Below are 144,179 nucleotides of genomic sequence, written 5' to 3'. Positions count from 1 at the left end.
ATGTACATTCACGCTGTGGCGAAATAGCTATTTAATCTTTTGTAATTAAAGTTCTTAGAAATATGACATAATGCTACCAAAATTTTAAAGAAAACACGAAGGTATGATACTACGAAATTTAAACAAGCTTCCAAGTTTTTTTTATAGTTGACCCAATTTGTGTTATTTATTCTTGGTAATAAAGATTTTCCCTGCAATTTAGATATCAAAACACGCAGAAAGAAACGCACTCTTTATTCAATGGTTTATTCGTGAAATTTGGGGAGAACATATTTGTTAGGACGTCGAAACCGAAAACGATATTGATCAAATATCTGACAATCAGCAAGGAATGTTCATCATTTATATAGACTCGGGAGAAGCATGGTATCCAATATATATAGGCATAACGTCTCGAAATTTCAGAGTACGATTCTATGAGCACTACAAAAGAGAAAGAGGCGTGATTTACCAATTGCAAAATCGAGGCTTCGTCATTCCAAGGAATGATACTATCAACAATTTACGATTAAAAGCCGCTTTAATCCCACATATCTATCCAATAGAGGCAAAAATGATGGAATCCGTCCTCTTAGAAGCATTCGATTTTTGTTTCAATGTTGAGGAAAATGGTGGAAGTCGAATGATGCTCGATATAGGAACACAGATTCATCCAGAAGATTCAAGGCATTTCTTTGATATACATTTTGGAAATGTAACGAAAGAAATGAAAAAAGTGTTGAATAGATATGATCGTGGTACAGAAAATGATGGACAATTCAATTGAACAATGCACAATGACTCTAGCTGCATTTTTTTTAACAATGAATAAAAACACACAGACAGTTTCCTATAGTTTTATTAAGTTTAAGATATGCATGTAATTCATTTTTGTCTTTCAATCAAATATTTAATTAACAAAAAATAAAAGCATTTTTGATAACAAGTAGTTCGTGAAAATTATCGTGAAATTTTACTGCTTTTTTTATTCGATTTAATTAACACCTAAGTGAAATTATTTTAACACAAGTTTGATAGATATTTTATTCATTTTTATTACTTATTCATTCTTTTCCTACATACTTATCACGAAATTGTTGGAACAATGGAAGTGAAGTATAAAAAGACCTCTATCATTCAACAGAACACATAAAATTTGAAGTCTGATCAACATGAAAATATAAAAAAAAGAGGAAAAACTCAAGTGGTCCAAAACAGTAAGTGGTTTCTGCTTCAAAAATGACACCGGTCTTTCTGTATATGACAAATAAAAAATAGGTGATAAGCCAAAACCAAGGAAAGTTATAAATTATAAATTATAAAATTGCGTTCAAAAAGATATACAATTAAAAAAATATTGAGTCATTGATGATAACTTTTATTGTTTACAGTATAAAACCTAATAATCACAGGAGCATTAGCTTTCAAATTTATGCTCACCGCATCTAATAACCTATCGACATGATCTACGAAACTGTCAGACAGGTTAACATAAATTGCAAATATAAATACACGCAACAGTAGTAGGTCGATTTTCTTAGTTATATTTGATCTCATTATATAAATAGATAATGAATTAAAAGTCATTTATTTATAACATGTATTAAACTAATTTTTCTGCGGGTCGGATCAATCAACGAAATCGATCTGCCTGTTGCTGCCTTCCCTAGTTTTACTTTTTCAACTGACATTCGTTTCAATCACTGGATATTCTGAGCACATGCTAAACCCTCCAACAAAGTTTAAATCAAAAGATAACATGAATACGGATTCTAATGAGAATAAATTTTTGATTTTTAAGCTTATAATAACCAGCTTATTTTGACAAAATTGAACCAAACTGCCTGTTAATAGCAAAATATCATTTCAATATTCCGCTTTTATAAAAAGAGAGGCGAAGGATATAAAAGAGAGTCAAACTCATAAGTCGAAAATAAACTGACAACGCCATGGCTAAAAAAAGAAAAAAAGACAAACAAACAACAGCATGAACAGTACACAGAGCAACATAGAAACCAAGACTGACTAACACGAACCCCACCAAAAACTTGGGTTATCTCAGGTGCTCCGGAAGGGTAAGCAGATCCTGCTCCACATGTGGCAACCGTCATGTTGCTCATGTAAGTACAAACCCGGTGATATGTCTAATTCGGTAGGTCACATTCGGGGGAAGGGGACGAGATTGTAGTTACGACAATTGGAACATATCCGTCGTCATCTGTGAAACAGATATTCAATAACGGTCAACCAACTCGTGATGGCGTCCGTAAAATTTACGAAGGAATGATTTCAACTTCACCACTTGGAACTCTTGGTTTAATAGCTTCCTTGTGAACAGCAACCCTCTATCAAGGAAATCATGATAGGAAACACAAGCCCTGGAATATCGTATCAACTAGGAGATATATATACTCCGTATGCAGACGCTGCTGGAATGTTGCTACATAAAAACGGAAAGTTCACAATTTGGAAGCTGAAATCATCTCTTTTGTCGTTAAGTATTGTTTTCAACCGACCCTCATTGTCAATTTCTAGAAGTAAGTCAAGATATGAGGCAGACTTAACTGTATCAGTTATATCTTTTATCTCAAGTTCGATGGAATAGATGCGTTCAACATAATCACCAAATTTTAGTGAGAGAACATCATCTATATAGTAGAAAGTGAAATCAAAAGATACTGCTAACTTCTTTTCTTCCTTCCTAGGAAGTTTCTGTATGAAGTCAGCCTCACATGAATAATGAAACAAGTCGGCAAGAAGAGGAGCACAGTTTGTTCCCATGGGAATTCCGATTGTTTGTTGAAAAACACGTCCTCCAAACGTAACAAATATGTTGTCAATCAAGAAATCAAGCATCTTGATAATGTCAGTTTTAGAGATTTTTTTTGTTTGAATCAGAGTGTGTTTTTACAAAGTACGATTTATCCCTCCCTAAGACAAGAAACTTGTATCTACGTAAGCCATTCTTTTTTATGAAACAAAGCATGACCAACTCTTTCAATTTATCTTTTAGTTTGGAATGGGGAATACTATTGTAAAGTATAGAAAAGTCAAATATTTTAATACTATTGCAAGATGAAAGAGTCTTAGATTGTATATACTCTAAAAGATCTTTAGAATTTTTTAGTATCCACATCTGATTCACGCCACCTCTAGAATAGGTAGTTTCACAATAACTTTGATCCCCAGCTTTGATAGCTGATAAAATAGATGTTAATAATTTATGTATGTTTGATACAATTTTTTTTCAAAATTAGGTAACATTTTTCATTAAGGCCTGGTACAAAAAACTGCCTGGAGCTATTTGGATTTAGATTAATTTTTTTTAAAGCAATATGTTTCTTTTTGACATTGTTATTCTAGCGAATCAGCTTTTACTTGACTGAATGAAATATTTGTCTGTCTTGAACTAATTTTAATCAAGATTAAAAGTAAGTCTGAGTAAGACATATCACAACATAGATCATTAAAAAATGCCTCTGTAAACGATGCAGCCGGTCTCCGAAAAAATAAAATCGATATTCATAGTTTCACAGCTTTTCCCAGTTAGGGGTAGCACTTACGAACATGTTTAGCCCACCACAATTCTATGTGCCTGCAGTCCTGTGGTTACTTTCTCCTACTTGTTTTGATGTTATCTGCTTAAATCAGGCCGTAAGTTATTCTTTTAAATTGTTTTACGTGTTATCATATTGGATTCTTCTATGGCTTTCTACACGTCAATATTTATTCGTTGTTGAAGGCCTTACGATGACCTGTTTACATTCTTTTCTTTTTTATAGTTTGGTATCTGATAAACAATTATACCACATACATCTCCATTCTAAAATATAATCAATGAAACAGAGGTAAAGAATATATATTTTATCGTGTAAGAGTGTTAATTATATTCGTGACATATTCCTGTTTTTAACCAATATGACCCAAATAAATGTGTAAATAACACCGATTGAACCTAGCAAAATATTTTCTCTGAAACCCATTGGTAATTGAAAAAAGTAAAATAACAAAAATACCGAACTCCAAGGAAAATTCGTAACGGAAAGTCCCTTATCAAATGGCAAAATCAAAAGCTCAAACACATCAAACGAATGGAAAACAACTGTCATATTCCTGACTTGGTACAGACATTTCCTTTAAATATGTAGAAAATGGTGGATTAAACATGGTTTTACAGCTAGCTAAACCTCTCACTTGTATGACAGTCGCATAAAATTCCATTATATTGACAACAATGTGTGAACAAAACAAACAGACATTATAGGTAAAAATGTCAAAAATAGGTAAAAATTCATCAAAAAGAGTTGATTTCCTAAACAGTTTCAGATCTTTTTGTGAAAACTGTTGGCATGGTTTTGTGGTGGTCCGATTCAGACCTAAATTAAAGTCCTGCAGACACAATTGAGGGTAAATAAGTATCGTCTCAATTTTTCTGTCTATCCGTATTTGATTCATCAGAACTATCTTTAAGGAAAAATTAGACGCAGCAGTAGTTAACTGATGCTCCAATGTTAAACCATTTAAAATATACAATTAAGATAAAATGAAACAAAAATCGAGTACGTCTGCTGTGCATCCATCATTCGTGATGCAAATTCATACTCCGTTAAAATGTCAAAAAAGGGAATAGGAAACAACTGGTAAATTTACAAATTAGACAAGTATGATTGTAGCTAAAGATCTAAGATTGATTGATTGATTGGTTGGTGTTTTAATGCCACTTTCAACACTATTGTGCTATTTCGTGGCGGTCAATTTTTATTGGTGGAGGAAGCCGGAGTGCCCGGAGAGAACCGCTGACCTTCGGTAGGAAAACTGACAATCCTAGTCAATTAAGATTGGAGTCGAGTGCACCTGTCTCGTGCGGGATTCGAACTCACAACCTCAGTGTTGACAGGCTAGTGATACAGTTGTTCGACTACTTAGACCACTCGGCCACCGAGGCCCCTAAATATCTAAGACAGCGCAAACATGTCTTTCGTGAGTAGAGACAGAGACACATCGTTTAGGTCAATCAATTCTTGATGATGACCATCAAACTTCAGAAGTATTGCTTTCAGTCGTTCTTCCTCATCAACATGCTGAAGACATTTTTGTGTCAGTATAACACCCCCTTAAATGAAATACTGTAGCACGATGGGTGTCACATATGAGCATCTCATATATCCCAACTTGAGATTATGGATACTACCGATAATAGAAGGTCTGTTTCATAGCTTCATCTTTTCCTCAACATTGATACAAATGGACGACTTCAAACTAGCATCTTTGACAAACGTGATGATTTTGATTTTCCAATTGTCAACTGTCAATACTTTTCGCTCGTGCGTGTTAATGCTAAACGAACTTCATAAGTAAGAGTATGCTCTTTACACAAACACTGTTTAAACAGAGTTATAGAGAGAAAGACTGAGATCGACACTTCATAGGTTTTACGGTTACGAAATGGTTGACAGATACGATATATCTACTCACCAGCTACATGTGTCGTGTAATTTGTAATTTTACCGATTGTGTCTTATTCCCGACTGATATTTTGACTGGGTTGATTCACATGGATGGGGATGCAAAGGTATTTTAATTTCAACTTAGATGCGCACCTCTCTGCATTGATTTTAGCACAAAAGTTAATTTATTTCAATCTCACAGAAATCACTTTAAGAATTTACTTCAGATTTCATTCAATCATGATGGTGTCTTATTTATAAAGATATATCCGGATATATGGACTACATGCTGTTGGTTATGATAGGAACCGTGTAATTTAATATGGTATGTGTCGCAGTTTCGGTTCATATAAAAATACCGGTCCATATACCATTGCTGACGGATTTTTTTTTATAATTTGGGATGTTTGATCAGCACACTTTCATTCAAGGCTTTCATTATTGTTGACAATAAAAAAAACATGATCTTATTCCGAGAGATTCTATTAATCAGTGTACGCCAATTTAATTATTGTTTTATTATTTCCTTATTTGTACGTGTCTTTTCCGCCAAATCTAAATGTCAACTTTCTTAAAATCCCCTCAATTTTCAATTTGCTGTACTCATTTTAACTAACAGTAATTTAAAGCATTTACCTGTTTGGATTCATTATTGTGGTCAAATTTTCACATGTAAACTCATGGATCTAGGGATTTCAATTCTTCTCTTCAGCACATCAGCACACCACCTCTTTGTCCCAAGTCTGAAAACGGAGAGAAGAACGTTTAATTTTACAAACTTACAATAGATATGACATCGTACGTTCCAGTTTTACAAGCAAGACAATATGCTGGATAAGCCTCTCAAAGCTTGTGATAAGTCCAGTATATAAAGCAACAGATACATCACAAAAATGACTTCCAGGTAGTGGGAACAGTCCAAGGCATCTCTGAAACGAGTCGAGAAGAAATTCGCGCAAATTCAAACCCTTTCGTACTCGTTTTATTCTCCACATTATAACGAAATATAAGTTGAGCAACCAAGTTACTTTGTGGATCTGCAATGTCTTACACATGAGCTGCGTTCAGTCTTGTCCCATTTTATTTGCTTGACTTGGCTACTTTCAACAAAGCACTAGAATTTATAACCAGAGTCTAAAAGCCTTTCAAAAAACTATGGATTCCTCAGTTTTGGAGTAAAGGATTGATTGATTTTTGGTATTAAACGCCTCTTTCAGCACTATTGGCCATTTTGATGCGGCCAATTTGGTTTGGTGGTTGAAGCCGGAGTGCATGGAGAGATTCACCGACCTTCAACGGGAAAGTTGGCAATCCTAGTCAATTAAGATTGGAGTCGAATGCACCTGCTAGGTGCGGTGTTCGAACTCACAACCTCAGTGTTGACAGGCTAAAGGTTCAGTAGTTGAACAACTTACACCACTCGGCCACCGAGACCATCTTTTTATAAGTAAATGATGATGGTCATTGAACTTAAGTAAAATACAAGCATCTATGTTTTTATTTCTGGAGGTGTAAACCAGTAGTGTTTTGTGAAATAATCCATTTCTAGTAGCTCAGTTTCATGCAGATACGATGAAGAAGGTTATGAAAGGGTCAACATTTCTAAGTTGAAAGGGGCATAGTTCTGGATAAACTAAACAGAATTAGAAATCCTTCACGTAGTGATGTCTGTTTATCATTATCAATTATTCTACAAAGTTTGAGGTTAATCAAATGAAGGAAAAAGAAATTGGTCTGGACAGACCGGTTGATTCCTTTCTATCCAAAACGTTGTTTGCAGAGGTATAATGAACGAATATAATTTTAGGAAAATTTTTACCAACTCCAAACATTGGATTTCAGACTGCTGGTTTGCGACAGACTCATAAGGAATGAGGCGGTGTTAAACATGATTGTGAGCACTCAACCCTGAGGGAATGACATGAACTCTAAAAGGGGCGGGATCGGCAGGGTCAACAAGGCACTCCTCACCAGCTACATGGATCGTATTATTATTTACGAGCTTTATCAACTACATCACTGTTAAAATTGTGAAATTGAAATTGAACTTAAAGCATATATTTCGATTATGAATCTGACAATTCAAAGAAAATGATATTCTGTAAATTTTAGTATCGACAGGCTGCAGAACCAAAAGTCTTAATATCCGTATAACAATATTTGTTACTTTTAGACAAAGTAATATATCTTCAGTGATGCTCGTGGCCAAAATATTTGAAATATAGAAAGTATTTAAAGATTATTCTGCAAGATTGAATTGCTAAATTTATTCAAATTACTATTTTAATGACTAGTTTACATGGATCGTATCTTAATCTACGAGTTCAATAAACTACATCACCGTAGAAATTCGGTTGTGATAGCTAAAACCACAAATTTAAGTTTTACGTTAAGCCTTATATATCAATTTCGTTTGCACTATTAATATATTTGACAATTCAAAGAAAAGGATATTCTTTGCATATATCAACTTGGTTTTCCGAGTATTTTCAAATAAATATTCAAAAAAGAAATATGCCATTGTTTGTTATGTAAACATAAATGTGGTCACATTACTTCCTATATCATCCGTTGTTTAGTAAAGTGTCTACATGTCTGTAGACACTTAGGGATATATGAAAAGGGAATTCTATAAATATATCTTTACGGTTTTGCAAAATGAACTAATGTTTCACAGATGACGACGGGTATGTTCCAATTGTCATAACAAAAATCCAGCCCCTTTCCCCGTGAATGACATACCGAATTAGACTTATCACCGGGTTTGTACTTACATGAGCAACACGTGAAGCAGGATCTGCTTACCCTTCTGGGGCACCTGAGATCACCCCCAGTTTTTGGTGGGGTTCGTGTTGATCAGTCTACAGTTTTCTATGTTGTGTTTTGTGTAATGTTGTTTGTCTGTTCGTCTTTTTCTTTTTCAGCCATGGCGTTGTCAGTTTATTTTCTAAGAATTAGTCGTAAAGCTGCACCTCAATGAAAAAAAAAAAGAATCGGTATCCTGAAACAATCGATAATAACATGTATATCAAAACGAATAGATATTTTCTGCACAGGAAACTAGTACAGGTTATCATACACAAATCCTAACAAGCATTTGACAACAAACTATTAAGGAAAGAAGCAGTCTATTTTTGCTGTTCTTTGCGTCTACTCAAATTTTGTTCATAGTTATCATTCATTTCTTCTTTGATAAAATGATATGATATGTAAGATGTGTATTGCGTATAGCATACGCTTACACATCTTGTGTAACCATATTTCTATATGAAAGTCAGGTCTTGGGGTTGTGTGTTAAAAGACCAAGTGGCACATATAAAATCGGTTTAAATGTTTATCATGGAATTGAAGAAATGCAAATTAATTAATTGTTAAATTCCATTCTATGAAAATGCTAATAATTTTATTTATATATGTTATTATTCGTTATTATAAAGGAGGGTCGGGATGGGGTTTACAGAAAAGAGAAAATAGGCAAAACGTGCAGAATAAAAGGCCAACAATATTTATAGAGAAAAATAGGCCAAAATGATAAAGAATAGAAAAAAAAATGGGTGATAAAATCTAAAGAATAGAGAATAAGGGTCAAAATTACTTAAGAATAGAGAAAATGGTAAAGAAAAATGGTAAAGAATAAAGGAATGAAGGACCCCCATCCAGACCCTCATAAAGGAGTAGGGCCATGATGGACTTCATTATGCCGAAAAAATAGAATTTTGTTATATCATATCTGAAATATGAAATAAGAAGATGTGCTATGATTGCCAATGAGACAACTATCAACCAGAGACCGAATGACGTAGTTGTAAGAAACTATAGGTCGCCGTACGGCCTTCAATAATGAGCCAAACCCATACCGCATAGCAAGCAATAAAAGGCCTAGACATAACAAAACATTAAACAATTCAAATGAGAAAAAAACGGCCTGATTTATGAACAAAACAACAAACGAAAAACAAATATGATATACAGCAACAAACGACAACCACTGAATTACAGGCTCCTGACTTGGGACAGGCATATGCAGAATATGTCGCGGTAAAACATGTTTGCGGGTAACTTGTGACAGTGGTGTAACAGCACAACATAAGAACTCCGAAAATATAAAAATCAGTCGAAAGGGGCTTGTTTCATCGGAAAAAAACAACTAACAAACACACTGAAAAAACAAGGTAGAACAAGCTTATACCTCGGAACTATCATAAATATGCAAATTTGGATAAAATAGATGTTAATCTGACCATTTTTTGTTTTAACAATGTGGACAACTTCAAAAATGTGATATTTATGATATCGTTTTATCCGTCCGTCCGTATGTCCGAAACAAATTAAGGGTTTACGGATGATAACTTGAGTATCCCTTTATAGATATAGGAATTAAGCTTTTACAGATGGAAGATACAGTAATCGCTTTGTCCGTCCGTGTGTCCGGAACAATAGTTTCCGGATGATTACTTGAGTACTACAACAAAACTTGAACAGATGGAAGATATAGTAAAGGGAAAGAAATGTATTGATTGTGGGGCAAAGGTCATGATCACTGTTACTAAAAATACCAATAATAATGCATATGTATTTGCCCCTCCAGGCATATTATATTAGTAATTTGAACCCTTGAAATAAATATGTTTTTTTTTCTCAATAAATGTGCAGTTTGAAGAGATTCAGTTGGCAGTGACAACTTTTTATTTCACGTTTTTTTACAAGTTTTCACATTATATGCAGATGAAGTCTTGTGGAGAGTTGTCTCATTGGCGATCATACCACATCTTCTTTTTTATATCTATAGCTAGTGGTAAAGTAAAATTTACGGAAACGTTACATGGGACGTTTTCAAAAGTCAACTTTTAAAACAGGAGAGATTAAAATATGTCCCAGATATCCGTTTCATACAAAATGCATAACAAATATGGACTAGTATCAAATCGTTCAAAATATGTGTAGAAATACAACATCAGTTATATATGAATAAAAAGTTAATAGAACTTGGCACTTGTATTTAACATTTCGAAATTTTTACAACTTATCAACATTTTATGATAGAAATCTTTACTCAAGAGATTATAAAGGGTACATTCACTTATAAAATGTTCTTCATCTTCAACTTTATCAAACGTGCATTTTTACATAACCTTTATGATTTATCTATATATTTTTTTGCATATCTATCCGTCTCTATTCTAAGGGGGGTGTGCACTTATTCTGATCTTGCATATATATATATATATATATATATATATATAAATTTACACCATATCCGAAATCCGGATATGGTGTACTAAATTTTGCACCTTTTGTTTGCGGTATACCATCTTTTCCGCAAGTTTATTGTTTTCTGTTTGGTATTAAATTAATAGTTAAGATCCATTTTGTTACATTTGGTGATCCGTTTATTTGGCAATCGCCAATGGCAGTCAGCAGGGTTTAAGAACATCCGTTGTTCGACCTGCTAGTCAAATGCGTTTTGTTAAAAAATACTTTTTCACTTTTTTGGTCTTTTGGAAAATGTTGTTTGTGCTGTATTTAGACCCCTCTACCAAGAAATTTGTTTTGCATGCACACGTATAAAAATTGCGGTTTTTATCCAACGCAATCATAGGTTTGAACGTTGTTTTCAATTTAGACTTGTATATATATATATATATATATATATATAGTCTATCTTGGAACTCTTTTAATTCCAAATATTTTTCTGTAACAAAAAAAAATAATTGAAAAATCATGTCAAGAGTTTACCTTTATCTGATTTAACAGTATTTTATTCGTAACTATATTACATAATCGGCCAACACTTACATATAGAAAAATATCAAAAAGGTGATATGGGCGGTGAACAGGTTATTGGGTCGGATATTCATAGAAGAGATGGCTTAGATTCATAATTAATTATAAAACTTCTCTATAGACATATTTTTTGTATTGCCATTTTAATAAAGATAATGATGTCCAGAGGGAAAATCTTAGTACTCAAATACTATTACAAGAAGTGGGGGAACGACACGAATAAACTGTTGTTTATGTATCAGGAAAAATATATCAAATTAAGAAATGAGTTGAAATTATTCATCAGTTTTACTGAAAAAAATTCACCCTTCCTTCAAAAAAAAAAAAGAGAACAGGGTGGTGCATGTCTAAAGTGCCTGTGTTATTAACAATTCTTATTTGTACTCAAGCCTGGTATCTTTGACGAGTTTGCTCTCAACTATAAGATTTTGTATATGTTATCGCATGTAAAGATTGTACTTTATGTACTTACAATTTATTTTATATTCATTTTGGTTTTTGTCCAAAAAGTTCTATCTATATTCAAAAAAGTTTGTATTGGTCCTAAATAGAACTCTTCTTCTAGGAAGTTGAATTCTCTGACCTCATATATATTATTTGTTAGTTTTCAACAACGTGTTGTTGATATGGTACGAGATATTTATGATTATATGTAAAACACTTAAGGAAAGGAAATCCTGCTTATACATACACCTCTTAGGATTTTCAAGAAAGTCTATATAATAGATAAAACTTGTCACAAACGACATTGTCATCGATTACCTGTCTTAAAGCATACGTCAGTTCACCTTACTTCCTAGATCATCAATTGGTAAGTACCGTATAGTATTTAGACATTAACTACAAATGATATAGGCGTATAGGTTGCAGTTGTGTAATTGACTGCTCCATAGGCTTACATGCAAAAAAGCTGATCTTTGAAATTTTTTAAAAATAAAATGCCACATAGAATTTTTTTTCGTGTACATATCATGTATATAGTAATGTAAAAATGTAATTTTAATGGGGGAAAAGTGCCTCATGCCACGAAGAATAACAAATTACGAACGAAACCCTGAAGTCAAACTACTTTTTTTCTACTTTCTGTTTGCTGTTTTACTAGGCCTCCTACACTTCCAATAAACACTATATCCTTCCACTTTCCTTGTTTGAAATTCCAAAAAGATGCAACAGTTTTCTTACACCTAACTAGATGTTTCAATTCAGCATAAACTTTTAAACAGAAAAAATGAGTCCAGAAAAAAAATCAGAGAAAAAATGGAAAATTTTATTTCACTCCATGTGTGAAACAGGAGTTGTAATACAAGACCGATACCTATATTCATACGAGAAATAGGTATAAACTACAGATTGCAAAAAAACAATTAATTTCCCCATAGGCGACAATGGTAGCTTTTTTCGAGATACAGACTTTAGAAAGTTATTTTTTTTAATGTGACGAAACTTGCTAGAATTAAAGAATAATTATTAGGACAGTATTTTTTGGTCCAAAAAATATAGGTTCATGTGGCTTTTAATTTGTACTTATCTCCCTTGCCTATCAATTTTGCACTTAAAACACGTGTCTCATCCTAGCGTAGAAAAGACTTCTCAGTTCCGTTAGGGCTAAGGAAAATATTATTTTGCCTTTGGTATAATGCAGAGTGCACGAAGTCTCTAATAATAAAAAAAAATAACGGTGCACATATCAAACAATCAGGATTAGCCATACTCTTAATCCTGAATACCATGTTCGTCGTAATTTTTTTCTAAGATATACTTTCCTCTGAAACCACAGGACAAATTTTATTCAAACTTAGACTAAATGATCTAGTAGATTTGTGTGAATTTTTGTTCCGCCGGCCAATCAACCAGCATTGCTGTCATGGTTAAAACAGAATAACAATGGCGTAGCACCAGTGTAGCATTGTAAGCATGTGCTTACAAATTTTTTTATAAAACCTTTTTTTTCTTTAAGAATTTTACTGTAATCGTTCAGCTTAAGGTGTGCTGCTGCCCCCAGACCCCCTGCTTACAATTTATATTCCAGTGGCTACGCCACTTATATATATAAGGAAAATGTTTAGACCTATTTTCCTAATGCTTGTAGTTCAAAGGTTTGGTTGGCTTTCTTGCTTTGTTTGTATAAATGTTTGCTCAAGCATTGCAATTAAGATTGACATCTGCAATCAATAGATAGGCGGGGCTACAGCTTGTATACATTATACTTATAAATGTTATTGGATGTTAAGCAATGTATACAAGTTGAAGCCCCGCCTAGCAAACATTTATACAAACAAAGCAAGCAAGCCAACCAAACCTTTAAACTACAAGCATTAGGAAAATAGCTATAACACTGCCACATTCTTTATGTGTCTGTCCCAAGTCAGGAGCCTGTAGTTCCGTGGTTGTCGTTAGTTCATGTCTGCCTTATTTATTTTTCGTAAATTGTTTTGTTATGAATTAGGCCGTTAGTTTTCACAATTGAATTGTTTCATATTCGTCTTGTCGGGGCCATTTATAGCCGACTATACGGTATGGGTTTTTCTCATTGTTGAAGGCCGTAAGGTTGCCTATAAATGCTTACATCTACTTCGTTTGAACTTGGGTGGATAGTTGTCTCATTAGCAAGCATACCACATCTCCTTATTTTTACACAAGTAAGTCAACATGAAGAATGTTTTAAATCAGTTAACATAAGAGTCTAAATAATATAATTAAATGTTATTTCATTCCTGTATATAGACATCCATAAATTCAACCCTACATTTGCTGTTGATAACAATTTTTTTTCAATTAACATCTGTTTATATGTAGATGTGAAAATTTTATTCATTTTTTAAATAAATATTCAAAATTTACAATATCTTTAAAAAGATTAAGTTTAAACTATGAAAATAAATCATTTATGATTTGATCAAACCATGGAATACTTTATTGAAAAAGCTCTTTACTCCCAAATGGGCCAATCGCTTACAAACACATATAGCAAACAATGAAAATAAACAATACATATACATCTTACAAATTCCAATTATCATGGTTTTTTTTATCTCTCTCTATTATATATAGTTACACAGATTGAAATATTTTCAAGGACTCCCTGCCCTCAGTCTTATTGACTTTTTTTAAAAGGAGCCTAATTTGTTGGTATCCTGTTTTGTTTCAGGATTAAGAATTTGTTTTAATTTATTCATATGGTTTAAGTTTATATTAGATTGATTTTCAAAATAAAATTCTTTTCTTAATTGATTATTAATCTAACATTAAAAATATAAATTGAATTCGTCATCTGATACATCACAATGTAAACATAGTCTTAAATCTCAAGGAATTTTCCTGTATCTACCAGTTTCTATTAATAAACTGTGGTCACTTATTCAAAATTTACAGATTAATTGTCAATGTAGCAATTCCATGATCAAACTTGCAGAAACTTGACATAATGTCTACGGGAATCTCATATCTCATAGTAACACACGTGACGTGATACTATGCTTCCAAGATGTTATTAAAGATGACCTTTTTTAACCATTACAGAGTAATTGGTCGTATGTTTAATAATTATAATTTTTTGGGTGTATTTTCAGGTTAAGATGGGCGACGCCGAAACAAACCACCATTTATATTTTGGTGCGTTAAGAAAATTTGGGGAGAACAACGAATACATCAGAGGTAATCAATAATGTCCCAAATAATCAGAGCGGAATGTACATATTTTACTTAGACTCGGGAGTACATCAGTATCCTATATATGTCGGTATTACTGGTCGTTACTTTCCGACAACGATTTAAGGAGCACCACGATAAGCAAACAGGCGTGATTTACAAATGTAATAACGGAGAGTTCCCTACGAATTATCCTCCCGTAAATTTGCCATTGAGAGCTCTTGTAATTCCCAATTCTCATCCAATGCATTCCAAATTGATAGAATCTGTTTTCCTAAAAGCCTTCAATTTTTGTTTGAATGCTGCAGAAAATGGCGATGTCCGACTGATCGTTGATACAGACCAACAGCTCAAACCAGAAGATTCAAAAGCTGACTTTGTTATTACTTTTAGAAATGTAATGAAAGAATTTAGTGCCGTGTACGATGAATACGAAAGAGACTGATGTACAGTTAATTTGAACAAAGGACATTGACTTTGTTTTTTATTTACACAGTAAATTCGTACACACACATTTATATATTTTTTGTACATTTGGACAACATCAGTGGTCTCGTGGAAGCTTGCTTGCCTCGAGTGCGACGGTCGTGGTGATTCTGATGTTGGTTTGGAAGGGATTTCGGTGGGCCGGGTTATAAACCGAGGACATTCTTTTACACAGAAGACGTAAGATTAGACTGGTTGGCTCGGAACAAAGTTATTATGTTCGGGTACGGTGGTATACCTTCTTCAAGAGTGTTACCGTCAAAATCTGTTTCGACATGTTAATCTAGTACAAATCATGGTATATTCGTATCTAATTAATTTGTTATCGTCCCGAAATGAATGCAATACATGTCACTGAACATTAAGCAGTCTTTTAATACAGTTTGGCAAATATGAACAAAATATATTTCAGAAAAACAATTCCCCTTTTCTGACTGTTTCTGCTGTATTTTTTCAGGTTAAATTGGTTTTTTTGTACAATTAAGAGGTTTAATTTTTTACAAATAAAGAGCTGACGCTATCTGAATATGAACAGTTACAGTCAAACCTGCTTAAAAGATCACCTGTATTAAGCAAAACCCTATGTTATAATAACACTAATTTTAGATCCCTCTGTACTGAATTTCATATAGATTGATTCTGTCACCGATTAAAATACCACCTGTCTTATGAGACCAATTTTTTGCTCTCCCTTGAGTGGTCTCTTAAAACTGGTTTCACTGTATATTAAAATCTCAATGATAAAGTACCGTTTTCTATATAAACGAAACTAGATAACTGTGTACTACTTTGCCTAAAAGTATTTTAAATGCGTATACAGTATGAACAGTCATAGTATGTGGACTAAGTATAAATCCTAGTTTCACGTGTTTCAAGTTAAGAGTAACCATGAACAATTTGATATATAAAAAGTTATGAATTGTCAACATTTGAATCATTGCCAGTTCACCATATCCGGACATTCATATGCTAGCTTATTTGGTTAGTCACCGCTAGGCGGAGCCTTGGCAAAAATTCAGTTTTGTTGTTTCAAATCTTCATAGTAAAGGCTATAAGTTCTTAACATATTAGAATCTTCATACATGTTTTACATACCTATTCAGTTCATGTAACACAGCTGTAAAGGGGTTGGAGAGTTGGGGGTGTTCCGAAAATTTATTACAGCTGTAAAAAGGGGTGGGGAGTTGGGGGTGTTCCGAAAATTTATTACTGCTGTAAAAAGGGATGGGGAGTTCGAGATGACCCGAAAATTGACGATTATCTAATTAATAGTTCATTCGTGTTCATTGTCTTTAAATGGGATGTAATTGTCTTGTTATTATTCCACGAGTTTCTTTCTGATGTTGAAACAAATTATATGATTTCCTTGCGCACAACATGTGTGTAGTTCTGGATGGGGGGTTCTTCATTTCTTTATTCGTTAACTATTTAGACCCCTTTTCTCTATTCTTTATTTTTTATGACCCCTTTTCTCTATTCTTTTTATTTCAGCACCCCATCATTCTCTATTATTTATTTTTTAACAAATTTTTCTCTTTTCTTTATATTTTTCCCTATAGTCTGCACTTTTTGCCCATTATTCTCTATTATGTAAACCTCATCGAGACCCACGTGTGTTTCTTGAATAAAATTCATCAGATACACTCTTGAATAAAAGTTCGTAAAGCAAAATGCATATAAACCAACAGCGTATACATAGAATAGCCAAAAACGTACAATGCCAACTTTGCCCGAGGGAGTTGAAACTTTAGTTTAAGCTGGGACTAAAACATGAATATTGTATATTGGACCCAGGTTGTAGCACTATAGTACAATCCGTGTAACGTAAAAGTTAACAATACGAACGATGCCCGAATCATGTACGGACGATGCCCGAACGATGTACGTACGCTTCCCGAACGGTGTACGAATGCAAACGAAACGCTGACCGAACGTTGTACGGACGCTGAACGAATGATGTACGAACGAAACCATGTACCATAAACCATACCATAAACGATAAAATAAGCACCCTTTTATCGTACATCGTATGTTTTTGCGTACATCGTATGTTTTTGCGTACATCGTTTCATTAAGCGTATACCGTTTCGTTTAGCGTACATCGTTTCGTTAAGCGTATATCGTATCGTATAGCGTACATCGTTTCTTGGCATGCATAGTTTCGTTTAGCGTATATGTTTGTTTGTTTTTTTAAATATAAATATGAATGGCGTTCTGTTAAATCTTTTTATATAGGTGATAATAGGCGTAAAATTTAGATTGGATGCATGTTTCAGTTTTTAATGAATATATTATAATAAATTATAATTTGATCAGACTCGATGTTGATCCAAACCTATTTACATAAAAATTTTGAAAAATAAACACTGAATTAAATTTAAACGAATTAAAAGATACGATTATGAATTTTGTTAGCCGTAGAAATACGTGCTTGGTGAATGTGTGAGTAAACTGCAGTCTGCAGGGTATTGTGTCAACATTTTTTGAAAATAGCCTAAGGTATTAACATTTTTATTAACCTAAATGAACATTTTTTTTTCAGATGGAATTCGGAATTAATCTAATGTTCTTACAAAAGTATATTCGGGGTCTTAAGGTTGACCTTTTGTCCAAAGGTTTGTTAAATATTTTTATGTATTCTCTTTTATCGCATGTATTTAAAAATCGACTGAAATAGCAGGGTCGAGTTCAATATCGTAGCGGCTACGTAGCGGCTACGTAGCTGCTATCAATATCTATGTAGCAGCTAGGCTAAAAAGCCTCTAAATACACGTTCAATAGTCATAAATCTACGTAGCACTACGTAGCCGCTACGATATTGAACGCTACCCAGTTTTATCTATATATCGTAATTAAACCATTTTTTTTAGATTATAGATTTTTTTTATTCATTTATCAAATCAGTCGAAAGAAACAAATATTCGAGAAATTTCAAATAAGAACAATTACTCGCTATGTGCCTCATCAACCCTAAACAAAAAATCCCTACCAATGTACATACGATTATGTATTATTTTGACTATAAATGCACTTGACTTTAAACAATCATCAACAATTGTCCGGCAAAAAAACTAGACCCTCTATTCTTTAATTTTCTTATACCATTTTCCTCTCTCCTTTATTTTTCCCGTTATACTCTAATTCTATTTTTTTTTCTTTATTCTCCTACAACTATCTATTATACCTACTTTATTCGGAGCAACCCCACCCTAAATATACATATAATACATGTACACACGGTCTATAGTTCGTCGCTTGTGCCGTGATACACATGTTTGCATAACAGAGGATGTCCTTGTTCATATTTATAACATTTTAAATGTCCTTCTAATAATACATCTAACAGTTGCCACTGGACATTAAACAGATAACTATAAATTCATCCGTCATATTCTCAGTTTTGTTATAATGTGTAAATCAAACAACATGATAAAACAATAATTATTGCAGATTTTCACTGCAGAAATAATGGGGAAAATTGTAAACAAAACCACCCAATCACATCCCTACGCCACAAAGTCTAGCCTTTTCACATGTAAATAAATTATTTTCATAAATCTATTTCAAAATAATTTTAAACAATATTAAATCAAACGGTCATTTTTCTTATTTTCATTTCTCATTTTAAACAGATCGATTGTTTTCAATGGTCGGTGCCTGACAACATCTATAAAATCTATCACCATGTTGGCCAGTAAGAAAGCTACATAGAACAGGAAAACAACAATGTCCTAGAAATATTTCCAGGCCATATTTTCCAATTTCTGTTGTAATGTGGTTTAATGCAAAAAGGTTAACTCCTGAATACTGATTTGTATCCATCAAGCATTTGGGGTTAATAACAAATCTATGGTAGTCACTTTTTCTTTATACTCGCAAAGTATTCGACTAAATCATGTTTTATTTATGAAAATTGATCATTGCTGACGAATGTTAAATATTGATCCCCAGATTTTCAATTGTTTAGTTGTTAGGTTACTGTCTGATCTCGCAAACCTGACATTTTATGGTCATTATTTTTTGCATCCAATTGCACCAATTTATTAAAAGGATATTAACGCGACACCGTACGTGAGTCGTGACTTTACATAAACTACTAGTATTTTTTTTTTTCTATAACGAAATACGAAACCACTTTTCGCAATTCGCTTTGGGGTAATTGTGCTTCTCTTTTGACAAAATATGGCCTTGTCTCAAAAACAAAAAGTATGATATAATATTGAGTAATATATAAAACTGGACCTGAGTGAAGAGTTGGGAATAAGGAATTCCGAATTTTAATTGAATGTTCTAAATCGTTGTGTATTTCTGATATATGATTGTACAGACTCAAACATTTCTTTGTTTTGATGAAATGAAAGGTCACCGTCACCGGCCAATAGAAGCAAAATGGATATAGTGGATCTTTCTAATTTTGAAAACAATATTTCTCTTGCTTTGTTGATAAAAGGGCTCTTAACAAATAGTGAATACTATCCTCAATAGGATGGCCAGAGCTGCATGCGGAATTGGGTTTAATATTAATAAGGTTTAAATCTGTTTTTGAAGAACTGCACAATATTTCTCAACTGTGTATCAATGATATTAAGATTTCTATCACCACAACTAAATTAGGAAGTGCGTACTGCGAATAAATTATTATACTCAGTTTACTATTGTCTACAGCAATTTATCACATATAATACCACGTTAACAATTAGGGTGACGGTGTTTGACAGTCTGAAGGAGACAGCATCAAGGATTTAATACGGCAAAGCTTTTGTTGTACTCAATCTTACTAAAGTTTTCTGTATTATATTTAATAGATATATATCAGAGATACGATAATGTGGTTTTCTTTTTTTATATCACACCTGATCATCTATGATGGGATAATGTCTAATGATATCATTTAACCAGAGACTGAATAACGTAGAAATGACAAATTAAAGGTCACTGTACGGCCTTCAACAGTGAGCAAAATCCATACAGCATACTAAGTTGTACGACTTTGCCCCCAGCAGAGCTATAGAAAAAATGTACATTAACGGGTGTTACACGGACACTTTATAGATGATACACGGACACTTTTTAGTTGTTACACGGACACTTTTTATGAATAGAATCACTCGTGCATGATCAGTGAGTTCATGGGCACTTTAAATTTCGATTAGATTTGAACTTTTTGTTTCACCGACATATTTCCTGTCTTTTTTATTAAAATATTTACGTTGGCATCAAATAACTGCATTTTTTTTCAAACAATTCCAGTATATTACTATTCATATCAGTACACTACGAAATTGACCATTTAACTTCAAAAGGGGGGGGGGGGGGGGGGTTATGGTTTTTTCCACAAAAAAAATATTCTGATCCCCAATTTTATGAGAAAAAATATAGTGTGGTCAAGCAGATGACAAAATAATGTTCTGATTCCTGATTTTCCGAGTACAGTATATTAGAGTGCTAATTTCGAAAAAAATATTTGGTGATAGCGTTGAAAAGGTAAATAATTTTCTTACTCAAAAAAAAAAAACATACCCCTTTTGAAGCTAAATGGTCGGTCCGTAAATGTATTTTTTCAATATATGGACATGAATAGTATTCTGGACAATACTGAAAGTAAAGAAATGCTGGTACCGACGTTTACATTTCAATATAAAAGACAGTAAATATATATAAAAAAATCAAATCTAATCAAAAGATAAAATCCCTATCAACTCACCAATGCACGATTGATCCTATGAATAATAAGTGTCCGTGTAATACACGTCCAAATAGGCAGGAAATCTTGAAGAAAATCTTTCAACTTATGTTACCAATTTTGGACGGTAAGCTGCGATTGGATCATAATTGTGACACGTGTTTAATCCTGATCAATACTATTAGAGACCTACAAGCATGAAAATTTAAAAAAAAAACCAAAATATATGCCTATATATATATCTAATAACAAGCCAAAATCTATTTTTTCATAACATTTCATTCACTAATGAAATAAGAACTTCGTTCTTTTTATTCATGTATACTGTTATTGAAATCATATATATTCAATTCATATATTTGGGAGCAAACGGACGATTTTTATTATTTTTTTAAGGGGGAATGGGGAATGGAATGGCACATCCTGCATTTTTTCAACAAAAAAGGATCAAGCCTGTTATTTTAAATGTTTAACCCCCCCTCCCCCCTTTCCGTTTTTCCCCAAATAAAAATCAAATGTTAGCTTGCTTACCTCTTAAATCTTTTTCCTACATTACTTACTTGCGAAGTTGCATTTAAAAAAGTCTCAAATGTGTACGACATTCATCTTTTACTTGATATGGTTCTTTTTATAAAATTATTAGATTTTTGAATTTCTTGAGAAAAAAAAACTCTCGGCTGAAGGAAAGTGAAAAAAAAAGTTTTTTTAAACTGTAACTTACATTAACTTGTATATGGTCATTTAAGTTTCTAATCTTTTTAATTTTGCTACCTCTTCTAAATGCAAAATGTACTACTTCTTTCTTGAAACGTCGTACAAGTCAGATACAAAACAAAGGTAACAAAAAACAGGCCGGAAACAAACTGCCGTATAGTTTTTTCTGCACTTGTAGTCAGGTCAAGGTCCTCGGCTATCGCCTCGGACCTTGACCTGACTACTCGTGCAGAAAAACTATCCGGCAACGCTTGTTACCGGCCTGTTTCTTTGTTACCTTTGTATTGTATCTAATACATATTAAAGGCTCCGAAATGACAAATTTAAAATAAACTCAACACTGTTCAAACATCACAGCACGTCAAATTTTGAACAACAGAAAAACCTGATTGGACATTCGTGACAATTTGTCACGCCTTCATGAATTGGCGTACGTCCTATTAAATTTTAGAGGTCAATACGACTTTTAATCAGTTGGATTTTCAATTTTGATAAAAAGATGTGTTTTCTTTTTTTCTTTAAATTTATATCATGATTCTTTCCATTATCTTCTGAATATTTTTTAAGATGAATAATCTAAAATTTGTATACCAAACATTTAAAATATTACTTTGCGTTTATAAATAGCATTGAAAGTACAACATCTTATAAACGATAAACATTGACAGAGGTAAATGAGCCACTCTTTCTCATGTTGAGATGGAATATGTTCGTTATTTGATTTAATGAGTTTAACTATCGAAAACCCTGAATTATCGTCTCATGACAAGCACGAAAAATGGCGAAACTGGACTTCCAACAGCGGACAATGATTTCTAATTATACAATATTCTTTCTATGGATTTTTTAAATGCAATGTAGAACTTATCAATTAAGACATTTCTTATCCCTTTTGAAATTACTTAATCGAATATAAAGTCACATGCACGAAGAAGTTTGAAATTTGAAAAAAAGGCATGACAGGAGTTTAGAGGGGAAAAAGGGCAGGATGGGCATCTTGCCAAAAAAGAAAAAGGCATGATGACTTATGTAAAACAAGTCAGGATAAATTAAAAACTAAGAAAGGCAGGAAAGAATAGAACGAATAGAGTGTAAAATAAAAAAGCAGGACTACATTTACATTGAGTTTACATTTAAAGAAAAATGCAGGACATCATGTTTCCATCCTATTACGCGTCATTGATGATCTGATCACTACAACAGTTTTACAAAATATTCGTTCCCGTGAAAACTAAAAATTTGTTTAACTTTCAAATCATTCATCGAGGTCTCTTCTCAGGATATAACGGCCATCTGTATGTTGGCTTTAAAGTCGACAAGATAACAGGTCAGTCTATTCAAGTGAATTTAAGATTTTTTGCAATTCTAAAGTGCAATGGATAAATCAATCTCATCTTTGATGTGCCACATGGGCATCCCTATAAATAAGACAGTCCACTCGTGACCCATGGCATTAGATATTTTATGCATTTCATTGGATATTTTCTATCACAAATCAGGTCAGCTAATAACCTATATTATTTACGTTTCTGAAGACGAATTTGTATTAAACGTTGTGTTTGATTTCAATTTCTGAAAATTAAACTAAACTTTTTCGAACGTCGGGTTGCGGCTTTATTATTTGTGTGAATTAGGGATTTACACGTATTAAACTAACTCTGGAATATATGACCAAAATTTTAGCCAGATTCGGTGGGGGGGGGGGAATGCTTCAGCAAACACTGTTGAGAAAAAAAAAATTAAAAAAAAATCATTCTGTATCATAATTTTAATTTGTTAAATATTTGCAACTCTTAAAAAATTTCAAAACCAACTGTTTTTTTTTTTGTATTTCTTCATGTTGCATAACTTTAAAAAATGGAGATGTACACGACTCCCCAAATTTAATCTAAAATTCAACTAAGTTTCTCAGCACTTTTAATATTCAATTTGAAACAATACGAAATATCACTATTTTTTTTAATCAAATTCGCCGGAATACTGGGAGCTATCTGAAGTCAGTTCATAGGACCTCAGTTTTAATAAAGGCGTGGCAATCCATCACTTTTATCCAATCAACTGTCCTTAATATTAAAGATTGGCGTGCAATTGTGTCTGTATCAAGTTAGATAAATATAAATCATATTTCTGGACGTACATATGTCGGGGTTTAGGCTACTTCATTCGATAGTAGTAGTTGGAAAAAAAAAGGATTTTCTGGTTATATCTATTTATAACTGAAATAAAAGTGGCATTAAATCGTAGAGGCAGTCCCTTTTTATGTGAAGAATAGAACATATTGAGCTTTCTGCATTTTCTTCTGTCCACTAGCAAATGTCGGCCTGTACCACTGAAAATATATAACTTCCGGACTAGCAAACACGGGCAACCCAGTTACTAAATTTTAATCTTCCTGCTTCCAACTAAACGTCATGTTCTAGATTGTCGGAATCTTGTTGAGTACAACCATCCCATAACTCACGTGCATATTCCATAATTGGTCTTATAAGTGTTAAGTTTATACGAATCAGATAATTTCGAGTCAATACACATTTCAATTCTTTTTTAGAAATTTAATATTGTGCTTGCACAATTTGAAATGTGTTCTACATGTGTATAGAATTTACCATTTGAAACAAAAGTAATCCCTAAGTCCTTATGACAGGAGACAATTCTACTACTTGATTTTGAAGTTCTATTTTAATATCATCTGGGGAAGAATTATAGGAGAATAGCGTGTATATATGTCTCTACATTGTCAGATCAAAATATCTTAAAAACCCCAGTTCAGAGATACCGTATATATTCGACTGAATATACCAAATCGATAATTTTACATTCGTACTTATTACGTAATAAGATCTGTGTCCAGGTAAAAAGAACCAACAGATGGTGTACATTCTAATGTGTTTATCACCTTCCATTATACATCTGACGATGACATTTAGCTTTAGGGCCATTTTATTTTCGCATCGAAAAACAAAAAGTTTAAAATTTTGGTTCATTCCTCCTATTCCCACTTTTAATAAATCTGGTAAGAAAAGTTAAAATTTCATGTGGGAATAGGAGGAAAACTTGTGCAAACAAAGGATTATACTGTATAAACATTGTTTAATTATAACTTTAAATTGACCAGTGTTATTTTGGCTTGATAATAGGTTATATGTGTGTGTGTATGAATTCTCTGTTTTTAATTTAGATAAATATGAAAAAAATAGAAACAAATATAGTAAATTATTTTATTTCTTTTATAGATAGATAAACAGATAAAAATTTTAATGATAGTTTATTGGCGTGTCACCATTTATATACTGTACAACATTTACAATATTTACATATATTATCATAAAAACATAATCTTAAAAGCATTATGATAAGAAAAGAATTGAAAACTTTACAGTCTAAAAATTATCGAAATAAAAAATGTCTCCTTCTGTATATATCGTAAATATGTTGAATATCTCATCTTCACTGATCATGTGTTCATAAAGTTCGTTCCTTAAATCACAATAAAGCGGACATTCAAGTAGTACATGTCCCTCAGTTTCCATCTTACTATCACATATAAAGCAAGTCCGTTCATGCATTGGCAAATGTATATTGAGCAGGAGATAACAGCGTTTTTAAATAGTTCACTATTAATTTCGGATTTGAATGCTCTATATATGTCCTTAATTTGTTACCACCACTACGTCTTGCAGAAACTGGATGGAGATCATCCGACCATTTATTTTTAAAATTGATTAAAGAGTTTATATTCATTTTTAGCTAACACTGTAGTTTTAAGAATGTTCGTGTCATTATACCAGTCACTAATATTACACGATTCAAACTAAATAAATATTTGAATTTGTACAATCATGCTTTATAACGTCTAAAACTATTATCCGCTCAATGTTCATATACCTTTAACAATTCCAATGATTTATAATGTGTAAGATTCTTTTGAGCACTGACAATTAGGTTGTTGTCGTCTGTTAGCAAAAATGTGCAACCTTTGGTAGCACGTGCCCAAATACCCACATTGTTGATTTCATCAACGTTTTTATCTAACTGGTACTAGGTTCGTTTTGCGTTTGTTGTACATGGAAATCTTGCAAGATGGACAAGTTTGTTTTAAAATTATCTATCATCTATTTATTTGTTTGGATGACATTTTTTTAGGTTTACAAATTCAATGATTTTTCAATCTTATATTACTTCTGGTTATCTGACTTATCCTTTGATGAAGAAAAAGCATCTTACAAATGATTTTTCTTTTAAATAATATACTGAAAGTGTAAGAAATATGTTTTCTTTCAAAAATACAGGTAAATCTTAGGTGAATTTTATCCTTTGATGAAGAAAAAACATCTAACAAATGATTTTTATGCCCCATTTATGGGCATTATGTTTTCTGGTCTGTGCGTCCGTCCGTCCGCTCGTCTGTCCCGCTTCAGGTTAAAGTTTTTTGTCCAGGTTAAAGTTTTTGGTCGAGGTAGTTTTTGATGAAGTTGAAGTCCAATCAACTTGAAACTTAGTACACATGTTCCCTATGATATGATTTTTCTAATTTTAATGCCAAATTAGAGATTTGTTCCCATTTTTACGGTCCACTGAACATAGAAAATGATAGTGCGGATGGGGCATCCGTGTACTTTGGACACATTCTTGTTCTTTTAAATAATATACTGAAAGTGTAAGAAATATGTTTTCTTTCAAAAATACAGGTAAATCTTAGGTGCATTTTTTATTAACCTTGATTGTTATAAAAACAAATTAGTTATCAGAACATCTATTGTTCTTTGCATGTGGGAATAGGAGGAATAGTGATTTTTAAAAAGTAGGAATAAGAGGAAGACACCAAAATTTTATATACTAAGATAACATTCTGTTGAAAAATCATTTTAAATGTAAACTGATAAGCATAACGTCCTCGCAATTTCTTGTTCAGATCCAGGGACACAGATGTCAGAATGAATAAGAAAACACTTAATTCTTAAACAATGTATTGTAAAATGGACATCAAGAACATTTTGATAGACTAATGTACTAAAAGATTTACTTGTGTATTTTCTATGTTCTGGAAACTTCAACATCCCATCAAAAATACTTGAATTTTAGTCCTAAGTTTTATAAATTAAATGTTTTTTTTTAAATATTATTTGCAAGGCTGCATGAACATTGCACCTATCGTTTTCGTATATTTCTTTTCCGCCATTCATAAGTTAAATGTTTACTGTGACTTCTATATAATGCTTATACAATAATGCAATCATATTATCAATCTAAAAATATTAATCATGGAACAAAAAAGATGAAATTATATATTAAATGACTGAAGCAATTTAAAATTCTAAAGGACATTGTTACAATATTGCCGAAAACTGAGACTAATATAACTGTTATAGTAGTCTCAGCCGACAACGAAACGAAATTGATAAGCAAGTATGACAAACCAATTAAAAAAATGTTATATGGGATTATTCATGGTTGACTAGTTCTATGTTAACCAGTTGCACGTGTCCTAATTATTAAGAAAAGGGACAGAAAAGTATTAAACAGAAACAGCCGTTTTTTTAAACCATATTTTCAAATTCACTAGTACTGCATGATTTAAACAGCTTAAAAGTGTTTCATTTATTTTATCTTTGTACGTATACGAAAATTTGATAGCAAGTTAAAATTCAATGTTCATGACTAACGAGTATTAGATTTTTTGTGAAATTGATCGATGCGCGGCTTTTTACAAATACCGAAAAAAAGAATATGGCGTAAACGTCAATTAATGGAAAAGCAACCCAACGAGAAAAATAAAATTTAAGAGGCAGCTATAAATAGTTTTGAGTTGGAGAAATCATTCATATACCATATGATTCTATTTAGGTTTGTGCGTTTTTCGATTTACGAATATGTCAATTAGAAAAAATTAAGTAATTGTACCTAGGTGCATTTAATAAAGCACCTTTTGAACTTATTATTATCATTTTTTTCTAATTGTAATTTTATGTTTATGTATATTTAATGTTACCCGATATGGAGTTCTTTTAAAAGATAAAATTCACTTGAATGGGTATTTCTGGTGTATACAATGTATACATGTACCACACGTACTATCTACATGTACAATATACGGAAATGACACGGCCGTGTATTGTAAAGTTACTGAAGGAAGATTTATGTCAAATGCATATCCCCGGGCGAAGAATTTACTGGTTTGTCAGAACGGTTAAGTGTAATTTGTACCAACTACCATCATATTGAAAAGGTTTGAATCTCACCCATCTCATCTTTTCTTATAATATGAATTGCGCCAATTAATGGAACTTAATTGTGCCATATTTACCTCTAAATGATTAATCTATTTACACGTTACATTAGAATACCCAATTCAAAGGATGTCTGATTTTTTTTAAAAAGGTGTGGTCTGATAGAGAGCCCGAAACCTTTCGTGGATGTGAAGATTATAAATTCCGCCAGGCTTTTATAGAAAAAGGAGAAATTAGATGGAAACATAATGCGCGCTGTTAAATCATACTTTGCAAGGCTGTTTACAAATGACTCGTGCACAGTCATTTTAAATTATGAATAAGATCACATACATGCATCAGAGACATATAATACTAGCCCGTAAATACACGTAGGAGGAGGGAATCCATCAAAACGGTGTGCAGAAATACCGCAAAGGACTTCTTAGTGCACTCAGACCAACGTGTATGGACTAAGGACACTAAAACGGTGTTTTAAGATCACAAAGAATATGGATATAAAGTTTGGTGCCAATAGATTTTATTATTTTGAAGTTAAATGACTTTGTAATCAGCACGTGCCACTGGTACAATTCAGGCCAGGATAGTTTAAGAAAAGTTTTTAAAAAATTTAAAACTTTTAACCACAGAGTGAAACTAATGTTAGCTGTCAGATAATCTAAGTCCATTTATAAATAAAATACGATTTATTCTACAAAATTTACTTCTGGATACTATCTTGTGATCATATTTACAAGCTTTTATCCAAGTTTGGTAGAAATTTGGGATATTTTAAGAAAGTTATGTAAATTTCAAAAACTTTAACCACAGAATGAATGCAATGTTAACTGAGAGAAAAGCTAGGTCCATTATACATGTAAGTAAAACACAGATAATCAGGATTTTTTTTTCTCCAAAATTTACTTCTGGATACTATCTTATGATCAAAAACATTCTTCTGTTGGTAGAAATCATGGATAGTTATAGAAAGTAATTAAAATTTCAAAAACTTTAACCACAGAATGAATATGTGGATTTTGCTAGCCGACGCCGATCGCTATGTTCCGCTTTTGCGACAAAAGTCGCAGACTCGACAAAAATGTAATAAACTGTTATACTTTGAACATGTTTATCTAATGTGCTGGTAAACAAGTTTATACATTCTAAAATATTTTTTTAATAAAGAAATACTAGAGAACTATAAAAAAAAAAGTGAAGTTTACAAATAAGCGAGAGAAATTAAAAGGAAAAAAAATTAAAAAAAAATAGTAGAACATACATTATTACATTGAACTAAAAAAAAATATAACAGACAGAAAAACAAAAGAAATACGACAGTAACAAACAGACGAAAAAAATCAGAGAAAACTGAAATATCATAAACATGTTAAATACAAGCGGATTCAAAACGGGTCAAGGTTGAACGAACATGAATTTTTATCGATTACACAGGTGACAATCAACGGAGGGTGGTGGCGCGTGTCGATAAAACATAAAATTACTTTTTTAATTACTAAAGATATGATTATAAAATTTGAAATTATGTACTTTTAGAAAGTCTCCTTCTATATGCCCTGTTTTTTGTGTCAATTCTATCATTCCATCAGGTCCTTAGTGCAATATTTTGTTCTTATTGCACTAAGGAGGCCCTTTGCGGTATTTCTACTTGTCCGTATAAATACCGCAAAGGACCTCCTCAATGCACTAAGAACAACAATTTGCAAATAAGTCTATAACATTTGCGCAATTAAATGCTTGTTTTATTGGCGCGAATGAATGCTGCATTTTTTTATATAAAGTGATGCAAAAAAAAAAAAGAATTGGCGTAATTAAGTTGCGGCGGAAATTAATTCTTTTTCAGCGAAATTGGATATCGGCCTTCAAAACACCGTGTGTTCACTAACAAATCAGTATTCATCTTTTACGCTGTCTAGCCTGAGAATAAAAGTTTTGGCAATTTGTGTAGGATTTTAATTTTAGAATGTAATGAACAAGTAAGAAGATCGTTAAAAACCTTAAGCAAATCGGAAAATGAGCTATGCACGATTAAAGGAAATAGTTTGGTGCGTCGATATGAAATTTCATAGAGGCATGTGATATTTGTAAAATTTTAAGTCTTTCAATAACAACCATTTGTAGAATTGATTATTTCGATCCTTCAAATATGCGTAAAAAAAGTCATATTATTTAGTCTCTTTCATATATACAATTGCAGTATGTTTATAAATACTGTAGATTTGTATTTGATCATCGATTGCATGCATAACGTCCAGTGACAAATATTTCATGTATTCGCACAAAGAACAAATCAACAACTTTTAGAATACAATTGATTGGTTATTTAAGGTAAATGATTTGCGTTAAAATTGGTGAAACTTGGCCAGAAGCTTACCTCTAAAACAAAGAAATATAAAAACGGTAGATTATTTTTTTAATTCTGTATTTTACGCATACATGGACTTAAGCACGTTTTACAGTCAAAATAAAAGTTTTAACACCGACAGCAGGAATCACAAGCGACGCTGGTACCATAGAAGTCTTCAACGAATTTATATATATCCCTGGCAATTTTCGGTTTATATCAGACTCTGACATTGAGGGGAACAAATACCATGGATGTCTCGTCTTTTTTTTAAATACATTTAGATATAAAACGTGTACTAGTATCTCATATAAAGCCTCATTTATAGAACATTATATATATAATTTACTGTTTCAAGGAAATATTTGGTGGAGGAGAGAGAGAGAAAGAGAGAGACTTATTTCGCGGTATTTGGTCTCATGTTACAGTGTATTCATGTCAAAATGTGATGGAAGGAAATATTTCCCCCTTCGTTTTATATAGCAGGGTATTCCATAATGATTTAAGTTGCAGATTTTTTTTTCTATCGGTAAGAAATGGTATACAGTTTGAAATCTACATTAAGTTATAGTACATTTAAAGTAAGTTTATTGCATTGCTAAACGTATGAAACAATTAGTATGCAACAAAATATATAATAAAATATATAATTATATAATTAACAAGTGAAATGTTTCCAATCCAATCTTTCAAATCTAATATAGTCCAAAGGATATAAATAAAAGGTGTTCTTACGGCTGGCGGTAAAAAAAAACTTGCCAAAGTGGGGGCATCCGTTTGGTTGTTTGGTATATATATATATACAGTACGCAACCAAATTTCAATAAATCAAAACTAATAAATGTTTTTTTTTAATCCCGCATCTTTTTTATATTAAATTATTTTAACTCAAAAAAATAATTGAAATATCTTTCTGAAATGAAACCCTAACATATATCAGACGCTTAACAAAACGATATACCATGCGATAGACGAAACGCTAAACGCTAAACCATACCATGTACCATACGACAAATAAAACGCTTAACGATACCATAAACCATACGATATACAAAACCCTAAACGATGACATTTACCATACGATGAACGAACGATGAACGAACGCTGAACGAACGTTGTACGGACGCTATACGAATGATGTACGAACGATGACCGAACTCTATACGAACGATTCCCGAACGTTGTACGTACGATTCCCGAATGAAAAAAGTGTTAACTTTTACGTTACAGGGACTGTAATACATGATTCTATAAACAGGAAATTTTTATACAAAACATGATTTTATGAACAGGAGATTTATATACAAAAAGTATCATTTAAACCTTAACAATACTGAAGTCTTCTGAACTGACAAGTTTCTATACTTTTGTAATTCGCGGCTTTTCAAAATCTAAAAGACTACGGGTAATTTTATTGTTCATACACCAAAATGAAAATAACGTTACATCATTGGTTGAATTTCCATTGTTTAATTTGTTTTAAACCAATCACAAAGTATTTGGTGTGCGCTTTTGAAAATATTACCGTACCCATAATGCATCAGATTCTGAAACAGTGAATTATAACCTTGTTATCTAATCAGCCACATCGACAATTCATAGACTTGTTTTGTGTATTTGAAAAACAGAACAGCGGTGGACAAACGATAAGAGGGTCCATAGAGCCTGAATCGCTCCGACTGGTAAATTATAACATTTTGATGTTTTCATTTTTATTGATCTTTTTTTGCAATCGGTTAAGTTTGTTTATTTGTAAATCTTACGAAGTTGATTTTTTGTCGATGTTGTATTGATGATGATTTTTATTATTACAGTTTCTGAGATAATTGGAAAAATTACAAAAATTAGCAAAAAAAATCGCCATTTGAGGGCAGTAAATCCTATAAGGAGTCGTTTTAAGTATAATCGTCCCATATTGAATATTACTGATTTTCCTTATAAACCTGACTTCCAACTATTAGTGGGACCATACAATTTTCACTTTAGCACTCAAAAATAGTACAAAAATAGACTGTACAAGGTTTTGAAGAAAAGAAAATGAAATTTTCCAAAAAGATCTTATTTTCTTTATTTAAGGAATGACTATAATATTTTTTCTGTCTATTCGAATTAACATAAAAAATGTGGTGTACACTCAATTTATTTGAAGATTTTGTAAATTGCAAACGGTAAAATTCAATAAAAGTTTGTGATTTTCAAGGTTTGTAAACAATGATTGTTTCAGTATTTTTTTGCAGGAATTAAACGATATTTTATTTTTCTGGCAAACAACCCTTTCAGGACTGAGGAGTCATTTGATAATTTTGGTAAACATAGAAAGTAGTACTATATAGATCTAGACCTTCTAGTATTTTCGTTCTGTCAGATTTTCTCTATCTATTACAGTTTTTAATATATAATTTCTGTGTCATTTGGTATCTTGTTGAGAGTTGTCTCATTGGCAATCATACCACATCTTTTTATTTTTATAACACATGCTTTTTTACCTTATGTTATATTTCAAACCATGGAGGCCATGTTTGCTGACTGACCGGAATAAAGAAACAAAAACTTTATACTAGGTACCGTAAGGACTATCTTCCAAAGTTTGGTATACATTGGTACAGTAGTGTTAGAGAAGAAGATCTATAATGAAAAAAAAAAATAATGCGACAACGGTGAGCTAAAAACGATAAACAAAATGAAAATAAGTAAATGACGAAAAAGGGCGTGCAAAATATATTCATCTTACCTTTCGGAAGGAGGTCATTTTCTATCTTTAATTATAAAATCATAATGAAAGAAATTCCCCGATTTGATATTTTAAAGTTTAAAGTAACTTTTTCGTAAATAAACTATTTTTATTCAACTTTGAATATTTTCGAGTTTCACCTTTAAAGTGTAGGAGCAAACATAAGCACGAGATGAACAATCATTATATTAGATTTCTATATACAAATATCCAGATACGAAAATAAATTGAATGGATTAATTAACGTAAAGTAGATAGCCAAACTAAAGCGCTATTGAACACCAACATGTACATTTAAATATAACAAAGGACTTTAAGAAATTAAAAGTCGGTTACTTGATAAGTTGTTTTATATAAATATGTTAAAGCGAAATTCAATTGACAAATTATGCTGGTTAGGATGAGTAAATAAATTCTAAATACTCCAGTACTTAATTGTATATGGCAAGAGAAAGAAGGTATGTATTTTTAAAATTGTTTATACATTTTTGTACGTGACTGTTTTACATACGGACACAAGTTAAAAGCAGAACATGCTATGTTTTGAAGAATATTTACATTTACTTGAATACATGTTTAATGATCATAGTTTAAATGCTAGTTAAAATGGGACCATACAATGAAATAAAACTTGCAACAAAACATTTTTGACATTTGTTAACCGTACTAAGTGTTGCAACTGTCTTCCTGAACATGCGTGCAATATTTGCCACTTGACTTAAAGCAAATAATTTCAATCAATCAATGTCATTTTCCTGTCTGCAGGTATGGTCGAGGTAATTACACGCATTCATTTGAAATGTTCCACAAATATAAAACAAATGGTTGACGCATACATGAATAATACGCTTTATCTGATCCCAAAGCAGAGTATGTGTCCATTTATTAAGATTTGTTTAACACAACACCCATTTATTCATGTTTTAAAATGTTACCATGCAGGTTTCGAGAATTTTTGTTTAGGTATAGTTGTTTATAGGTTGGTTCCCTCTGTAAAATGTTCAATATACCTTCGGAATATACAAGCTTATCAAATAACAGCCGGGTACCAGTCTATGTTGTTCATTGTTCACCATTTTTCTCTGCAGTCTCCTTTCATCTTGGAGTTTTTACAACACTTTCTTTATAAAACTTGAGAACAATGCTGAAAATTATATATAATCATGTATGTACAGTAATGAAAGCATTTAGTTGCCCTCTTGACATAAATGTGGCTGTTTTATACAAAAATTAATTCATATCTCGTATTTCAAAAACAATTAAAATTGTATGAACGGATTTAGTTCGGTTAGGTATCTTCTGCTCTTGATACACCGTCCATCTTGAGATTTATAAACAAAATATCTAGTAGTAAATGTCATAAACAGATATAGTCCTAATTCCTTTGGTCATTTTTCTTATTTTCGTTTTATCTTAAGTAAAACAAATGTATCGATTAACAAGTGAAAGATGATTTCGTTCAGCTTTAACACGATGCCACTTGTCGAAACGAGGAGTTGATTATCCTTCCGCAGCACATGAGTTCATGCCTGTTTTGTTGGAGGGATTCGTTTTGCTTTTGCTTTAGTGTTTATTTGTACTTGTTCTATTTTATTTGCCAATGCCTGTTCTGTTTCCATTAGTAACTATCAAAGTCTATCCTTTGACTAAAAACAGGCGTGGATCCAGCCATTTTGGAAAGTGGGGTTCCAACCCTCGGGACACCATGAAACGTTCACATTATAAAAACAAATCGAGAAAAAGGGGAGTTCCAACCCCCCAAACACCCCTCCCCCTAGAGCCGCCAATGAAAAATATGTTTTCATTTTAATATTTCATATTCATTGATGTATTAGAGTCATAGAATTTACATGCACCGATAGCTAACATACTTGGTAATGTCAGATAAGATACATTTACAAATCCTCTATTGTGTGATGCCTTATTACAGGGTATGTATGTGCCGGGTTAAATGGCGTTCCAACTACTGTAAATTAAGATTTTTTTTTATCATTGAGAAAATTACGACGGAATATGTATTGCAATAATTACTCTCGCATTTTTTGCCCATAGTTCAAGAATCGTAATAATAAATGTACGAAAAAACAATCTCAAAACTAAATGTAAAGTAACACAGGCAGTTAAAGGGACATTAGCTACGATTCAGACACAAAATTAAAACATGTCTTTTTTTGTTTCAAAAATTTATAAAAGCGGAATTTTGAAATAAAATTTTTCTGTTAGCAGTCAGTTTGGTTCAATTTTGTCAAAATAAGCAAAAAATTTCGCTGATGTATTATCGGCTTGCAAGTCAATAATTCAACCTCATTTGAATCCGTATTCGCGTGACCTTCAATTAGACCCTTCGATGGAGATTGGTTACGCGTTTGCTAGGAATTTTCAGTTATTAAACAGAAAAGAATGTCAACATTGAAAAGTGAAACAAAGGAGGCACCAGGACGAACAATTTCGTTGACTGATTCGACTCACAATAAAATCATTCTTACACAGGTAAAAAAATGATTTACATTTTTCCCAAATCTATGACATAAAATCAAACAGACCTAGTAAAATCGTCATTAGGGAGCTACCATTTGATTTTTATGGGGTGGGGGGGTGGGGGCTAGGATGAAAAATTTTGTCCTGCATTTTTTTTTTAGTTGTAATCTCTGTCCTGCCTTTTTATTTTTCACTCTATTCGGTCCTGCCTTTTTTTTTATTAGTCTATCCTGACTTTTTTTTTACATAAATTGTCATCTTGCCTTTTTTTTTTTGCCAAGTTACTCATCCTGCTTTTTTTTACTCAAAACTCCTGTCCTGCCTTTTTTCAAATTTCATCCTAGCCCCCGCCCCCCCCCCCCCCTAAAAAATCAAATGGTAGCTCCCTTATACGATTGCAAGTACTGGCCTTTGTATTCATATCTATGTTTATGTCACAGACCATCGGTATTCTTCGAAGGTCATCACGATGGTAAATAAGATAGGGTCGGGTCTAAAATACACACGAAGTGTTGATACATCATAACGAGTCCATGTATTGTTAATTGTTTTTTTGTTGTTGACTTTTTGTCATTTGGATATGCGTTTAATTATTTTATAAATCAAATATGAGAATATGAGTCAAATCGGCGAAAAGAATTTGACAGCTAACGGCCCTTTAAAGAATAAAGAAGATTAACAGATATAGAAGGATATATAGGTATAACAATGAATAAACAGATAAATCAGTGTCTACTGCAGGTTATGACAAGTATTTATAATTATTTTCCAAACTGAGGATAAATAATTAAATAAATAAAAAAAAAAATCCCGTCCGTTGTCCAAGATTATGACAATTAATCCATGTACACCATTTAGTTAACTTACAGTCTTAATTTACATTCTGGATACGAAAATAGAGTAAAAGAATTGAACTAATAAAATTTTGATAAAAATGGTAATTTCACACAGCAAAGTCCTTACAGCATGGTCATATATTTATATATAAGCGTTTTGCATTTGCGCTAATTTTTTTTTCATTTGCGCCAATTTTTTTCCCATTGCGCCAATATTTTTTTTTCATTTGCGGCAATTTAAAGGTAATTTAAACACAAGTCATGAGACATATAAATCTCATTATAACGGATTATGTAGGAGTAACACGACGAATGGAGGAGGAACTTTTGACCCTTCCGGAGTACGTGAGTTTACCACCATTTTTGTTGGGTTCGTGTTGCGCAATCTATAGTGTTTTTTTGTGTTTTGTGGATTGTTGTTAGCAAGTTCATCTCTTTTTTTCTTTTTCTCATAGTTTTGTGTGTTTTTTATATTGATATTTTCTCTCCCTTTTTAGCTTTTCTCATCACTTGGATTCCGTCGTCTGCTTACCTTATTTACAAAACTCATCTCGTCTGAAACTACTGGATTAGTTGGAACCAAACTTGGTCACATTCATCCTTAGTTATCTAGTTTAATAATTGTGTCCGATGATACCGCCTGCCAACCAACATGGCTTGAAACAGAACAAGGGGAAAGGGGGGGGGGGGGGGGCGGTGAAATGCAAGCTTTGTCAATAATCTTGAATACCGCAATAGATAGAGAAAATCCGTCTGCGCAAAAATGTTCAAAATATTGAGATTTACCTACTGTCGCGTTACATCAAAACTGTCATAAGAGTTATTGCCCTTAAATGACCAATTGATTACACTTTTGCCTATTTTCTTTAAAACTAATATAGATAGATACAAACTTTTAATAACAAAAATGATCTGATCAGTCAGCCAAGATCTACAAATAATTCAAAATGGCCCAAATCGTCAAACAACTCCTTCTAGGAGTTATTGCCCTTGAATGACGAATTGATCCATTTTTTCTTCTACATTTTTGTCTATTATCTTGAATACTATAATAGACAGATAGAAACTTTTAATAGCAAGAACGATCTGCAAGACAAGATCTACAAATAAGTTAACATATCAGAAATCGTTATCCAACACAATTTTGCAATTATTGCCCTTAAATGACATTTTTTACTACTTTTTTGCGTTTTTGCTTATTCTCATGAAAAATATAAAAGATTGAAACTTTAAAAAAATCAGCAATACAATACCCACAAATAGTTCATCATAGCCGAAATTGTCAGTGACTCCTTTCAGGGGTTATTGCTCTTAAATGACGATTTTTACGCTTTTTTTGCGTCTTGGGCAAACACGATAGAAGATAGAGAGAAAACAGAAAAAAAAAATATAAAAAAAAAGATTTTTGCTCATGTAGACAAACTGGAAAAAATAATCAGCGGCAACAGTATAGACATGAACAGCTGGGATCAAAGCCATCTGTTCCTTTTGAGTGCATGTGTCCATTGACTACAGTAATCAGTAAATAAGTCAAACTTGATGAAAATTAAGCGAACAAAGCAAACAACTGAATATAATTTGGAGCGTCGTTTCTAGAATAAGATACCGCGGTTAATGAATAGGCTGACGTCACTGCAATGTCTTTAATAAAAATAAGGAGATGTGGTATGATTGCCAATGAGAAAAAATATCTGACATGGATGTAAGAAACTATAAGTCCCCGCACGGCCTTCAACAATGAGCCAAACCCATATATATATATTCTGCTCTATGTAAAATGCCTCGAGATGACAAAAGGTAAAACAATTCAAACAATGTAACAATTCTGTGTCATGGATGGATACCCCATAATTATCTTTTGTTTTTCTATTAAGAAAACCAACGGACTGATTCATGACAAAACAATCAACGAAAAACAAATAAGATGCAGACACCAACATTTTCTGTCCCGTGTACCTGTTTCAGTGAAATTATTTGGCATAATATATACTCAGTTAAAATTTTTAGTCCGCGTTAACCCACTTAAAACCGTATATATCTGCCAAAAACATGGCTTATTTCTTTTAGGTTAATGCATGTCATAAACGAATTATTTTTTCCCATTCAACATAGTATAGGATAATTGTCAAATTAATTTAGCCTCGAAAAATTACCATCAACGTAAAAATTGCAAAATTTTCATTTACAGAATTTTATAAAGACTATATTTTGTCAAGGTGTTATTTATACGTCCTTGATTTTGTTAATGAGGAAGGAAATATATAGGTTGTTATTTTAAGATTTACCATAAAACTCAACAGACTAAACTGTTTTTGGAGTTTCTATGTAACTCAACAATTTATCTCCTTATTATTTTCATTTTCGCTTATCAAGTCAGTCATAATTTTGGAAATATAGATCATTTATGTTTTAGATGACGTGTTTTATCAGACTTTAATCCTTTTTAGTGTATTGTGTATTTATTTGGCTTCCCGAACTTTTAATGAAGTATGCCTTGGCGTATACCACAAACGGTCCCGTAAGGAACCGGGCTTTTTGTATCCCTTTCGCGCATCTTGTGCAGAAAATTGGTACCGTTAATTGTATTACTACCACTGGGTCGATACCTCTGCTGGTGGACTGTTAGTTCCCGAGGGTATCACCAGCCCAGTAGCCAATACTTCGGCACTGGCATGAAGATACGGATATTTTGTTATTAAAACTTTTTATTACCAAATTTTGGAAATTATTTATTAGTTAAGGAATATATCTCCCTCATGCAAAGCTATTCCTTGCACGATGTTAGCTATACTTTTTGTCCTTTTTGGTTTATAAGCTCATCATTATTTTATACGTTTTGGATTTTCAAATATTTTGGCATCGGGCATCACTGAAGAAACACTTATTGTCAAAATGCGCATCTGATGCGCACAGATTGGTACCATTAATGTTATTTCACGTACCAGCACCTACTTCTGAGTATATTGCTAAGCAGTTCAGCAACTATGTATAGTGCAATTTGCCTTTATTTCATAGGCCAAGTATATTGCTGAATAACTGTCTTTGTGCATAAATGTTTAATGCATATAATACGTGTATAGTGTTGCTCAGCAATAACTATAGGTTAATAGAACCCTATCTTTTCCGAAAATCGAAACTTTAGGTATGCAGACCTCATACCAACTGTCTGACCGGCCGAAGAATATTTTAGATTAGGGCTGATTTTTTCCACTAACGATCGTGACATCGAAAATGAATATCCGAAAAATAAATTGAGAGGATTTTAAAAAATATTTAGTCTGTAGTAAATACTTTTACCCCACCCCCTAAAATCAAGAGAATGGGAGATATTATTGTGCACTTTTGAAAAAAAAAATCAGAAAACGGAAAATGCTTTTTTTTTTACGTATTCAATAATTCAAATTTTCCTGTTATAAACTTAAATGTCAAGTTCGTCCTAAAAATTAATATGAAAATGTGCAGTAAAATCAATTATGTTTTTACTGTTAGTCGTGATTGGTAAACAATAGACCATAAGCTATTTGTTATGAAGGTCACTATTTAGGTTTTAATCTCACGTCATATTGTTCACACAAGATGAGACTCATATGCAACCTTTTAAGCCTCGAGTCGTGCATATAATGTATAATCCCGTATAGCCTTTGTTTGTTCTCAATTATAACACCGCAGACTTGTTTATATGATATAGCATTGCAATTACATACATACATTCTGTATTGACATTATATATACCAGGATTTACTGGGATATGATGTTGATTTAAACGATACAAAGGAGCAAGACTTTTAATGCTGTTCTTCGTACCGATAGTCGAAGGAAGATTTTCAAAGGTAAGTTATAAAAAAAATCTTTACCGCAAACTCAAACTAGTACTTGGCTATTTATTAGTTGATATCGGCAGTAACCAATATCCTCAGTTTGCTTTGGAAATGTACGTGGTACTTGTTGAGCTCGGTTTTTAGGTAACTCTTTGTTTTACACAAAAATAATAATACAGCAACTGAAAAAAGTATATTTTTTCTTCTTATAATTACATTACATGTATGTTTCATTTGAATCCGTATAATTTTGATTGGCAAACAACAATCGCGAGATATTCCACAATTACCCAATAAAATGCAATATTCATGACTGCACGTGCTTCCAGTCAAAAGGTTACAACAACGCATAGGAAGCGTTGAACGCTTCTGCACTTCATACAAAATGTGCGTCGGCCACCTATAAAATTATAAAAAGAAGCTTCTGAGGGAGCTACCATTTGATTTTTAGGGGGGGGGGGGATAGTAAGATGAAATTTGAAAGAAAAGGCAGGACATGAGTTTTGAGTAAAAAAAAAGCAGGATAAGCAACTTGGCAAAAAAAAAGGCAGGATGACAATTTATGCAAATAAAAGTCAGGATAAAATTTTAAAAAAAGGCAGGACCGAATAGAGTGAAAAATAAAAAGGCAGGACAGAGATTACAATTAAAAAAGTTTTTCATCCTAGCCCGCCCCCCCCCTAAAAATCAAATGGTAGCTCCCTTAAATAAAGTTTTCCTCAAATCTTCGATAAATTGAACCTCCAATAAAAATAGTTATGAGAGATAATATTAATGTGCCAAAATAAAAATAGTAATTCGTAGTTGGGATTTTAATGCGTTTCTTAGGCAGAAAAGATATAGAAATATATATTTCTATTCTTGAATGAGTATTATTGACTTATATTTCTGATGCGCTGTGAAGTATTCGACTCTAGCAAATGCAAGAAACTAGCTCGTTTTAAACTATAAAAGTAGTCATCGCGAGTGGATCTTTCTAAATATCTAAATATGCACCCATTCAGTTAGCATATTATTTTTTTTATTTTTTGTTATCATGTCCGAGACCAGTATTTAAAAGGATGTTTACTCTCAATTTGAGGGTCAACATGTAAAAATTTCTTTTTGGTTTTTAAAAAAGTAATTTATAAGCGGAGATAAGCTTTAATCCTACAAGTAAATAAATCTTAATTTTGAGTTGATTCTTTTAATCTGTTTGGACTATATGTACTTGTTTGATTATTCAGACGATGATGGGTATACAGAAAAAAATCTACTACTTGGAATATTCATGGACTGTTATCTCCGACCCTTGTCCTTAATCTAGTTTGAAATTGCACCATGTAGAACATGTTAATTACAGTTCATATACTTAATATTACATTTTGAGACATATTCTCTAATGACGAAACCGATCAAAATATTCCAAAGACCAGTTTACCCCTCCCCAAGAAGTTAACTAATTTAAAACAACCTTCACCTAAGTGACTTTGAAAGGTTAAAAAATGCTTCTCATGCACTTATTAAACTAGTATTGCAAACATTTAAAAAAAACAATCGATATACACGAGGTTAATATTTTAAAACTTTGAATGCAGCCAAAATAATATATCTGAATATTCGCTGACATTTATTATTTTAACTGAGTATACAATGTACATGTATATATGACTAGTTTTACCATTTTAACACATTTTCAACGGCTTTAGATATAACTTAATTAATTTGGTCATACAACCACAGCAACCAATATTAAAGTTTTTTGAATAATATTATATGCAAAAGACTTGCAACAAAGTAGTAGAACGATTTGCAACAATGTGCTTCATCAGAGGTTTCAAGCGAATATTTTCGAATCAATCTTTTGCTATACTTTGACCTATAATTGTTTACTTTTTTCACATTGTGACTTGGATGGAGAGTTGTCTCATTGGCACTCATACCACATCTTCTTATTTATTTTTGCTGCAAGGATAGCCAAAAATATTGAATAACGGCCATCAAAATTATTAAAGCCCGCCCACTAATGCTTTCCAAGAATATACCTGATAAATATTCGAAAAATGAAGAGATCGATATATACTGATTATCATAGATGATTATCAGGAAGTCACAAAAATAATATCGCTATAGAAATAAATTATGCGTTTGGTGAAGAAGAACCCTCGGGATCCTGTACTGGATATCAGCTCGACGTAACACTCAGTATAGTCCCTATCCAACATACCATCACTTCCTCATTAAAGTTCAAATTTCCCACTCTACTTTTCCGGTCCTTACATTTTAGTTTCTGTACTGTCATAAAACAGTTTATTTTTTAAAGATTATCAGTTTATTTTTTAAAGATTTTCAGTTTATCTTTTTTAAATTATTTTCATTTTTCTTAAGCATTCATATACTGTAAGCAATTATTTTGATTTAAATGTTATCAAATTAACTGATTATATTAATTTGAAAAATGATGTTAAGAATATCAGCCCCCGAGAATACACTCATCCTTTTTAGCAAGTGCTTCGTTGCTGACGTGTATCTTGTTTGTATATTCAATGCAAGATTATACAAGAATGCTGAAATGTCTCCCCTCGCTGTACTGGTCACGGATGGACATATATACCTTACAAATTCCATATACCAAAAACAGACCTTATATATATACCATGAAAGTTTAACATTGACCAATGGACCACGGAAATGAGGTCATGGTTATATGCTTCCTGCCAAACAGACATGCTTACCTTACAATTATTCCATACGCCAAATATGGTTGATCTATTGCTTACAGTAATAGAGAAACATACTGCGGTATTTTATAATATCTGAGTTAAGGACAAATCAACGAAAACATGACATTGACCAATGAACCATGAAAATGACGTCCAGGTCATATGATACCTGCCGGACAGACATGTACACCTTGTAATCATTCCGTACGCCAAATATAGTTAAAGTGTTGCTTATAGTATCTTAGAAACAGACCAAAACACAAAAACTTAACATTGGCCAATGAACCATGGAAATGAGGTCAAAATCATATGAAAACTGTCAGTCAGATAGTTGACCTATTGCTAATAGTATCTGAGAAATGGACCTTATCATGTAACTCTAACCTTGATTACTGACACATTTCAGACAACAACGCACCCTAACGTATCTTAATGAAATCAGATTGGTCCAAAAATTATCATAAGTCAAAACAACATCGCACCACAATAAACAAAAACAAACTTTTTGGTGAATTATGATAATCTGCTAGGAACATTTCACTTCTTTGCAATCTTTTTGAAAAATACATACATATATGTGCTATCTTTTTCGATTCTACAATAGGCAGAAAGATGGATGTACCCATTTTAGTATCCACTGTTTCTAAAAAATAATGCTTAAAAAATCAGAATAAAGCCTGATAAAAAGTGTTAATCAAGACAAACAGGCCACTCATGTCGGACTTCTCGCGATAGAAATCCGTTAGTAAATCTCCAAAAACGAGGAAAGGATGGGGCTATCAACTGCAACAAAAAGATATGTCACTTGGCGAAAAATGTTCACCAAATTTCTTTCAATATAGGCATTATTTACTTACAAATGTAAGTTTATGAATTAATAGTACGAATATAAAAAGAAAGACGCAAAAATTCTGCAAAAAAAATGTTTGCCCTGCATTTAAAAAAAAGATAGTGACAACAATTTTTAAAAGAAAGCAAGATATACTATGTTTTTTTTAAAACTGAGTTTTCGATATATAACATGCAGGAGATTGTAAAGCTATCCTTATTGCAAGATTTAAAAGTATTTTGTAATCAAATCTACTTTTGAAGGACAGATTTTAGCCCTTTCTGTTTGGATTAACCCTAATCAGAAATGCTAAAAGTCCCCTCTCCGAATAATAGGATAGTCAAACACATATGAAACCTTTCAGGAGAGAGGGCCTCTAATCCCAACAACCCCCCAAAAAACTATCCGAAAACAACACTTAGATAAAACAACTAACTGTGATAAGCTTTGTTGCACCTGAAGTATTATATTTGAATATAATACCAACTACTTAAGAACGCATTAACATAGTTGACCACATATGATTAAATAGGTTAATGGTCAAAATAATCACTCGATTAATTCAAATTTTACAACTTTAAATTGGCGAATGTTTATCAAACTATGTGTACTTCTTTTATATAACGGTTATACGTATACAGAAAATTACGTCTTGTTTACAGGGAAGACGATTGAATAATTTATTGGATTCATTGACTAATACCTGACCACTGACCACTGACCTAACACGGAATAATTGAATCAATTTCTTACTGATGACTTAGGATTTTGTTTCTGTTAATTTCATATGGTAAGATTAGTTATTTACAAACTGTTTTTCTTATCAATTTGATATAAAAATGTATAAAATGTTTACAAGTTACATAAGTCTTCTCATTTTTGGATTTCTGGACAAACCTACTTTCATATCAGGAATGACAATGCATATACAAGATTTACCTGTCCGTTAATGTCGTAATTCTTCCATACACCTCGCCAAAAGTTAAGCAACACCTGATAATTTTTCAGAATCGTTTTTTACTGATCTCCTAACTAATCGAAATATCGATACAATGAACTGAATTTGTGTTTTAATAAGATAACATAACTTGTTACTTGAAAAGTGCAAGTTTAGACTATTTTCATGATGGAATTTTTTCGACTATTACATTTTGGGCAAATGGTTGTAAAATTGCTAAAAAAAGACAAGATTAAGTTTCAACTTATACTGAAGTTTTTGACAAATTTGCTCTACATTATACACGAAATTCTTTTTAAAACTCGAGAGTGACAATTTGTAAATACATTAAAGTACAATTTAGGTCAGTAGCAAGTGTATCCTCCACGCTTCCGAAAAAGTTCATCCACACGTCGTCTCATGCTTTGAACTAAGCGTCGTAATGTTCTAACAGGAATTGTTTGCCATTCTTCAATCAAGGCTGCTCGTAATTCCTGTAAATTATGACAAGCTTGAACCCTGTTGTTGATTTTTCGACCAATATCACCCCAGACATGCTCAATGGGATTCAAATCCGGTGACATGGCTGACCAAGGAATAGTGTCAATTGTCTCCTGACGTAAACATTCTAAAACAATGCGTGCTCTGTGTGGCCTAGCATTATAGTCCATGAATATTGGTCTGGTTGCAAGATTGTGATTGTCAAAATGTGGCACAACGATATCCCGGATGATGTTATCGCGATATTTTTGACCCGTCATAGTCATATCCAGAACATACAGGTCCATTTTGCAGTAAAATGAAAAGCATCTCCAAACTGTCACACCCCACCACCAAACACTGTAGTTCCAAGGATGTGCTGTTCCCTATATGCTGTATTCTGAGGACGCCATACGCGCATGTGCCCATCAATATGATGTAGGAGGAATCAGCTCTCGTCAGATTAATGGACGCCACTGTCTCAAAGTCCAATTGCGGTGATCACGTCACGTGACCACTGATGTCGAGCTTGACGATGCCTAAGAGTCAGCAATGATCTTTTGACTGGCCTACGGGCACGTAAATTGGCACAATTTAGTCTGCGGCTAACAGTTCGTAGACTCACGCGACCATGTATTCCCCAGTTGTCTCGTACGCGGCGAACTGTAATCTCGAAATTACACTGTATGATACACCAAATTGAACAGCTATTCTGCGCAGACTTAAACCAGTAGTGCGCATACAAATGACTTGCCATTTCTGTGCAATTGTTAACTTACGTCTTTGCATCTTCCAAAAAACAGAATGTTTATCGTATACACTGACAAAACAGCACGTGAAACACCTTACATTTTATTGCACGAAACTTGCAAGGAAAAAAACTTGTATGTAGCTTTAGAAAACCTGTTTTTAAGATACCCAGGAATAAAATCTTTACCTGAATTTCTTACTTGCCAAATTACAACAGATTAACGAAATATGTGGAAACAAAGCAGTATCAAATTTAGTTTCAAAACAAAATATAGAAGCAAAAACATTTAGGTGTTGCTTAACTTTTGGCGAGGTGTATATATTGGGATAATTGAATTATCTTATGCTAAACTATTTATCATCATAACTTATATTTGCTTATCATTGCTTGGATTTTCATGATCGTATATAGCATTTCAGACCTCAACTTTTTATACGTGTAAGAAAATTTATAATAAAATTTTAAAGCTGCTGGATATTTGATATAGGAACTAAATGTATACTACCGGTTGAGGTGCGCATTACGCGTGTTTCTGGAAGAACTTTCATCTGTTGCGCTCGAGAAGTCTGTGAAACCAGATACCAGCGTTTGACAGCTTAAAATCAAATCGACCTATACAGAATAGTCAAAATCATCTAGACCTTAGTTTTAGTTTTATTAGAATTGTCTTCATTTAAATCACGACAGTTCGGGAGCAGTGCCTTATATGTGGATGGTACCCTCAGGTACTGATATTCCACTAGCAGCGATATTCACCCAGATATGTTAAAAAATTTGGAGAGCTAAAAAAAGACCCAAATAATACCCGAAAAAACACAATAACAATTATGTATATGGTCTAATTTTCTTGCAGGAATTTCAACCTTAGTTTTAGTTAATTTGTCTATTTTATCATTGATAGAATTATAATTATAAAAATTATATCTGCATCATCTAAGTCATGACAGTACCGATTCACTGCCTACTGACCGGAGGGCATCCTCATTGGCTGATAAATTCCCTATATATATATATATATATCATCAGCTCTGCATTATCAGAAACTGCTGTAGATAGTAAATTAGAAATTGATAGTATATGCCTTTTTGTTTGTCTTTGTTGACATATTTGCTTGTTTTTGTAGTGATTCATTTGACGTGGCTCGGTACTTGTATATCCCGTCATTGTGTTTTTGTGCTATGGTAAATTTTTGTATTCTTATCTTTCGTTTTTGCAAATGTGCTTTGTCTATCTGCCTTTTTGTTTGTCTTTGTTGACATATTTGCTTGTTTTTGTAGTGATTAAGATTATAACACAATGTTGACTGCTGTACCCCTATTTTTGACATTTTTACCTATTATGTATGTTTGTTTTGTTCACACATCGTTGTCAATTTAATGGAATTTTATGCGACTGTCATACAAGTGAGATGTTTAGCTAGCTATAAAACCAGGTTTAATCCACCATTTTCTACATAAGAAAATGCCTGTACCAAGTCAGGAATATGACAGTTGTTATCCATTCGTTTGATGTGTTTGAGCTTTTGGTTTTGCCATTTGCTTAGGGACTATCCGTTTAAAATTTTCTTCGGAGTTCGGTATTTTTGTTATTTTACTCTTTTTAATTACAGAAAAGTCTGGATGTTCCGGGATGGCTGTGATCAAGAATACGGAGCAACTGTGTTGATATCTTTCTAATATTTAATGATATAGATCTTATCCTGAACGCCAAGGAATTATACGGGTTTATTTTGTCTACCACCACAACGTGCAGTGAAAATTAACGAAAAGGTACGGCGAAGGTAAATAATTGTGAAAAGGTAAGACGAAAGTGAATAATTGTGAAAAGGTAAGGCGAAGGTAAATAATTGTGATGTGGAAAGGTAAGGCGAAGGTAAATAATTTCGAAAAGGTGAGGCGAAGGTAAATAATTGCAAGCAGCTTGTCTGGAATGTTCAGTAAACTTGTGAAGGTTTTGTGACCTACAAATCAATATTGCCCAATTTGGACTTACTACATAATTAATAACATTGTCGTCTATATTAAGATATTAAGTCTAAGCTAGCTTTCTGCAAAGTATATTTATACTTTAAATACTTCATTTTGATTTAGGTCAGTGAATTAATTGTTTTACAAATCTTACTTACAGTTTTTGATAACTTTTAATGTAAAGAAACGAAAGATGTTTCATGAAAATGTTTAAAATGTAGATTATTTTGAAAATTTCCATTGTTTTACAGTAAAAATGCAAACCCCTTCCCTTAAACATACCTGTAAACTTCATAACTACGGACCTGAATTTTTATAGTTACCTTTCTACCATTTCTCAGATCTTAATCACATGGAATATTAAATTTGGTGCATCTGGTTTGGTCCCGAATATTTTCAAAATTTCAAGTCATCAATTGTTTAAAGATAAATGATAAGTTTAGTATAAGTAAAGAAAGAAACAAACAAACAACAAAAAAATATTTTATTTGCCAATCACGGCGCCCAAAATTAGCAGAATAATTACAATATAATTTCAAACATAATATAAAAGTAAATTAAAAATAGGTTCAACAAAGTACATAACAATTTTGATTTAATTGATAAATATATAATATCAAAGTAACTGAAATAAGTAATTTGTTTTAATAAAAATATATAATATGACCCATTGTTTGTTATTCTGGATCCTTTATTGGACAGTACACCTCACAGCATACCAATTATTAATTTAATGTAAATAGTAACTATTGTAAATGCATATATGATCATATATATCTAGAACTCTATATAAAGTATTCTAATTTAGTATTGTATTGCTGTTTTTATTTAAAACCTCTAATAATTGACAAATTATTATCAAAATATTTTTATCTTCATTTCCCATTAACCAAATAAACAGAGATTTGTTATCAAGTTTTGAAATATTTTTATTTTTACTAAAAAAGTAAAGAATGTAATTAAACAAAATATTCCCAACATTTCACTATTTATCTTAATTTCACTCTATCGCCTGGCCTTTGTAAGATCTTAGGCTAGTTTAAAAACTACTGAATTTCTTTGAAACAACTGAGTCAGTTTGGACCAAATATCATCCATCCTATATTATAAGGATTTACTATCAAAGTTGTTTCTGATGTTTATGCCATAAACCAAGAACATTCAATGTAAAACTTCAAACAGTTGTATGTTATTCTTCAAGTGCTAAGCCTGCTAGATACAACTGTTTCTGAAATTGTCTTTGGTTCACTTCTGAATATTGTCATGACCCCTTTCTGTGAGCAAAGGTATGTTGGATTTAGTGTGGAGGAAATTCATTTGCCTGATCTTATGATCCTATATGCATGGCTAATACTGCTGCCACTTTGGATTAACGTAAAATCATGAAACATAATCGGAAAAAACCATTAAAATATTTTTTTCGTTAAAGTTCTGGGGTAATGAGGTCTTTCCACATTTCTGTGGAAAGACCTATTGGTTTTCTTCTGATTATTATTATTTTTTTCTTCTTCCGCCACTTTTTTTTGTCACGGTGCTTTTTTGTTTCGCAAGATGTCGCTTAGATTTTTTGCATATGATATCGAACAGTTATTGTGATTTTGAAACTGACCCTGTTAAGCCGTACACTTTTTATTGTAAGAATTATCCTGGTTTTATATTGGAGTTCAATTGTCTCCTGCCTTCCTCCTTGGATCCAAATTGAAAAAGGCTCGTTACGTCAGATTTAAAGGTTCAGTAACCGCCAATGAGATTATGGTATATATTTAAAATAAGTAAAATGTAATTGTAATTGGTAAACCATAAGTGATAGAGACCTAGGGTCTTTTGATTTGAGGTCCTTGGTCCAAAAAAAAAGAAAATAGGGTCAAGGTCAAAGGTCAAGGTCATTTCTAAATTTGGATTTTTGCTTATTTTCACCTCTTTTCAAACACGATATAAGATATCGACAACATATTTTTACTTAATTGTTAGTTGCAACATGTCGTAACATATACATATTGGTTTAAAGGGTACGCTTACATAAAATTAGAGTTTTCTTCCCTTTTTTTTTTTCAAAATATGCGTATGGTGATATAACTCATTAACCAAATATAATTAAGACCTAGGGTCTTTTGATTTGAGGTCCTTGGTTGATGACCTTGAAATTGAGCTCAAGGTCATAGGTTAATTTGACGTTCGTGAATTTGACCTTTGCTTTTACCGCATATGTATACATGATAAAGCCACATGGGACTTTTTGCATTAGGTTTCAAGCCATTTAACCTTGAAAAAACCAACCGGAAGTAACCTTGTGTTAACCGGAAGTAGCTATTTTTTGTACTTTATTATTATAAAGGTATATAGAACCAGATATTTTTGGAATCAGTGTCGAGTAAACAATTAAAATAATACCAAAAGTAACATTTTTTAAACCGGAAGTAACAAATTATCTCCCTTATTTAACAAATATTGTATAGAAACCATATATTTTTGGAATCAGCGTACAATAAGCTATCACTTGACGCTGGAAATGACATTTAAAACCGAATTTTACTACTTTCATATCAAAATACATGGTTTTTGGTGGAAAGACCTTCGTTAATTTTGACAATTCTTTTTGTAGCAAAATCTGCATTTGCTTTAGGAGGAATTTGTTCAAAGTTGGTCTATTTCATGGTACCATCCCATGTTAATTGACTTCAACAGGGCATACACTAGTCCCAACTTAAATACACTGTTTTCTATGAAGAAACTTAATGGGATACGTAAAGGATCTATTCTGATCCTATTGATCAGGGTAAATTTGAACGACACATACTATGAATCATTGTTTCGGATTTTTCCAGCAGTTAAGTCTGTTTTGAGTATATGAACTTTGTAGACTTAAAGAGTCGCTAATTATAAGTACTACCATTTCTTTGTAGATAACATCGAATGAATAGAGAAAAGGAAAAATAAGTACAGAATCCCAACCAATGACCGATGGAAAACAAATTCACTTCGCTAAAGGTGTTGTTGTTTACAGACACTAATGATGTTGTTAACAACTCCAATGGTCAAGGATTTATATATGTCATACACGATTTAAAATTTCCGTGATGATGGAAAATAACAGTAAGTAAATTAAAGGGGAATACGACAAATCAAAATTCACATATATAGTTATTTGTTTTATTTAGCAATGAATCTAAATCATATATTGCTTTATATACACGAGTCAACTTTGAAATTGTAAACTCTACAAAAGGTGAAAAATTACTCAATTGCTCTAACCTTGATTTATGATAGAAAGGGAAATCCGATTTCTTTGATATGTTTCAGACCAAAATGAATATAACGTAAACATGACAACGATCAATTTTATTTTATCAGCCTTTTCCTATTGCACTTTGTTTAAGGAAATATAAAGAAAACCAGGCCTAATATGTTATAGGTCAATTAACTACTACTAGAGGTGTTTAATGACCTTGACATAGGTCGATTAAGAAATGTGTACAACCCTAGCTTGACTTGAGCAACTCTTTTTCACTCTATTGATTGATTGATTGACGCCACTTTCAAAACTATTGCGCTATTTCCTGGCGGTCAATTTTTATTGGTGGAGGAAGCCGGAGTGCCCAGAGAGAACCACCGATCTAAGGAAGGAAAACTGACAATCCTAGTCAATTACGATTGGAGTCGAGTGCATCTGCAACGGGCGGGTTTAGAACTCACAACCTTATTGTTACTAGGCTAGTGATACAGTAGTTAAACTACTTAGACCACTTGGCATACATATATATCGTATTAATATTTCAGTGTTTGTGTTTTAGCAACTATGGAAAGGGTAAGACGATCTGGAATTTATATAGTACTATATAAATTATGTCTCTTTTTTAACAAGTCTTTCGTGAATCCTGAATTCACTTTATTACTATTCAATCATTCAGCACTGGTTCGTCGTTGTGAAGAGCATCACTTGGTAGTGTTTATAATGCGGGTTTCTTACCATTGAAATGCATCAAATAATTGGTTTGCATAGACAATGATCTTTTCCAATTGGACACATATGAATGAGTGCACATGAAATTGATTATAAATAAAGTATTATTTACTTCCAGGATTTAAAAGGGGGCACCAATACTAAGTTGTGAATGGAAATTTTTAAAAGTCTATGCATTAACCATATAGGTAACTCCACAAGGAGGAACCGGCCCGCCTCTAAATCCGCCACTGACTATTGCTCAGTATCTTGAGAGAAATGAAAAATCTCAGTCAAAACGTTAAAAATTTGGAAACGTCGATTATTTTTCCTTAAAATGCCTGAAATAAATATGCAAGACAAAGTCCAGAAGAGAATCATATTTGAAAGGTTAAGCGTTATTTGTGTTTTTCCCTGTCAAAGGACCAGAAAAGTAGTCTCATCGTACACTCTACATTCAAGTGAGCCAGGAATACAGGTTATCTTACCAGCACACCTTTTGAACTCTACAGCCAGACATATTCTCCATCGATTCATGCGGTGAAAAACATATAAAAAAAGGTACACTGGACGAAAAAAAATATTGCTATTTTGTCTTGAGGCTGGTTGTTTTCTTGTCCACTGAAATTTGAAGAGACAAATTCAATAAATCTAGACTATCTTTCTTAGAAGTGATTTTATTTACTTTATTACACTCCCTAAAGAATTGATTTTTTTCGGAGAACATTTCCATTTCTTATTTTGCAAATAAGAAAAAAAAAGTTCTAATAACATGACACATATAGATACTATTCGAAATTAAATTGTGGTTTACGTTTTTTTTCTTCATATAACACAAAATCAAAGTAAGCTTTTTGCCATGCCGATTCTTGACAGTTTGGGACCTATTTTATCAAAAATATACTGGTAGAGGACACTACATGCTTTAATTTTCTAGGATTTAAAGGGGTCCTCGGTGGCTATATTACTAGCCTGTTGTGAGGTTGTGATTTGAACCCCGCATGTGGTAGGTACTTTCAACTCTTTGTTGACTATAGGATTTACTTCCTAAGGTCGGTGCATTGTTCTCTCTAGCTTCATCCACTAATAAAAACTGACTGCTACGATGTAGCCAAAAGTGGCGCTAAACACCATCAATCAATCAATCAATCTAAAATTGTAAGCTCTGGTAGTACATCTCTTAAATTTCCAATTTTCCTAAAATTTAATAAGGGTAGTAGTATTTTTAATGAAATGTCATTTATTGAAAAAAATAAATGCAATATTAATAGTGGGTATTCGGTATGGTTTTATGCTCATTGTTGAAGGCTTTATGGTGACCTATATCTATATAGGTTTGAACGTTGGTGGATAGTTGTCTTATTGTCAGTCATACCATGTCCGTTTTAGAACTTTGTCCTCGTTAATAACGTTGCGCAGTCTCAACGTACCGGGTAATGACGCCCGTATAAATAAAAAAGTTATAAAAAAAAACAAATTGTCGATCCCTTAATGCAACATCATTTCTTAACTGATCTGTTATATGTAACAACAATATCTTAAAATACAAAATTTTTTTTTTAAAAATAACGAAATCGAAATATTGGACACTGAATCAAAACTGCACCTAGCTGTAAACTATCAATACGCCACTGATGTATGACTAATTCACACCGACTGAAGACAGAATACATTACGCAACACTAATACTCTGATGACGTATGAAACATCTTTTTAATCAATGATGTCATAATGAGCTAGCTCTCATGACGTCCTAATTTCTAAAAAGGGCATGTAATACGTATTCACATGTCGTATCAAAACATATGATTTGACCAATAATTTTATTGTATCGTAAAACATACTTACTTATTAATGTTCTAGGATCAAGAATTGTTGCAAGAAGTTTTATTACTGTATCAACCTTGCGTTCCTATGAATATTATCATCGTTATTATTGTTGAAATATATAACTGATAATGTTTGCAGAAAACATACGCTTCTAAAAAAGTCCAACCATAGATAACATTTTAAACTCATTTAATTATATATTTATGCATATGGACATTGCTATGAAGCTGTAATAGGTGGTGGCCGATATCTTACGAATGAGAAAAAAATGATGGCCAGGCTTTTAGGGATAAAAAAAACAATTTAGCAAGCAACAATTAACTTTGCTCCCTTTTTTGGCCTCTGATAATACTTATTTTGACTGAAAGGATTATGATATCCATCCAAGTTACTTGAAAATTGCGGAAGTAAACATAAGGGTGGAAATTTGTCTCATTTGCAATCATACCACATCCTCTTATTTTTATATTAGTGAACGACCATATGACAGTCTCCTGACTTTGGACAAAACGATTTAGGCTGTGCGTTTTTTTATTAGTTTTTTTATTTATTTCGTTTGGTCTATAATTTTCTAAATGTTAGATTGATGACTTGCAGAATCCAGCCTCCTTCGATTTACTTTTCATCTTTAATTTTATTGCGGGGAATTGTTTACGGTTGGTTGTTTTGTCTCATTGTTGGAACAGGATAGACCACTGTTATATGTTTTTTTTTTAAACTTTTAAAAATTATTTCCGTTAATTTGTTTTTTCTTATCGTAGTCTACATGATTTAGCTGTGAACCATTTAAGGAATGACTGTAAAAAAAATTCTGTCTATGAAGAAATAACATCAAAAATGTGGTGCACACTGAATAACCCGTGTAGCGGGTTATTTAAAAATGTGGACCACATTATTGAGGTTATTTCGAATAAAATATTACAGTCATTCCTTACAATTTAATTCTAAATTCCATTTTTAAGGAATAAATCATGAAAAAACGTTGATGACGTCACGGTCAAATGACAAAATTATGTCAATGAGCTAAAATACAAAAATACTTTCAGCCAATTAGAAGACATCCAAAATTAAATTGTTTATTCATAAGCAATAAAAAAAACTTTTATTTTTTTATTTTCGTATATTGTATTCATTTAATAATTTTATTTGATATGCATGTTTAGTGTATTGTGTGTGTGTGTGTTTACTTTAATAAATCTTTTTGAATATCACAGGCTTTGTTCAGTTGACAAATTTTGCAGTTTGATTATATAATTAATGATTGTCACCCCAAACGAATGCAAATCATTCTATTTGAAGTATGATTGTTAGTTTGCTGTTGTCCATTTTTAATTGATTGTGTACACTCAGGACAAATTCTGTATAAATCCTTATTTGACAAATTATTTGGATTTTGGCATCACTAGTAGCAAAAAATGTTAATATTCTGTGAAATTAGGAAATAAACTTTTTTTTATAAAAATAAAGCTTAAAAAGTGTTCTTTTTTTGAATTAAGAACCTTTTCTTCATTTTCAAATCTCCAAATCAAAGGAACCAAATTAGTTATTAACTATTGCTAATTGTATATTGTGTTGTTTAAACATGTCAAGGTTGATATATTGTATAGAGATAGACCAATTGGTAAATTTATCAAATTAAATTTAAATTATACTCTATATGGTGCACTTTTTTGCCAACCTTAGGAGAGCGTCACCACGGGAAAGTCATCCGCCTGACCTCTGGTCATTATATACATTTCTAAATATAACGTGCTTGTATCGTATAGTTATTAGGGGCCATCACTGTCTGACTTTCATTCACACTTCAATTTGATTCTCGACTTGAATAGTCTTTAGTAGTAATTTTTAAAAAGTTCATATTCTTTTCATTCTAGGTAACGGGAAAAAGAAAAAGTGGTCATTTCAAATCATGTGATTCTTTGAAATGCAAGCAACACTTAAGAATAAAACGCTCTGAAAACAGTTCTTTCAAATCAATGGATTCACTGAGAACCAAACAAGACTCGTCTAGTTCTTTCAAATCACGTGATTCACAGAAAAGTAAACACGATTCCATTAAAAGACGCGTTGAAAAATTCAACGATGAAAAAAAGAAATATGCAGGTGAAAAAGATGAAGAATATGCTGGACGACGAAAACGAAAAAAAGAGAGAAAAGAACAAATTGCGCGAGACAGAAGATTAAGACAATATAAATGTTTATACTGGCCGTCAGGGTTAATAATGCTTTGTGGTTGTGTGTTCATTCTAGGTGCTACTATTCAGAGTATAAGTGAGGGTTCTCTATTATGGAAACAAAGACAAGTATTCCGCATAATTGGACCAGTTTTTATTGTTTTTGGTCTTGTACTATTTTTAATTACTGTTGCTTTTGTCAATAATCATACGATAAAAGTTAAAAAACTTAAAGCAGAGGAAGAAATTAAACGAAAGAAAGAGAGAAGAGAGCGGGTCTTACTTAAATACAAAATGAAACAAAAGGAAATAAACTTCAGCAGAAAACCTTTAGCAAGATCTTTATCGGGAACCTCGTCTGCAACATGTCATACGCTTGACGAATTCGAATCGTCTGCTCAATTCATAACTGGATCACTGTCAAACGGATGCTTACATCCTAATTGGAAACCATTTAAAAGTAAAGACTCGGTTGAAGGTGATACTTCAAAAACTCTTCAAAGCTTTCACCTCGAGTCGTCGGCTATGAACAAAAAACCTTTAACAAGATCAATTTCAGGACCACCATCTACGACATGCGAATCGACTGCTTATTTTCCAAATGGTACAAAGTTGAAAATGTCGAATGGATGTTTACGGTCGTATAGGAAACTGTTAAATAAGAAAGACTCTTACGAATTCAGTGAATCATTTGAGTGTCTTGAAAATAATAGTTCATCGTCATCATCATTAGTATACATGACGTCACTTCCTTCATCACATATTACATCATCTGCATCTGCATGTCTACTTTCTAAAATACCTTATATCGATGAAACAGAAGAATTATTGATGTAAATTCCGTTTTTTTTTCTTTCCTCTACATTGAGAATAAATGTAGACAATCGCGAGAAATAGACAATTTAGTATATGGTAAATGCTATTATAAGTCACTGCGTTACGTATTTAATAGTGTACTGTGTACATGGAGCATATGTATGGGATATACTGTCACCAAAATATTATCCAACTACATTTGATCGGATTAAAAGATTTATTAAAGCCAATTTCATCTGTTTTTGCTTCACTCAGGAAAGTTGAAATTAAAGATATGAATTTTAGTGAGTCTAAGGGAGCAACCATTTAACTTCAAGGAGGGGGTTATGGTTTTTTGTCTGAGTCAGAAATTTGTTTAGTTTTTCGACGCTATCAATCAAATTATTTTTTTCAAAATTTAACACTATAAGGTATGGGGAAAATCTGGATTCAGAATATTTTTTTTTTTGTCATCTGCTTGACCACAATATTTTTTTTCATCAAATTGGGGATCAGAATATTTTTTTTAGGAAAAACCCATACCCCCCCCCCCTTTTGAAGTTAAATGGTCATTCCCTAAGTACACACTAAGTATCCCGATCCGAATACGCGGAGGGATCCGATTCCCAGGAAGGAGCATTATCCTTCGTGGGAATTCGATCTAGATTTTATTTTCCCACCATTACACATTGTTCATTAATTGCTCCTCGGGATTAGGATCCCTCCGCGGATTTCGGGTCTGTACACCCGGTGTGAAGAAGTCAGATATTTAAAACTCATATACAGAAAATAAAGATATTAAGTGCCATACATTGCTGTTGAAGAATGTGGGGGGGGGGGTATGTTTTTAGGGGATACATTATAGTTTATATCCTATGTCTTCTTCATTCAACTTCATTTCAGATAGAATTTTAATATGGGTTAGAAAGGATAAATGGACGGCTGTTTAACGTCCAGTGACAAATTAAATTCTTATTCAGGACGAGAACATGTTCATGAGATATAAAATTGAACTGGGCTGTGTACTAGACCGACACTCTGCGCTGGATTTTTTTACTTGTAAGTTCATAAGTAACTGTCACCCTACACGGGCACATTATTCTGATTTTGAGCCGACCAGTCTTTATATTTGCTCTTAATCTTTAATTCTTCATGCTAAGCATGCTTATTAGCATGTACATAACTCGGATAACATGATTACCAAAAGCATTTATATTTTGATAACATGTTCAGAAGTAGGGCATTGCGCATTTGATACATTCTCATTGTACACTAGTGAAGCTATACATACACAGACCACGTTAATCTGTTTTAAACGCAAGTAAAAATTGAAGGCCTTTTAAAAATAGTCCTAGTATGAAATAAAATCAGGGAAAATTAGCCATACGTCTTTGCTTGATTATTCGAAGTAAATAGGATAATATCATGTTTTTTTTATGTTTTGTCAATTTTGGTTTTACACGCGATCCGTTTGGACGTGTACACACTGATAGCTTTGACAAGGAAAATTGATCTATTCTATAGTAATTAATCAATTCAATATTTGATTTGTTTACTAGTTTTCAGTAAATGAAAGATGATATTCATGTTCTAGGTACAGATCTCCTTAGTTGAGTTTAAGTTTAATTGCTTTTAACGATTTTTTTGCGTTTCTTCCCTGTAACACCATTGCCCAAGCTGCAACGAGGGAAGGTTGAGTGCTTACAAACCTGTTTATGCCTCTTCATACTGTAGGTGCCTGTTCAAAGAAAATAGTTGGAAGTCTAGTTGTTTTGATAGTCTTTAATTTATCACATTTAGTTTATTGAGGCCATTGCAATTGCGTAGCTTGTTCATACTTTCCAGTGGGGGAAACAATCTGAAGCATGTGAATAGATGGTTCAAGTGCGAAACTGGCATAACAAAAGACACCATGGTCGTCCCTAATCCAATTCATAGGTTCTGCAAAGTGGATAGAACAGGAAGAAAATCAGGAACTTCCGACTTTTACTGGAAATGTAAGTCATGTTAGACAGAGGCAGACATGGGTTTGGCCTTGCAACAAGTCACCTACGAATTCCTGAGAGTTTTTTCAATAATTCTTAACCGTGCAAAGAGCATGACAATCTTCCTACACGATGCATCGGATTTTACTTATTCATTCCAACCGGAAGTGGCTGAAAAGGTTATCATCATGTGATTTATCATAGATATATTAAATGTATTTCAAAATTAATAATACTAAATCTGGTGTTGAATAACATTATTGTATATTTAAAACAACATACGTCAGTCGAAAAAGACAATACGGTGTCTACTCATGAATGATTCTTTTTAAAACAAAAGGTTTAAAGGAGCACGTTTATATTATAAACACAGTTAAAACTACAAAATTCGAATTTACCTATATACAATATGGCAGCGTTTAATGTCAATATCGGAAATAAAATGGTGATGCAGAGTGCCCTTCAAAATAGTACTCCAGGAAGGTAGGCAATACATTCAGGCAACATGTGATCTTCTTGTACTAAAATGTAATTCCTTATGTAGTAAAGCAATGTGAACGAGAAACTGTTGTTATTGTGTCAGAACATTCTGACAGTATTACTAATTTGATGCATTGTCAGTATTTTGATTTTAAGGCGGCGGAAAAACTTAAGATGCAGCAAGATTCTTTTTTTTTTACAAGATAAAACACAAAAAAGGCTTTTGTTAGCTGAAAAAAATATAAGTATAAGGGAATAGTTAACAATAATCTAGTGCTTATACAATATCATAAGATTGTAAACCGCCTTCTACAAATTTTAGCTTGAAAAGTTTGGAGAGAGGGCAAATCAGTTTTAATTTGCTCCCTGCCTTTGAGGAAGATTGCTTGTCTAAATATTCCACCTGACGAACTGTGTTTAAATCCCCCGCTCTCACTCTCTATATATCCAGAATATCCATCTAGTACTGTTATTGGAGGTGTTGGTAAGGTGTTTGTATCCATTGCATTCGTTTTTACAGAGGAATAAAAAAAATGGTGATATCTTTTTATATACATTTTTGTACTTGCAATGCTTTTATTAATCAAACGTTTGATACTAGGATTGATCAGGATTGGAAACCACACGGTGGGTAAGGTTGTCCTGCGAGAGAACGTTCTGTGCTGGTGATTCGGTCCTGACTGGTGATGGTGGGTCCCAGGCGCGTAGCTACGTTTACGTCAAAACGCCCGGGCGTACACATGAATTTTGGAGAAAAAATATTTTAATCTAAATAAATTAAAAGATCTGGCTAAAAGCATATGAGCCATGTAGTTATTTCTCCACTGACTTGTAATTGAAGATAACAGTCGGAAGAAATTTACTTTTTAATCAAATGGTATCATATTATTTTTTTGTTCGTTTTCTGTCAAAATCTGAATCTACTGTGAATTATCCTCCCTTTCCTATAGTTTAAAGCAATTCATTATCTGCTGAGATACGATATGCAGTTTTGTCGAGCCTGCGAGACATTCCGTAATCGGCGTTGGCGTCGTCAATATTTATGTTCAGCCTGTGGTTAATTCTTTTTTAAAACATCAATAAATTTGTAAAACCTTTATGAAATTTTACAGAATATAAGCAGAAATTTTTTTATGATCAAAAGAGTATCCAGAGCATAATTATGAAAATTTACTTTTAATTTTTCCGCATTTTACTGAAAAGAACATTGTTTTTATTAGTTAACAAGTAGATATTGTTTGTTACGCATCAATTACTTTGTCAAAACTTCATCGAATTTTATGTAAAAATGTTATCACCAACTGTACGATGTTTTTTTGCACCAGATGCGCTTTTCGACAATTAATGTCTCATTAGTGATGCTCGAGGCCGAAATATTTGAAAATCCAAAACCTAATAAAAACATTGGAAGAGCTGATCAAAATAAAACGTACCTAAAGTATAGCCAATTCCGGAAAAAGAATCAGAGCTTTGCATGGGCGAGATATATTTCTTTATTTTTAAATGATTTCAAAACTTTTACAACAGTCAGCAAATTTCAGTCTAAAATTTATTTTTTTTCATTTTTCAGTATTTTACCATTTTTTGGGGGGCAATTAGCAGACGGTCTTGAATTAAATATTTTTCATCTGCTGCATTTGTAAACTTTCATAGATTGTTATGAAACTTAGACAGAAGCTTATCTTCCAAGATCAAGAAAAACATTTAAAGAAAAGTTTGATTTCTTTTAAATCCTGTATTTGACTGATAAATGCATTCACTTTTTATAGTTTAACCGACAGCAGCAATCCCAGGCGAAACACAGGATTCCACGGAACCCTTTGAGTATGTTTATGTCACACCTGACCATCTATGGAGATTTATCATTGCATGTACTTGTCCATTAACGAAATTGGCGCATAAAAGGGGAAAAAACTAGAATAAGTCATAATAATCAAAAGAACGACACCATTGAAAATATAGACTTGCTTTTTTTATATTTCGAAAGGTTTGGATCTTTGGTCGATTGATTGTTTTACCCCACATCTCCTTTTAAACATATTTCATAGTACTAGTAACAACTATTGGCCATTAGATTCCAAATCAACACACTGAATACATTATACATGAAAACATCAAGAAATTAGACTTTAAAGTATGTTGCTATTGATGAGTTTTAATGACAGAAATAGTATCTCTCTTTCAATAAATCGTTAGCTTCCGTCGGACCCCTGCTGGAAGGTCCCTTGCCCTGTACCCGCTGGGAACCCTCAAACCTCTTGCCGATGTTCGGGCGTACACTTAAAAATGGCTTAGCTACGCCACTGGGACGGTCCTGATTCTGTGCTGGTGGGTTTGTTTACATTGTACCAGAACGGCAATAAAACAACCGTCCTATTGCTTAATTTTTCTCTGATACGTTCTAAGTATCATGCGAGGAATATTACACCAATTTTTTATTGCCAAAGTCGTGCAAATTCGCCAAACGAAATGGTCCTGACGAGGTGCTGGTGATTAGGTAAAACGGTCCTGGTTCTGTGCACATATGTCCTGGTTCTGTGCCTTTATATTTTAGTTAAAAGTGGCAAATATTCAAGATCATTGATGTAGAAAATTTGTGTAATTGATAAAAAATATACCGAGCACATGTTTGGTGGATATTTCATATGACCAAAGATGAGTCTATTTTGTTTTAATTTGATTTTTGAGAGGGGTGCAAGATCTTTTTTGTTGAGGTGTTTTGGGCATTTTCAAACTTTTATTAACTGTTATTTTGAAGATATATATGTGCTGTTTACTGTTATTGACTATTTAGCTGTTATCTGTTTTCTTGAAATTGACATTGTAAGTTGTGAACTGTTATTATGAAGAAAACAATTTACCACTGTTTACTGTTTTTTTTTTTTTAATTTTGAATTCACTGTTAATGGAACCCCTCTTGTCCCCTTTTGAGACAATATGCATATGATTTAAGGGATAACGATCCTTTTGCATGACCATCAAAATACGGTGTAAAATATCCAATACCTATAAAAAAAAGATTATGTGGTATGTTTGCCAATGGATACATTTCTATCAAAAACCAAATGAAGTGGGTGTTAACAACTATACGTCACCGTACAACCTTCAACAATGACCCGAAAAATCAAAATGTAAAAGGTTTTGCATAAAAATTGAGAGCATAGATATAGAATAGGGGACTTTTTTTCTAATAAAAATTAAGAATGAAAATGGGGAATGTGTCAAAGAGACAACAACTCGACCAAAGAGCAGAAAACAGCCGACGGCCACCAATGGGTCTTCAACACCACGAGAAAATCCGCACCCGGAGGTGGGCTTCAGCTGGCCCTTAAACAAAATGTATACTAGTTCAATGGACGTCACACTAAACTCTCAAACATACAAACTAAAATTTAAAAAAAACATAAGAGACTAACAAAGGCCAGAGGCTCCTAACTTTGGACAGGCGCAAAAATGCGTCGGGTTTAAACATGTTTTGTGAGATCTCAACCCTCCCTATACCTCTACCCAGTGTAGATTAAACAAACACACAGCAAAACGCACAGTAGAACTCAGCTTAAAAGAGGTCCGAGTCCGTGTCAGAATATGTAACTAAAGAAACTAAGCAAAATGAAAATGATACATAAACTAACAAGGGACTACTAGCAGTTACTCCCATGCCAGCTCCAGACCTCAATTAAACTGATTGAAAGATTATGTCTTCATCATATGAAAATCAAGCACAACCTAAGTTCATCAAGGCAAACTATCATGTGAGTTCAGATAATAAAGTCAGTGTAAGCCTAAGCATCCTGGATATTGTTTCTCTGACAGATTTCTTTGTTATAATTTAGTATTTACTAAAAGGATGACAATAATATTGCGGGTTTTTTTTAATAAGGGAGAGGTTGGTCACGGTGAAAGTTGTTAAGCTTGGAATAGTTTTTAAATTCTAAAATTGTTGATAAAATAAAATTGATGCAGATTTAAGAGTTGTACTTTTAATAAAAGAAAAATGTATCTATTAGCTATTAAGCATCATTTGCCTTTTGTCAACATGAAACATGAAATCATTGTTTGATAGGTTGTCAGGGGGGGGGGACTTTCGAAAGTTCAATAAAAACACTAAAAAAAATATTTAAATATTTTATGGAAGGGCAGAGAATGAAGACTAGATAACCTAGATAACACACACAAAAATCAGATTTTTTAAGTTATGCTGCATTTTTAAAATCCAAAAGCAGAGTGTTGTTAAGAATTTTTGATCAAGAATTAAGGGGAAGTAAGTGAATGATGTGTTCTACTTTTCTATTTTTAAATATATTTCATGAATGAAAATAGAATATGTCAACGTTTTTAAGAAAATGAGTGAACGAAAAAAAAAAAAAACAATACAAGTAAAAAATACTCTTTTAGTTAAATATTTGTACTATTAGCACGAAGCTTTTAATTTTGGTGTTTCAAACATACCTTCTCTATAGTAATGACTCGTAACAAAGGTATTTCAATGCACCCATTTGTGAATTTTCAGTATTATTATATTAACATGCAGCCTTGATATATATTTAAATAAATGGAGAATGTGTCCCCATGGACACAGATGATGCCCCCGCTTGCATACAACATTATAAAGGGACATGACTTAAGAACGATAAAAGCGACGCGAACCAAAATGTGTAACTGATCTGAGTTTTGTGGTAATAAGTATTGTGTATAGGTCTCATAATGTTTGGTTGGGACAAACTAAAGTTACAGAACGGAAATTAAAAATTTTACAATTTTTCGATTTATAAAGGGGCATAACTCGATAATGATTAAAGTGACGCCGCCAAAATTCAACTTGATCTGTTTTGTAGTACAAAGCATTGAGTATAAGTTTCATAACATTTGGTCGAGGCAAACTTATTAAAAAGTTAGAGAACGGAAACTAAAAAAATTTGCAATTTTTCCGTTTATAAAGTGCATAACTCTAGAACGGTTAAAGTGACGCCACCAAAATTCAAGTTTGATCTGTGTTTTGTGATAATAAGCATTGTGTATAAGTTTCATAACATTTGGTTGAGGCAAACTAAAGTTTGAGAACGGAAACCAATTTTGGGACGTACGGACGTACGTACGGACGAGCAAGGGTAAAACTTAATGCCCCCTCCGCTATGGCAGGGCCATAAAAATCGAATCTAAAGCCAGATAAATCAAACATTTTATTTTTATTTTATACGTTTTCAGGACAACACAATCAACTCAAACACGCCTTGAACGGAAAATGTGTTCTCGACTGTCTCTTTACGATAAGATAATTGCCGATTTTTAGACCCCCCCCCCCCCCCCCCATAAAAAAATGTCATCAGATAATAATTTCATTTAAAAAAAAATACTCTCTTGTATTTTGCAATTTTTTGACAAATTGACACACAAAATGAATATGGTATTGTGGATTTTTTAAAACAAATATGTTCGGTTAATTGGTAACAATAAAATTAAAAATACTTAGTATCTTCCACATACCCTTTATAATATCTGATGTATACATATTTATGACAATAACTGTTGTAAGCACAAGATTCACTGCACCGTTTTAAAGTTCTGCATAACCAAAAATTAAAAGTGTGAACTTAAGTTTTGCGAAATTTGCTTGATGAGTATCGATTGAGAGTTTAATCTAATAGAATTTGGTTTACCTATTAGTTGAAAATGCGGCTTTGAACTAGCTTTCAGTAGCCGCGAGTACTCGTGGTTCAATAATTTGTGTCTTTATGTTATTATTTTGTGTGCTATGTTGTCTGCTCTTTGGTCGGGATTTTGTCTCTTTGACATGTTTCCCATTTCCATTCTCAATTTTAAGTGTCACATGTGTTGTTACACAACTGTACCAATAAGGAGAAAAGGGAGAGGGGTTGGTTAGGCAACGCATTCAAACATGTTAAGCGCTGTCACGAGTACCCAAAACCAGTGGTTGTCGATGGTTGTAATTATGTCATATTTGTTTTTTTTTCAAGTTGTTTTTTTAAATCAGGCCGAACGTCTTCAATTTTTAATCGTTTACATTTTAATAGCTAGCATTCCTTATAGTTTCTGCTCGTTGTTAAAGGTCATATTTGACTTGCAATTTTTCACATCTAGTCCCATTTTAGTCAGTTTTTATCAGTCATGTATGATAAGCAAGTCTGTGTTGTTTTTTTTATCCAGTCGAAATGTATTGGAGACAGTGTATATGTTCTGGACCATATGAGTATTTGGAAGAAATTAGAGACACCAGTAGTTGGATCATCTAACCTCGTATATTTAATTGAAAGAAACCAGTCAAACGTTTATGGTCGTTATATATGTCGCTTTACCTCAAGCACCTTTTAACTGTTAGTAAGCATATTTTGTAGAGAATCATCAAATTAAGGGCATTTAATATCTTAAATAAAACTATTCTAATTAGATATATTTTCATCTGATATTGGACGGAAGATGTTGCCCTTTTATGTAATATAAGCTACGATTATTTGAAAATGCTTATAAACAGCCAAATGGATGCACAAAAGTAAAAATATGAGTCACAAATCCGATTGAATACAATTATCTGCCCTATTTTATTGGTTCTGTAACGTTTGTTTCAAATAGGACCAACTTTTTACCAAAAATCACCAGCACCGTATCAGGACCCACCAGCATAATGACAGGACCCACCAGCACAGAATCAGGACATGTCTAAACTGAGAAAATGCACAATTTCAATAAATTGCGCAGGTTTTTCACAAAATAATTTTGTCGTGTGGATTTGGGTATAGAAAGCGGACTCCAGAGGCATTTTTGTTTTATTTTTTCAGTTCTAGATTTCCTAAAAATTAGCACTTTTGTGTTACGCTCACTGAAACAGTTTAGAGGGTCACATTTTACATTGTCTGCCCGTGAACCCATAAGAAACAAAATTCAAACATCTCAACTGTTTCCTTCGATTTTTTATGCGAGAAAACGTCAAAAATCATCTTTTTCGTCTTTGTTTACATATTTTCAATGATCACCAGCACCAGTCAGGACCAAATCACCAGCACAGAACGTTTTCTCGCAGGACAACCTTACCCACCGTGAACCACCCTTTTATTGCATTTTCTGTTATTGTAACTTGATTGATATCATACAAAACAGCAAAGATTGAGGCAAAGTAAAAAAAAAGCGAAAAAGGAGTCAGAAGCCGGGCGCCTGTAATTCTGTGGTTCTTAATTGCTGCGTATCACATACATAATGCCGTTGATTTTCTAACAGTTCGTGATGCCGGTGCCTTTTATAGCTTACAATACCGTATATATTGACGAAGGCCGTACCGTGGCCTATAATAATTTATTGCTTACATCTGCGTCATTTGGTCTCTGTTGGATAGTTGTCTCATTAGTAATCATGCCATTTTCTTATTTTTTGAGGACACAGAGTTCGTAATTCATTTTACCTCTGGCCCTTAGAATTATGTGATAATAAACTCAAAGGGATTTAAAGTTTGAAATCGACAAAGAGATATAGGGCAAATTTCTACTGTTATTGCTTCACTCACAATCAGAAGGTCAAAATCAGAAAACTTTTAAAACCAACTGGAATTTGAATATGCAAGCGCCTTTACATACTAACATTTTCAACAATTTATCACATTTTCATTAAATCATAAAGTTATAAATTCAACGATATAGATTATTGTTGAAAGCAATTTTGATATAATATTGTAAAATTTTAAATTACATGTTTTTGTAAAATTTAGCGCAGAACGATATCTTTAACCACCCAAAATAAATTAATTTGTATCTGGAAGACAGTGTATATAGAATTACTTCCAATCAAATTTTAGTTTTGGTTAAGAAAGTCCTTATTCATTTCATTTGCTAAATATTTAAAATTTGTCATAATAAATTATAATGAAGTTATGGTTTTCGGCTATCTTTAGGCAATTAAAATTTGCTCAAATGCACACAAAAGTTGTTAGGTGTATTATAAAATTCTGAAAATTGAGATCTTTTTACTTCACATATTCCATAGCAGCATGTACACTTTATATAACTGTTAAAAGAAATAATTTATTTGACAAAGCCATACTTGCCTAAGACTACTAGATTGTAATATCGTCATTTAAAAAAAAAACTTGGATCAGTGATCTAAATTATTTCACTCAGTCGCAATTTCGCTCATAAAAAAAATCTTTAAATGTTACACTTTTACTGGCACGGCAATACACAAAAAAGATCAAGTTATACGATGGGTGCCACATGTGGAACAGGATCTGCTTACCCTTCCGGAGCACCTGAAATCACCCACAGTTTTTGGTGGGGTTCTTGTTGCTCAGTCTTTAGTTTTCTATGTTGTGTGTTTATATACTTGGTCTTTTTCTTTTCTTGCCATGGCGTTGTCAGTTTATTTTCGACCTTTGGTATCTTCCGCGTCTCCTTTACTGTTGCAGTATTTTTTGCTTCTCTATTTGATCAGTTTACTTCAATTCTGCCTTGCATACCTTTATGTATTTGCTAGTAGGCAATAGATTTTAACCCCAAAATACGCAAATGATCTTATGCCCGAGAACACAGTTATTTCGTAGTGCATGCATTTCTTTTAGACAATAAATTCAAATTAAAAAAATCGCACCTGCTCTATCTCAAAATGATTTTTACAGTGTAGTGTACTACTATTGGGACAAATAATATCAAAATTATAGAAAAGTCTACCAGCTCTAACTCAAAATATTGATAATTTTATGTTAAGGGGTCTAAAATTCAGTTTGACAGCTTCAGACATACTAGTTTTTGACCTTTTTGAACTGGACCAAATCACAACTTAACATAAAGATTCAGCACCCAAACTTTTTAACATGTAATTTCATCCCTTTACTTATTATTTCATGCGCAAAATATGAAGAAATAAGTTTGGAAAGTGTATGAAAACAATTTTCAAGTTATACTGTCCACACTAGGGACTATATTTGTAAATTTGCAAGTTATACACTGTCCACACTAGGGACTCATGATATTTGTAAATTTGCAAGTTATACACTGTCCACACTAGGCACTCTATTTGTAGACAACGAACATCTAAGGACGATAACTGTGTCCTCGGACCTGTTGATATGTCGGTCGGAGGTCGGGGGGGGGGGGGGGTATGGCGTTGTTAAACAAAGTTGACTTTAAACCATTTGTATGTAATCTTAGTGAAAGGTATGGTTCTTGTTGTCTTCTATAAATTCACCAAGAACCCAAAAGTTTTGATAGCCAAAGATAGATAAATACATTAGACGTTATACTAGTACAACTTAATGGGGATTGGGCTTCAGAAATAGTCAAAATCATAAAAGGTCAAACTTTCCTGAATTAGAAATATCTCTATAACATCAACATTACATAGTTCAGATACTAGTATATCCCTATGAGGGCAGCATTTATTTCCTGGGTCAGAAATATCTCTTTGAGGTTAACATTGCCTGGGACAGAGATATTTCATTAAGGTCCACATTGACTGGATCAGAAATATCTCTATAAGGTCAACATTCCCTGGATCAGAAATATCTCTTTCAAGTAGTTCTGTAGTATGTTAAAGCGTTTTCTTAACACTGAACCTTTACTTTTGATTATACATTTTAGCATTTTTATTTTAAAAAATAAAACTGTTATGTTCCACTCATATTTTTTAAATAATTCATAATTTCGTGTTAGGATGTTACAATGTACAAAGTATCATGAACATCTGATGAATCATTTAGGTGGACCTGCGTCCTTAAGATGCGTATTGAATAGTATGAAGTTTCTTTTTACAAAGGGTTATAACTCTGAGAATGGTCAACGGACCAGGATGCCCTACTAATCTACATGTTAAAATCTAACAATGTACAATGTTCAGTGAACTTAAGATAAAGGATGTAGGAGGAGATGCGTCCACATACTGAATTTTATTAAATTTTCTAAGGCAGGGGTCATAATCCCGAAAATACTAAATGGAGACAAAATCCTAACTGCTGCAAAGTTGAAGCATCATAATCTGTAATGTACTAAGTTTGGTTTTAAATTTGACAAATGACTCAAAAGTTAGTTCGGACAGACAGCCAGACTGATTGTTATATACCCAAACTTTGTTTGCGGGTGTATAATAAAACTAATAAGATTGTCACATGTAAACGGAATACCATTCTGCACGCCTTATAATGTGTATGGTTGTTTGAAAATATGTCGAGTAACTTGTACATCAAATTTTTTTAGGGTTCTGTAATATGAGGATGTGACAAGATTACAGAAAAAAAACCACACTAACCTAAGGGGCGGAAAGACCCTTTTCGGGACATCGGGATCATGCCTTTTATTTTCGCGGGAAATTGGGATTTACACTTATCGGGACTCGATAACTTGAGAGTAATTTTTCGGGAACCTGAAAAGGATGCTTTATTCTTTATGGAATTCGGGATTCAGAGTTTATTTTTTGGGGAATTCGGCATGCCATCCCCTTCTAATTTCGTTTTTTTGTGGTGGTGCATTGTGTTTATAATTTAAGAATGACATGTCGACTGGTGCAAGTATCGTGATAAAGATTGTTTACATAAGGCCGATCACAACCATGTCGAACTCGACTGTGACGACACGCGTCCATATCCATGTGACGATCCCATGTCTTAAGGATGTACTTAGGTGAAATTAAAAAAATCTAGAATTTAAAATTGATACTTTAAGTCAAAAGAGCATAAATTGAGGAACAAAATAAGCTAAAAATATTGATAGGTTATGGAACTCCTTTTCGAGATATTTAATTTTTAAAAAATGGCGGGAAAAGGTTGACTCGGACTTTTACCTTATATTTGCATTGGTATTAGTAGGGTCTCAAATCGAAAGAAAAAAATCTAGAACCTGTTTAAATTTTGGTAAATGACCTTTTATGAGCTATTAGAGTCTAATATGAAAAAAAACGGGTGTTATGGGGCAAAATAGTTTACCTTGTATCGTAGGAAAAAACCAAGGAGTCCGAACATATGACAACAATTCCTAAATAAACCGATCACCTAAGTACTTCCTTAATACGACTGAAAATTATTTAAGTCGTACTCACGCGATTGGTTTTGTTAAAGTATAAACAATCTGTAGATTGTTAAATGCTAATGAATAAAATATTGATTGAACATTCCTTAATAAAAAGAAATTTAAACCTCTGCGACCAAATAACTCAACGGTTCATTTTTAGTATATCTTTATATTATTTATATGACAATGATACTGATCAAAATCTAAATATATATGACATATATTGTATTTTCAACACAAGCATTTCGAAACATACTAGAAATAAAATAACCTTTCATCCTTTCAAGATTATAAAGGGTGCATTTCTTTCTAACCAAAATTGTGTAAACGTTGTGTGCCGTTTGTTATCGTTTGCTAAACGCTTCAAAAGTAGAAACAAATACAGCGTTTAATTAGTGTTTACTGACCCTGTTTGAACTTTCAATAATGCATGCACATGTTATTGGTAAACAGACTTATTACAAAAGTTGAAACAAATACATCGTTGAATCAGGCTGACGTTAGAAACAAATGTAGCGTTTGTTCTTACAAACGATGAACGACAAACTGTAGACGCATTTTTATAGCGAGTGCATAGTTTGTCAAAGTTTAGGTAACCTTTGCAAACGTATGTTAGAAACAAATGATCAAAACATGTGCGCGCTTAGCCGTTTGTATCGTTTGTGTTAGAAAGAAATGCACTCAAAGTAAAGTTAAAACACTACTTGGAACCTGCATGAGTGCACCTCTATTCTTGTTTTAAAGATGTACAGGGTAAAATATTTTGCCCCATAACACCCATTTTTCATTTTAGATAAGACTTCAATGGCTCATAAAAGGTCATTTACCAAAATTTAAGCAGATTCTAGATTCCAATACTATCAGTGGCGTAGCTAAGCCATTTTTAAGTGTACGCCCGAACATCGGCAAGAGGTTTGAGGGTTCCCAGCGGGTACAGGGCAAGGGACCTTCCAGCAGGGGTCCGACGGAAGCTAACGATTTATTGAAAGAGAGATACTATTTCTGTCATTAAAACTCATCAATAGCAACATACTTTAAAGTCTAATTTCTTGATGTTTTCATGTATAATGTATTCAGTGTGTTGATTTGGAATCTAATGGCCAATAGTTGTTACTAGTACTATGAAATATGTTTAAAAGGAGATGTGGGGTAAAACAATCAATCGACCAAAGATCCAAACCTTTCGAAATATAAAAAAAGCAAGTCTATATTTTCAATGGTGTCGTTCTTTTGATTATTATGACTTATTCTAGTTTTTTCCCCTTTTATGCGCCAATTTCGTTAATGGACAAGTACATGCAATGATAAATCTCCATAGATGGTCAGGTGTGACATAAACATACTCAAAGGGTTCCGTGGAATCCTGTGTTTCGCCTGGGATTGCTGCTGTCGGTTAAACTATAAAAAGTGAATGCATTTATCAGTCAAATACAGGATTTAAAAGAAATCAAACTTTTCTTTAAATGTTTTTCTTGATCTTGGAAGATAAGCTTCTGTCTAAGTTTCATAACAATCTATGAAAGTTTACAAATGCAGCAGATGAAAAATATTTAATTCAAGACCGTCTGCTAATTGCCCCCCAAAAAATGGTAAAATACTGAAAAATGAAAAAAAATAAATTTTAGACTGAAATTTGCTGACTGTTGTAAAAGTTTTGAAATCATTTAAAAATAAAGAAATATATCTCGCCCATGCAAAGCTCTGATTCTTTTTCCGGAATTGGCTATACTTTAGGTACGTTTTATTTTGATCAGCTCTTCCAATGTTTTTATTAGGTTTTGGATTTTCAAATATTTCGGCCTCGAGCATCACTAATGAGACATTAATTGTCGAAAAGCGCATCTGGTGCAAAAAAACATCGTACAGTTGGTGATAACATTTTTACATAAAATTCGATGAAGTTTTGACAAAGTAATTGATGCGTAACAAACAATATCTACTTGTTAACTAATAAAAACAATGTTCTTTTCAGTAAAATGCGGAAAAATTAAAAGTAAATTTTCATAATTATGCTCTGGATACTCTTTTGATCATAAAAAAATTTCTGCTTATATTCTGTAAAATTTCATAAAGGTTTTACAAATTTATTGATGTTTTAAAAAAGAATTAACCACAGGCTGAACATAAATATTGACGACGCCAACGCCGATTACGGAATGTCTCGCAGGCTCGACAAAACTGCATATCGTATCTCAGCAGATAATGAATTGCTTTAAACTATAGGAAAGGGAGGATAATTCACAGTAGATTCAGATTTTGACAGAAAACGAACAAAAAAATAATATGATACCATTTGATTAAAAAGTAAATTTCTTCCGACTGTTATCTTCAATTACAAGTCAGTGGAGAAATAACTACATGGCTCATATGCTTTTAGCCAGATCTTTTAATTTATTTAGATTAAAATATTTTTTCTCCAAAATTCATGTGTACGCCCGGGCGTTTTGACGTAAACGTAGCTACGCGCCTGACTATTTGAGACCCAAATAATACCAATGCAAATATAAGGTAAAAGTCCGAGTCAGCCTTTTCCCCGCCATTTAAAAAAATCAAATATCTCGAAAAAGAGCTCCATAACCTATCAATATTGTTAGCTTATTTTGTTCCTTAACTAACATGACTAATGCTCTTCTGATCACTTATAGTATCAATTTTAAATTCTAGATTTTTTTAATTTCGCCCAAGTTCATCCTTAAAAGGGGTTGTGTTGTTTTTGCTTTAGTTTTCAGTGTTGCAGGTTGTGTTTTTTTAATGTCTGTGTTGTCCCCTACGTTTGAAGTCTTGTTAATCCGATGCCTGTGAAATCCCTGCGTTCACAATCGGTCAAGGTTTAGGGTAAGATAATTGATTTGTTCCGGTAATGCTGTCTTATGATCGACAAGAATCCTTTATCAATCCACTATATTTTGTATGCCTAATCACTGAATATTAATATTTTACAAGAGTAATGGTGTTGTCTGTTTTTATTCAACTTTTAATGTCATACTCTAATAAAGATATATCGTTAATTACAGAGGACACTTCCACGAATATGTTGATGAAACTTGTGGCTGTCTTGGGAAATCCAAGAGCTCTAAGAAAAAATCAGAAAGGCAGAGAATCAAGCAATTTAGCATTTGGTTCGAAGAGAAAGATGCTGCAAGACAAAAGACTTATGCACAGCGAAGATTTGACAGAGAAGCTATAAGAGAGAAAAGAAAAAAACGAGTCCGGTGTTTTCGAAAATTGTTAATTCCTACAGCTATTTGTTGGTTGGTTGGTTTTGTTCTAATAATGGGGAGCACCGTTCGCAGTCTCGGCGAAGGAACGATATTTTGGACTATGCGAGATAAATTACACATTATCGGTCCTGTTGTTTTGGGTACAGGATTGGTCCTTTTAATGTTAACAGAAGGCTGCATAAGTAATCACCAGACGAAAATAAGAAAGCTTGAATCGATTATTCTAACACCGGAAGTGAATATTGTGGTCAACGGCAAAGGAACCATGCCCGTGAAAAATATTAAAAATCCTGGGCAAAAAACTTTGAAAACTATTTCAGGTAAACTGCCTCAACTACAGAAAGCGAAAAAGGCCGACAAATCAACAGAGACTACACCATTCTTATCAGAAGATGAAGAACAAGCAGTTAGACCTAAAACATACTCATTCTCACAAAACATGGAATCAACTAAGACAACGGTGCACGTATCAACAATGAAACATCCCAGTGAAATATACAACGAAGATTATAAGTTGCCATCACTAACAACAGCAAACTTAATTGAAAGTGAGAAAACTGCTTTAGATACTGAGGAAAATATCGTTACTGAATATGAACAATTACTTAATGCAACCAAAGAAGACAACGACCATAATTTACTTGGAGCAATTGCATTAGATATTGACAATGGAAATTAGTAACATTTACTAATTCTGATAATTTTTCAACAGTTTGCTCAGTAAGATTAAGGTCGTTCATCATTGCATTTATAAGATTTAAGAATCCTTTTTACTGACATAGGAAGATTACCTCTCACCTCATCAAAATCACATGTGTATATAGTGCTGCTTTTATCATGGTAAATGCCGATAAAATTCGGAAATCCGTTTAAATTGTAGTATTTTTTCTTCTTGAAGAAACGAATGGCTTGTGTTCTTTAAATCATAAACCATCCTTAAATTTTAGCATCAATGTTATGCAGATATGATGATAAAATCATAAGAATAATAAAGTCGTCGTGTGGGTTTTATAATGTTATAAATCCACTTTTTTTCAGAATTGAGATATTCAGTGTCAAAGTCAAGCATATCTGTATTTGTTCGTAATCCTGTGAAGTGGCATATCAATGGATATTGTAAATTATGAGTGGATACTTGATTAATTTCTTTCTTCCTAATTGTCAATATTTGTTTAATAAAAGTACTAGAAGGATTAGTATCATTTTTGTCGAGCCTGCGACTTTTGTCGCAAAAGCGAGACATAGCGATCCTACATTCCGTCGTCGGCGTCGGCGGCGTCCACAAATATTCACTCTGTGGTTAAAGTTTTTGAAATTTTAATAACTTTCTTAAACTATCCTGGATTTCTACCGAACTTGGACAGAAGCCTGTTTATAATCATAAGATAGTATCCAGAGGTACATTTTGTAAAAAAAAATCCTGTTTATCCGTATTTTACTTATAAATGGACTTAGTTTTCTGCCAGTTAAAATTACATTCACTCTGTGGTTAAAGTTTTTAAAATTTTAATTACTTTCTTAAACTATCCTGGATTTGTACCAAACTTGAACAGAAGCTTGTTTATGATCAAAAGCTAGTATCTAGAAGGAAATTTTGTAAAAATTTATTTCCTGTTTTTCCGTATATTACTTATAAATGGACTTTTTCTTCCGGTAAACATTACATACAGTCAGCAGTTAAAGTTTTTAAAGTATTTATTAGATTCATAAGCCATCCTGGATTTTTACCAAACTTGGATAGAAGCTTCTTACAATCAAAAGATAGTATATAGAGGAACATTGTAAATAATTTTTCCCCCATTTTTGTTGAGCCTGCGACTAACAGCAAAAGTAGGCGAGACACTGGGTTCCGTGGAACCCTTACGAATTTTTGTATAAATAAGAAACTTTTGTAGAAAGTAATAATGATGCTTGGAGAAGTAACAGTTTAACGTATCATTATTACCAAATAATATATAAGAAATTAGTTTAATAGGACAGGAAATTAAACATAAACGATCTCGGGAAAACTGTCGTCTTAAAGGTGACTATAACCAAAAAATGTAACAGGAGGTATCTATACTTTAAACAAACACATATGAGCAAAACTACCAATTATATTGAAAAAAATTTGACATTTCTACCTATTATGTCTATTTGTATTGCTCACACATTTTTGTCAATATAATGGAATTATATATGACTGCCATACAAGTGAGAGGTTTAGCTAGCTATTAAACCAGGTTAAATCCACCATTTTCTACATATGAAAATGCTTGTACCAAGTCAGGTATATGACAGTTGTTTTCCATTCGTTTGGTGTGTTTGAACTTTTTATTTTGTCATTGGAAAGACTTTCCGTTTCGAATTTTCCTTGGATTTCGGTATTTTTGTTATTCTCCTTTTTTTTTGAAAATTGCTATCTTCTGCACATGAGACTATACCAAACATGAATCAAGATCTTTATTACTGTTCCTCATCTTGTAAGTTTGTAAACAATTCATATTGGTATGTTCACAGTAGATAATATCTTGTAGACACGTTGACTGTTATTATATAATCTCAAAGTGAATGGGGGCATATAGAAATATTAAAAGTCATATTCACTGTTTTATAGTCTTTTAATGCCTTTAAACAAGATTAATGTGTTACAGTATTTAAACATCTTTTGTTTTCCCAACGTACAACTCTGAGTGTATTTGATGAAGGTTCGTCCAGAAAAGTGCTTCAAATTAAGTAAATTAGATCCATCTAATATACTGGGATTTAACAATGAAACCATAAAAATATGTCAGCTACATGTAATGGTATTCATCTTTGACTGTCAGCTGATAGACCCCTGATGGCGCAGCGTTTTTTCAAAATGGTTGTATGGAAATGATATCAGGGGCGGATTCAGCCATTTTTAAAAGGGGGTTCCAACCCAGGATAAAGGGAGGGGGGTTCCAACCATATGTCCCCATTCCAAAGCATTGATAGTAAAAATAAAAGGGGGTTTCCCCCCTCCCCCCGGGTCCGCCACTTGATATATCAATAAATCAAATACTCTTTTAAATTTATATTCAATTTCAAATAACTTCTTGTTACAACATAACAAAATGATAATTCTAAAAACAGGTACATGTATGCTTACTTTTCCCTAAACAAACAAACTGAACATTCTGACAATAACATATGAAATGTGTATAATCCCCTATCATCAAAGACATTGTCATCTTCTAATACAGTCCAGTGGCGGATCCAAAAATGGGAGGGGGGTTGGACAATATCAAAACATAGTAAAGGAGTAAGTTCACGAAGGGTCAATATTGGACCTAAAATTTAGTGAAATTATCTGCAGAAATATGATCAAAGATGTGATTACAAAAAAAAGAAAAAAAAAAAAGTAAAAAAAAAAACAACAAAAAAACAAAAATCAACAAGCTCTAACACATTCAGTAGAACACCTATGATGTCATTATGACACCATAATTGTGCACTCTTACGATTAAAGTCGTAATTTGGACTAACATTTTGGTTATATAAAATATTTTTGTTGACTTCAAACGGCATTAGTTTGTGTTATGATGTGTATTAAACCCATATAATAGAAAAAAAAACCAAACAAATGCATCTTTGAATAACCAATTCATTTTGGACGAAGGGTGTGACCAATGTTTTTCAGAGGAAATATACCTTTATGTATTAAACATGTTAACTGGATAAAAACTTGTAAAAACAAGTAAAACGCTGGCATTGCAAACTGAGCTCCCCAAACTGCTGATTTATTGAAAAAAATCATATTTAATTCAAGGGTTCAAAATATTAATATGCTTGGAGAGATAAATACACACGCATCATTATTATTTTAATAACAATGTTCTTGACCTTTGATCCCAAAGTCAATACGGTTTCTTCCTCTTCACTATATCTTTCATCTTATAAGTTTGATATCTATCTTTCGGGGGATACTCAAGTTATCAACCGGAAACCATTTGTTTCGGACACACGGACGGAAGGATAAAGCATAAACATCACACTTTTGAAGTTGTCCACATTGTTGAAACAAATAATGGTCAGATATAACATTTTGTTTATCAAAATTTGCATATCTAAGATCGTGAATATAGGTTTTTTCTACTTTCTTTTGTTAAGTGTTTTTTGTTAGTTGTTTGTTTTGCTTTGTATCAATATAATGAGTCGAGCCCCTTTCAACATATTTTTATATTTTCAGTGTTCATATGTTGCGCTGTTAAAATCACTGCTCCAGGTTAGATGAGGGTTGGGTGCGCGCAAACATATTTAACCCCGCCACATTCCGTATGTGCCTGTTCCAAGTCAGGAGTCTGTAATTCAGTGGTTGTCGCTTGTTACTGTACATCATATTTGTTTTTCGTTCGTTGTTTCGTAAATACATTAAGCTGTTGGCTTTTTTCATTTGAATTGTTTTACATTTCGTTATGACTGGGACTTTTATAGATAGGTATGCGGTATATGTTTTGCTCTTTATTGAAAGCCGTATGGCGACCTATAGTTGCTTACATCTACGCCATTTGATATGACAATCATACCACATCTCCTTATTTTATATTTTAGATATGATATTACAAAGTTCTATGTTTTTGGCATGATTAAGACTTTCGTAACCATACTCTTCTTATGTTAACGAACAACAAAATATTTAATTACGGGCATTTATTATAGAATGCAATTAAACAATAGCTTAATTCGCATTTCTACAAGATTCCATAATGAGCATTTAAACTGGGTTTATATATGCCACTTGGCCTATTAACACACGACCCCATGCATGAACTGAACTTCGTATAGAAATATTGTTTTCACAAGATTCGCATTTCGAATTGATGTTTTATAACTTTCTTATGGATTTTCTGTTCAATTGGTGTAAATCAATTTCCTAAATATAACCATAGGAGAAAAACTTTACTATCTCAGGTTGATAACCAATTCCTCAATGTAAAATATTTAAGTACAAATAACCTGTTTACATGAATAATGATAAATGAAGACAACACATTTTTATCTTTATTGTGTGGCTTTTTAAAGCTTAACTTTGCAGAAAGAAAACAGCATAATTGTACTCAATTATAATGATCATCTACCTAGTAAAAAGAAAATGTTTATTTTAACAATCAGAGTTATCTCTCTTTGTTCACAAACTGGACTTTTATGATTTATGCTTTAATATATAATGGCTATTATGTATGTTCTAATGTACTGTATCTAATTAACATAATCAGAGCGAGCGGAGTGAGAAAGATTGGTATGAAAGTGTGAATGATCGTGTTAAATTTTGTAATGACCGAAAGGGCCCTATGATTAGGAAATAAAGAATTTGAATTTAAATCTAAGATATTGATCGCCTTAAAGGAGCATTCGACATTATCATAATGAATAAAGTCGAAACTGTAATTGATTCACCAAACAAATTAAATATAATATTTGAAAATAGAATCGAATGCTGTTTTTATTTGAAAATTTATACGAAATGAAAGAAATTGACCATCATAATTTGCATGAAGAGCTTATTGCTAAAATGTGATGGTTTCTTGCTAATTTGCAGTGTCATAAATTTACGTCTGAATCCGGTTTTGCTTTTTTCTGTTCGATTTTTTAGGTGAAATAGTTTAATTTTTATATTTCATAAGTATTTATTAGTTTTAATAATTAATTTTCGGATACCTATTTTGGTCTCAGTTCTATCAGTAAAATGACAAAAAAATATGCGACCTACAAGGGAATAGGCTCGGGGAGAAAAATGAGCGCCATCGTGTGAAAGGAAAAAAAATAACATAAGAAATATGGATAAGAACAAAAAATAAAAACCAATTAACACACAACGTTCTATTCCGGGATCTTCTTGATTCGACTAACATTTATGTTTGCTCTCTCTAATATATATGTCTCTGCTCTAATGAGTTAGATTGTTTCATGTAGAAGTCCATTGATACACACATACATATCAAAAGTCGATGATGCAAGTCATAAAGGGTATGACAGGCCCGGTATAGTCCGATCTCTCTTTTAGCATCATATTTATTTGATATTCACCATATGGTATCTTGGGTGGGTTTACTTCAAAATTTGATAGTTTCGGATTTTTTCCAAGTTTTCGTAATCGTCATTCTACATCTGTATCTGCTAAAAACCAGATTCTCTGATAAATTAAGAAATTATTACTCTACCATATTTTCATTCTTGAGTCCATGGCCTTTAAAACACAATTTTTTTATGATTGACAAATAAACCGTTAAGTTCCGATTCGTGTTTGCTGCATTTATAAACTTAATATCTGGCAATTTTTTTTAATAGATTAAATAGATTTTAATATATTTCTTTAATTAATGAACTGCATTTTATAAACACCTGTGAAACAAGTACCGGTTTTCAGAAAAAAAAATCAACTATCAATAGACTAATTATAAGATTAATCAAGTTGTGAATATGTGCTAAATTAGATAGGTTTATACTTTGAAATTAAGCGAGCGCTCAGGAAAATGCTAGGTTACTAGGTTTCGACTTGTCCCACCTAATCAACGCACTTCACTATTTTAGAGTCAATAATATCTTTTAATCATGTAGTGGAAAAGCATTCAGTCCGAAGACTGTGTATCGTTCATCTTCTTACAATAATTTTATCGAAAAAAGACGCCAAAAGGGGCATGTGACACCTACGCATTGTATTAACACAGTGGAATTGTCTTCAATAATGACCATCGCAGCACCGTCACAAAATAATATCCAGTTCGGATCTGCAGTTGCAAACACATCGAGGTTGATGAGTATATATATTTTTTTAACTTGACGTGCCTATAAGGGTTTCTTAATTAGTTTATATCGACAGCTATCGGGCAAAAAGAGAATTATTGCTTATGTAAAAGATGTGCAAAGCGGCAGCCCTCTTGGATTTTGGATTTCATAATAATTCACTTTAAAATACACATAACTATTACTGTTAACACTATTTCAAATAGACTAAAACTAATTAATTTATTAAACTCTTTGTTCTTTTTTAACATATTTTAACAGAACTGAGCAGCCATTTTGATTCATTTCCCGAAAGTAAAACTATTTCTTCGGACATATTTGCTAGAACCAATTATTTAAACGAATTTAAAAAAAATAATTAAAGATGAATTTTTTTCTCAATAATGAGTAGATTATGGGACCTCTTAACTCATCCTTAAAAGTAAATCATTTAACGATAAAACTACGAACATTTCATTTGCTCTGTAATTGAAAAGAAAATATTTTGATTTTCTCCATGTAATTTTTGTTAGCTAGTCTGCGAAAACTGTAGTTAAAATTTAAAACTCAAAATACGAAGATAGTGGTTGCAAAAGTTGATTCAATTTTCAAAGTAAATTCAGGAAAAAAGATAAAAAAGTGGGAAGTTTACGGGCAGACGATGACTTTGCAAATAAACTGTTATCACAGAGATATGTCTCGCTTTTTTGTAATTTTGATTATGCAAATGTTGAAATTAAGATGGCAATACTTAACAAGTTAGGCTAATATTCAAAGTCAATGAACCATGACTGAGGTACATGGCTAAACCATCTCCATGTAAATGAGATGCGCCAATGCTAATACAACTGCATACCAAATATCATTGACTTATTATAAGTTGTTCCCTTTAAACAAACCTTATTACAAACATTAACTTGTAAACTATGTAAAAGTTTCAAAGTCAATGAACCACGAAGAGGGGGTGGAGCTATATAATCTCCATGGAAACGATACTTACAAATGCCAATAGATTTGCATACCCAATATCATTGACTTAACATAATAGCAGTTCATCTTAAACTGATCTTATCACAAACTAATACATGTAAACTAAGCAAAAGTTTCAAAGTTAATAGGCCATGACTGAGGAGATGGGGCCAAATATTCTCCATTGAAATGAGATGTGCTAATGCTTGTACAACTGAATACCAATTAACATTGGCCTACCACTAATGGTTCCCCTTGAACTGACCTAATCACAAACTAATACATGTTAACTAAGCAAAATTTTCAAAGTCAATAGACCATGACTAAGGGGCTGAGCCAAATAATCTCCATGGAAATGAGATATGCCAATGCTTATACAACTGCATACCAAATATCATTGACCTACTACTAATGGTTCCTCATAAACTGATCTAATCACAAACCATGTAAAATACATGTAAAATAAGCAAAAGTTTCAAAGTCAATAGACCATGACTGAGGGGGCAGGGCCAAATAATCTCCATGGAAATGAGATGTGCCAATGCTAATACAACTGTATACCAAATATGATTGACCTACAACTTGTGGTTCACCACAAACTAGACCTAATCACAAACTTATACATTGTTGACGCCACCGCCGCCGCCGCCGTTGTCGCCGACGCTGGAAACAGCATACCTATGTCTCGTTTTTTGACTCCGTCAAGCGAGACAAAAACCACAGACACAAAGTGATAACAATAAGATATAAGTGCTAGACAACATTAATAACGTCACAAAAATGAAAGACCAAATAATAGGAAAATAAAAAGCCTGAGATCTGGCTCGCAGCTCAACATGCAGTACTGACGCAAAGCAAAAAAAAAAATAAATAAAAACACAAAAAAAAAATCCCAAACTAAACCAAACAAACTAAACAACATATAAACTAAAATATTGGAGATTCTGCTATAGGCTATCCAAAGCATTTGGTTTATATCAAATTCATTAGGTTGTGCTCAACAACGGACGGCCCGAGACACTCGCTCAAATGAGGGTCTGCATGGGTTGGGGTAATTCATTTCTTTATTATTTAATTTTTAGACCGTTTTTATCTATTATTAATCTTTTTTGGCCATTATTCATTTTTTTTATATTTTAGAACCTCATTGTTCTGTAATCTTTATTTTTGGTCTATTTCTGTCTATTCTTTATGTTTTTGTCCTTTATTCTGCACATTTGCCCATTGTTCTCTATTCTGTAAACCCCATTTTTTCTTGCTTGCAGAACAGAAGCAAAAAGATATTCAATCAACTCACGTCTTTGGAAATCAAAAAGATCGAAAAGAAGAAATACAGTGGAGAGGCTTAATCAATTCCGTCTTTGGACCAAAGAGAAAGATAACGCCCAGCAACAGAAATTTTCAAAACTAAGAGTTGAACGAGAAAGGACGAGAAAACAAAAGAGAAAACAAACCGGATGGTACCGATGGTTGTATCTTCCAACGGCTATTTGCTGGCTGCTGGGTTTTTACATAACAGTAACAAGCACTGTTCAAAGTCTCGGTGAAGGCACGTTGTTTTGGACCTTGCGAGAAACATTTCGTATTATTGGTCCTGTTATTTTGGGTATTGGACTAGTTCTCCTCATGGTTACGGAAGGTCTGATAGGCATTCACGAATTAGAAGAAACAAATAGGATGAAATCTGACTTTATGAAAACAGTAGTAAATATCGACGAAAACAAACTATTACAGAAGACAAGCTCTTCGTAAAATACGCCTAGACGCGATTCGAACAATGCCAGTTGTTACGGAAAATAAGCTAATTGTTACGGACATGACGGAGAAAGGACAGTTATAACAACAACAAAATAGAACCTATAATGACAACGACTCTGAGGAATTCGATATATTTAAAGGGAATGAACCGAAAATAACGATGATGATTTGTCAACACCTTGCTTGGAGATTTGTTTTCGTTTATGCAGAAACATATACTACAATAAACCTAGATCCGCCTCTGATTGTGAAAGCACCCAACAGTTTCTATATGCAATTGGTTAAAGGGTAGAAATGTTTGGCAAATCATTTGATAAGCAAAAATTCTGTTATATAGCTGTAATGTGCAACACCTCTAGTTGTGAACATATACATATTTATGGTTGTAAAAAATATCTCATAATGTGATAGTATACGCATTGAAATCATACTAGTTGTAAAACAATTGACATCAAATATACATATATTTTTAATTTTCAATAAAATAATCATCATCATATGTAGGGATACACTGTATCAACGAGTACTCGAGTATTCGAGTATCGCTCGGTAGTACCGAGTATCGAATATCAAAACGATACTCGACTAATCAGTTTCCTGTTATAATATTGCTGTCTTCTTTATTTAAATTTTATCTTCTTGAGAACCTCTTTTGGAAAATTAAATAGGCATCACTGATTAATCATACTATTAAATAAAATGCATTTTGTTTGGAATGCTTGTGTTAAAGGTTGCACTTTGTAAATACAGCTGTTTCACAAACCGCGCCTCTTTTGGGGAGACATATTATACTCATAGATATGTTAATTTGTTAACGTACTGGTTCCCAGATATGATCTCTGTGTGTTTCATCTCATAGAGACATCACTTGGGAATGTTACCAGTGTAGCGCCTAGAATTAATTCTTAGGAGGTCCAAAAGTGGAGGTAAGGGTAGTATAGAACTTTAGTATACGTTTAAACTCTTAGAAGTTCAGGGCATATAAATGTTGAAAATATGCCGCACAGCCCTATAGTTTGACCTTTGAATAAAATAGTAGTGCATATCAACTTTCCGTTCTGGGATATAATTTTTCACGAAACTTCATAGTAAAAGTGGCACAGTTTTAGCCGCAAAGGGAGTTTCTATGGGAAATTGCATGGTCTATATTAACAGAATTGCAACCTATAGGCTAGCACTTAACTAAACATTTCGTTACCATAAATTACGTAAAACTTTTACTAAATTCTTTCATAGATAAAAAGATTTGATTAGTAAATTTGGCTGTATCTGTAGAAAACTGATTAAAAACGGAATTTCACATCCTAAATTTTACAGTAATATGGTACTTAAAGCGCGGAAATCACTATGTGATCCGTGTAAACTCATCGAACTTTTAAACAAACTTATTAGTAAAGGTTATCTTACCAATGTTGTAATTAGATCTTTGAATATAGTTTACATTAGCACTAATATCGATTTTGTCATCAGCAAATTAAAACATAACTAAATTTGTATTCTTTTCAAACGGGATGTATAAAGACACACCCACGTTCATTTTGATCTATAAAGAGGTTAACTCCTAATTATCCTACTGCCTGCCGATACATTTATTTTTGGCATTGCACAAGTCATGTCTTCTTTGACTGTCCATGACGTTAAAATATTAAATCCCTGGGATGTTTTTTAGTTGATTTTAGTGTCTGATGCATGATTTTTTTATTATTAATTGTTTTTGGCTTTTAACTAGCTGTCAGTAACTGCGACGGTACTCTCAAATAGTATTTTCTTGTTTATTTGACCTGTTGATACTAATTCTAATGATTTTTTGTTATTTAATGTTATTCAGGGTTATATCTGGTCTATATACCAGCTTTGATAAGTGATTGGTATTACTATTAATTTTCACTTCTTCGTACTATGAACATCAAAATTATTTATTTTGTAAAAATATTTCCTTTCTCCGTTTGAACTGTACACGTATGCCTAACAACACAATTATTTTCATTTACCTGTGTTTAAAGTTATTGCAAATGGCTGATATTTTGTTCAAGCATATTGTTTTTCTTAAATGTTTAACATTTCACAGCGGTATAACATGTTACTTTAATTAGTCTTCCCTTAGTTTATTTATTTTGTATTTACATTGTATCATAGATCAAATTTATTTGTTCAGTGTAAGAGTACTGGTGTTAATATGTCTTTTGATTGAGTTAAGCCATTTCAATTGATATTTTATAGTGTGTCTTTCTATGTTGTGATGGTACACTAATGTTTCAGATAAGGGTGAAGGTTTGGTTCCATTTAAACGTTTAAACCCGTTGCAATTGTTTGCACCTGTCCTAAGTCAGGAATCTGATGTTCAGTAGTTGTCGTTTGTTGACGTGGTTCATAAGTGTTTCTCGTTTCTCGTTTTTTATATAGATTAGACCGTTGGTTTTCCCGTTTGAATTGGTTTTATACTAGTAATTTTTGGGGCCCTTTATAGCTTGTTGTTCGGTGTGAGCCACGGCTCCGTGTTGAAGATCGTACATTGACCTATAATGGTTTACTTTTATAAATTTTGACTTGGATGGAGAGTTGTCTCATTGGCACTCATACCACATCTTCTTATATCTACTTAGCAATTGCGTCACATCGGTATTGTCAGAGCAAATATTTTTGTATGCAAGACTGTAATTTACAAAGTGGCAAAACCGACTGTCCCCAATAATAGTTGACAAGAAAATGTTTCCAAATAAAATAAATTCGTTGCATCCTCTGTTGACCCTCCTTGAAAAGTTAAACTTCTAATCCTTACGCCTTTGTAAATATTAAATGTGTTTTCATAACGATTACCAAATACTATAGATTGTTTGATATGGTTTTTCCTTGTTATAACTTTTAAATAGGTATTCATTAAATCATATTGATTAGATTATTGTTTTTTACGTAATTAGTAGTTGTAGGTAATGAGCTATTAATTATGGTGTGTAATATCTTGTCCCAGATACTTATGTAGATGGTTTTACGTCCGTTGAACAACAAACCACAGAATGTAAAATATACGTATTTTGTGTTTCCATGTTGTAGATATATATTCCCGATCGAGTACTCGAGTATCGCTCGATAAAACCAACGAGTACTCGATTAGCAATTGTTCACCGGGTTGACATCCCTTAAATTATGTATAACAGATTCCAAATAAGCACCCATTACAATATTTAAAGTGGTGATATTACACTGAAAGAACTTCCTTTACTTTAAAATATATAAAGAATACCTGGCTGACTTGGAATACTTCTTGATGATAATTTCTATAATTCCATAGATTTGATGCAGGTATCTTTTTGCAGATTATCATGAATATATCTCGGAATAGTCTGAACCCGCTACATTTTTATGCACCTGTCCTAAGTCAGGAGCCTCTTGTTCAGTGGTTGTCGTTTTTTATATAGATTAGACCGTTGGTTTTCCTGTTTGAATTGTTTAACACTAGTCATTTTGGGGCCCTTTATAGCTTGCTGACCTGTTCGGTGTGAGCCAAGGCTCCGTGTTGAAGGCCGTTCTTAGACATATAATTGCTAACTTTTAATACATTGTGACTTGGATGGAGAGTTGTCTCATTGGCACTCATACCAAATCTTCTTATTTATATTGATAATTGTATATACATAGATCAAAATGTTAATTTACAAAATGCAAGCTCACTGGTATAACAAAAGTTTAGAACAACAAACTTCAGATATGGACACAGTTTTATAGCTAAGATTCTATCTCTCATAGACAACGTGCTCAGCATGAAATAAGCAACTTTTGTATAAGCTGGTATGACCAACTTGTAATTTCACCATTTCTGACTGGCATGAATGTTGTTACATGTACACAATGTACCAGTTGTGCTAATCAGTATCTGATGATCGGTCTTATAATGGAACATTCTTGAATGCATTTGTAGGCAGCGTCTCATATAATTTCATTAAAAGCTCTATTAACTTATTTCTATTTAATTTGTATGCAAATATGACTTTGTTAAAAGAATATATCAAAACAATTTAATAATTTCACAAAACCTTTTATTTCTTCTCAATTTTCTTTAACTATGACAATAATGATCGATTGTTAATTGCTTTACGTCCAGCGGCAAATATTTCATGCATATCAAGATATTGATATATGGTAGTACACTACAAAACATTGATAAAATGTCATTCTTACCAAAAATCTTATGACAAAAAAATAAACCTTTCAATCATTACTTAAATTCATAATATCACAGTCTGAAATGTGTACTATATGATTCTAACAATAAAATAGCTTACTTCTAAACAGATCAACAAATTATAGCATCTGAGAAACAGACATAAATCAAAGAACCTTTGTGAACATATTACATACCCCACACCCCACATTGTCACTGGGCAAACAAAATATCACCAGATTCCTAAGAAAAAGTCAACTGATAATAATTTCTTGTAGATATGCACATCTACATATTATGTCCTCATTAACTACAAAGTATCACGAAAGTCTGCAGTGTGGTTTCAGAGGAGTTGCTATGACAAAATGTTGCAGTAGTCTATTTAGGCCAAAATTCTAAGTTCAAAGGGCTTAACTCCTAGAAAAAAAATTGAATCATAATTTCCTGTCAATATTCCCATCTACAAAGATCTACAAAGATTCATGAAATTCTGTTGTGTGGTTTCAGAGGAGTTGCGATGACAAGAACAGGACTGACGGATGGACGGTTCAAAACATTATACCCTACCAAACTTTGTTACATGTACGTGGGGTATAATTACAAAAATTGAACTTCGACCAATGAACCATGAAAATGAGGTCAAGGTCAGATCATTACTGTCAGACAACATGTACACCATGGACCTATTCCATATACCAAATACAGTTGACCTATTGCTTACTGCATTTGATTGACTGGTTGGTTGTTTTTTACGCCACTTACATCCAGTGGCAGGTATTTCATACATATCAAGATTTTGATAAATGATGGTACAGTACAAAACATGGATAAAATGTCATTTTTACCAAAAATCTTATGAGAAAAATTTACCTTTCAGTCATTACTTAAATTTATAATATCACAATCTGAAATGTGAACTTTAAGATTCCAACAATATAGTTGCTTTTATATATTATTTCTAAACAGATCAACAAATTATAGCATCTGAGAAATAGACCTAATTACAAAATTTGAACTTCGACCAATGAACCATAAAAATGAGGTCAAGGTCAGATCAACACTTCCAGACAACATGTACACCATGAACCTATTCCATATACCAAATAAGATAATCTATTGATTACTGCATTTGATTGATCGATTGATTGGTTTTAAATGTCACTTTCAACACTATTGTGCTATTTCGTGGAGGGGTGTCTTCAACCTATGCCAACATTTGAAAAATATATATTCAACCTATGCCTACAAACAAAATACAATGGATGTTGTTATAACAATTAATAAATAATTACAGCTAACATACAGTAAGTATTTTAAAGCATTCAAAATTACTTCTTTAGAATAAAAAACAACTGTTACAGTTAAATACTTGCAAAATTATGTTGTAGTAAAAATATGATATTTGAAAAAAATAGATAAAAATATTACAATAGAACACTCTTGTATGCATGGTAAAATACTTCCAACATTATGTTGTTCTAAATCTAAAAAAAACGCCATGGCAAAAAAAGAAAAAGACCAAAAGACAAACAACAGTATACAAAACACACCCGAGTGCTCCTGTCGCGTGTGGGATTCAAATTCACAATCTCAGTGTTGACAGGCTAGTGTTACAGGAGTTCGACTACTTAGACCACTAGGCCCCACTACTGCATTTTCGAAAAAGGCATAAACCATGAAATCTTAACATTGACCAATGAAAAAACAGGACAAGGTCAAACATGTTCACCTAACAATCATACCATACACCAAATACATCTGATCTATTGCTATTAGTATCTGAGAAAAAACAAAACCACAGACTTAATTGCCCAATGAACCATGAAAATGGGGTCAAGGTTAGATGAAACCTGCAAATCAGGCATGTACACCTTACAATGATTCCATACACAAAATATAGTTGACCACAAAATCTTAACCTTGATCACTGAACTATGAAATGAGGTCGAGGTCTGGTGAACCCTAGGATCCCGTATACCAAACTATAGTTATGCTATTACTCATAACAAGGAAGCTTTTCAAATGATAAAAAATACAAAATATTTCTTTCAAGACTTTCAGACTCTGAAGCATGTAAACGACACCAAGCACAATTAGCATATGACAGATGGAAACTTCATTACATAAGACATCTGCATACAAGGTATGGCGAAACAAGGTCTTCTAAGTTCTGAAATATAATGTTTTATACAAATAGTATAACAATTTCTTCGCAGATGAGACAAAACCCCAAAGCCTGATTCATGATACCACAACAAATAAAAATCAAACATGGCAAGACAGCAATTAACAACCACTGAATTACAGGCTTCTGGCTTGAGACTAGCACATACACAATGTGGGGAGTATCTGTTTTGAGTTCACACCTGGCTGACATGTTAGATACTTGTAAAATTACCCTGCACATCCTGCTTCACCATGCAAAAGCAAACAAAACCAACAAAGAAAACAGTATGTCAATTGTTTATTACTTGTTAATGTTTCATTTTCTTATTTTCATGCGCGAGTCTTGTATTAAATATAGTTACTTGGACTCTCCAGCAGTTAATATGATAAAATTGGACTTTCTGAACATGTTCCTAAATTTTATAATATAAATGTTTAAAGATGGCTTCAAACTGCAATCTTAAAATATGTTTTTAATTTGTCACTCAATGTTTAATTGTCACTTAACATGTATCAATCTGAAATCTGACTTCAGAAAGTAAACTTAACATGGATCTTTCAAACTAGAAAATGTGGTCAAGGTCAAATTACTAGTCTGTTGGAAATTACCACCTAACATGATTCCATAAAACAAATATCATAGCTGACCAATTACTTTAACTTACAGTAACTTTCCTAAGCAAGCTACATGTAAGTTGAATGTTGTAGATTGATGGCTTCTTTTGACCAGCAGGAAATATTACAAGTATGCATAGGACAATAATATGTTTAACTTATGAGGTATATAAAAAGCAATGTTTTGAACTAGCCTGTTATCTTTGACAAGTTTTTCCATGACCAACATGCTGAGTGGAATTTTAAAATGCTAGCTCACAAGGTGTTCTCAGATACATTATTTGGACTGAGCAGACAAATCTTTGCTCTTCTTTTAAATTGACTAAGCTGGAGATTCAACTTATGGCTTCCTGGAAACAAGTCGAGCACACTACCATGAGACCACCAAAGCCGTAAGTAACTGTTCACAAGTGAAGACCAATGAACATATTTTCTACAAAATGGAAAACCTTCCTGCTGAAAAATATTGTAAGTGTAGAGCAGACAATCAGTGTACAAACAACATATTTTGCTCATTGTTGAAGGCCGTACAGTGACCTATAGTTGTAAACTTCTAAGTTATTTGGTCTCTAGAGGAGGTTTCCATTTTGCAGAAATATGTTCATTGATCTTCATTTGTCAACAATTACTAACCCCTTTGGTGGTCTCATGGTATTGTGCTCGACTTATTTACAGGAAGCCATAGGTTGTCTCTTTGGCAATTGAACCATATCTTCTTATTTTATATTCATACAATTTTAACAAAAAATTGACTCTTTTAAATGCATGGACAGGTGAAAAACAAAACCTTCTCCTGATATTTCAAAATGGAAGCAACAAATTGGGGGAGGGTTGAGTGCTCACAAACATGTTTAACCACACCACATTCTTTATGTGCCCATCCCAAGTCAGGAGCCTGTAGTACAGTGGTTATGGCTGGTTCATGTCTGTCATATTTGTTTTTCGTAAATTGATTTTTAAATAATTTAGTCCGTGAGTTTTCTCGTTTGAATTTTTTTTACATTTTTAATGTCGGGGCCTTTTATAGCTGACTATATGGTATGAAATTTTTTCATTGTCGAAGGCCGTACGGTAGCCTTTAATTGCTTAGTACCACTTCATTTTAAATCTGGTTGATAGTTCTTTCATTGGCAATCATACCAAATCTCCTCATTTTTATAAATATAAATATAAATAAATATACAAACACAGATTTTCAATATCATTAAATACCATTTTACCATAAAAACAGTATAACTTTATTGCTTAATGCTTGTACAAAAGCATTAAAAATCAAATGTACACATATATTTATATGTATATTTATAGATGTTCCTGTCTTTTATTCTATAATCAGAATCTATCAGCAAGAATTTTCTGTAAATCACAATGCTCTTCTTATTTTATCTGGAAATATAAAAGAAAAGAATGTACCAATCATTCTTGTGATTATATAATTGCACTAGAAATGTTGTTGTTGATTTCATTGCTCTTGTTTAATATACATTCTCATTCCATTATTTTCTAAATTTGTAATTAATATTTTTTTGGTCAAATAAAGACTTAAAATTTGAAGTGGCTGTAGATTGATTGATTGATTGGTTTTTCTCGCCACTTTCAGTACTACTGTTCTATTTTGTGGTGGTCAGTTTTTATTGCCTGGAGAGAACCACAGAAAACTGACAATCCTAGTCAAATAAGATTGGAGTTGAGCCCACCTGCCAAGTGCAGGATTCGAGGTTATAACCTCAGTTTTGACAGGCTAGTGATAAAGTAGATTGACTACTTAGACCACTGGCCCATCGAGGCCCCGCAGTGGCTGTATAATCTAATGCACTATTCTGAAAGTGCAAGAAGCGATGTCTGCATTTCAATTTTATAAATAGAGTAATACTGTTTTCTTAGATGCACAAATTGATTGATTGTAGTTTGACTTACATATAGTAGAAAAAGAACTTTTAATGAGCAAGCTCAACCCCACACCCTCAATATAAGGGACAAGAACTGAAAGTGAACTGCTGGCATACTTTTTTAGTTTACCGGTACTTTTAGGTGTGATTCTTTTCTGTGAACCAAGACCTAGTGACTTCAAAATCAAAAGGAATCTGCCTCTCATTATATGTTAGGGCGATTCCATTAAAATGTATGTGGGAGGGTAGGAAGGGATTTTCAAAATATCCCTACAACCAAGAATCATTTTTTAGATAATTTTGCATAATGGTAATAGATGCATACTGAAAAAAGACCCATGACCCACATTCAATAATTCGAATTCCCTTCCTACCCTCCCACCTACATTTTAATGGAATAGCCCTTACCACATATCCAAGTAATTTGACATGAAGATAGCATCCTGAAATCCACTCTCCAGAAAAACATGGGTCTATTTTAGTAACTTTTACCTTGACTGTAGTTGTTATGACCTCAAAATCAAAAAAAGAGTCTTCATTTCAGTATAAGTGACCATATATAAAATTCAGGTAACAATCCAATTAAAAATATTTGATTTAGCATCAAGAAACTACTCTTCTGAACAAATTTAAGTATATTTTTAGTAATCATGACCTTGACCTTACACATAGTAAACCTCATATAAATCAAATTGGAATCTTTATCTCATTATATGTGATCATATATCAAAGTAAGGTTGTAGGTATAAAAAGTATTTGATTTAGAATCTGGAACTAAAATGATTAATGGATCAAAAACAAAAGATTTGTAGTGTGGGCTACAACAAATATAAGGGCTATACCAAAAAAATACCATGTTCCCCCAGGAAGGCAATTTAATTTTTTTATGTGGGTGGTCGTATTTGAAAATAAATTAATGATGGAGGTGGTGCCCAAGAGCAGAAAATTAAATATGTTGGGTGTCAGTTTGTTAAAAAAAGTGTAATATGACATGTATGATGGGTTTTTTGTTTCTTGATTACCTAGTATATGGGTTGTGGTCATTTAGTAAAATTCAATGGTATAGGTGGGGGTTATAATTTATGTTAATTTCTGTGGGTGGTGGGGGTTAAAATAAGTGCCTTTCTGGGGGGAGGGGGGCATAGTTTTTTTCTGGAACAGCCCTAAAATAGAAGTGATAATCTTTTACATAAGGAGTTTTTAAAGATGATCATATCTGTTGAGGGCTATTAATTTAGTAAGTACAGCACATGTAAACAGTTAACAATAACATGATTTATTATTCACAAGACAAGAAATACCTGGACAAGAAAGTCTAGTACAAATGAAATAATTTTTCATAAGTATGTGGCAAAAAATTGACTTAATTGAAGATCCTGTCTTGCTTATCATCTTTGCTATCTAAACTGTCTATCGTTCATATTTTTCAAGATAATAGGCAAAAACGCAAATCATTGGTAAATATCGCCATTTAAGACCAATTATACATTTATGGGTTTTTTGCTTGTGAGAGAGCTGTCTACTATTATGTTTTTATCATTACATTTTTCTATTTCTTTAAATATTTGAACTGGAGGATAGTTGTCTCATTGGCAATCATACCACATCTTATTTTTATATTGATTGCAGGGTTTGTTGCTCGTGCTGTGTGGATGCTGTAGAATGTGTCCCCGTGCTTGTAGTGTATGCCCTTATATTTTACAGTAATGGGTTTTTTGTTTGTGAGAGAGCTGCCTACTATTAGTTTTTTATCATTACATATTTGAACTTTGGTGGATAGTTGTCTCATTGGCAATCATACCTCATCTCCTTTTTTTTTATAAGAACTCTAAAAAAGGAGTGGACTGACGATTTCTGCCTTGTTGACTTATTTGAAGAACTTGTCTTGCTGATCATTTTTGCTTTTAAAAGTGTCTATCTATCTATTAAAGTTTTCAAGATAATAGACAAAAACACTAAAAATATGTAAAAATTATTTTTAAAGAGCAATAACTCCAATAAGGAGTCAAACTGATGAGTTCTGCTATTTGACTTTTGTGTAGATCTTGTCTTGCTGATCATTTTTGCTTATTTAACTTTTTCTACTCTATATTATAATTTTTGTTGAGCCTGCGAAAGCGAGACATAGTGATCCTAGATTCAGATGGTGCCAGCGTCATCACCATTTAGGTTACAATCTGCGGTTAAAGTTTTCTTGGACATGAATAATTTTGTCACACCAACATGGAATTTTATGAAATTGGGACAGAAGCTTGTTTATGACCAAAATACAGTATCCAGGGCAAAATTTTGAAAATATTTATTTCCATTTTTCTGTATTTAACTAATAAAAGGACTTAGTTTTTTTACAGTTAACTTCAGATTTTGTCTGAGGTTAAAGTTTTTCAGTCATCAATAACTTTGTCAAAGCTTCATGGAAATATATGAAATTTGGACAGAAGATTGTTTATGACCAAAATATAGTATCAAGAGCAAAATTTTGAAAATATTTATTTTCATTTTTACGTATTTTACTGATAAATTGACTTAGTTTTTTTTACATTTAACAAGTAGATACAGTTTGGGGTTAATTTTTGTTACACATCAAATACTTTGTCAAACCGTCATGGAATTTTATGAAACTTTTTTATAATTTAAGAGATAATATCTGAAACAAACTTTTGAAAATATATTTTCATTTTCAGTAATTTTCTGATAGATGGACTTAGTTTTTTTACAGTTAACATTTACAGACAGTCTGGGATTAAATTTTTTTGATATGATAAGTTTGTTAACCTTGTTAGTTGGTTCTATAATTTTCTTTTGAATTTATATTTTCAAGGAACATAACTGCTGAAAATATAATTGATCAGTGATAATTTTTGAACTTGACCAGACATTACTGATAAAATCTGGCAAGAATTGTACACTTGACAGTGCTTACAATGCAGTTTTCCAAAAATTGATATTTCCCAGGGGCAGAACTCTTTTTAAAAATAATTGATTGGCACTGAATTTTAAACTTTGTCAGAGACATTGCTGATATTAACCTTCAATATAAATTTCATAAAGTTCTGGCAATAATTGTATAAGTGAGAGCACTTTCAATGCAGTTTTCAATAAAATCAATATTTCCAAGGGGCATAACTCTTTTAAAAATAGCTGGTCGCCACTAATTTTAGAACCGGTTTGATACATTGCTGATTTAAACCTTTGATATAATTTCAATAAATTCTGGCAATAAATGTACACATGAGCGCGCTTACAATGCAATTTTCTATAAAATTATTATTTCCAAGGGGCATATCTCTTTGAAAAATTGTTGGTCTCCACATATTTTTGAACATGTCCGAGATATTACTGATATAAACCTTCGGATATAAATTTTATAAAATTCTGGCAATAATTGTACACTTGAGAGCGCTTACAATGCAATTTTTCCGTAAAATTGATATTTTAAATGGCATAAATCTTTGAAAAATAATTGATCTGCACTGATTTTCAAACTTGTCCAAGACATTGCTAATATACATGCTGTTTTCGGCTCTTTGGTTGGGTTGTTGTCTCTTTGACACATTCCCCATTTCCATTCTCAATTTTATTTGATATAATTGTTTTTCAAAAATAAGGCAAAAATCATAAATGTGAGAGCGCATACAAGACTAGACAGACAGATGCCTGGTATTTCTACATTAGTTGGCTCAGAAGTTATATATTATTTACCTTAGTTAACTGTCTCCATTAGATATTAAACGGGAAGTTACCAAAAGTTGTGTATACCTAAAAAATATAATACAACAATAATAAACTTAACTTAACTAGATATGCCTTACAATAAGACAAATAATAAACTAATCAAGAGTTGTTCTTATAATTAATAAATGTTTCAGTTAAAATTCAATCATATTGAAATGCAGCAATTTATATTTTTCACTTTATACTGCATAAAATTATAATTTTTCTTAATGCCCAGTAGATCTTACAAAATTGAATATTGCAATGTTGACCTACAAAATCATAAAATATAGTTCAAAATAAAACTTCACCACGAACAGCCTTTGTCACAGCTCAAAATCACATGACACAGAGTACATACTTTATCATTTGATACTGTCAGCATTAAATCACATAACACAGAGTACACACTTAATCATGTGATACTGTCAGTCTCAAATCACATGACAAGAGTACATACTTTATCATTTGATACTGTCAGCATTTTAAAACTACAGTATAACACACACTATTCTGCACACCTACCACTTTCCTGGGAGACTTAGTATTAGGTGTTACTTTCATCAGACGTGTCATACTTGTCAACCATTGGCTTATATCATTTAGTTTAGGCTTTATGGTTTGTTTTTTTGCCTTGATTTTTTTCATTAAACTACAATAAAAAAAACATTAAATATATTTCTGGAGACAACCATGCAAACAAGTAATATAACTCAATGAAGGTTCATAGCCTTGATCTTTGTCAGTAAACAGGGATGTGGGGTAAAGGTCAATGAGACAGCATCCAATAGGAATCTGGTACAGTGCTAAAAAATAAAAATGCTGAAGGCAATATAGAAATTATTACTTGATCTGGTTAAATCTGAAAGACAAGAGTATAAAACACCAGTCAGTTAAATAACTTTAATAATTTAAACTAAATTCAGTGGTTGTTGTTTGTTGCTGTATATCATATTTGTTTTTTGTTCATTATTTTGTACATAAATCAGGCAGATAGTTTTTTCATTTGAATTGTTTTACAATTTTGTCATTTTGGGGCCTTTTATAGCTGACTATGCAGTATGGGTTTTACTCATTGTTGAAGGCTGTATGCTGACCTATAGTTGTTAATTTCTGTGTCATTTGGTCTCTTGTGGAGAGTTGTCCCATTGGCAATCACACCACAGCTTCTTATTTTTATAATAACTCAAGGTTCTTAGCATTGATCTTTTATATCAAGTAGGAATAAACAGGGATGTGGGGTATAGGTCAATAAGAAGCAACCAATAGGAATCTGGTACAGTGCTAAAAAATAAAAAATAAAAATGCTGAAGGCAATCTAGAAATAATTACTTGATCTGGTTAAATCTGAAAGACAAGAGTATAAAACACAAGTCAGTTAAATAACTTTAATAATCTAAACTAATATAACAAAATAAATTATAAATCTGCTCTTAATAGATATAAGAAGATGTGGTATGAGTGCCAATGAGACAACTCTCCATCCAAGTCATAATTTATAAAAGTAAACCATTATAGGTCAAAGTACGGTCTTCAACACGGAGACTTGGCTCACACCGAACAGCAAGCTATAAAGGGCCCCAAAAATTACTAGTGTAAAACCATTCAAACGGGAAAACCAACGGTCTAATCTATATAAAAAACGAGAAACGAGAAACACTTATGAACCACATCAACAAACGACAACTACTGAACATCAGATTCCTGACTTAGGACAGGTGCAAACAATTGCAGCAGGTTTAAATGTTTTAATGTTACCAAACCTTCACCCTTATCTGAAACAATAGCGTAACATCACAACATAGAAAGACACACTATAAAATATCAATTGAAATGGCTTAACTCAATCAAAAGACATATTAACACCAGTGAACATACACTGAACAAATAAATTTGATCTATGATACAATGTAAATACAAAACAAGAAATGATTGTAACAGGATGCTGTTACGAAGTCTCCCAAACGAAGCTCCCATAATTCGTAATTCCCAGGGTCGCCTGACATTGGACAAAGTCCAGTGAAAATTGGTTTGGTCCAGTAAAGTTATATGCATTAGTGATGCCTGGGGACTAACCCTGTATATCATTCAAATCATCTTGGCATGACAAACCAGAATATATATGGTTTAGGGGTGGGGATCTCGACCATTAACAAGATACTAGAACATTGGGAGTGGGGGGAACCCCTGGGGACTGACCCTATACGTCATTCAAATGTTCGAGACATGACGAACAGGAATATATATGGTTTAGGGGTAGGGGGAACCCCTGGGGACTGGCCGTATACGTCATTCAAATGTTCGAGACATGATGAACAGGAATATATATGACTAACCCTGTATTTCATTCAAACCATCTTCGCATGACAAACCATAATATATATGGTTTAGGGGTGGGGATCTCGACCATTTACAAGATATAAGAACTTTCTCAAATGGCAGGGGGGCGGGATGAACCCTGGGGACTAACCCTGTATATCATTCAAACCATCTTAGCATGACAAACCAGAATATATATGGTTTAGGGGTGGGGATCTTGACCATTTACAAGATATTAGAACTTTCTTAAATGGCAGGGTGTGGGGGTGACCCCTGGGGACTAACCCTGTATTTCATTTAATGTGCATTATCATTTAGAACATTTTCAAATAAAAAGATTGTGTCTATCACAAACGGTTTTCAATTTATAATCATTTGAAAACTTAAAAAAATAAAATCCCATAGGGTTCTATAGTAAAACCCTCCTTTCTTTTTGCCCCTCAAAGTACCCCTTTATAAACCCCATTGCACAAACAAAACCCTGATTGCACCACTAGACATGTTAGTCTAACATATTGTGAAACCCTAAGTTAATCTGACAAGCGGTTTTGGAGAACGGGTGCGGACAAGTTCAAATTTAAAAGCAGCGGAAGAAGAAGAAGAAGAAGAAGAATTAATAAATAAACTAAGGAAAGAATAATTAAAGTAACATGTTATACCGCTGTGAAATGTTATTCAATTTAAGAAAAACAATATGCTTGAACAAAAATATCAGCCATTTGCAATTACTTTAAACACAGGTAAATGAAAATAATTTTGTTGTTAGGTATACTTGTACGTTTACAGTTCAAATGGAGAAAGGAAATATTTTTACAAAATAAATAATTTTGATGTTCATAGTACGAAGAAGTGAAAATTTATAGTAATACCAAACACTTATCAAAGCTGGTATATAGACCAGATATAACCCTGAATAAGTAAACATTAAATAATAAAAAAGCATTACAATTAGTATCAACAGGTCAAATAAACAAGAAAGTACGATTTGAGAGTACTCGCAGTTACTGACAGCTAGTTAAAAGCCAAAAACAATTAATAATAAAAAATCATGCATCAGAGACTAAAATCAACTAAAACACATCCCAGGGATTTAGTATTTTAATGTCATGGACAGTCAAAGAAGACATGACTTGTGCAATACCAAAAATGAATGTATCGAAAGGCAGTAGGATAGTTAGGAGTTAAACCTCTTTATAGATCAAAATGAACGTGGGTGTGTCTTTATACATCCCGTTTGAAAAGAATACAAATTTAGTTATGTTTTAATTTGCTGATGACAAAATCGATATTAGTGCCAATGTAAACTATATTCAAAGATCTAATTACAACATTGGTAAGATAACCTTTACTAACAAGTTTGTTTAAAGGTTCGATGAGTTTACACGGATCACATAGTGATTTCCGCGCTTTAAGTACAATATTACCGTAAAATTTAGGATGTGAAATACTGTTTTTTATCAGTTTTCTACAAGGACAGCCAAATTTAGTAATCAAATCTTTGTATCTATGAAAGAATTTAGTAAAAGTTACGTAATTTATGGTAACGAAATCCCTGACTTAATAATTTACCAGTGATGCATTGATTACGTTCGTTAAAATCTATGACATCACTACACACACAGGCATAACGAACGAGTTGGGATATATAAACACCATATGATGGAGCCAAAGGAACATCGCCGTCTAAAAAAGGAAAATTAACAATAGGGAATGAAAAGTCGTCTCTTTTGTCGTAAATTTTAGTATGGAGTTTTCCTTTAGAGATTGAAATGTCCAAATCTAGAAAAGGACAACTACTGCTGTTTATGTTAGATTTAGTTAAAGTAAGTTCTTTTGGATAAATTTCGGTAGTATATTTATAGAACTCTGGATTATTTAACGAAAAAATATCATCTGATAACGGAAGGTATTGTTGAATGTATCAACCAAATGTAACAATGACGTGTCTTTACTGAGTTTGGTCATAAACTGAGATTCATAGCAATACAGGAATAAATCTGCTATTATAGGGGCGCAGTTAGTGCCCATAGGAATACCTACTACTTGTTGATACACTTTTATCGCTGAAACGTACATATATGTTGTCCAGGAGAAAATTTGAAGCTTCAATCAAATCTTCACATTTCCAGTAAGTGTATCTAGCATACTTTCCTTTTTCGTTACAAAAAAAGGCTTTAAACGAGTTACAGCAAATAAATTTGTAATGAGATTTTTCAAAAGACCATTTAATTAAATATGAAAACTTTTTCTTGATAAGATTGTGTGGAAGTGTAGTATAGAGATAACAGTCAACAGAATTAAAAGGACCATCAAAAGCATGTATTTTATCTAAAACCTCTAAAGAATTTTTAACACTCCAAAAATAGTTAATACCATTATTTTCATAAGCTTTATTACAAAAGTTTATAACAAGTTCTTTGATAGTAGTAAGGAAGGTAGTTAGATTTGTAGTAGAACACTTACTAGATGCGGAGATGAAACGGAATTTAAATGGTTTTTTGTGCAATTTAGGTAACCAGTACATAGTAGGGACTTTCAAATGTTCGGAAGAGGCTTTAAGCTGGGTAGTGGCAGTGATATGCTTGTTTACAATTTGACTCTCTGTGGAGCGTACGGACTGAATGTAGAAGAATTTGTAATTTCGTTTTGGAGAACTTCCGTGTAGTATATGCGTCACACCACCACTACATTATCTGCTGCTTTGTCTGCCGGTACGAACACAAACCGCTTTGCGAGTACTTGGAGTTTATTTTTTATTTTAGAAATAAGAACATCATGGACCCTTTTACTAATTTCAGAATTGTTTTCAAAATGAGATATACGTTATTAACAGTATTCATAATTTTATTCAAATAACTGTCTAGAGTTTTTTATCAGATTTTTCACGTTTACACCAATTTTTACAGTAGACGGACAGAGCGTCTTTAATGACCTGACGACACTGTTTCCAATCTATTTTAGATGGAGGACGATATTTTGGTCCTTTCTTAAGAAAAGTTATGACCTCACAGTCTTCGACGATGTTGAGGTCTCCTGTAAGGACATGACCACAGGGAACATATCTAAAACTAGATGTTTCACAGTCTCAAGTGGAAGGAAATTATTTTCTATATTGACGTCTGATGTAACTGACGTATAATTAAAAATCAAACTTCTGCTGTTTTTTTTTATAAGAATACGAAATAATAGGTGGTTCTATATTATCAAAATATGGAGGTATTTGGCTTTGGATGGTAGAGTCATTGAATATACTAGATAAATTAATAAAATCAATACCTCTATTTATATATTTTAATTTAAGAAAATGCCGTTTATGATTTTCAGGTTTATCGATACTAGGAAATAGCCTATGATGACAAAAAGCTGTAATAATACGGGTGTATTCATACATTGGGCTAAAAAAAGAAATTTTATCACACTCCAGAAAAATAGCATATAATTTACTTATTGGTATCTGACCCAGTTTGCATAATACTTGATGTCTGCCATTATTTTTTATTATAGATAACAGATCAGCAAGTGTATAATTTAAACGATGTTTAATACGTTGATTATGTTTTTTGCATTTGCCATGAGACCTTTTATTTCTAAGTCGTTTATTGACAATATTAATGACATCGATTGAAGTTTTAGTTATGTTCCCCTGTCCTAATATTTTGTCATTAAGACCGAGAGGATAAGCTGTTTGAAGTCTTTTTATCCAAAATAATTCGCGAACTTCACATGATTTTTCAAATTGCTTGTGTGATTCTCCTGGTTGTTTCTGAACGGTTTCAAGTGGTTGGAATTTTATAAATTTTAGATTGTGACTATGTTTATCTAAATGTTGATATATCAAACTTTTGAATTTTTTAGGTCTACAAAAGCGGTAAAGTTGTTCTTGATTTCTTCTGTAATACCACACTTAGGTTGGGTTCAAGTTACCACATATATAAGGTTTTGAGTTTTTCAGGTAATGTCACAGGAAAAGGAGAGCGAAAAAGCTCTCCCGTTCACTGTTGACCTAACAGTATTTTGTGAAGTTAATCTAAAACAGGTTAGTCTTGTTAATTTAGCACACTTTTCATTGATATTAAATATCTTAAAAAAAGGTAAATTTCAGAAATCAATTCTGGATGTACTAGTAGTATTTCTATTACAGTGAAAAACCTCAACACTTCAATTTTATTTATTCTCATCATTTGTCATGCTGACATCTGCCACCTATACACAATACTGAAATTACTGATTAATCTTTTTAAAAATATATTGTACCTTGTTCTATCCATCTGAAGTTGTAACAATTTCTCTCTTAACATTTTCACATCTTTCCTTGACTGAAATAAAAGTAATAAAACTTTGTTTTTAAGACATTCTCATTCACCAGGATTTAAATGTGATGTCAACAATTTCCAGTTTCTAAACAAACATATCCAAACTGAAGATATTTGGTCTACTTTAAACTCCTGCAATTAGCCCTTACCATGGGTCTTTTAAAATTATCCAAAGAGAATAAAGAATTTTGTTTGGTTACAACTTTAATGATGTGAGCTCGAGTCCAAAAGGCTTTAATGGAAACCGATGTGCTGTATCCTAGCTGGAAGTGATTTTTTTTTTTTGCACACGATTTCTGTCATTTTTTTAAGGAATATATATAATGCTTCCATATGTGAAAATGTAACTCTTTTCTCTATATCATGATAAATGTCAGATACCATATAAACATACAATTGATAGTCTATGGCGATGATAGCAAATCTTTGGCAGTCTATTTAATTTATTCAAAATCTGTATAGAATATAGACTTTTAAGCGATACAGAACTTGACACAATTCTTTAATGATGAAGAATTTATGTTGATCTTGAGATACTTTTGTTTTGTTGTGTAGGATTGCTGTCTTATTGGTGCATACCTTATATGTTTTATTTATAAAGATGCTTCAAAACAAACATATTCATGTTGAATCCTGGTAAACATACCCTTGACAAATCTTTTTTGTCTTGTTTCAAATCTTCAATCTTGTTAATCTGAAAAAAAAAAACCCAAATACAATCAATCTTTTAATTAAATATCAGGCATAATGATGAAAGTAACACTATTTGAAATACATATGCATGATTTCAAAACATCAGTTTGTGCATTTTAGCCGTTTTCAGTAACTGCCAACAATCTACAGCTTGATGTTCAACTATTTTTGAAGACCATATATATTAACCTCTAGATGTCTTTTGTAAAGCTTTATTTTTCATGTCACTGGTCAAAATAAAAAGTTTTGGTGTTTTCGAGTTTCCCTATCTTACCCAATTTTTCATACCTCAAAATGCCATAAGTTTTAATTGCCACTTTTGGCAGTGAATCATAACCATTTTGCATGCCATATGAGTATAAATAAAATTAAAATATCAAAAATAATTGTGAGCACTGAAGGGGTAAAGATTGCATTCATTTTGCAGTTGGAGCTAAAAATTGAACATTACACTGTATTAAGCACTGGAAGGTTCAACTACAATTATGGACAAAGGTAGATAACTCCCATTATAAATATTACTTTAACAATGACATCATTGATATTTTTAGAATAAATACTAGATTTATGCACAATTTATGTTCTTCTCTTGGCAAGTATGGTTTTCACATTCTCATTATTTTGTAATTTGAATATCTAAGTATATATTTCAATGATAAATTTCTTTAAATGGTCATGGATAAGACATAGAGAATGTTGTGCTGAATGCACTATATTTTTTTTCTTCTCAAAAGTAGTGATAAAGTTTGGAAAATTACTGGCTATCAAGACAGTACCATAAGGGTTTTGATTGCATGAATGCAATGTATACCCCAAAAACCTACCTTCACTATTTTTCAAAAGGAGGAACCCAAAAAAAACATATTATTTTTTGTTTGTCCTCATTGATATATTCATTTTTCTTCCAGAACAAGCCATTCTGTATATATTTTCCACATTTTTTTTCTTCATATGACAGAAATATGAATGAACTTACATGAATTGACATATAATGTGATTTTGATTAACATACATTAAATAAGAACCAATCATCATACAATTTGTACTTCAGGTAAAATAGAAAATTATTTCTATCATACCGTGTCAGTGATCTCTTTCCTGGTGTACACAAGCATACTGTTTAATGCTTTCTTTCCTAAACTTTCTGAACATCCAGACCTGAAACAAGTTTAAAATAGTAGCTTATATTTTTTATTGATTAAAAAAACCCAGCTTTTCCTGGGAGTGTGATGAAGTCGGCAAGATGCACTTTTTCAAAATAGATATTTGGCTTTCATGATTGACTCATTTTATACACAAATGTACCATTTAAATTGCTTACATTTGATATAATTAATAGTCACACTTTTTTAAAATATTAATGATATATGTATCTTAAAAGAGATTTCCCAATTAACAATCCATCTAGTTTCAAAAGTTTGACCACTCGGCCAACAAGGCCCCCTTTCGCTTAGTGTGAAATGAGTACTAAACTATTATACAATATACTGTCAACACATCCTAGTAACCTACCGGTAATCACAAACTTAAACAATTGTTGAGGCCACCGACAGCATATCTGGCTGTTGCAACATATTAGGCAATTTATCAAATTATTGAACTGTGCATGTTTGGTTTTACTTCTTTGCGATTTTCAGAGCAAAAAAATATAGTTCACAGAATGAATTAATTTCAAGTTCCTGGTTTCCCCTACCACCTAAAGACTGGTATCTAACAAATATATATGAATCCAAAGTATTTGGCAAAATTGCCACCATGTCCAATTAGAATGGAATATAGGAAACGCTAAGCCTTGTAGACAATTCCCAAAATTTGTATTGTTTAAAAATATCTTACTTTGTAATATCAGAGGAAAAGAAATGACTGGATGCACTATGACCTTGAATGGCCCAAAAATAAAGAATAAGTAGCAGAACTTTCAATCTTTATGACATTGTCTTTGTGTCATTATTTGCTTTAAATAAAAAAATAAAAAATTTCAAGAAATACCTGTTTATCAACATTTTTCTGCAAATTTAGTACTATAAATTAGAATTTACCTGCATTAGCTTTATGTAAATTATAATTTTTCAACCAAAGGACTTTTAAATGTACCAAATACTATATAAACTGAAATCTCCAGAACACATTCCATAATTTTGGGGGATTTTGCAAGATTTTCTCATAGACTACCATTTAAGTTGATGACTTTCAGGGAAATGAAATTGATATTGATATTTTCAGAATTTCTCGGTAAATTCAATGTGTGAACTAAAATGAAACTAGACAAAGTGATGCCCTGCACTCCACTCTGAAGTAAATGTATGACTTTCTTTGAGATATTATTGTGTCTGGGAGACACAAATGATGCCCCCGCAGATGCAAAGTGTTATTTTAAAATACACAAAGTTGAGCATGGGAGCACATAGGTCTATGGTTCACTGTAGGGGGAGTTATCCGGAAACGCTATGCACCTCTTATGCAAGTATATACTCCATAATGACAAAGTTCAACATTCTCCCAAAAGAGCAAATATTAATAAAAATCAAAACCCTGACCACATGCACATCTTCAATATATGTACAAACAGCCAGCAAAGTGAAAACTTCCTAGCATTCAAACTGTAGGAGGAGTTATCTGGAATAGCTATATACCTATAATGGGATGAACACACGGAAGGACGGCTTGACGGCCAGACAGGGGTAAAACAATATGCCCCCCAACTTTCAGTTGCGGGGGTATAAAAAACTAAATTTAGTATTCCCCAATGATGCAGCAAACCAATGACCCAAATTAACAAAAGATATCTAGGTCAATTGAGTTAGCAAGGGAAAACCTACCGTCGTTCATCAATTGTATTAGTGATTGTTTCTAGTACAATATCTAGATCTATCAGGTCTCCTTTTGTCCTATTTCTATCATTGCCTTTCCACATTCGTACAGTTCTTTCTGAAATAAAATAAAAACAACCCTCTAATAATACAATTGTTCTAAACCCATTCACAGTAACCCCTGCCTTATCATTTTTGTAAATAAACAACAATGTTTATACTGCAACCATGTTATTTTGTGGGGTACCAATTCAAAACAAGATTTAAGATTTCTTCACATGTCAAACAGAATTCTAAATTGTAATGTTACGAACATTAATTGAGATTTTAAGAAAATAAATCAAAATCATTATTTTCTAGTTACCAGTAGAAAGACATACCTTCATTGAAAGATTCTGGTTCGTCAGCAACAATCCTCACTTTCTTTTTCACAGCATTTATTGACTTTTTCCTTGCAGGTGTATCAGATGATACATGTACTAGTATCTTTAATAAATATAAGTAAAACATCGATAAAAACAATTCAGTTAAAAATTAAAGAACCTTTGTGAGCATGCTCACATACCCAAGGCCCCCACATTGACAGTGGGCAAACAAAATCTTACTAGATTCCTAAGTTCAAAGACTCATAACTCCTCCAAAAGTCAGCTGATAATAATTTCTTGAGGATATGGACATCTACATATTATGTTATTATTATCTACAAAGTTTTATGAAATTCTGTTGTGTGGTTTCTGAGGAGTTGCAATGACAAACTGTTGCAGTTTTATATTAAGCATACCTGACAACCCTCCCGTTTTGAGAGGGAGTCTCCCGCGCAAACGACTAAATTCCAGAAATCTCCCGCTTGCCGGTCCGCTTCCGCACAGGAGTATAAAATCTCCTGCTTTCTGATATTTTGATCTGGAATAACACGCATTTGTAATTCTCTGGCTTTTTCATTACTTTCAATAGAAGTAAATAAACAATCGGTGATCATTTGAAAACTTTGCTCAGAACTTTTTATGTTCGATATATAAGTAATCGAAATTCAGTTCTGCTATATCAACTCCAACAAGATAGAGGTCTTTGTCTGGACCAAGCGGCAGTGTAAAAAAGAAGAAATAGATAACTGCAAATCAAAATGTCAAGCAGATTTGAATGAAAGATTTTCAATTTTTACTACCAAAAGTTCACTTGGAAATGAATTTTTTTGCACTTCTTGTTCAATCAACTTTTCGATTTCTGGTGGTCTGTACAAGGTTTGAATGCATGCTTAGTGTGAGACTCACAACAAAATCAAAATATGGAATGTTATGAGTTATGAGACTCTGAGGTATTAAAAAAGGCTAAAAAAAACCCACCTTGTATAGATTATAACCATGAATTGAAGAAATAGAGTATATTTATTAACTCTTATTGGTGTTTTGTAAATGAATACGTAAACATGTCATATATCTAACTTGAAAATGTTGTTCGCGCAAAATCTCCCCCTCAGCTGTCATAGCTGGAGATCTCCCTCTTTAAAGGTTTCAGAGGTTGGCAGGTATGATTAAGGCCAAAATTCTGAGTCAAAGGGAAATAACTCCTAGAAAAAAAATAGAATCATAATTTCCTGTTGATATGTACATCTACATAGTATGTCCTTATTATCTACAAAGTTTCAGGAAATTCTGTTGTGTGGTTTCAGAGGAGTTCCGATGACAAGAACAGGACTGACAGACTGTAGTATATTGAGGCCAATAAGATCAAAGGGGCATAACTCCTAGAAAAAATAAATTGGATCATAATTTCCTGTCGATATGCACATCTACATAGTAAGTCCTTATTATCTACAAAGTTTCATGAAATTCTGTTGTGTAGTTTCAGAGGAGTTGCGATGACAAACTGTTGCAGTAGTATATTGAGGCCAATAAGTTCAAAGGGGCATAATTCCTAGAAAAAAAAATTGAATCATAATTTCCTGTATATATGCACGTCTACATAGTATGTCCTTATTATCTACAAAGTTTCAGGAAATTCTGTTGTGTGGTTTCAGAGGAGTGCCGATGACAAGAACAGGACTGACAGACTGTAGTATATTGAGGCCAATAAGTTCAAAGGGGCATAACTCCTAGAAAAAAAATTGAATCATAATTTCCTGTCGATATGCACATGTACATAGTATGTCCTTATTATACACAAAGTTTCATGAAATTCTGTTGTGTGGTTTCAGAGGAGTTGCGATGACAAAATGTTGCAGTAGTACTTAGTATATTGAGGCCAATAAGTGCATAGGGGCATAACTCCGAGAAAAAAAATTGAATCATAATTTCCTATCGATATGCACATCTACATAGTATGTCCTTATTATCTATAAAGTTTCATGAATTTTGTTGTGTGGTTTCAGAGAAGTTGCAATGACAAGAATAGGGCTGTTGGACTGACGGACAGACAGACAGACGGACAGGTCAAAAACATTATACCCGACGCAAAAATTGCGTGGGGTATAATAATAATAAACATTTGTGGGTCAAATGCCTACATATCATTGGCAATTAACCATATTATTACACAATATATATTTCCATTTTTTTGCTGAACTAGTACACATTTTTGTTTAGGGGCCAGCTGAAGCCTGCCTCCGGGTGCCTGATTTTCTCTCTGTGTTGAAGACCCATTGGTGGCCTTGGGCTGTTTTCTGATCTTTGGTCAGGTTGTTGTCTCTGTGACACATTCCCCATTTCTATTCTCCATTTTATTGCTTATTCATATTAGGTTAAACGGTTTTACCTTTTTGGTTAATGAATTATGTATGAAAACACACATTTTTGCACCTAAAAACTCCTAAATCCTATGCACACACTTACACGAAACACAAAATTAAATTTTCATTATTTTATAAAGTTTAAAGAATCTATACATTCTGAAATGTCCTCCCTGTTTTACTGAAAATAAATTTGTTTTGCTTTTTGTCATCATTCTGAAATGTATAGTGTTTTCACCTCAAGAAACAGCATCAGAAAGGGCTTTTCCTGGTATTCAAAATTGTTGAAACAGTCAATCAAAAATGTTTAAAAATAAAATCTTTTAGATTGAAACATAACACAGAAAACTAAACACTCAACATCAAGAACCCCACAAAATACCTGGATGATCTAAGGTAATTAAAAAACCCTACCGATTCTATTTCTCTTGGATGGTCACAATGGTTATGCAAACTCTGTTTTTTGTTACCCAGCACTTCTCTTTCATTAGCTGTATCAACAAGGTCATCTTCAGTAAGATGGGATGATTCTATTTCTCTTGGATGGTCACCATGGTTATGTGACCTCTGTTTTTTGTTACCCAGCACTTCTCTTTCATTAGCTGTATCAACAAGGTCATCTTCAGTAAGATATGATGATTCTATTTCTCTTGGATGGTCACCATGGTTATGTGACCTCTGTTTTTTATTACCTGATACTTCTCCCTCATTATCTGTATCAACAAGGTCATCTTCAGTACGATGGGCCGATTCTATTTCTCTTGGATGGTCACTATGGTTATGTGAACTCTGTTCTTTATTACCTGACGCTTCACCCTCATTATCTGTATCAACAAGGTCACCTTCAGTATGATGGGAAAATTCTTTTTCTTCCTGTCCAATTTCTTCTTCATTGATTTCATGAACATCTAACAATTTTGGTTCCATCTGATGCTCAGTGCTGTTGATATCTGTTTCCATGGAAACAACATCCTCTTGACATGAGGAATTTTTATTTTCAGATAAGGACAATTCATGTTTTTCATTTGACCTTGAACTTTTAGACAATGTTGAATTTTTTTCATTTCCCTTTTGCTGATTTTGGAAACTAGTTTCATTTATTTTATTTTCTTTGTGTCCAGTGTTCGTATGTAATTCGCTCAGGGGGGATAACCTTGAAGTATTTTGTTTTTCTGTTCGTTGATCTTGATCTGTATTCTTTCTTACTTCACTATCTATAGACTTTTCATCACTACTTGCAGTTCTAAAAATATCTTCTCTTGATTTGTATCCATCACTTTCTTCAAAGGATTCAGAAAATACATGTTGGTCTTCTGTTATGTCTTCACTTTCTTCTGTACTTACCTGTCGTCTGCTGATATCGCTATTTATAGATTTTGAGTTATTTTTAGATATTTTGTCTGATTCACTGTCATTATCAAGTTCGTTTAATTTTCTTTCATTCCAATTTTCTACATAACTAATATTTACTGGGTTTACTGCAGTGCTCATATGGTTTTGACCAGAAATGTCCTTTTGTTGGAACCTTGATGATCTTTGATGATCTTTGATCACATTTTCTCTAGAAATTTCTTCATTTTCTTCTGTTACATTTTCTGGATTATCTCCTGAAATTTCTTCACTGTCTTCTATTACGTTATCACTTGAAGTTTCTATTTTTTTCAGACCTTCTTTTTGCCTACTAATTGTAACTTTTGTTTGTCTATTGACCATTTCTTCGGAAGAAGTACTGTACAAGGTGTCATTATCAGTATTTTTATGATCCAATTTTGTTAATCTTGAACTTCTTTTTTCATTTATGTCAGTGGTTTGATCTTGGGAATCTAACGATTCTAATCTTGATCTTCTCAATGATTTCTGAGGACTATCTCCATCAGACTTCCTGGGTGAAACTTTTTGCAATCTTGATCTTCTCACTGATTTCTGAGGACTGTCTTCATCAGTCTTCATAGGTGAAACTTTCTGCAATCTTGACCTCCTCCTAGATTTATGAGGACTTTCTTCATCAGAGTTCATGGGAGAAACTTTCTGCAATCTTGATCTTCTAACTGATTTTTGAGGACTATCTTCAGCAGACTTCATAGGTGAATCTGCCTGCAATCTTGAATTTCTTACTGATTTCTGAGGACTATCTTGATCAGAGTTCATCTGTGAAACTTTATGCAATCTTGAACTTCGTCTCCCATCATCAATATTTGTATTTCTAGATAATGCTTGTTCATTGATAGAAGTCTTTAACTTTTTGCAAGAGGCTAGTTCCCTTTCAACTTTCTTATCATTCTGAACCACAATTCCTCCTTCTGATTCATCAGCACCATCTATGCGTTCTAATTCTATTCTTAAACTCTTTTCTGAAATATCAACATCAGCCATTTTTGCTGATGAAATTTTTGTTGACATTACAGAATTATTATTGACACTGCTATTATGAACTGATTGAAACGGCCTTTTCCTTGGAGATTGCCTGAGTGTCTCCTCCTTGCTTTGCCTATACAAAGGTGATGTGGAATCACTGGAAACTTCATCTATCACAATAGAATGTCTGACAGCTTGCAAATTCTTTGAAGCTTTATCCTCATTCTGTCTTGGTTTTTTTCTTGGAGATCTGCTAATAGTTTCAGTATCAATCTGTTTTAGTTTTTTTCTTGGAGATGTTCTAAAAGTTTCAGTATAACTTTCTTTGTTTGAGTCGAGAGTCGAGGTGATTGTTCCTTGATCTGACCCTGTAGTCTTGAACTCTGAACTTGATGATACATTATCATCTGACTCCACTTGTACTTTCTGTTTTGTTCTTGACCGTAGTGATGCATGTGTCAATATATCACTTCCATTCGCAGATTTATTTTTTCTTGTCTGAGAATAGGGACTTAGGTCCGAGTTCAAATCACTTCCATTTTCACTACCTATAATTATAAACAAATAAAGATTACTATTTTCTGCCATTAGTGTTCAATCATATCTTAAAGGGGCACTAGCTGTCAAATTCATGTTCACCGATTTGACTCAAATTCTCATATCTAATGTATAACAATGTAAAACATTTATCCAAATTATAAAAAGTCTAAAATAAACAATTTACAGGGCATAGGGTGGATAATATGTAGCTTCGTTTTGTGTGTATTTTAGTCTAGACACCATCTAATTAACTGTTGAGTTGACCTCCCGAAAACCACCGATCCCTTATAAGGTATATAAACATAAATAAAGATATAAATAGATAGCGCAACTCATGCAAATGGATTCTTCTAGGTCTACTAAATTTCATTTATAGATTAAAAATATATGTTAATCATCATTTTTACCTGTATAAGAATGATTTTTTTGAGGATTGAATCAGTCAATTAAATGATAAACCTTTGTTTCACTTTCAATGTTGACATTCTTTTCCTTTAAATAATCAAACATGCACACAATTCATGCTTTTTCCATCTCTAGCTTAGGGGTTAAATTGAAGTTCACATGAATACCGATTCAATGAGGTGGAATTATTCACTTGCAAGTGAATAATTCATCATCAATATTTCTTTGCTTATTTTGACAAAATTATACAATACTAGCTGCTAAAAGCGAATTATTATTTCACTATTTCACTTTCATTAATGATTGAACAAAAAAAATCATGTTTTATAATTTTTTTATATCTCGTAGCTAGTGCCCCTTTAAAACTTTTACTATTTTTTAACATTAGACATGTTGTTAGAACTGAAATAACTTACAAATAAAAATACTTCTTGAGAAAGATAATTTTCCCTACAAATTCTTTGTTTTTTGGCATCAGTTATGACGAGATACATGTAATAGATAAGTTTCGATATGATGTAATTTGAGTTTGAGCTATATCTGCTGGCTTTCATTTGGAGGTGTAAGTTACTGATTTTCTTATTTAACTGTCAAAATTGAAATATGTGGTACTAACACATTTGATTGTAGTGATGAATGAAGCAATGCTGAAAAAAAAATTAATATTGTTCCGAAAACAACTTTTTCTAGTGGTGAATATAACAAGTTTGGATTTGGGTGATGCATGAAGGAATTGTGCATGTAGAATTCAATCCTGACAAGAAAAGGGAAGTAACTCTTGCTATAAGATTTTCTATAAGAATGTATGCAGGCTTTGGCAAAACCACGAAATCAAATATCCAAGAAAATGCAAGTTTTCCTCAATCCACGAAAGTTGGTACCCACGAAATTAATGAACCCACAGTATTGAAACTCTTTGTGTAAAGCTTTTCTTTTATCAGTCTATGACTGAATAAAACATTTCATCTTGTTATTTTGCCAACTGACAATCAATAGACCATTTTCATATTACCAACTTTTGACTCCAGAGTTTATATTTTTTCGACAGGTTACCTACTTTCGGGTAGGACATCCTGGTACTCAGTCAAATAAGAGCAACTTAAAGAAGTAAAATCAAGCTTACAATCGGTACAATTTGGAGGGAAAAATAGTTCTGTGTTTTCTGTACATAGCAAAATCATCAAAAAACACTAAACTCCCCCCCACCCCCCCCCCGAATTGTACCGATTATGTGTTTGATTTTACTTTTTTTGGTTGCTTTTACTTTTTTGGTTGCTCTTACTTGACCGAGTACCAGGATGTCCTACCACAGAGTAGGTAACCTGCCGAAAAATTGTATAATCCGGAGTCAACAAGCACAAAGACCCTTCATTTTTTTCAGTCTTTTAAAAAGCTTGTTTTTTTGAAACAGGGTAGCGAACATCCTTAACAACTTAACATTATACCTTCTGGTGTGTCTGATGGTAGATTGACTCCTTCTAGGATGGCTGGTATGGAACTTTTTCTTTTAAGATTACTAAGTGATGCACTCAATCTGGTTGACGCATTTGATCTAAGACTATCTCTTCTTTTATTGGTCTAAAAATAAATATATAATTGAGGCCACACTTATATTTTGGTTTGCCCAAACCCTACCCAAAGGTAGAGACAGTGGGTAGGTAGGTAGGCACTTTCTTTTTTTTTCAGCAAAGAGAAATTGAAGTTTCAGATGTTTTTTTAATCTTCATGCCTATCTGATTAAAAAAAAAAACTTTTTCACATCAGGACAATAAAAGATTTTGAGTAGGCAGCTATTTTCTAGGCAGGTAGGGTTAGGGCAAACAAACATATTATTTTTTATGGCCTGAGTCTTTAGTTTTCTATGTTGTGTTTTGTATACTGTTGTTTTTCTTTTGGACTCTTTGCCATGGCTTTCCCAGTTTATTTTTGACTTATGAGTTTGAATGTCCCTTAGGTATTTTTCGGCTCTTTTTTAATATTACAGTAAATTAAGTTAAATTGTATTGTATGTAAAAGCAATTTTTTCAGTTAACACCAGGAAATTATGAATGATAAAACATGACATTCTATTGACTATTTTCATATTACCGACTTTTGACTCCGGAGTTAATATTTTTTCGACAGGTTACCTATTCTGTGGTAGGACATCCTGGTATTCGGTCAAGGAAGAGCAACTTAGAGAAGAAAAATCAAGCTTACAATCGGTACAATTTGGGGGGAAAATTAACTGTTTCATGTTTTTTATATATGACAAAATAATCGGAAAACAGTAAACTTTCCCCCCAAATTGCACCGTTTATGTGTTTGATTTTATTTCTTTTGGTTGCTCTTACTTGACCGAGTACCAGGATGTCCTACAGTACTAGTGGAGTAGGTAACCTGTCGAAAAATAATATAATCCGGAGTCAAAAGTCGGTAATATGAAAATAGTCTATTGAGTCTGAGTTGAGTTTATCTTCAATAATTCTCTGTGTATTTAATACTTAATAGCAAGGTTCAATGATAACATAATCAAGATGATTTAATGTCAATTTTAATGTTCAAAAGGCCTTAAACATCTAATAGATATAAGAAGATGTGGTATGAGTGCCAATGAGACAACTCTCCATCCAAGTCACAATTTATAAAAGTAAACCATTATAGGTCAAAGTACGGTCTTCAACACGGAGCCTTGGCTCACACCGCACAGTAAGCTATAAAGGGCCCCAAAAATTACTAGTGTAAAACCATTCAAACGGGAAAACCAACTCTCTAATCTATATAAAAAATGAGAAACGAGAAATACTTATGAACCACATCAACAAACGACAACAACTGAACATCAGATTCCTGACTTAGGACAGGTGCAAACAATGTTGATATGTAAATGGAAACTTGGATTTAAAATACAAGAATGAAACAAATCATTAGGATAGCACTTTTAACAAGGAATAGTTTTATCACATGCATTTTTGCAATGGTGATTACTTGTTAGTGGTTAAAAGCAGTTTTAGCATTTATGAACTAAAAAATGTATATTGGTCATTTGCAAAAAATGTGGAATTTTCAGTAAATCTATGCTAAAGTTTTTATATTTAAAGGAAAATTCAGTTTTAAGTGTTTAAATGAAAGATTGTAGGATTCATGAGTTGGAACATCAATCATAAATAACATTAAGATCTATTTTGATAAAATTAAAATATAATGAAGTCAGATTTTTGCGTAATTTATGTGTGTACAGTGTCAGGGAAACAAATTTCAAATGATGTTTTTCCTATTTTCTGATTGCCTTGATATCTGCAAAAGGAACTATTTGAGAATGTTAATAATAACTAACGAAAAATCACAGCTTCTTTATTATTCTATGTAACATTTTGTCTACAAACTAAATTCAATCAGCGTAGATGAAATGTATGTCTATCCTGTTACCGCTACTAAATCAACCGTTGAATTGTTTCTCCCTATGGATATGGAACTATTTAGTGATGATTTCAAAAGCACAAAGCATCCTGCAAATTTAACACAGCACGTTTCTTGCATAACAGTGTAGAGAAAAGAAAACTCAAGACATTTAGTGAAAAAAATTAGTGGGTACCCTTTTATCATGTCTATGCTGTTACCAACATATTTATTAATTACACCAATGTTATACTTGTAAAAAGTGTAATTATGTGTTGGAAATTAAAATCACAACAGAAAAACATTATCACTTCATCAAAGGGAGTAGTAATTTCACAACTGCAATTTCCAATTAACATAAACTGCTAACACAGAGATATGTCTCGCCTATTTGCTATTTTGGTAATGCAAATGTTGAAATTAAAATAGCAATACTTTAACATGTAACTTATGCAAATATTCAAAGTCAATGAACCATGACTGAAGGTACAGGGCTAAACAATTTCCATGGAAATGAGATGTGCCAATGCTAATACAACTGCATACCAAATACCATTGACTTTTCATAAGTCGTTCCCTTTAAACAAACCTAAACACAAACATTAACTTGTAAACTACGTAAAAGTTTCAAAGTCAATGAACCATAATGAGGGGATGGGGTTATATAATATCCATGGAAATAAAACTTGCAAATGCCAATACATTTGCATACCAAATATCATTGACTTAACATTAGTGGTTCATCTTAAACTGACCTAATCACAAACTAATACATGAAAACTAAGGAAAAGTTTCAAAGTCAATAGACCACGACTGAGGGGGCGGGGCCAAATAATCTCCATGGAAATGAGATATGACTATGCTTATACAACTGCATACCAAAAAATATTGACTAACCACTAGTGGTTCCCCATAAACTGACCTAATCACAAACTAATACATGTAAACTAAGCAAAGTTACAAAGTCAATAGACCATGACTGAGGGGGCAAGGCCAAATAATCTCCATATTAATGAAATGTGCCAATGCTAATACAACTGCATACCAAATAGCATTGACCTACCACTAGTGGTTCACCATGAACTAGACCTAATCACAAACTAATACATTGTTGACGCCGATGCTGCCAGCTGAAACAGCATACCTACATGTATGTCTCGCTTTTTGACTCTTGTTAAGGCGAGACAAAAAAACCCTGAAAAAATAAGTTTTTTTTTATTAGCCAGTATTTTACGAAGAATATTGATGAAACAGTTCAATGCGTTTCTAAAGGATTTTAATATATATGTATACAACTTTGTAATATATTTTTACAGTGTCTCATAAGTCAATTTGTTTGGCTGGGTATTGATTATTTTAAATATTGCATATCATATAATGTTCAACTGTTAATCAATACCTGAAACTTTAATAAAATAATTTATTATCTAATAATGAAAATTGATTAAGTAGTTTTATTGTCTGTGGGGATATAATTGACACCTACATGTGTTTTTACAGTTATATTTCACTATTTTTGACAAACAACAAGTGAGCTTGGGTATTAAAAATTTATTGTTTTAATTTCAATATCAATAAATATGATAAAGTTATAAGTAATTTATTTTCATAATGTATATAATTGTTTGAAATAACTATAGTTAGAAAGCACATGTTAAATTATTTATGGAAAACTAAAATTATACAAATTGTTAAAAAGATAAAATTTCCATTAATAATTAAGCTGGCTCATTTATGTTGATCATCAAAGTCAAAATTGAATTTTCCTGTAGTTATAACAAGATATTGTGTAAACTAAAATTGGAGTTAATATCAGAAGTATTCCATCGGGGAAGCTAAAATGCTTTCAAAGCATATTCTTTTATCACAAGGACTCAATCTCACAATGAAACATTTGGAAAGGTGAATTCCTTTAGTGAACTGTTTACAAAACAAATCACATATTTCCACTCTACATGCCCAACTTGGTTATACTGATCTTGTTATATAGAAGATATGATCAATCATAGATAAAAAAAATTTCATTTATACAAGTATAACATCTTCTTATTTTTATATTGTATATCAACAAGAGTGCACACGCTGAAATGTCTCGCTTGCTTTACTGGCCATTGATTTTATGTTGAAAGTCTTAAAGATAAAGGTTTTACTAAAAGCATTACAGAAACATAACATTTTTAACAAGAGGCTCATGAGAGCCTGATATCGCTCACCTGTAATTTCAATTTCAGGCATTTGACTTATTTGTAGATCTTACTTTGCTGAACAATTTTGTCATTTACACTTTCTCTCTTTCTATAATAATATTAAAAAAGATAATACATAACCCAAAACTGTAAAATTTCCTAAAAATTAACTATTTCTGGACAGTAACCCAACAATAAGTTGTCCTATTGGTCTGAAGATTACTTGACAGGTAGATCTAAACCTGGTTAACACGTTCACCTATGTCAGTTTGCTCTTACTGCTTTAGTTTTTGAGATGAAAGCCCAAAACTTCATTTGACCCCTATGTTCTATTTTTAAAAACTGCCGCCATGTTTTTGAATGAATCAAATCCCCGAATATAATCTATAAACTAGATACCCTAAGGAACATTCAATTAAAGTTTTTAAGTATTTGGCCAAGTAGTTTCAGAGAAGAAGATTTTTGAAAAAGTAATTAGACTTTCACAAAAAATGTAAAAAACAAGAATGTGTCCATAGTACACGGATGCCCCACTCACACTATCATTTTCTATGTTCAGTGGACCGTGAAATTGGGGTCAAAACTCTAATTTGGCATTAAAATTAGAATGATCATACCATAGGGAACATGTGTACTAAGTTTAAAAAAAAAACAAAAACTTTAACCTGAAGTGGGACAGACGGACGAAAGGATGAACAAACGGACGCAGACCGAAAAACATAATGCCCCTAGGTGGGGCATTAAAAAACGTTTTAAAGGCAATAACTCCTTAAGGGATCAATTGACTATTTAGATCATGTTGACTTATTTGTAGATCTTACTTAGCTGAACATTTATTGCCATTTATACTTTCTCTCTATCTAATATAATATTAAAGGAAATAACCAAAAACAGTAAAATTTAATAAAAATAAACTATTTCCAACAGTCATGACAGTAACCCAACAATGGGTTGTTGAACTTGTCTGAAAATTTCATAACAGATAGATCATGACCCATTTATCACTTTAACTCCCATTCACATTTGCTGTAGTTTTTGAGATATAAGCCAAAAACTGCTTTTGTCCCCTATGTTCTATTTTTAGCCATGGCGGCCATGTTTGTTAATGGATCAAAACTTCAGACACAATTTATAAATCAGTTACCCTAAGGAACATTCAGTTAAAGTTTGGAAGTATTTGGCCCAGTAGTTTCAGAGAAGAAGATTTTTGAAAAAGTAAGACGCACGAAAAATGTCAAAAATAAACATTTCAAGGGCAATAACTCCTTAAGGAGTCAATTGACTATTTTGATCATTTGACTTATTTGTAGATCCTACTTAGCTGAACATTTTTGCCATTTACACTTTCTCTCTATCTATTATTATATTAAAGATAATAACCAAAAAACAGTAAAATTTCATAAAAATAAACTATTTCGGACAGTAACCCTACAATGGGTGGTCCAATTAGTCTGAAAATTTCACAGCAGATAGATCTTGACTTATTCATCACTTTAACTCCCCATGTCACTTTTGCTCTAACTGCTATAGTTTTTGAGATAAAGGCCAAAAACTGCATTTGACCCCTATGTTCTATTTTTAGCCATGGCGGTCATGTTTGTTAATGTATCAAAACTTCGGACACAATTTATAAACCAGTTACCCTAAGGAACATTCAGTTTAAGTTTAGAAGTATTAGGCCCAGTAGTTTCAGAGGAGAAGATGTTTTAATGCTAGCAAACATGATGAACAAATTGTGTAAAATTGTCTTTAAAGGGCAATAACTCCTTAAGGGGTCAATTGACAATTTTGGTCATATAAACTTTTTTGTAGATCTTACTTCGCTGAACATTTTTGCTGTTGACAGCTTATCTTTATCTTCAATAATATTCAAGATAATAACCTTTCCTTAAAATTACCAATTTAGTAGCAGCAACTCAACAATGGGTTGTTCGGTTCGTCTGAAAATTTCAGGGCTGATAGAATTGACCTATTGAACATTATTACCCCATACCAGATTTGCTCTAAATGCTTTAGTTTTTGAGATATAAGCCAAAAACTGCATTTGACCCCTATGTTCTATTTTTAGCCATGGCGGCCATGTTTGTTGATGGATCAAAACTTCAGATACAATTTATAAACTAGATACCCTAAGGAACATTCAGTTAAAGTAGAAGGTATTTGGCCCAGTAGTTTCAGAGGAGAAGATTCTTGAAATAGTTCATGACAACGATGACAGACGACAGACGACAACGAACGCCAAGTGATGGCATAAGCTCACATGGCCCTTTGGGCCAGGAGCTAAAAATCTATGACAATGAGGTCAAGGTCAGATAAATTGTGTCAGACAGACATATACACCTTACAATTTTTTTATACACCAAATATAGTTGACCTATTGCATATGCTAATGAAAAACAGACCAAAACACAAAAACTTAACATTGACCTATGAACCATGAAAATGAGGTCAAGGTCAGACTTTACCTGCCAGACAGACATGTGCACCTTACAATTATTCCATACACCAAATATAGCTGACCTATTGCTATTAGTATTTGAAAAACAGACCAAAACACAAAAACTTAACATTGACCATTGAACCATAAAAATGAGGTCAAGGTCAGATGATACCTTCCAGACAAATATGTACACCTTACAATCTTTCCATACACCAAATATAGTTGACCTATTGCTTATAGTACTTCAAAAACAGACAAAAACACAAAAACTTAACATTGACCAATGAACCATGAAAATGAGGTCAAGGTCAGATTATACCTGCCAGACAGACATGTACACCTTACAATCTTTCCATACACCAAATATAGTTGACCTATATTGCTTATAGTACTTGAAAAACAGACAAAAACACAAAAACGTAACATTGACCTATGAACCATGAAAATGAGGTCAAGGTCAGACTTTACCTGCCAGACAGACATGTGCACCTTACAATTATTCCATACACCAAATATAGCTGACCTATTGCTATTAGTATTTGAAAAACAGACCAAAACACAAAAACTTAACATTGACCATTGAACCATAAAAATGAGGTCAAGGTCAGATGATACCTTCCAGACAAATATGTACACCTTACAATCTTTCCATACACCAAATATAGTTGACCTATTGCTTATAGTACTTCAAAAACAGACAAAAACACAAAAACTTAACATTGACCAATGAACCATGAAAATGAGGTCAAGGTCAGATTATACCTGCCAGACAGACATGTACACCTTACAATCTTTCCATACACCAAATATAGTTGACCTATATTGCTTATAGTACTTGAAAAACAGACAAAAACACAAAAACGTAACATTGACAAATGAACCATGAAAATGAGGTCAAGGTCAGATGATACCTACCAGACAGACTTGTACACCTTACAATCATTCCATACACCAAATATAGTTGACCTATTGATTACAGTACTTGAAAAACAGACCAAAACACAAAAACTTAACATTGACCAATGAACCATGAAAATGAGGTCAAGGTTGGATGAAACCTGCCAGACTGACATGTACACATTACAATCATTCCATACACCAAATATAGTTGACCTACTGCTTTTAGTATTTGAGAAACGGACCTAATCACGTAACTTTAACCTTGATCACTGGTCCATGAAATGAGGTTGAGGTCAGGTGAACTCTGTCTGACGGACATGTAGACGTTGCAAGGAACCCATACACCAAATATATTTATCCTATTACTCATAATAAGTGAGAAATTCACATGACAAAAAAACTCAAATTGTTTTCCAGGCAGTCGCTGAACCATGAAAATGAGGTCAACAACAATGGACATATATTTGACAGAAACTTTGTAACATAAGGTATCTGTATACAAGATATGAAGCATCTAGGTCTTCTACCTTCTGAAATATAAAGCTTTATACAAATAGTTTACGCCGCCACCCCCAACGGATAGTAATACCTATGTCTCCCATACTGCGACTTTGGTTGCGGCGAAACAAAAACTATTATATATACAAAATTTGTAATCAGCAAGTAATCATATGGATGTTGTCTTAAAGTAATCTTAAAGTAATCATGATTACACCTGATTTTTACATTGTAATCGATTAAATTACGATTACTTGTAATTAAAAATTGCATGATTAATGATTACATGTGATTACATTGCAAAATGTAATTGATTACAGCTGATTACGATTACCCCATGCCTGAACAGGACAGACAATATTTGACAGAAATGTCTTTAAAAAGTTTATAATTACATATAGTTTTACACATAATGAAATGTTTGGTTGTTTGAATTCATTTAAAGGTTACGTCGTCTTAATCCTTGCAATTTAGCATATACTGATGCAATACTGCTATTGGCAACAGGATAGACAAAAAGGGTAACAGCAAAGAACTTGATATGGTGGTATATCGTTAACATACATTCCTGTTATCAGCTGGATACGACCACAGAGGTCGAACTCTGAACAGTTGGGGCAAGTATGGACACAATATTCAAGCTTGATACAGCTCTGAATTTGGATAGTGATTAAATATTTGACACATTATAGATTTCTGACACAGAATAAATGTGGTCAGATAACTTAAAAATTTGAAATGGGACATTTAATCTACTTAATGGTCCAATATCCAAAATCTAATTCCATGGTTAGATTCAGCATATAAAAAAAAACAAACCATGAATTCAAACAAAGTTTAATTTTGGACCCTTTGGACCTTAATATGGACTAATTTGAAAACAGGGCCCAAAATTAAAAATCTTAATGCACACTTAGATTCAGCAATCATAGAACCACAAGAATTCAGTTTTTGATGAAATCAAACAAAGTCTAATTTTGGACCCTTTGGACCTCAATGTAGACCTATTTAAAAATGTCCAAATATCCAATATAGTGTGGTATGGAACCTTGTGTTCCAATTTCATAGAGATCCATAGACTTATACTTAAGTAATTATCCATTAACCAGAAAAACCTTGTTTTGCCCCTAATTCCTGAACGGTTTGGGCCATAATCCCCAAAGTCAATCCCAACCTTCCCTTAGTGGTATGGAACCTTGTGGTACAATTTCATAGAGATCCATACACTTATACACAAGTTATTGTTCGGAAACTAGAAAAATGCCTTTTTTGACCCCTAATTCCTAAACAGTTGGGACCATAAACCCAAAAATCTATCCCAATCTTCCTTTTGTGCTATTGAACCTTGTGGTTAAATTTCATAGAGATCCATTCACTTATACTAAAGTTATTGTCCGGAAACCTAATGTCTTCAGATGTCGACATGATAGCAATATACGAACGCAAATTTCGGGACGTACAGACAAGGTTAAAACTTAATGCACCCTACGCCATGGCGGGGGCATAAAAAAGTGCTAAACATTATGAATTGCTTTCTCAGACTTGCATTGCTGGTGGTTATTTTTATGACCTTTGAAAACAAATTTTTAGAGGTATTTTTCTGTACAACATGGAAAATTGACAAATAATCAATCATTACACAGAATGATAATATATAGCAGTTTTTACTCTTGAAAACCATCTTATTGGCTATGAAAAACAAGCTTAAAATTTTATCAAAAACTTTTCTAAATAACCTGAAATTTCTTTTAAATATGGTAACAGGAGAGACAAAATATTGCACCACCTACCAAAAAATGTTTCAATATATTCCTGTATGGCATTATCAAGATTGCATCTTTTTATATGTTGTTCCATAAGTACTGTTTGTTGTGATTTGCTTATGAAGAGGACTGTTAACAAATTTCCAGCATTATTTATTCGTGAAAAAAGGTCGCAGATGTTTATAATGTTATTCTATGCAATTTTCTTTTAATATAGATTATAGGAATAAATCATTTGTAATTGAATAAAAAAATTCACATTTATAATTATCCCTTAAAAAAAATTCACAAAAATTACATCCTATAGACATGATAGATATAGGAAGATGTGGTATGAGTGCCAATGAGACAACTCTCCATCCAAGTGACAATTTATAAAAGTAAACCATTATAGGTCAAGGTACAGCCTTCAGCACGGAGCATTGGCTCACATCCAACAGCAAGCTATAAAGGGCCCCAAAAATTACTAGTGTAAAACCATTCAAACGGGAAAACCAACGGTCTTATCTATATAAAAACGAGAAACGAGAAACACGTATGAACTACATAAACAGACAACAACTACTGTACATCAGATTCCTGACTTAGGACAGGTGCAAACATTTGCAGCGGGATTAAACGTTTTAATGGTACACATATATAGATTCTACCACTGCATCAAGCATGATACGATATTTCTCCACTCAAGAAAGTTTTTTAAATGTGTGAGGTATATATATAATAACAAAATAAATGAAATAAACACTGCTGAAGACCATACAGTGCCCTATAGTTGTGTACATCCTGGTTCTTGTGGAAAGTTGTTCTCATTCATTGTCATTGGCAATCCTACCACATGAACACCTCCTTATTTTTATATGTTACCACTACATGTATGCCCCAAGTCACTTTATGCACTTTACTTGATATTACCTCGGCAACTGATTCTGAATCCCGTACAAATGTCCACTTTCTGACAGTAGTTTCTCGTTTCCTAAAAAAATAAGTATACAAATGTTTAATAAAAGAGTGCACACTGAAATTCATGCTTGACTTACCGATCATGATTGAATTCATGTTGAAAGCCTAAGAAAAAAGGGTTATACAACAAGTATTCTATAATCAAAGCACTAGAGCGCTACAAAGCAGTTGCCGCTAAGTCGATGTTTTTGTGATTTATACTAGGTTTTTATCTGTATATAAAAATATTATACCAGTACAGCAGTCAGGAGATTATATTGATCAAATACAGAAAAGACTATTGACAATTGATTTTAACTAACTCAGTATCATTAGGAGACAATTGAAGAAGTGAATTCTCTTTTTGAAATTGATAAGCAGAAGTGGTGAGACTTAAAAGAGAAGTGCTTGGTCAGTCATTGCGCTATAATGTTAAGTCTATATCTTAACATTTGAATTTTTTTTGTATTGTTCAAATCCAATTTCATTTTATGTCTGAGAATACCATTACAGTAACAGTTGTCTCAGTTTATGTCCTAAATTGACATTTATAGTTACATGCATTAAATGTTAAAAATGCAATAAATGGATCAAACCTAATTACTGAGGGCCATTATTATCATGTTTTAATGAAGTAAAGCATCATTTTGCCAAAAATTAGAATCTTTTGATGTACGCTGGAGTTGCGAGTGCCTAAAGAAAACAAAATACTTCTGTTCTTTGGCATAAACAGTTGTTTCTTTGAAATATCATATGACCCGTCTACAAGTTCAATGAGCTTTAGTTCTTAATTTTATTTCACACAATTAGCACTACGAGTAACAAGAATGGGAATGACACTGATAAAAAGCACTCAAATTTTGACTTAATTCATCTAAGTCAATCGAAAAACATGAAAAATTCGAAATCCATCTATAAATGATTGTTTTGAAACTTTACTAGTCCACCATTGTCTTTGACTTTAACTTGTTCTAAATTGATTAATTATAAAAACACAGGAAATTTATCATAGCAGAAGAAGAATATAAATTTTGTACTTCGACCAGTTTGGTATCCCCATGCAGGATTCTACGTCACAAATATGAAAGATTCATTATAGCATAAAAGCAATTGCTTTAAAAATTAAAGAACCTTAGTGAGCGCGCTCACATACCCCACGTCCCCACATTGTGATTGGAGAAATAAAATATGTGTAAGAAAAAAAAATTGTATAAGAAAAAAAAATTGAATCATAATTTCCTGTCAATAATCACATCTACATAGTATGTCCTTATTATCTACAAAGTTTCATGAAATTATGTTGTGTGGTTTCAGAGGAGTTGCTATGACAAACTGTTGCAGAAGTACTTTGAAGCAAATAAATTCAAAGGGGCATAACTCCTAGAAAAAAAATTGAATCATAATTTCCTGTCAATATGCACATCTACATAGTATGTCCTTATTATCTACAAAGGTTTCATGAAATTCTGTTGTGTGGTATCAGAGGAGTTGCGATGACAAACTGTTGCAGTAGTACATTAAAGTAAATAAGTTCAAAGGGGCGTAACTCCTAGAAAAAAAATTGAATTGCAATTTCCTGTTGATATGCACAACTACATAATATGTCCTTATTATCTAAAAAGGTTTCGTGAAATTCTGTTGTGTGGTTTGAGAGGAGTTGCGATGACAAGAAACAGGACTGACGGACTGACGGACGGACAGACGGGTCAAAAACATTATACCCTCCGCAACTCGTTGCGTGGGGTATAACAACAATATCACTGATCCATGTAAATGAGATAAAAGTCAGATAAATCATATCAGAGAGGAACATCTACACCTTACAATCATTCCATTCACCAAATATAGTATCTATGATATGGAAAAGAACTATCCAAGGAAACTAAACTTTGACTAATTAACCATGAAACAGTTCAATACATTACATTACAATATTGAACATGTAATGCTAAAATTTGGGCATTACACATGACATGCATTACTTGGTAAAATGTAAAGCATTACAGGGCATTACAATTACAAATTAACATTACCCCATGCCCGATATACACAGTGTCAAATATGACTGTCAAGTCCAATGACAAACCAGAAAAATTTCAATATCAAAAGTTAATCCACATTCAGTGTTACCATACCTGTCAACTGACCAGTATCCTGCGGGTCACACCCGAGAATTTCACTTCATACCCGGGATTTTTTAAATACCCGCTGGGTCGTTAAATAACCCGTGAATTCAGAAAATGACCCGTTTTCATCCAGGATTCTTGAGCCGTTAGACTGATTTCATAAGTGATTTTCCTTTGAAATACCAGCAAATTCGTAATACTTCCTGGACAGGCAGACCTGCCAACTTTCCCGCTTTATGGGGGATTTTTCCCATGAAAGGTGTGGACCTGACCCTTATAAAACTGAATTATTTAGACTAAATACCTTAAACTAGAGGCTCTCAAGAGCCTATGTCGCTCACCTGTATTTACTGATGCTTTGGAAATCATGTAAAATAAGGTTAAAATCATAATTAATAGTATTAGATATTAGATATTATAATGATATCTAAGATACTAACAAAAAACTGCAAAATTTCTGTGAAATTACTAACTCAGGGGCAGCAACCCAACAACTGGTTGTCCGATTCGTCTGAAAATTTCAGGGCAGATAAATCTTAATCTGATGAACATTTTTGCCATCTGTCAGATTTGCTCTAAATGCTTTAGTTTCAGAGATATAAACCAAAAACTGCATTTTACCCCTATGTTCTATTTTTAACCATGTCGGCCATGATGGTTGGAAGGCAGGGTCATCAGACAAATTTTTTAAACAAGATACCCTAATTATGATTAAGGCCAAGTATGATTTAATTTGTCTCAGTAGTTTGAGAGAAGAAGATTTTTGTAAAAGATTACAAAAATTTACGAAAAATTGTTAAAAATTGACTATAAAGGGCAATAACTCCTAAAGGGGTCGACTGACAATTTTGGTCATAACGACTTATTTGTAGATCTTACTTTGCTGAACATTATTGCTGTTTACAGTTTATCTCTATCTATAATAATATTCAAGATAATAACCAAAAACTGCAAAATTTCCTTAAAATCACCAATTCAGGGGCAGCAACCCAACAACGGGTTGTCAGATTTGTCTGAAAATTTCAGGGCGGATAGATCTTGACCTGATAATCTGTCAAATTTACTCTTAATGCTTTGGTTTCAGAGATATAAGCCAAAATCTACATTTTACCCCAATGTTCTATTTTAAGCCATGGCGGCCATCATGGTTGGTTGGGTCATCGGACATATTTTTTAAACTAGATACCCTAATGATGATTGTGGCAAAGTTTGGTTAAATTTGGCCCAGTGGTTTCAGAGGAGAAGATTTTTGTAAAAGCTAATGACGACGGAAGACGGACGCTAAGTGATGAGAAAATCTCACTTGGCCCTTCAGGCCAGGTGAGCTAAAAAGGCATTCACAGGTGTAAAAAAATACATTTAAACACATGTATACTCATTCAAAACCATAGATGTTCTAATTAAGTACACTAATGACTTGTTTAGGTATGCATTAGTTCCTCTTGTGCTCAAAATCCCCCATAGAGATTTTGAAAAGTTGGCAGGTATGGACAGGAGGTTCAAATACATGTAGCTGTGTTAACTGTCAAATTATGTGACCCATTAAGTGCATGGCTTCACTTGACAGCTTTGGTGTCAAACACACTGTTAAATTAACACCAATTACCTTAGCTAAAGGTCATAAATAATTTGTCTATTTCAAAGTTGTTTGACAATAAATTTGAGTCACTTCCCCTTTTTTGTCACCTTTCACAATATACTCCTTAATTTTATGTTTTTGTCGAGCCTTCGACTTTTGTTGAAAAAGCGAAACATAGCGATCCTACATTCCGTTGGTGTCGTCATCGGCGGCGTCCACAAATATTCACTCTGTGGTTAATGTTTTTTAAATTTTAATAACTTTCTTAAACTATCCAGGATTTCTACCAAACTAGGACAGAAGCTTGTTTATGATCATAAAATAGTATCCAGAAGTAAATTTTGTAAAAAAAAAATTCCATTTTTTCCGTAATTTACCTCTTAATGGACTTAGTTTTTCTGCCAGGAAACATTACATTCACTCTGTGGTTAAAGTTTTTATACGACCTCAAAAAAATTTTGGGGTCGTATATTGGTATGACGTTGGCGTCGTCCAAAGAAACATTGGTTTTCGCACTCTAACTTTAGTTTAAGTGAATGGATCTCTATGAAATTTTACCATAAGGGTTATAGTACCAACAGTTAAGGAATTAGGGGCCAAAAATAAGCATTTTCTAGTTTCCAGACAATAACTTGTGGAACGGTGTATGGATCTCTCTGAAATTATACCACAAGTTTCCATACCACAAAGGAGTGGTTAGGATTTGCTTTTGGGGGGTTATGGCTCAAACCGTTTAGGAATTAGGGGCAAAAAAGGGGGAAAAAAAAGGTTGTCCTGGTTAATGGACAAATACTTTAGTACAAAACATAATTTAAAGCAGTGTAAGGGAGATAAATCACATACAATATTTGAATTACCTCCCTTACACTGCTTTTAAATTATGTATAAAGTAATGGTTAATGAACAATTATTGGGGTTCTTTGATATGCTAAATCTAACCGTGTATTTAGATTTTTATTTTGGGTCCCGTTTTTTAAATTGGTCTACATTAAGGTCCAAAGGGTCCAAAATTAAACTTAGTTTGATTTTAACAAAAATTGAATTCTTGGGGTTCTTTGATATGCTTAATCTAAACATGTGTTTAGATTTTTGATTATGGGCCCAGTTTTCAAGTTGGTCCAAGTTGGGGTCCAAAATTAAACTTTGTTTAATTCAACAAAAATTGAATATATGGGGTTCTTTGATATGCTGAATCTAATCATGTATTTTGATTTTGGGCCCCGTTATCAAATTGGTCCACATTAAGGTCAAAAGGGTCCAAAATTAAACTTTGTTTGATTTCATCAAAAATTGAATTCTTTGGATTCTTTAATTTTGATGTGCTGAATCTAACCATGTATTTAGATTTTGGATATTGGACCATAATAGGTAAATTAAAAAAAATTAAGTTCTTAGACCACATTCATTCTGTGTCAGAAACCTATGCTGTGTCAAATATTTAATCACAATCCAAATTCAGAGCTGTATCAAGCTTGAATGTTGTGTCCATACTTGCCCCAACTGTTCAGGGTTCGACCTCTGCGGTCGTATCAAGATGCGCCCAGCCGAGCATTTTATTAAAATTTTAATAGCTTTCTTAAACTATCCTGGATTTCTACCAAACTAGGACAGAAGCTTGTTTATGATCATAAGATAGTATCCAGAAAGTAAATTTTGTAAAAAAAAATTCTATTTCTGTATTTTACTTATAAATGGACTTAGTTTTTCTGCCAGGAAACATTACATTCACTCTGTGGTTAAAGTTTTAAAAATTTTAATAACTTTCTTAAACTATCCTGGATTTGTACCAAACTTGGACAGAAGCTTGCATATGATCAAAAGCTAGTATCTAGAAGGAAATTTTGTTCCTGTTTTTCCGTATTTTACTTATAAATGGACTTAGTTTTTCTTCCAGTTAACATTACATACAGTCTGCAGTTAAAGTTTATTAGATTCATAAACTATCCTGGATTTTTACTAAACTTGGATACAAGCTTCTTACAATCAAAAAATAGTATCGAGAGGAATATTTTAATTTTTTTTCCCCTCATTTTTGTTGAGCCTGCGATTAACAGCAAAAATAGGCGAGACACTGGGTTCCGCGGAATCCGTACGAATTTTTTTTTTGTAAAAAGATTAAATCTAAAACAAATTGAATGAAAATACATTTCTTTTATTTTTATACCTTAGAACAATTAAAAAAATATTTTGAAAATTAATTTTTTATCTCTACTTCCTTTAAGGTACATGAGGTATAAAACCACTAATTCATAGCCCCATTGCTTTCTATGTTAAATTCTGCAATTTCAAGCATTAAAGGCTACTTTGTCTTAAGTTCAAATAAAGTGGCAGTCATTTCATGTCAAAACTATACCTTATACTGACTTGTGCTGAAAAATTCAACATACCTTTAATTGCATATTAGAGTGTACTGGTTCCCGGAAGTTTGATAGTACAAAAACAGGTACCGATCTGAGCAACAGGGCAAATGTGCCCTCTATTATAAATTTATATACTTCTTTATTATTCAAAGAAACTTTCAACAAGGGTTCTACAATAATCCTAAGTCCCCAAGCTTTCATTTGATACCAAAACTACCCAAATATTTCAGCTATTGACAAAGATCCAGCTATGCATAGGAACTATTTTGTTTAAAATATGTACTACTTTCTTGTATGTTCTTTCCGACCAGGCCTGAATTAGTGGTTCTATACCTATAACAGCACTAAACTTGTTATATTGACTTCTGCTTTACTTAATGTCCTTCTATGATCTATTTCTAGCATAGAAAAACACATAAAGCTTTTGTCAAAACACTATATCACTGAATTCAAGCTCAAATTGGACTGGTAATAACATATGCATTATACAAAGAAAACTCCATATGGATACTAATAGTGACAGATATGAGACTTTTTCAATTTTTACCAGTTTTTATTTGTTAATATCTACTCAAAGAACAATGTTCTCACCTTTATGTCTTATTTTTATCAGAGATTCTTCCTTAAATATAAATATAGTGGTCCAAACATGAAATATAATTGATAATTTTGTCCCCCCTTTTTTCTACATGTTGAAAAAGGAGATTTGATTTGGTAAAAACCATACTTTTATGTTTACACATGGATCAACAAGAGCAGTTTATGTATCTCCCGAATATACATGATATACAACTTGCTAAACTGGTTATAAATTGCATTTCAAGTGAGATTTTGGAATTCCTATATAAGTATACACCAATTTCCTTCGAAATAAATGATACACTAAGAAACCCAATAAAACATGAACACTCACTAGATAATTTGACTAAAAGCTAGATTTATACTATAAACCAGTCATAATATACATGTTTCATTGGTTTCAGTCTTAGATAATGCATAAATTTAAACTTCAGGTAAAGTCTTAACTGTGTGCAGGCTAAATGACCAAAAAAGGCTGAAATACCCTATTGTAGCAATTTCAGGGCTGTAATTTGACACCAACATAATTGTTACATAAAAAAAATAATGTAACATGATTACTAACAACAAATGTGACCAATTTTCATTGTAATGGGTATGATTTCTAAATTTGAATTTCATACGCTTTTCAGGTAATAGGTATAAAACCACTAATTCATAGCCCCATTGCTTTCTATTATAAATTCTGCAATTTCAAGCATTAATAGCTACTTTGTCTTAAGTTCAAATAAAGTGGCAGTCGTTTCATGTCAAAACTATACCTTATACTGACTTGTGCTGAATATTAGAGCGTACTGGTTCCCGGAAGTTTGATAGTACAAAAACAGGTACTTCTGATCTGAACAACAGGGCAAATGTGCCCTCTATTATAATTTTATATACTTCTTTATTATTCAAAAGAAACTTGAAACTTGAAAGAGTTGTCCAAAGATTTCGACCATGTAGACTTATTTGAAGATCTTGTCTTGTTGACCACTTTTGCTTTTTAATATTCACTCTATCTATTATAGTTTTCAAGATAAAAGGCAAAAATAAAAAAAAATGTAAAATTAATCATTTAAGGGCAATAACTCCTATAAAAAGTCATCTGACACTTTAACTTGTAAATGGTTGCTTTTGGGAGTATTTCTATGTTCAAACATAGGTATACTATTTCTTTTTAACTCCTCTTAGGATCTTTGATTGATTTTTGGATAAAAATTATATACACTGAAGATGACTGGTTTTAGGATTATTTTCATTTCCATAATCTTACTAAAAAGTTTTTATTCTATTTCCATGATTTCCCAAAAATATTCTTTTAAATGTGGGCTGAATCGACTTAACCCTTAGAGTGCCACAGATTTTTTTGTTAAATTACCTTTAAATGCTAGGCCCTAGATTTGAAATTTGAACGGAAAACGTCATAAAAGAAGCGTAACAATGCACAACATCATGCAATTGTTTCTGTCTGGAAACAGTTCTATTTCGACGTTATGCGTATGTCAGTTAGATTTCTTTAGGTAATAGATACGTAAATAGGCAATCTAACGGATTTTTATGTAATTTTGCAGGCAAATTAATCCATTATATCCTCAAATAAATATTCAAAAAATATGCAAGTAAGTTTTAGACTTTCAGAGATAAAGGAATCAGAATATTCTATAAAAGGAAGTACAAACATATATATATTAGATGCACGTAATTACGGTAAACACTAAAAATATTGAATAATTTGATTTTAGATTGACTTTTCTTAAACCTCTACTGCGAATTTTCTTTTTAAAATTATATTTCATTGTCCAAAATTTTCCGTTTTATTGATACGTGTATAGAATTTGCTGGGGGCTACCGAATTCCAGCCAGAATTTGCCACACAATGTTTTTTTTTGAGAATATGTAGTTTTACATTTTATGGGAAATATATGACAAAAAACTGTAGGTGACAAATATTCATTGCAGAACACTATAAACGTAATTGGAGCATGATTTTGCTTCAATTTATCTTTGTGCTTAACTTTGTCTATAAATATGTTTGTTTTGTTTATTTTATGAGAGTTTTTATATAACTTCATATTCATTCAGTAAAGTTGCAGTGAAAACAGAAACTCGAAGAAATATATCGAATTCAAGTTAAGTCATTGAACACACCTTTTCAATAGTTGATACTGGTAATATAAAAAATAAGATGTCGTATGATTGCCAATGAGACAACTATCTACCAAAGTTCAAATAAAGTAGATGTAAGCAATTTTAGACAGTTCCCACCTGCCCTAAATAGAAGGGCCGTCCGCCCTTGGTGCCTTTACCCCGCCCTTCTACCCTCCAAAGTAAAAGAATGCACCCCTCTGCCTTTTCCAAAAAATCAAATCTCCAAATTTCATGCCTACCGGCGTTTCCAGTAAAATTGTTACCTGATTGATTGTGTAACACTAATTATCTGACAATGGGATTAAGTTAAATACCTAATGCTTTGGCAGTTTTATCACCTTTGTTAATGATTGTTTACTGCTAATTAGTGGATATAAGATAATTGAACAAATACTAGGTATATTTAATACAGAATGAAATGTCCACATGTTATTCATTTGTAATGTTTATGTACAACATGTACACCTGAAAAAATTTATTTCAGTAGGCATAACATAAAAAATGAAATCTTAAACAATTTTACAGGCATACATAGTTTTGACTTAATTGGTAAAATATGTTTTGTTTCATAACCATGAGTATGAAATTTAAAGAAGAATCAAAGAAATTTGTACTTTGAACATAACAAGATTCACTTCCTGTTTTACTTCTTGTATTTTATAATCCTCCTGACATAGGAGCACTCAACAAATTTATTTTTAACAATGATGGAGAAAAAAGTAACTGTTTATACCTTCTGCAATATATTATTGCATCAATATAATGTGATCATCTACAGTCTCACCTGTTATATTTATAAAACTTACTGAGGAGCACTTTGGTGTGCACTTAAAAATACTTTTTTGTAGCAATTTAAATGATAATAAATAACTCTCAATAACATGTACTATATGTTTGAACAAGTAATTTAAATGTAGATAATTTAATTACATTAAACATTTAATTTTGCATGTATAACTCCATCTTTCAAAACTACTTGTTTATTTTTATAGACTGGTATAAGTTATAAAACATTGAAATTTCTGATGATTATTTTCCTTACCAAATGTACATGTACAAGTTTGTTTAGATTAACATCAACATATGCTTTGCTTCATGGTATGATAATTTGATAAAAAAAAAAATTCTTACTGGAACCAACATCAAGAACACATTAATTTCTGAATATGGTTTAAATACAACTAATGTTCTCCAGCTGAGCCTTGCAATATTCAAGGTAATTTATACACTGTCCAACAGTGCCCTTAAAATCTTGGCTATAACGCTAAAGTGCCCTTTCAGACAACTAGCACCCTTCTGCCCTAAGATTCAAGTTGGAACACTGATAGACAACCCTACGGCCTTCAACATTGAGAAAAACCCATACCGTAAAGTCGCTATAAAAGATATTTATTCTAGTATTCCACACCAAAATATAAACACAACAACATGTTTTTTTTTTTATTATCTGAACATAAAGAATTTCATGTACATGTACCAAGCTAATACATGTAATAGGTGTTCATAAAAAATGGGAAATTCTTCCATAGTTCCAACATGTTTGTTTGTCACACAAATACTTTTGTCAACTCTAAAGAGTACAGGAAATAAAAATAACCTATTCTTGTGAAGTTTATTTCTAGAATTCTTATTTGTCCCTTCTGGTTGATATTAAATTGTGGTTCTTCTTCATCTTCTGGTCATTTTGCTGAACCCAAAATCATGAAGTTGGAATAGAGTTGACGCCAGCCATCTTCCAGATCCTGCACTCTAGATTTATGAGGTATTGTTTATTATAATCCTCGTCTCATACATGTCATAGGTTTTCCTGCTATTACAGTCAGGGATATAACTCTATAGGGTTATTACAGAAAATAACTTGCATGTGTTATTACAGATACTTTCATGAGTTGTCTACTCTTTATTCCTTAAATTTTCTAAATCTGTAATAACATATGTTTGTTATTTGTAAAATAAATCAAAAATATTTTAATCTATAGTGGGCTGTAGGGAACTCTTGACACTTTGCGCAGAAACTAAATACATAGCCTTGATAACTAATGTTTTAATTAAATTAATACATTTTTGATTAACCATGGTAAATCAATGAGATTAGGCTTTTAAGGGATCAACTTAGCTGTAATAACAAGGCTTAGTTATTAAAGGAATGCAACTTATTATATGAGACACTTGGGAATTACTGAGAAGCTTGCGCAGAACCTCATTACATGCTCTGGTCATTATTTCTTACAATAAATTAAAATACATTGTCATTAAGCATGATGTATGTCTGGTCAAATGCTTTGGAGTGATGTAGAGAAGCTGTGATAACACCCTTTAGTTATTACAGGCATATTTTTTCTGTAATAACATAGGTGTAGTATGCATAATTGGCAAAATGTGAACTGTTATATCTTTCTATAGTTACTGAGTATACATAAAGACAATAGTAATATCAATAGAACTTATATACATTTTAACTAAACTAATGATGTACATGTATGTTGTCCCTATGAAACATGTAACATACATATGTTATCACAGTTCTTTGACTTTTTAGTCCACAATAACAAATGTATGTTATTTTTCTGTAATAACCCTATAGAGTTATATCCCTGACTGTATTAAAAATGCATTGTGACGTCACAATTTCCATTGAAAAAGAATGCCTAGTACCAAAACATATGATCTGACCATTCCGTTGGCCTATGTGCCTCACCGGTGGCACTCAAACGTAGTGTTTTTGAATAGGCTGAATAGGCGGTATGGCAGAAAATTCAAGAAAGGATTAAGGTTCATATCGACCCTTTGGCTAAAATGGTTGCTTATGAAAAATATAAAAATCCCGATAAAATTTTGCATGCCAATTCGCCCAACTGATGAAAAATGATGCAATCCCGTTGAATATAGGTCTGCCAACTTGCCCCACTTATGAATAAAAGAATTAAACTGTACTGAATTGTGGCCTACCTTTTCGTCCCACTTATGAATAAAAGAATTAAACTGTACTGATTTATGGCCTACCAACTCGCCCCTAAACAAATATATATACTAGTTCAGTGATAATGAACGCCATACTAAACTCCAAATTGTACACAAGAAACTAAAATTAAAAATAATACAAGACTAACAAAGGCTAGAGGCTCCTGACTTGGGACAGGCGCAAAAATGCGGCAGGGTTAAACATGTTTATGAGATCTCAACCCTCCCCCTATACCTCTAGCCAATGTAGAAAAGTAAACGCATAACAATACGCACATTAAAATTCAGTTCAAGAGAAGTCCGAGTCTGATGTCAAAAGATGTAACCAAAGAAAATAAACAAAATGACAATAATACATAAATAACAACAGACTACTAGCAGTTAACTGACATGCCAGCTCCAGACTTCAATTAAACTGATTGAAAGATTATGTCTTCATCATATGAATATCAGGCACAATCCTTCCTGTTAGGGGTTTAGTATCATACCATCATAACATATATAAAAAGAACATAACCCGTGTCATGCCAACAATTAAGCTATTTCAGTTGATATTTTATAGTGTGTCTTTCTATGTTGTGATGTTACACTATTGTTTTAGAAAAAGGGTGAAGGTTTGGTACCATTAAAACGTTTAAACCCGCTGCATTTGTTTGCACCTGTCCTAAGTCAGGAATCTGATGTTCAGTAGTTGTCGTTTGTTGATGTGGTTCATAAGTGTTTCTTGTTTTTTATATAGATTAGACCATTGGTTTTCCCGTTTGAATGGTTTTACCCTAGTAATTTTTGGGGCCCTTTATAGCTTACTGTTTGGTGTGAGCCAAGGCTCCGTGTTGAAGACCGTACTTTGACCTATAATTATATAATGGTTTACTTTTTTAAATGTTGACTTGGATGGAGAGTTGATTCATTGGCACTCATACCTCATCTTCTTATATCTATCTTGTTTTTTTTCAATTCTTTTTTTTTATAATTTTGACAAAAGAACCCTATCCATTAATTGCTATAAAAACAAATTGATGTTAGATTGGAATCCTTAAATTGTTATGAAAATATATCGGATTATGATACAATTAACAGGTTTCTTTGCAATTATTTTGCAAATAACTAAACTTGCAAGAATAAAGTTAGTCTCCAATAAATATGTAAATTACATAATAATAAATAATGTATCTACAATTATATTTTAAGAAGTGAAACATCATTTAAATTCAATAATAATCATAAATTAAATTTCTATTTTTTGGTATTCTGGGTAGATAAGTTTTCATTTACATGGGACGAGTTGGCAGACCTTAATTATATATTCATCTGGATTTTACCCATTTTCATAAGTGGGGCGAGTTGGCAGGAGTATATGTAACGGTATTTAACCCTTTTTCATAAGTGGGGCGAGTTGGTGAAAAAGTAGGGCGATTTGGTGTGGGGCAATTTGCCAGTGGGGAGAGTTGTCTTGCTTCCACTCTGAGTACAGACAAACCTGTGCATCTGGCAAAGTTTTAAGACATATGTAGCATGCCCTAGTTAAATCAAATAATATTTATAATGCATTGTATGTTTTAGAAAATTTAAAACTTAACTGGTTTTTGCAGTGCACTATTTAAAAATAACCAATTTGACGCTTACGGTAGCCGAAAATGACTGTTTGACGACTGACGGTAAAGGGCATTCCTACCCTCTCATATGGGTTAACGTACAGTTTCGAAAATAAACAACATTTTTTTTCTTTTTTTTCTTCTTCTTTAAGTTTCTAGCGATCCTTCAATTATTGAAGATTATTCGCCGGGCGTCGACTATAAAATTTTATAATTTACATTGTAGCAAGAAAAATAAAAAGAAACAAAATCAAAAAATCAAAATAATGTATGTACATTTGAAAAATTTCATTTAGATAAAACTATATACATTTGATAACAAAATAGTTAGGGATAGAAAATGGGGATGCAGATTCTGAGATCATACTCTTGAATCCCTGTACCGTACTGCATGATACTATTTGTTGTGGCAGATGATTCCAATTTATAACTGTTCGTGGATAAAATGAATATTTATAACTGTCTTTAGATGTTTGTATTTGCCTAAATGAGTGTGGATTGCTATGTCTAGTTCTATTGTCTAGTGGGATCAAAAGGTTATATGTAGGGACTGCAACAATTTCGTGTATAATTTTGTAGAAGAAGACAAGTCTGTATCAGAAACGCCTAATTTCAAGTGGGTACCAATTTAAGTCTGTCATCATTTCAGTAACTGAGCTGGTGTTATGGAAGCGGTTGCATGAGAATTGGCTGCTCTTCTCTGAACTTTTTCGATTTGTGAAATTTGCTGTTTTTGATGTGGATCCCAAATAGTTGAGCAGTACTCTAGTTTTGGTCGGACAAGAGCTTTAAATGCATGTGATTTAACTTTAGGTGAGGCTATTTTTAGGTTTCTACGAATAAATCCAAGAGACTGATTTGCTTTTGATGTCATGTTATCGATATGTTTGTCCCATTTTAAATTTGATTGAAGAGTTAGGCCTAAATATTTTGTAGAGTCAACTTTTTCTATAGAGTGATTGTGTAATTTATAAGTGAAGTCTAAAGGTTTGCGTTTTTGAGTTACACTGAGAATGTTGCACTTATCAGGGTGAAAATGCATGAGCCAGTCCTGCTCCCATCTGTGGGCCGCTTCCAAGTCAGACTGTAATTTATATGTGACATCTGGTTTTTTAATTTCCCTATAAATAATACTGTCATCTGCGAACAATCTTAAGGTACTATGTTCAATGTATTCTTCAAAATCATTTATAAATATTAAGTATAAAATTGGACCAAGCACTAGTACTGTGCCTTGAGGTACCCCAGATGTTACAGGAATTTTATATGATGTTTCACCTTCAAGGACTACTGTTTGTGTTCTGTTTGTTAAAAAATCTTGAATCCAATGTAATGCATTGCAATTAATACCGTAGAAACCGATTTTATACATGAGATGGTGGTCTGAAACTCTATCAAATGCTTTTGCAAAATCCATTATTATGATGTCTGTTTGAATGTTTTTATTATTTGAATTTGCAAGATCTTGAATAAATGATATTAACTGAGTTTCACAGGAGCGAGATGATCGAAAACCATGTTGTAAGTCATATAGTATTTTATTTTTTTCCAGATGTTTCATTATATTACTAGCTACAACATGTTCTAATAGTTTGCAGCAGATGCAAGTCAATGATATGGGGCGATAGTTTATAGGGTCGTGTTTGTCGCCTTTTTTGAATGCTGGACATACACTTGCGCGACGCCAGTCATCTGGGATCTTTCCAGAGTTTAGTGATGTTTGGAATATGATTGACAAGATGGGAGTGATAGATGTCTTACACTCTTTTAAAATTTTTCCATGGATGAGATCAGGCCCAGCTGCTTTGTTGATATTGATGTTATTTAGAAGTTTTTCTATGCCCTGTTTTTGTATTTTAATATCAGGCATCTGTGGATGTTTACTGACGCCCTTATCTGGTATTGGATCATCTGTTACAGGTGTGAATGCTTTTTTGAACTGTTCATTTAAAATATTAGCTTTTGAATCAGCTGTAAGTGAGCCCTCTTTTTGAAGTGGTGGTATGTTAGAGCTTTCAGACTTTTGTGTTTTTATATAACTGAACAGATTTTTGGGGAAGCTCTTTGATATAGTAGTAGGGTTGTCATCTACTGGTATACCACATATCATATTTTCAATATAATTCCAATAAGATGTTCTTTGTTGTTTTTGTATTTCATGTTTTAATTTTTTGAGTTGGTCTTGTTTCCCTTTGCCTTTCAATTTGTACTTTTGATATTTTTTCTTGTACTTTTTCATTTGTCTTCTAAGGCTGTCTGTTATCCAAGGTAGATTTTTGCTGTTTCTCATCATTTTCTGTGGTATGTTCTCATAGTGTTTTGTAATGAGTTTTTAAATATTAACCAAAGTGTATTTGTATCTTCACTATCCTTTTTATGCATGATCTTTTGATATGTTTGATCTTTATCCTCTTTAATTTTTTGCCAGTTTGCATTTTTATATTTATAGATTTTACGTGGCTTGGTTTGGCATCTTATTAATGATAATAAACATTCTATATATACAATATCATGGTCTGCCTCTCCTAATGGTGGCATGGTTTCAGTTTTTTCAATAATGGCTGGATAATTTGTTAACAAAAGATCTAATATTTTATCATTTCAAGTTGGTATGTTTACAACTTGTGCTAATGAATAGTCATCTATTGTCTCTAAAAATTGCTGATGTTGTTTTTGATTTGTTTTTCCAGGTATGACGCTTGTTGTTTCCCAATTGATGTTCCCTTAATTAAAGTCCCCACCAATAATTATGGCTGACTTCGAGCTGGCGTTTATTCTACTTATTGATTCATTCAGCAAATCTAAAGATGTATCATCATCTGGCTGAGGTCGATAATAAGCACATATATAACATTTACGTGCATTTGATATTAATAGTTCTACCCATATCATTTCACATCCTGTGTCTAGTTCTTTGATTTCTGTACATAAAAAATTATTTGATATAGCTATGAGTAGGCCTCCATGACATTGGCCTTTTTTATTTGGTGGTCTATCTTTTCTAAATACCGTGTATTGATCTTTTGAAAAATATTCATAAGATGATATGTTTTAGCCTTTAGGATCTAACCACAGGAGTTTGAAATCCTAGCAATAAAGGTGTATAAATATGCCAAACTCGACTATCACAGTAGAGCTTCGAGAGAAGAAGCTCTACTGTGAGAGAAGAAGCTGTACTGTGATAGTCGAGTTTGGCATATTTATACACCTTTATTGCTAGGATTTCAAACTCCTGTGATCTAACCAAATTTTATGTTTACAAAATTGTTCAAATTAATGAAAAAAAGGTATACTAAGTGAGTAATTTGTAGTTAAAATATGCGGTTAAACTAGTTTTGGTAAATATTCTTACGAAAAACGTTTCTCGAACGGCTGTAATTTATCTTTTGTGGGTCTGAACGTGAACAGTGGATTTGACATTTTCTAATTCCCGCTTTTTGATCTGTTTCTTTTTACGTCAGTTGGCTCAGATGGCAAATCAATACGGAACCAGTCGTACGTTTGTTTAAAGTCTTTAAGATAAAAGAGCGCCGTATTGTCGTGTAACTAATCACCACAAAATGTATAACTTGAATAATTACAGCGCCGCCTTACGGTCATAGTCCTCCAGAGGTTAATGTAGCGATCGAAGTGAGTGAAATATAACGACTGGATTATTCGGGTTACAAAATGTAAAGAAAAGCTGCTTTCTTTAAAAAAAAGAAATGCAATACGTGAACCCGAGATCGCTGACTGGTCACCAAAAAAATGTTGCTGAATAATGTGAATTTTTGTTTGCTTTTGATTTGAAATAATTAATAACAAAGCTGGATAGTTGTGAATAGAAAAGTGTATATATACTGCTACAATTTGAATTTACATTTTTAGGCTTGACTATTTTATTATTACTTGGGAGTGAGACTATTATGTGTTATAGTAATCTCAGATTGGGAGTGTACATCATTTTTTCTTAAAGGCCTTTTGCAAATCCCAGTTTCAGCAAACCGAACGTCTAAAGCAAATTGCTCAAACCAATCGCAATATAAATTTAAGCACTCAGTTTGCTTTATAATCTGGATGCATTTATTTTTTCTATCATATCTTCATTTTTTGTTTCGGGTAGCTTTCAATTTTTCTTATACTCGTTATTGAAGCTGTCTGTACTCATGGTTGATGTTGTATAGATGAATTTTAGGTCCAATTTCCATGTGAAGTGAAACCCTGTGGCATGCAACTTGTAAGAAGGTTTCGTATATTTCAGTCAAGTTCTATCTTGAGACTAGTATTAAACACACCAGCTTCATTGGGACCTCTTATATACTGACGGTCACTGACAATTACTTAGTATTTTGGTCTCACAAAACATCTCAAATTTTAAGGATTTTCTGAAGTTACTTAAATCAATCCAAATATTCTACAGGAAAACTAGTTTTTGAAAAATATCTTATTTTCAGAAGTTTTATGAAACCTGAACATACTCTCCAAAGAACCAATTAATATAAAAAGATATGTAGATATAAAAAGATATCATGATTAACATGTTGTACGCCAGACGCGAGTTCAGTTTACAAAAGACTCATCAATGACGCTCGAATAAAAAAAGTTAAAAAGGCCAAATTAAGTACGGAGTTGAAAGGAATTGAGGACACAAAATTTCGAAACAAAAGCTTTGCCGCATACATCTAAGGTAATCTATTCCTGGGGTAGGAAATCCTGAGCATTTCGAAAATGTCAAAGTTTATAATAGGTCAGTCACTCAAAAAAGAAAAGAAAAAGAAAAGAGAAACAGCTAGAGGTCACAATACCTTAAGTAATGATGACCATGCTTGAAAGTCACATGTCAAACTTTTACTGCCGTGTCCTGAATTTAGATAAGAAAAGCGAAAATTCACATTCGCGAGTGAAATTAATATTTATGCATGCACATGTTTTTTTTGCGCAAGAAATTGTATTACTAAACAGAAAGCATACGCACTGATACACTTGATAAGAATACGCATTTGCATCATCACATATGTTAATCCTGGCATAATAGTTGAATTCGGATGTCAAACTACCTACCTCTTGTGTTTTGACTCCGGATTCATTGCCATTTTATCCGGAATTTGTGTGAACGCGTACCATATTGCAAAGATTTAAAATCTATAAGGTTGAACTATTGAAAAAAAAAAGAATTGAAATTTAATTATTAATATACATTCCTGTTAATGAATCTTTCCGAAAATTTAGAATATAATATCAATAAACACAAACGTCAAGTATTTACTGATGAACATTTTATTTATCAAATCAATATCTTCTTAAACTCTTACTTTCCACTATATGAATATATTGCTATACAAAATATGAGCAGAACCTTACTACTTACTTACTAAAACAGTATAAAATAATCAACGTAATAATTATTTTTTTTTATGATTATTGTAAAATATTAATTGTTTTTTGTGAGATGCATGGATTTAAAATCCTTGTGAATTGAAACCATGCAAGGAGGAGTCAGGAGCCTGTTGTTCAGTGGTTGTCGTTTGTTGGTGTGGTTCATAAGTGGTTCTCGTTTCTCGTTTTATATATACATGTAGATTAGACCGTTGGTTTTCCCTATTTGAATTGTTTTACACTATAGTCATTTTGGGGCCCTTTATAGCTTGCTGTTCGGTGTGAGCCAACTTGAAGGCTCCGTGTTGAAGGCCGTACTATGACCTATATAACTGTTTACTTTTTATATATACATTGTGACTTGGATGGAGAGTTGTCTCATTGGCAATCATACAAAATCTTCTTACTTATAAAAAATTAAGTATTTTTTCATTCACTACCGTTTGAAATGTACGCATCCCTGCTCATTGGTGGTCATATGTTGCATCTAATGTTCATAAATGTATTCACTGTTCAAACCAGTGGGACATAATACACGTATACATAACATTTCTAATTATATTCTTCTAAGGATAAATTTAGTCTCAATTTAAACTTAATAATTTTAATGAAAATTCTCTTTGTCTGGAAGTATCTATTAATAAAATAATTTTTTTTTTACACAGAAAAATCCTTTTGTTTAATTATCTTTCTGCTTTCCGACCACTGAGTTTCCGACCTAAGATAAATATTTATAACCAGAAATATCGTTTCATGCTTCCGGCATTTTCCCAGGCTATGATTGAAATACAAAATATCACGTAATAACCGTTCAGAAATAATCAGTTTATTTTGGGATTTATTGTCACAATGCACAACAAACTACACACACAACACGTACAGGGACCGTCTCAAAGCATGAATTATATAATTGCGTTATCAGAAGACCTTTACTCTGCTGATATTTAATAAACATTCGCTTAATTAAAAACACATATGTTATGCCAAAAGGCAAATAGTTTCTAACATATAAATGATTTTTTGACTGCAACCTAGTCTTTATTTCTTAACTGTACGATCTACAAAAAAACTTTGATTGTTGAAAAATAAAAATGTCACGTGGTAGCCTATCCATAGAGTGACCGTATCAAAGACATAGATAACTACCTATATAAATGATCGAACATTTTCGGGAAGTTCCGAGAATCTTATTGTTTCCGGAAATATCAAATATCCGAATGGCCCATAGAAGTAGCCTGGGGTCCTGGCTTACTGATTGCTAACGCTGACAGTATATCCTATCGACGACGTATACAGATTAGGTCAGGACACTAAGCAACCATAGAAGCTAAAAAAATTACCAATATATAGGCGTGAACCCCAAAAGACAACAATCATCAAATCAAATAATATCAAAAGCTTTATTTTAAGTAGGTACATAAGGCGTAGCATAAGGTTAAAAGTAATTTTATCATGTAAAAGCACAACATTATTGCAAACTATATTTCAAATTGCAAATGCGATATTCAAATATTGCAAATGGTCTTTTCAATGTTGCAAATGCCATTAAATCAGAAGGTTTTGCGCTTTTTGTTATATTTAGTAGCTAATCAGATAGGCTGACATACCATTAGCCTAAAAATTTCCTTTTGTGTAAATTTCGGAAATCAATATGGAATTTGCCGTAATTGATATGCATTTGCGGTAATAAATATAGCATTAAATTTTGTTGGTAATTGTTACATCATTTGCTTCATCTTAACACAAACAAAAAGCAAAGGAGAGCAATTGTACCTTTCTTTCTTTGAAACCGATGGATTGAAACCGAGATGTTCAAAAGTATAAACAGCAATGCAATACTTAATGCTTTTTGTGTGTTTTTTTGTTGTGCATCTACTGATATTATGTCATGGATGGATACCCTATATCCTTTGTTTTACTTTCTATGCAGAAGTATAAACAGTAAATGCTTCTCATTAAAATTAAATCAGC

The 144,179-nt window shown here is 32.6% G+C and overlaps 3 protein-coding genes across 5 annotated transcripts; 2 read left to right on the top strand and 1 right to left on the bottom strand.

The window, feature by feature from the left end:
- Window positions 1-40,087: 40,087 nt before the first annotated feature.
- On the top strand, window positions 40,088-56,828 carry LOC127708515 (uncharacterized). 2 transcript variants are annotated; one of them, XM_052213415.1, is made up of 5 exons: window positions 40,088-40,184; window positions 44,366-44,493; window positions 47,481-47,640; window positions 50,742-50,931; window positions 55,483-56,828. In XM_052213415.1, exon 5 carries the CDS (start codon window positions 55,585-55,587, stop codon window positions 56,617-56,619), a length of 1,035 nt encoding a protein of 344 aa, XP_052069375.1. In that variant the 5' UTR covers window positions 40,088-40,184; window positions 44,366-44,493; window positions 47,481-47,640; window positions 50,742-50,931; window positions 55,483-55,584; the 3' UTR covers window positions 56,620-56,828. The 2 variants fall into 2 exon arrangements, with proteins under 2 accessions (XP_052069375.1, XP_052069374.1); XM_052213414.1 differs by lacking the exon at window positions 40,088-40,184 and having other exon boundaries at window positions 44,254-44,493.
- A 1,907-nt stretch (window positions 56,829-58,735) lies between these two features.
- LOC127708516 (uncharacterized) lies at window positions 58,736-74,456 on the top strand. The gene is made up of 2 exons (XM_052213416.1): window positions 58,736-59,045; window positions 73,057-74,456. The coding sequence occupies exons 1-2, from the start codon at window positions 58,972-58,974 to the stop codon at window positions 73,940-73,942; spliced, it is 960 nt and encodes a 319-aa protein (XP_052069376.1). The 5' UTR covers window positions 58,736-58,971; the 3' UTR covers window positions 73,943-74,456.
- A 16,390-nt stretch (window positions 74,457-90,846) lies between these two features.
- Window positions 90,847-140,353, bottom strand: LOC127708511 (biorientation of chromosomes in cell division protein 1-like 1). Of its 2 annotated transcripts, XM_052213404.1 has the most exons (13): window positions 140,206-140,353; window positions 123,497-123,557; window positions 112,865-112,997; window positions 108,796-111,022; window positions 108,534-108,684; window positions 105,775-105,880; window positions 105,404-105,512; window positions 103,664-103,742; window positions 102,538-102,585; window positions 101,833-101,894; window positions 95,785-95,911; window positions 95,248-95,304; window positions 90,847-91,042 (listed from the first exon to the last, which is right to left on the bottom strand). In XM_052213404.1, the coding sequence occupies exons 1-12, from the start codon at window positions 140,271-140,273 to the stop codon at window positions 95,266-95,268; spliced, it is 3,210 nt and encodes a 1,069-aa protein (XP_052069364.1). In that variant the 5' UTR covers window positions 140,274-140,353; the 3' UTR covers window positions 90,847-91,042; window positions 95,248-95,265. The 2 variants fall into 2 exon arrangements, with proteins under 2 accessions (XP_052069364.1, XP_052069363.1); XM_052213403.1 differs by having other exon boundaries at window positions 108,534-111,022.
- Between the last annotated feature and the right edge of the window lie 3,826 nt (window positions 140,354-144,179).

Source organism: Mytilus californianus, unplaced genomic scaffold (assembly GCF_021869535.1).
Source record: "Mytilus californianus isolate M0D057914Y unplaced genomic scaffold, xbMytCali1.0.p SCAF_7, whole genome shotgun sequence".
Taxonomy (NCBI): domain Eukaryota; kingdom Metazoa; phylum Mollusca; class Bivalvia; order Mytilida; family Mytilidae; genus Mytilus; species Mytilus californianus.
Note: the sequence above shows the minus strand (reverse complement) of the source record. Positions and strands in the feature narration are given on the sequence as shown.

Excerpts from the sequence above, each read along its gene's own strand:
- LOC127708515 (XM_052213415.1), top strand. The coding sequence starts at position 55,585 with ATGGATTCACTGAGAACCAAACAAGACTCGTCTAGTTCTTTCAAATCA.
- LOC127708516 (XM_052213416.1), top strand. The coding sequence starts at position 58,972 with ATGGCAGCGTTTAATGTCAATATCGGAAATAAAATGGTGATGCAGAGT. Across the intron at positions 59,046-73,056 it reads CAAAATAGTACTCCAGGAAG|AGGACACTTCCACGAATATG; the intron begins GTAGGCAATACA and ends CGTTAATTACAG.
- LOC127708511 (XM_052213403.1), bottom strand. The coding sequence starts at position 140,273 with ATGTCAAATCCACTGTTCACGTTCAGACCCACAAAAGATAAATTACAG. Across the intron at positions 103,743-105,403 it reads AATACAATTGATGAACGACG|GTCTGGATGTTCAGAAAGTT; the intron begins GTAGGTTTTCCC and ends AACTTGTTTCAG. Across the intron at positions 95,305-95,784 it reads CTAAGTCTCCCAGGAAAGTG|GTATACACAACTTTTGGTAA; the intron begins GTAGGTGTGCAG and ends TATATTTTTTAG.